The sequence below is a fragment of the Oncorhynchus mykiss genome, chromosome 20, assembly GCF_057628025.1.
Source record: "Oncorhynchus mykiss isolate SJ-2025 chromosome 20, ASM5762802v1, whole genome shotgun sequence".
In the NCBI taxonomy this organism is placed as follows: domain Eukaryota; kingdom Metazoa; phylum Chordata; class Actinopteri; order Salmoniformes; family Salmonidae; genus Oncorhynchus; species Oncorhynchus mykiss.
Window position 1 is genome coordinate 3,081,781 of NC_143041.1, and position 144,179 is coordinate 3,225,959.

The 144,179-nt window shown below is 43.5% G+C and overlaps 1 long non-coding RNA gene and 1 pseudogene across 1 annotated transcript; one reads left to right on the forward strand and one right to left on the reverse strand.

The window, feature by feature from the left end:
• Window positions 1–24,049: 24,049 nt before the first annotated feature.
• Window positions 24,050–83,652, reverse strand: LOC110498716 (ankyrin repeat and fibronectin type-III domain-containing protein 1-like; annotated as a pseudogene).
• Window positions 36,473–38,254, forward strand: LOC149973624 (uncharacterized). Its single transcript, XR_016489533.1, has 2 exons — window positions 36,473–37,672; window positions 37,877–38,254. It is a non-coding gene; the product is annotated as an uncharacterized LOC149973624 (long non-coding RNA).
• Window positions 83,653–144,179: the final 60,527 nt, after the last annotated feature.

Below are 144,179 nucleotides of genomic sequence, written 5' to 3' on the forward strand. Positions count from 1 at the left end.
TATTCTCTCATTTCTGTCTGGAAGTAGCTAGCAAGCTAGCCAATGTTAGCCAGTTATCTTGGGTGCTTGACTGCCATTGTGAGGTCAGAACATTCGTATCAAACCTACTCATCGGTCAGACCGTCCAGTGTGTGCTCTGACTCCAAACAGCCAGAAAAGGCTACTCTCCTCGATGTTATCCTCACAAATCATACTGATAGGCATCAGTCTGGTGTTTTCTGTAATGACCTTAGTGATCACTGTTTTACAGCCTGTGTTCCTAATGGCTGCTCAATGAAATTACCTGTCCTGATTAGACGCTTGCTAAAAAACTTTAATGAGCAAGCCTTCCATGAACTGGCCTCTGTAAAATGGTATAGAATCAGCTTGATCCCTCTGTTGAAGACACTTGGACCTTCTTTTTTTATATTTTCAGTGGTATTGTTAACTTCTTATGGTATAAGGGACGGTTGCGTCCCCACTTGGGCAAAAACTGGGAAAATGCAGCGCGTCAAATTAAAAAAATATATATAAAAATCTAACTTTCCTTAAATCACACATGTAAGATACTCAATTAAAGCTACACTCGTTGTGAATCCAGCCAACATGTCAGATTTTAAAAAGGCTTTTCGGCGAAAGCATAAGAAGCTATTGTCTGATGATAGCACAACAGTAAACAAAGAAGGTAGCATATTTCAACCCTGCAGGTGCTACACAAAACACAGAAAAAAAAGAAAAAAAACATGCCTTACCTTTGACGAGCTTCTTTTGTTGGCACTCCAATATGTCCCATAAACATCACAATTGGTGATTTTGTTTGATTAATTCCGTCCATAGATATCCAAAATGTCAATTTATTTGGCGCGTTTGATCCAGAAAAAAACAGCTTCCAAAATGCGCAACGTCACTACAAAATATTTCAAAAGTTGCCTATAGACATGTTGCCTGTATTTCAAACTACTTTTGTAAAACAACTTTAGGTATTTTTAAACGTTAATAATCGATCAAATTTAATACGGGTCTATCTGTGTTCAATACAGGAACACAACAAACCAAGCTACGTCTTGCGTCTTGCGCAACTCTCGACAGTGTTACTCAGTTCCTAGATGGCCTACTTCTTCATTGCACAAATGAATAACCTCAACCAAATTCCAAAGACTGGTGACATCCAGTGGAAGCGGTAGAAACTGAAAACAAGTTCCTAAGAAATATTGTTTGCCAACAAGAACTTACCGAACAGACAGAGAACTCAAAAATATATATCTGAACGGTAAGTCCTCTGGGTTTTGCCTGCTACATAAGTTATGGTATACTCACAGACATGAAACTTTAGAGTGTTTTCTATCCAAATCTACTAATAATACGCATATCTTATATTCTTAGCATGAGTAGCAGGAAGTTGATATTGGGCACGCTATTTATCCAAAAGTGAAAATGCTGCCCCTATACCTTAAGAAGTTAACAAACACGCCACCACAAAGAAAATTAGAATGAAATAGGTTCAGCCCCTGGTTCGACCGTGAACTTGCAGAGGTACTCCACTTCAAGAATTGCATTTGGCGAAAGGCTTGGCACACGCATACTCAGGCTGACTGGCTCTCGTTCAGGCAAATCATAAGTGCACTCAGGCTATCCGGAAGGCCAAAGTTAGTTACTTTAAGGAGCAGTTCTCTCTTTGTGGGTCTAACTTCAAGAAGTTCTGGTTAAAACCTCTCTGGGATATGTGGCCAAAAGCCAGAGAGAATGCAGAGCGCCAAATTCAAATAAATTAATATAATCAAACTTTCATGAAATCACACATGTAAGATACCAAATTAAAGCTACACGTGTTGTGAATCCAGCCAACATGTCAGATTTTAAAAAGTATTTTCGGAGAAAGCAAATTATGCTTTCAGGGAGGCATGGTAGCCTAGTGGTTAGAGTGTTGGACTAGTAACCGGAAGATTGCAAGTTCAAACCCCTGAGCTGACAAGGTACAAATCTGTTGTTCTACTCCTGAACAGGCAGTTTCATTGAAAATAAGAACTGGTTCTTAAAACCTGTTAAGGATATGGCAGACATACGCCCCCTTTGGAGAGATTGGGTACCCCTAGTAAACTAGAAAAAAAATCTGTCAAAAATTGCTAATATATGCAAATAAAAATTATTATTGGATAGAAAACACTCTAAAGATTCTAAAACCGTTGGAATTATGTCTGTAAGTATAGCAGAACTCACAGGGCAGGCATTCTTCCAAACTAGTTTTTGTGGCCATGAAAGTTGGAGCAACTTTGACGTCATGGCCCCCACCCTTCCCAACGAGTTATGATTCTGGTGACACGTTCTATCTCTTCCGCTAGATGTCCTCTTTCAGTAGAGCTTTGAATCGTTCAAATCCCGCGAGAATTGACCCTATGGGAGTGAAATTAGTGCGTGCCACGAGAGAATAGGCTGTGCGTATGGGCGCGAATTGGTCCCAGCCATTCCTTTGTTCCAGCACTCAAGAGAAGGGCAGACGATGGCCGATTGAATTGAAGTTTGTTTTGCGTGTCTAAAACATCATAAAGCTTGCTTCTGCACTTAGTTTGACCTGTTTAGTCGACATATAATATGTAATTTTGAAGTTTTGATGCGCAACTTTTCCGGACCAGAGGACGTTTTGGGTGCATTTCAGCTGATGTTATTAGCAGTAGCTAATACAAAGACGCAAGACTTGAAACCAAACGATGTATTGGGTAAGTATGAAGCCTTCCAGAACATTCTGAACGAAGACCATCGAAGGTAAGGGAATATTTATGCTTAAATCTGTGTTTCTGTTGACTCCAACATTACGTAGAAATGTAGCTTGGAACTGAGCGCTGTCTCAGCATATGGAATAGTGTGCGATTTCTGTAACGTTAAAAATAAATCTAACACAGCGGTTGCATAAAGAAGCAGTGTATCTTTCTAACTATATGTAGAACATGTATATTTAGTCAAAGTTCATGATGTCTATTTAAGTTATCTTGCCGCGCTACATAGATTTCCTGCGGGCATTTCTGAGTAATTTCTGAACGTGAACTAACTGTAAATGGACATTTATGGATATAAATGGCATATTATTGAAAAAAAAAAATGTACTGTGTAACATGTCATATTACTGTCATCTGATGAAGATTTTCAAAAGGTTAGTGAGCGATTTATTTTTTAATCCTGCGTTTGTTGATTGCATGTTTTGGCTATTCAAATGAGCTGTGTCTGGTGGAGGTTTTACATATATATGTGCTATGTTTTCGCCGTAAAACATTTTAGAAATCTGACTTGCTGGCTAGATGAACAAGGTGTTTATCTTTCATTTGAGCTATTGGACTTGTTAATGTGTGGAGGTTAAATATTTTTAAGAATATTTTTGCGTTCCATGCGCCACCGTTTCAGCTGAACGTGGGAGGGTTGATTCCCAATTGGGAACCAGTATCGTAGACAGGTTAACTGGCTTGCCTAGTTATTAAATAAAGGAAAAATAAAAAATATTATCTGAGGATAAAAGAGAGAGAAGCATATTTCAACCCTGCAGGTGAAACACAAAATGCAGAAATAAAAATAATTCCGTACCTTTGACAAGATTCTTCTGTTGGCACTCCGATATGTCCCATAAACATACAGTGCCTTGCGAAAGTATTCGGCCCCCTTGAACTTTGCAACCTTTTGCCACATTTTAGGCTTCAAACATAAAGATGTAAAACTGTATTTTTTTGTGAAGAATCAACAACAAGTGGGACACAATCATGAAGTGGAACGACATTTATTGGATATTTCAAACTTTTTTAACAAATCCAAAACTGAAAAATTGGGCGTGCAAAATTATTCAGCCCCCTTAAGTTAATACTTTGTAGCGCCACCTTTTGCTGCGATTACAGCTGTAAGTCGCTTGGGGTATGTCTCTATCAGTTTTGCACATCGAGAGACTGACATTTTTTCCCATTCCTCCTTGCAAAACAGCTCGAGCTCAGTGAGGTTGGATGGAGAGCATTTGTGAACAGCAGTTTTCAGTTCTTTCCACAGATTCTCGATTGGATTCAGGTCTGGACTTTGACTTGGCCATTCTAACACCTGGATATGTTTATTTATGAACTATTCCATTGTAGATTTTGCTTTATGTTTTGGATCATTGTCTTGTTGGAAGACAAATCTCCGTCCCAGTCTCAGGTCTTTTGCAGACTCCATCAGGTTTTCTTCCAGAATGGTCCTGTATTGGGCTCCATCCATCTTCCCATCAATTTTATCCATCTTCCCTGTCCCTGCTGAAGAAAAGCAGGCCCAAACCATGATGCTGCCACCACCATGTTTGACAGTGGGGATGGTGTGTTCAGCTGTGTTGCTTTTACGCCAAACATAACGTTTTGCATTGTTGCCAGAAAGTTCAATTTTGGTTTCATCTGACCAGAGCACCTACTTCCACATGTTTGGTGTGTCTCCCAGGTGGCTTGTGTCAAACTTTAAACGACACGTTTTATGGATATCTTTAAGAAATGGCTTTCTTCTTGCCACTCTTCCATAAAGGCCAGATTTGTGCAATATACGAATGATTGTTGTCCTATGGACAGAGTCTCCCACCTCAGCTGTAGATCTCTGCAGTTCATCCAGAGTGATCATGGGCCTCTTGGCTGCATCTCTGATCAGTCTTCTCCTTGTATGAGCTGAAAGTTTAGAGGGACGGCCAGGTCTTGGTAGATTTGCAGTGGTCTGATACTCCTTCCATTTCAATATTATCGCTTGCACAGTGCTCCTTGGGGTGTTTAAAGCTTGGGAAATCTTTTTGTATCCAAATCCGGCTTTAAACTTCTTCACAACAGTATCTCGGACCTGCCTGGTGTGTTCCTTGTTCTTCATGATGCTCTCTGCGCTTTTAACGGACCTCTGAGACTATCACAGTGCAGGTGCATTTACACGAAGACTTGATTACACACAGGTGGATTGTATTTATCATCATTAGTCATTTAGGTCAACATTGGATCATTCAGAGATCCTCACTGAACTTCTGGAGAGAGTTTGCTGCACTGAAAGTAAAGGGGCTGAATAATTTTGCACGCCCAATTTTTCAGTTTTTGATTTGTTAAAAAAGTTTGAAATATCCAATAAATGTCGTTCCATTTCATGATTGTGTCCCACTTGTTGTTGATTCTTCACAAAAAAATACAGTTTTATATCTTTATGTTTGAAGCCTGAAATGTGGCAAAAGGTCGCAAAGTTCATGGGGGCCGAATAATTTCGCAAGGCACTGTATATATCCAAAATGTCCATTTATCTGACGCGTTTGATCCAGAAAAACACCAGTTCCAACTTGCGCAACGTGACTTCAAAATATCTCAAAGTTAGCTGTAAAGTTTGCAAAAACATTTCAAACTACTTTTGTAATACAACTTTAGGTATTTTTTAAAGTAAATAATCAATAAAATTGAAGACGGGATGATCTGTGTTCAATACAGGAAGAAAACAAAGTGAAGCTACCTTTCTGGTCACGCGCCTCTATCTAACAGTACACTTCAAGTGACCCTCGATTTGAACAGGGCTACTTCTTCATTCCACAAAGGAATAACCTCAACCAATTTCTAAAGACGTGGTGACATCCAGTGGAAGCGGTAGGAACTGCAAGACGGTCCCATAGAAATCTGGATTCCCAATGAAACCCCATTGAAAAGAGAGTGACCTCAACAACAAAAAATCTGAATGGTTTTTCCTCTGGGTTTTGCCTGCTACATAAAGTCTGTTATACTCACAGACATGATTCAAACAGTTTTAGAAACTTCAGAGTGTTTTGTATCCATGCATATCTTATCTTCTGCGGATGAGTAGCAGGCAGTTGAATCTGGGCTTGCATTTCATCCAGACGTGAAAATACTGCCCCCTGTCACCAAGAAGTTAAAGAATAAACCCTCCTCCTCATAGCTCTCTCCTGGACCCTTACACTAATCCTGCTAGGTGATCTAAACTGGGACATGCAATGGGACTCCCTAAATCTTTCTCAGATTATTACCAATCCCACAAGGTTTGACTCCAAACACCTAGAAAAGACTGATATCCTGATAGGTATCAGTCTGGTGTTTTCTGTAATGACCTTAGTGATCACTGTTTTACAGCCTGTGTTCGTAACGGCTGCTCAGTGAAACGACCTGTCCTGATTTGTCAAGGACGCTTGAAAACACCTTTAATGAGCAAGCCTTCCTTCTTGAACTGGCCTCTGTAAAATGGTATAGAATCAGCTTGATCCCCTCTGTCGAAGATGTTTGGACCTTATTTTTTAATATTTTCAGTGGTATTGTTAATAAACAATCAAGAAAGTGAGAATTAAAAACCGGTTCAGCCCCTGGTTCGACCGTGATCTTGCAGAGTTACTCCACCTCAAGAATTGCATTTGGCGAAAGGCTCGGCACACGCATACTCAGGCTGACTGGCTCTCGTTCAGGCAAATGAGAAATAAGTGCACTCAGGCTATCCGGAACGCCAAAGTTAGTTACTTTTAAGGGGCAGTTCTCTCTCTGTGGGTCTAACCCCAAGAAGTTCTGGAAAACGGTTAAAGACCTGGAGAATAAACCCTCCTCCTCACAGCTGCCGATGTCCCTTCATGTTGATGATGTGTTTGTTACTGACAAGAAGCACATGGCTGAACTTTAATCACCAGTTCAATGAATCAGGATTCCTATTTGACTCAGCCATGCCCATCCATGCCCGTCCAACATTTCCTCATCTCCCACCCCTTCTAATGCGACTATCCCCAACGATCCTCCCTCTTTTTCCCCTGCCCCGCTACAAAGTTTCTCCCTGCAGGCGGTCACTGAGTTGGAGGTGCTAAAGGAGCTCCTTAAACTTGACCCCCAAAAAACATCTGGGTCATATGGTTCAGATCCTTTCTTCTTTAAGGTTGCTGCCCCTATCATCACCAAACCTAACTCTGACCTTTTTAACCTGTCTCGCCTCTCTGGGGAGGTTCCCATTGCTTGGAAGGCAGCCACAGTTCACCCTTTATTTAAAGTGGGAGCTCAACCTGATTCTAACTATTATAGGCTTATTTCTATTTTTGCCCTGTTTATCAAAAGTGTTGTAAAGTCTTGTCAACAATCAACTGAATGGCTTTCTTGATGTCTATAGTATTCTCTCTGGTATGCAATATGGTTTCCGCTCAGTTTATGGATGTGTCAGTGCAACCTTAACCTTTCTGATCTCCCCATCCCGGATCCGGGATCGTGAATACAGACTCAAGCTCATTACCATAACGCAACGTTAACTATTCATGAAAATCGCAAATGAAATGAAATAAATATGCTAGCTCTCAAGCTTAGCCTTTTGTTAACAACACTGTCATCTCAGATTTTCAAAATATGCTTCTCAACCATTGCAAAACAAGCATTTGTGTAACAGTATTGATGGCTAACGTAGCATTTAGCATTAGCATTCAGCTGGCAACATTTACACAAAAAAACAGAAAAGCATTCAAATAAAATCATTTACCTTTGAAGAACTTCAGATGTTTTCAATGAGGAGACTCTCAGATAGCAAATGTTCAGTTTTTCCTGAAAGATTATTTGTTTAGGACAAATCGCTCCGTTTTCTGCGTCACGTTTAGCTATGAAAAAACCCCTGTATCCAGGATTGTGTAAATCTATCAGCAAGCTCATTAGCATAACACAACGTTAACTATTTATGAAAATCGCAAATTAAATGAAATAAATATGCCATCTCTCAAGCTTAGCCTTTTGTAAACAACACTGTCATCTCAGATTTTCAAAATATGCTTCTCAACCATAGGAAAACAATCATTTGTGTAAAAGTAGCTAGCTAGCGTTAGCATTTCGCGTTAGCATTTAGCGTTAGCATTAGCGTTAGCATCCAGCACGCAACATTCACAAAAACATAAAAGCCTTCAAATAAAATAATTTACCTTTGAAGAACTTCTGATGTTTTCAATGAGGATACTCTCAGTTAGATAGCAGATGCTCAGTTTTTCCAAAAAGATTCCTTGTGTATTAGAAATAATTCCGTTTTATACATCACATTTGGCTACCAAAAAAAATCCCCAAATTCAGTCCTCAAAACGCGAGCTTTTTTCCAAATTAACTCCATAATATCGACTGAAAACATGGCAAACGTTGTTTAGAATCAATCATCAAGGTGTTTTTCACATATCTCTTCATTGATACATCGTTCTTGGACACATGCTTTCTCCCCTGAATCAAATGGTAAAGTAGAAGCAGCTGGCAATTGCGCACCGAATTCGACGCAGGACACCAGGCGGACACTTGGAAAATGTAGTCTCTTATGGTCAATCTTCCAATGATATGCCTACAAATACGTCACAATGCTGCTAAGACCTTGGGCGAACGACAGAAAGTGTAGGCTCATTCGTTGCGCAATCACAGCCATATAAGGAGAGAATGGAAAACAGAGCTTCAGAAATTCTGCTAATTCCTGGGTGATGCATCATCTTGGTTTTGCCTGTAGAATGAGTTCTGGGGCACTTACAGACAAAATCTTTGCAGATTCTGAAACTTCAGAGTGTTTTCTTTCCAAAACTGTCAAGAATATGCATAGTCGAGCATCTTTTCGTGACAAAATATCGCGCTTAAAACGGGAACGTTTTTTATCCAAAAATGAAATAGCGCCCCTAGAGCTCTAACAGGTTAAAGGTCCTCAATGATATCAATGTTGCCCTTGATTCTAAGCAATGTTGTGCTGCTATTTTTAATGACTTGGCCAAAGCTTTTGATACGGTAGACCATTCCATTCTTGTGGGACGGATTTGCTCTCTCAAAGATTTAGTATATACATTCAGAACATCTGCTGTCTTAGCCACTGCCTGTCACCAAGGCTTGATCCAAGGCTCCACACTCTTCTCAATTTACATCATCAACCTAGCTCAGGCAGTAGGAAGCTCTCTCATCCATTTATATGCAGATGATACAGTCTTATATTCAGCTGGCGCCTCCCCGGGTTTTGTGTTAACCTTTTTGGGATAGGGGGCAGCATTTTCACTTTTGTATGAATAGCATGCCCAGAGTGAACTGCCTCCTACTCTGTCCCAGATGCTAATATATGCATATTATTATTGGCATTGGATAGAAAACACTCTGAAGTTTCTAAAACTGTTTGAATGATGTCTGTGAGTATAACACAACTCATATGGCAGGCGAAAACCTGAAAAAAATCCAACCAGGAAGTGGGACATCTGAGGTTGGTAGTTTATCAAAGCTTGGCCTACCGAATACACATTGAGATATGGCTTCAACGAGATTTCAACCGTCTTCAGAAACTTGAATGAGGATTCTACTATAAAGGAGGGGCTCATGAGACCTCTTTGAGTCAGTGGTCTGGCAGAGAGCCTTGGTTTCATGACGTTCGCTCCCGACAGAGTTACCTCTCGTTCCAGTGCTTTTCGGAAGACAAAGGAATTCTGGAACATTATTGATGTTTTATGTTACAAACATCCTAAATTCCATACATCGTTTGACATGTTTCTAAAGGACTGTAACGGAACTTTTCAAGTTTTTGTCTGGATGAAGTGCCTGCGCCTCATGAAGATGGATTACTGGACTGAACACGCTAACAACAAGTGGCTATTTGGACATAAATTATGGAACTTTATGGAACAAATCAGTAATTTATTGTCGAACTGGGATTCCTGGGAGTGCCTTCTGATGAAGATCACCAAAGGTAAGTGAATATTTATGGTGTTGTTTCTAACTTTGTTGATTCCAAAATGGTGGATATTCCTCTGGCTGTTTTGGGTTCTGAGCACCGTTCTCAGATTATGCTTTATCCATAAAGTTTTTTTGAAATCTGACACAGCGGTTGATTAAGGAGAAGTCTATCTTTAATTCTGTGAATAATGCTTGTATCTTTTTTCAATGTTTATTATGAGTATTTTGGCAAAATCATTGTATGTTTTGGTTTCAAAACATTACTGCACATAAGGCGCCAATGTAAACTGAGATGTTTGGATATAAATATGCACATTATTGAACAAAACATACATGTTTTGTGTAACATGATGTCCTATTCATTTGATCTATATTTCTGCTTTTTGTGACTCCTATATTTGTCTGGAAAAATGGCTGTGTGTTTTTTCAACTTGGCTATGACCTAACATAATCATATGTTGTGCTTTAGCTGTAAAGCATTTTTGAAATCGGACATGATGGGTAGATGAACAAGATGTTTTTCTTTCATTTGCTGTATTGGAATTGTTAATGTGTGAAAGTTATATATTTCTAAAAAATATTTTTGAATTCCGCGCGCTGCCTTTTCAGCGGAATGTTGTCGAGTGCTAGAAAGGTTAAATGCTCTACAATAAAGCTTTCTTGGTGTCCAACAAGCTTTCTCTGCCCTTAACCTTGTTCTGAACACCTCCAAAACAAAGGTCATGTGGTTTGGTAAGAAGAATTCCCCTCTCTCCACAAGTGTGATTACTACCTCTGAGGGTTTAGAGTTTGAGGTAGTCACCTCATACAAGTACTTGGGAGTATGACTAGACGGTACACTGTCCTTCTCTCAGCACATATCAAAGCTACAGGCTAAAGTTAAATCTAGACTTGATTTCCTCTATCATAATCGCTCCTCTTTCACCCCAACTACCAAACTAACCCTGATTCAGATGACCATCCTACCCATGCTAGATTACGGAGGCGTTTATAGATCTGCAGGTAAGGGTGCTCTCAAGCGGCTAGATGTTCTTTACCATTCGGCCATCAATGCTCCTTATAGGACACATCACTGCACTCTATGCTCCTCTGTAAACTGGGCATCTCTGTATACCGGTCGCTTATTTAAAAATCCCTCTTAGGCCTCACTCCATCTGAGATATTTACTGCAGCCCTCATCCTCCATATACAGTACAACACCCATTCTGCCAGTCACATTCTGTTAAAGGTCCCCAAAGCACACACATCCCTGGGTTGCTCGTCTTTTCAGTTCGCTGCACCTAGCAACTGAAACGAGCTGCAACAAATCTCAAACTGGACAGTTTAATATCAATCTCTTCATTGAAAGACTCAATCATGCACACTCTTACTGACAGTTGTGGCTGCTTTGCGTGATGTATTGTTGTCTCTACCTTCTTGCCCTTTGTGCTGTTGTCTGTGCCCAATAATGTTTGATCCACGTTTTCTGCTGCTACCATGTTGTGCCGCTGCCATGTTGTATTACTACCACGCTGTTGTCATGTTGTGTTGCTGCCATGCTATGTTGTTGTCTTATGTCTCTCTTTATGTAGTGTTGTGTTGTCTCTCTTGTCATGATGTGTGTTTTGTCCTATATTTTTATTTTATTTATTTTACATTTTAATCCCAGCCCCCGCCCCCGCAGTAGGCCTTTTGCCTTTTGGTAGTTTGTCATTGTAAATAAGAATTTGTTCTTAATTGCCCTGCCTAGTTAAATAAAATAAAATCAATAAAATATACTCCGTTTTCAAAAAAGCCCTCCATATACTCTTCAAATTTCCCTGCGGAACCACGTCATGTGTTGCTACCATGTTGTGTTGCTACCATGTTGTTGTTATGTTGTGTTGCTACCATGATGTGTTGTCATGTGTTGCTGCCTTGCTATCTTGCTATGTTGTTGTCTTAGGTCTCTCTTTATGTAGTGTTGTGTTGTCTCTCTTGTCGTGATGTGTGTTTTGTCCTATATTTTGACTTTATTTATCCCAGCCCACATGCCCACAGGAGGCTTTTTGCCTTTTGGTAGGCCGTCATTGTAAATAAGAATTTGTTCTTAACTGACTTGCCTAGTTAAATAAAGGTTAAATAACATAAAAGAGTGTATGAATGATGCTGAATGGGTGAATGAGAGAAAGAAGGGCTCTCCAGTAGTAGTTCTTGAAACATTCAAAGGCCATTTCTCAAAAGTGAGTTTACAAGTTTATCAATGTTCAAAGCAGAATTACTTTCCCTTTGTTCCTCAACTGTAGTTATTGATATACCATTTTGCAGCTCTACCTTGATCCAATGTAAAAAACACAATATCAAATTCTGCTAGATAAGACCGATTTGAGCCGGTCGCTCACATATGTAAAGACCAGATTAAATGAGAATCCTCTAATGGGTGAGAATATTATCAGTGCTTTTCAAAATGTGAATGAGAGACTGAAGACCGAAGAAGTGTGTGCAGCCTGCGCAAGAAACAGAGCAGAGCCCTGGCCTTTCATTCAACGTTTTTCAAATCATTAGAGTTGCATCATGCAGCATTAGAATATTACAAATCATCTAAAATTAATCAAGCATATTGGAGGACCTGTTTCAAATGAACACTTTGCTCAATAGGTGCATGCAATATGGCATAGCCAGATCAGGGCCTAACCCAAGGATGACTCAGAATATGCTATTCTGTTATTCTGAAATATGCTATATTTTCTTCATATCATGTTTCTTTAGACCTGCCTAAAATAAATAATGGATTTATTGTGATGTTGTATACTATATCCAAAGGATTGATTAGACTTTTTAAAATGTAGATGTTCCAAAGGTCAGCATCAGTGGCTTGTAGACTATGCGTGGAAGTCTGGAGACGCTAAACGTGTTCACGTTAATTAACGGCCAATTATCGTGAGACCGGCAGTTATTTGCATGACAGTTACCAGCTGACAGAATGTCATGACCGCCACAGCCCTACTCATCATAATATGAGTACTCTTTTTCTACAGACTCAAAATGACAATAACTAATTTGGATATCATTATGAGATGGTACTGTCTGACATCAGAGGATGTCGTAACAATGCATTATAAATGCATCATAATGCATTATACACATCAGCTTTAAGTAATATGTTACAGATGTTAGCACTATGACAGTTCGAAGGTCAAAATGCCAAAGCCATTCCCATAGGCTTAAATGCTAGTGGAGCTGCCTACCATTCCATTTTCAGTGTCTTGCCAGCTCATAAGGATTAGACCGTTGCTATATAGCATATGTAAAAACAAGTGAGCTCTATTTGTCACTCATTCTCCTACATGTCAAGCCACTAGACTGGTCTTTGGTTGCATATTTAAAGTCGCTCCAGTTTCATTTCATGTGCTCTGCTGACATTTGGCAGGGCACCCGTTTTGTAACCGAAATTGGATTTCCTCATGTATGATCCTTCTGATTGGAACTGGTTTGCAAGTGGATGCCTTTATTAATACAAGATGCCCTTAAAACATCAAACATTCCTAGTCTGAACATGGTTAGGTTTCTTGGAGAACACTGACGAAACTCTATGACATCTCGAACACTTCTAAAGGGTTAATCTCGAAGACATACTGTAAAACTTTTCCCTCTAAATTTACAGCATTATACTGGCACCACAGTTGCTAGGTTTTTACTGTAATTTTGCTTTACAGCAGAGATGCTGTAATATGTTTTACAGTACTATTTCCTTACTGTAAAGACATATTACAGCATCCTGGATGTACATTTAAAGGGATGTTTTAATGTTTTACAGTAAGGTGTAACAGCTCTCGTCGAAAGGAGTGGACCAAAGCGTAGCGTGGAAAGTGTTCATGATATTTTATTTCCAAAAAACACACAATCAAAATAACCAAAGTAAAAATGAAAGCGAACAGTTCTGTCAGGTACAGACACTAAACAGAAACAAGATCCCACAAAACCGAAAAGGATAATGACAACTTATATGTGATCCCCAATCAGAGACAACAATAGACAGCTGCCTCTGATGGTGAACCACACATTGCCAAAAACCAAGAAATATAAAAAATAGACTTTCCCACTCGAGTCACACCCGTGTGAAAGAAGGAAAACAGTACTGTAAAGCAAAACTACAGTGTTAAGCTGGTGCCAGGATAATGCTGCAAATTTACAGTGAAATTCTACCTGAACTCTAAATGTAAGATGTTTTATACATAACATATAAGTACTCAAATTGGTAACAACAATAAAATGAATTAACAACATAATTGACAAAATAAGTAACAAGAAGTTAACGCATATTGCAACACTAATGTAAAAACTATATTGTGTGCCTGTGTGTGTGGATAGTTTATGAAATCATTTGAGGCATTGAACAAATGGAAATTTGACAGCTAGATACACCTACAGTGGCTAGCGAAAGTATTCACCCCCCTTGGCATTTTTCCTATTTTGATGCCTTACAACCTGGAATTAAAATTGATTTGTTTGGGGGGGGATTTGTATCATTTTATTTAGACAACATTTTTTATTATGAAACAATCAAGAAATAAGACAAAAAAACTGAAAACTTGAGCGTGCATAACTATTCACCCCTGCAAAGTCATAACTTTATAGAGCCACCTTTTGCAGCAATTACAGCTGCAAGTCTCTTGGGGTAAGTCTCTATAAGCTTTGGTAGATCTAGCCACTGGGATTTTAACCCATTCTTCAAGGCAAAACTGCTCCAGCTCCTTCAAGTTGGATGGGTTCCGCTGGTGTAGAGCAATCTTTAAGTCATACCACAGATTCTCAATTGGATTGAGGTCTGGGCTTTGACTAGGCCATTCCAAGAGATTTAAATGTTTCCACTTGAGTGTTGCTTTAGCAGTTTGCTTAGGGTCATTGTCCTGCTGGAAGGTGAACCTCCGTCCCAGTCTCAAATCTCTGGAAGACTGAAACAGGTTTCCCTCAAGAATTTCCCCGTATTTAGCGCCATCCATCATTCCTCCAATTCTGACCTGTTTCCCAGTCCCTGCCGATGAAAAACATCCCCACAGCATGATGCTGCCACCACCGTGATTCACTGTGGGGATGGGATTCTCGGAGTGATGAGAGGTATTGGGTTTGTGCCAGACATAGCGTTTACCTTGATGGCCAAAAAGCTAAATTTTAGTGTCATCTCACCAGAGTACCTTCTTCCATATGTTTGGGGAGTCTCCCACATGCCCCTTGGCGAACACCAAACATGATTACTTATATTTTTTCTTTAAGCAATGGCTTTTTTTCTGGCCACACTTCGTAAAGACCAGCTCTGTGGACTGTACGGCTCAAAGTGGTCCTATGGACAGATACTCCAATCTCCGCTGTGGAGCTTTCCAGCTCCTTCAGGGTTATCTTTGGTCTCTTTGTTGCCTCTCTGATTAATGCCCTCCTTGCCTGGTTTTGGTGGGTCGCCCTCTCTTGGCAGGTTTGTTGTGGTGCCATATTCTTTCCATGTTTTAATAATGGATTTAATGGTGCTCCGTGGGATGTTCCATGTTTCGGATATTTTTTATAACCCAATCCTGATCTGTACTTCTCCACAACTTTGTCCCTGACCTGTTTGGAGAGCTCCTTCGTCTTCATGGTGTCGCTTGCTTGGGGCCTTTCAGAACAGGTGTATATATACTGAGATCATGTGACAGATCATGTGACACTTAGATTGCACACAAGAGGACTTTATTTAACTAATTATGTGATTGGTAATTGGTTGCACCAGATCTTATTTAGGGGCTTCATAGCAAATGGGGTGAATAGATATGCACACAACGCTTTCCTTTTTTCATTTTTTATTTCACCTATTTGAACTATTATGTGTATGTCCAATACATGAACTCCAAATAAAAATCCATTTAAATTAATGCAACAAAAACCACCAAGGGGGATGAATACTTTTGCAAGGCGCTGTCCTTCACACCCTAGCAAACTATTACTACATTGCTATAGCCTACACAATATCACAGATTATTTGACCAGACTCACAACATTTTCCCTTCTAGCTCTGCCACCAAATGTTTGCATACTTCTGGTAAAGTGAACAAGTTTAGCTAATATTGTAACATTATGGAAGAATGTTTTTTTAAATTAAACAAATGGCGGGAGAGGCTATACAGACACTCCTGGCCTGCAAAACGATGACTCATATCACACAAATGAGAGACAAGTGAACTGAATCACACAGGGTTGTGACAGCTAAGGAGGACACTCTGTCTCACTGTTTTTGACAATAATGCTCTCCCCATTGACTAGAATATATCACGGTGACATCTAGATTGCTACCAATATGAGTTATTTCTTGTGTAGGCTGCTATCTTCCTTGAAATACTATATAATCCTGGGAGGGGCCAGCTGACTGGTGACTGCACCTTAGGTCGACAGACACCTTGGTGCACAGGTCATTCGCATGGGCTTTAGCGGCTTGCAAGTACTGCCCACATCATGGTTTATGTGTCAGATGCTGCCCGGCAAAAATATATTTTGAACTGTTAGAAACAAGCCATTTTCTCTGTGATAATGGTGGAAACATAATAGTCACGAATCTGCACTCAATGTATTCTCTATGGCACTGCGATACAGCCTATAATCTCAATAATTATTCTCTGGGTGATGTTTTTGTAGGTCATTTATGAGCAATTTAGAGCAGACCGAAATGGCTTTTGTCAACTAGAGCTAGCTGGCAAATGTCAATCAGCTAGCTCGGTTGGCTAAGGAAACATGCAGTAATTCAATGTTGGCTAGCAATACATATACTTATGAACAAGTCAAGGTACCTTCCCAGCAGCAGCTGAAAATACACTTCCACTTCACAGCCGCTTCAAGAAGAGATTTACTGAAGAAGTCTGAACTTCATGTGTCTCACCTGACACGATGAGGTTGGTGCCTGAAACGGATCATTTGAATCTACAGTAGGCATAAGCTATTACTGTAAAGAAATACCGTATGTTCGAGTGATTTTTACAGGAGGCTTCCGAATTACAGTTAATAACAGTATTTTTCAGCATTTTACCCACAATGTAGTGCAATCTACGGCATGAACGCTGTAAAACACATGTATGGTGTTATACTGTGCATTATACAGTGTTTCTATGTTGAAATTACAGTAAAGTCTTAAAGGGAAGAATGCGTTAAAAAGGACCGACATCACACAGAAAAGCCTCTCCAAACTTTGAACATTGTGAACGTGCTCCCATGTCTACTTCTACAACCGTTCACGGTGATCTGTAAAAGAGAAACTCAAAACAATGGAGGTTTTATTTGATCATATTCATTTATTGTTCAATAGAAATATATATATTGTTTTCATGACGTGATGCCTCCTTCATGACTGTGCCCAGTGGATCTGCCAAAGGGTCCTTGTAAAGACCCGGCTTTTATTCTCCTTTGGCAGGTGAGGGACTTGCAAACCCCCTCACCCTCTGCCCTTTCACCCTTCAGAATTCACCTCTGACCTCTATATTGTTGACAGACCCAGTAGCCTGACGTCTAACAGTAGATACATTTAGTACCGTTTTCTTTATGTCCAAGTATTTTTTTGCAGTCTGCCCTTGTAAAAACAGTTTTTAACAATCTGAATAAAAGATACATCTAAGCGCAAACACAAGAGTTCAAAACATCAGTAAAACCAAGACTTTATTTATTTTTTTATATGTAAACACACATTGTTGTGGGGGAGGGTAAAGGAAACTGGAGAACCTGGCTCGGAGAACCCAACCACGTCTAAGGGAAGGTTATAGAACAGGGTAGAAGGTTCTAGGTCTAAACTTTTCTGGAACAACAATGTCACAGTAAGTGCAGGCTATCATTCCAGACATCAGGGCTCCATATTCAACCAGGGTCTTTCACACGGGGCTGAAATGCCTTCTGTTTGAACCCTTTCAAAGAACTTAGGAGTGCCTTGAAGGTTTTGCTACATTGGATTTCCACCAAATGAACACAAAGATGAGTGCTTGACCAAAACCAAATTCTGCAGCCACTGTGAGCTCAAAGAACTTACTAGTATCACATGGAAGAGCAACTTGGCCATTACTATTTCCATTGGAGTACTTACAGTACTGTAATGACTGTAATGACTAACAGACCCCCAATGAGGTGACAAACACCTCTTACTGGTCAGATAACACAAAACACTGCACTGACTAACTGTTAGCACATGACTAGTATCGCACGGTCTTCAGAGGAATTCTGGAAGATGTAAAATTGTCTCGAATCACAAAGAAACAAATGGGAAAAAACTTTGCGGAAGTAATGCTTCTCTTTCTTTTGTTCCTGTTTGGGTTTCGTAAAAAATAAATACAAATCTGTTGTCTTTGCCTTTCTTATCGATAGCTGTGTTGGATGAGATGATGGTTTGTTCAGGAGATGCCATGCACAAAGCATTTGTTCTTGCTCTCAGGAAGAAAAAGAAACACCAGAAAGTAAGTGCCAAGATCCCAAAGAAATAGCATCCTCCTTTCTCCCATCCCTCCCTCCCGAATGTAGCGCACCGCGCTGTGCATGCGCACCTCCCCATGGTAAGCACGAGGAGTTGGCTCAGGTCTATAGCCTGACTCCGCCAATCTCACCGTGTGCCTCCCCCCAAAAATGTGGGGGCTGCCTCTCGTGCATGCTTCATCGTGCCAACTCCTCGTGTCTTCGCCGTTCCGCTTTTGCTGCTTCTATTTCCTCCTTAGGACAGCGATATTCTCCAGCCTGCGCCCAGGGTCCCTTGCCTTCCAGCATCTCCTCCCATGTTCACTCCTCCAGAAAACGCTGCTTGGTCTTTTTGTGGTGGGATCTTCTGTAATGATCGTCGTTGGTGGAATTAGACCAAGATGCAGCGTGGGGTAGGTTAATCATATTCTTTACTGATAACCAGAAAACAAGAAAGGACATGTACAGCCTTGTAGGGCTCAACAGCAATAACACAAGGACAAGATCCCACAACATAGGTGGGGACAAAAGGCTACCTAAGTATGATTCCCAATCAGAGACAACGATAGCCAGCTGCCTCTGATTGGGATCCACACTCGGCCAAACACAAAGAAATACAAAACATAGAATGCCCACCCAAATCACACCCTGACCAAACCAAATAGAGACATAAAAAGGCTCTCTAAGGTCAGGGCGTGACAGGTTGAGGAAGGAAGGGACGTTTACATGGGATGGGAGGAGACTTCATGGAAACAGAGTCTCACAGAAGCAGTTCAGTTAACAAAAACAAAAACAAATAAACAAACATAAAATGATTAACTAGGCTCTGTACAGTAGTTGGTAGGAAAAAAACAACCAAAGAGGAAAAGAAAGAGAAAGAGAGGGTGAAAGGAGAGAAAGTTCCAGTAGAAGTTCCAGTTCATCCTAGGTAGGGTGCCTACCTTTGGCCCATGTGAAACATTCAAAGTTCATGGTCCCACATTTCTAAAGGAGAAATTTCCCTCTAATAGTCCAGACCTAAATTCCATGATTGGGGGGAGGGGACCACCCCAATCCCCTCCCCACCCCATAGTTTCAGACAGTAGTCGCCCTGCTGTACTGCAGTGCCAATGTGGATGCACAGCTTGCCCAGGAGCCAGGGGTTCTGTACCTCCAGGGGACAGAAGCCATCCTGAAGCCACTTCTCCCTGCCGTCCACCACCAGTACAAGGCCAAAGTGATCCAGCTGCCCAGGGCTGTACATACAATGCTCATCCTCCACTCCCCCTCCATTACTACTGCTACTGCAACCTCCGAGGAGCTGCCGCGACACTGCTTTCATCTCCTGCACCACAAGCTGGACCATCTCCATGGCCAATGTGCCTGGGGTCACCTGCAGCTTGGATGGAGAGAAACAGAGAGACAGAGATGGGGGTAGGGATCGAGAGAGGAACAAAGACAATCAGATTAAGCAGAATGTGATTGGTCAATAGTATAACTGGAGAAGAGTTATGAGAGTTTTATAATTGGATATCCAAATCAGAAAGTTGCCCAAAAATGGACAACAATTCATTATAACCTGACAACCTCAAGCCAAGTTCCCCATACCTTCACACTGATTTCCTTGGGTACCCTTGTTCGGTACTGTGGGTACACCCGTAACGTGGCGTTCCAGCCTTTCCTGTGGGTACCGGGGGAGGGGGCACCTGAGAGCCTCTGGGTGCCGCTGTCCTCTGACAGAATGCGAGCAAGGGGCTGGGGGTTTGGCAGGCACTGGGAGGGAGAAACAAAACACACATAATTATGTATTTTTAAGTCAACCCCACACAAGCATTCCCATTTGGGTAAAATACACACAACAGCCATTCACCTTAAGATAACCCACAGACAAACAATTATTTATTTTCTTGTAAAACAGACCCAAAATCATAAGACCGTGTGGTCAGAACAATTATTTATCTTTAGGTCAACCACACAAAATGATTCCCTCTGAAGTAAAACACACACAACCATTCACTTTTATAAAACCCACACACAAACAATAATTTATTTTCTTGTAAAACAGACCCAACACCACAAGACCGTGTTATCAGAATGAAAAACCACCTGGCCCTATCCCGGTCCCAGAGTGCTTGCGGCTGGGTTCAGGAGGGCATAGGCAAGGGCAGGTGGTCTGGCTGGGAGGAGGTGGAGCGGGGCATGTCAGACAACACCTCACTGGAGAGGTTGATCATCCAGGCCAGGGAAATGCCACCTGTGGGCTGCTTGTAGCAGGCATACTGTATATCATCTATGATCCACCGAGCCTCCCGCCACACCTCCTTAATTTGCTGTAGAAAGGGGAAACACGCAGGAAAAATACATTGTTTACTTTTAGTGCTCTTTGAAACATCATGTGCTATAATTGAGCTCCAGATGACCTGTAATCTATTAGCTCTTTGTGCTATTTTAGCACTTATATGGCTCTAGTTATCACTATTGAGCACCTGGAGACTAAATCCATATCAAGATATCAGGGTTATGGTTATATCAGCTAGGACTTCCATCTACCTGCATGTGCTCCTGGATCTGCTGGTGTTTCTGCTTGGCAGTGTGGAGCTCTGTTTGTGAACACTTTGTCTGAGATTGATGGTGTTGTGAAGGACCGCACTGTGACAGCTGGTTGCACTGGAGGATGGTACGGTGCTGGTGGAAAGCTATGGCTGGCAACGACACCTGACTCCGTATTTCAGGCCACTGCCACAGATGAAGCAGTACCAGCACTTCAGGTGACAATCATTTTCAGTGTATGAGGTTATTCTTCTTATCTAAACTTGGTGAATTGATTTGTGTTGTAATGTATTTTGTTGTTGTTGTTGTTGCTATTCCCTGTTTTACAGCTTCGATGCTCTGGAGCTATATGGTGTAGTTGTCACCAAGGAGCGTTCGGACTGTCAGGACCAGGTTTCAGCTGCTGCTCAACGCTGACATCCTTCCTCCCATTAGATGATCTGCCTGTACAAACAGCTTGACAAACATTTATTTTTGAGAAGATCAGGGACTTTTGCGACGAAGAGGCTATGGACATCACAAGTCCTGCACCAAAGTCAAGGGCAGGACCGAAAAAAGGCTCTCTCCTAACACACGACATACTTGCCGTACTTTTTGATCCTGCTGCTCAGCTACTTTACCCCTGATTGCATGCATATAACTACCTCGTCTATCACTGTTATCGTTATTGATATTGTTACTGTAATGCTGTATATTATTGTCTTCATATTGACACTATCTATTTCTAATATTGTTACTATGCAAGTATCCATTTGGCTTTAACATTTACACCTTCTCTAGAGACCCATCCACTTAGAAAGACACTTAGAAATATTGATATGTGTGGTCGTAACATGATTTTGAGACATACTACAACAATATCATGTAACCATATCAAGTGTCCACAACATAAATATATGGAGCATGCATCTATTTATGTAATGTACATTTGCACCACACTCAGGTTTCCACTCAGGATGAATGGCCTTGACTTAGGGGCGGCAGGGTAGCCTAGTGGTTAGAGCGTTGGACTAATAACCGGAAGGTTGCAAGTTCAAACCCCTGAGCTGACAAGGTGTCATTCTGCCCACTGTTCCTAGGCCGTGATTGAAAATAAGAATTTGTTCTTAACTGACTTGCCTAGTTAAATGAAGGTAAAATAAAAAAGGTATGTGATAACAGCATATGTAGTGATGTGAAGGCATTTGGGCAGTGGTGTAAAAGTACTAATTAAGGTTTTTACTTTACTATTTATTTATATTTTTGGCAAGTTTTATTTGTACTTTTTACTCTATACATTTTCCCTGACACCCAAAAGTACATTTTGACAGGAGAATCAAATTCACACACTTATCAAGAGAACATCAAGAGAACATCCCTGGTCATCCCTACTGCATCTGATCTGGCAGACTCACTAAACACAAATGCTTCATGTGTAAATTAGTGTTGGAGTGTGCCCCTGGCTGTCCGTCAATAAACATTTGTTTTAATAATTGTGCCTTCTGGTGTAATATAAGGAATTTGAAATGATTTATACTTTAAGTGAAGTATGACAATTTAGTACTTTTTCTACCACTGGATGTAAGGAGTGCGTACTGGCTGCAGAGAAGTCAGACGCAGGAGAGAAAAAAACGGTGTTTCCAAACTGCGCAGTTTAATGATAACAAAAAACCTATCGGAAAACAGAACAATCAAATAATGGCTACATCACCCGATGCACACTAGGACAGATGTGCAAAAGCATTTACAATAAACAATTACCAACAAGGACAAGGGGGGGAACATAGGGTTAAATACACAACACGTAATTGATGGAATTGGAACCAGGTGTGATGAAAGACAAGACAAAACCAATGGAAAATTAAAAGTAGATCAGTGATGGCTAGAAGGTCGGTGACTTCGATCGCCAAACGCCGCCCGAACAAGGAGAGGGACCAACGGCGGGAGTCGTGAATAAACCCCCCCTTGACGCGCGGCTCCAGATGCTCATCGACACCAGCCTCGGTGACGACCAAGAGGGCAGGGCTGTCCAGACGAAGACGGTGGAACTCCTGCAGCATTGAAGAGTCCAACACGTCCTCAACCGGAACCCAGCACCTCTCCTCCGGACCGTACCCCTCCCACTCCACGAGATACTGAAGGCCCCTCGCCCGATGCCTCGAATCCAGTATGAGGCGAATGGAGTACGCCCCCCCCCCCCGATGTTCAGAGGGGGCGGAGGAACCTCCCGCACCTCAGCCACCACCGGCCTGAGGAGAGACACATGGAACGAGGGGTTAATACGGTAATCGGGTGGAAGCTGTAACCTATAACAAACCTCGTTCACTCTCCTCAGGACTTTAAATGGCCACACAAACCGCGGACCTTCCGGCAGGACAGGCGGAGGGGCAGGTTCTGGGCCAGACCCGGTCACCGGCGCCTCACTGCGGTGGCGATCTGCGTTCACCTGTTGGCGCGTCACGGCCTGCTGAAGGTGAACATGGACAGCTCCCCATGTCTCCTCTACGTGCCTGAACCAGTCGTCCACCGCAGGAACCTTGGTCTAATTCTGATGCCAAGGCGCCAGAACCGGCTGGTACCCCACTACGCATTGGAAGGGAGAGAGGTTAGTGGAGGAGTGGGAAAGTGAGTTCTGTGCCATCTCTGCCCAGGGCACGAACTCCGCCCACTCCCCCGGCCGGTCCTGGCAATAGGACCGCAGAAACCTGCCCATATCCTGGTTCACTCTCTCCACCGAACAAGGAGAAGGACCAACTTCGGTGGAAGTGGTGATACTGGATGTGGCTGGGGGTTATAGCATTTCTTTCACATGACCCATCAATTTATGACAAGTGTGTCTGGGTAAGCGTCATCTAATATTTATAAAATATTTTTATCTGGACACTTTCTGTTTACCTGGAATTTTTCCTTATTGTAGGCTACTACCACTTTTAGTCTTAATCTTGACTACACTATTCACTGTTTAGCACATGACCTCACATGTGAATCCTTAAAGAGATGAGGGCTGGTTTAAGAGGGTGTTAACAATGCTGAATGGATGTAGACAAAGGAGAGCTCTCCAGTAGGTACCAAAACATTCAAAGGCCCTTTTCTTAAAAGTGAGTTTTCAAGTTTATCAACTTTTAAAGCAGAATTACTTTCCCATTGTTCCTCAAAAATGCAGTATGTGATATACCATTTTGTAGATCTGAGTCTCTACTTTTATCCAATGTAAAAATAAACAATTTCAAATTTTGCTACATAAAACCAATTTGAGCCGGTCAGTCACAAATGCACTTTATGCAGTTGACTCCTGATCAGTGTACTTCAGATAAGTTTCACATAACTTTTTAATTACTTTTAATTGCTTTGGGTTTAGTGCACACTGTCACAACAGTCTCAAGCATTCATTTGGAGTCAACTGCACAAACCATTGTAAGTCACAATAGGCCAACTAACCTGAGGTCAACTGAATGTACATAGTTTAATAAATAACAGTAATGGGAAAAAATAAGGAAATCCTACTAGACAGAGCAGTACTGACCCAGCTCAAAGACCTGCAGAGGCAAGGTGAGAAAGCCTGATCAGAGGGAGTAGGGGTTGTTCTGGCCTGGGGCTGTACACACGTTGTCTGAGGGGGGCAGCAGTAGCAGGAAAGGACACCTTGTCCCCAAACTCCAACACTTCCTGGGCAGAGATACGGAATTCTTGTGCCTGGAAGAGGGGGACAGCATACTGAGTCAAACCTATGACATTATTGCCATGTAGTAGATGGATATACAGCATGGATGTAAGTAATGGATGGCTGGAAGGATTGTTAAAATGTATTACAACTTCAGTACAACTACAGATCTTTACTGTGGTCATCTTTGGGTGTTTCTGACATTTTATCATTTTTTGAAAGGCTCAGGATCTACAATGCTTATCCAGTGATAATAACCAATAGTTGATGGATGGATGGATGCTGACCTGGGTGACCTGTGGGTCATGAGGTCCTTGGTAGCACTGCGTAGGTCCTGTAGGAGGCGGTGTGGAGTGCTCTGGACATCCTGGTCCATCTCCAGAGACTCCTCCAAAGAACTGACACTCCTACCTGACACTCACACACACACACATGCACACGCACACGTGCACACGCACACACACACACACAAATGTATTACAGACAACAGCTAGTGTTTCAATAACAATACTGTAACATGAAGTTAATAAATTCACTAATAAACCCAGATATCCCGCTACTTCACCTAGACACATTACTGTTGTTTCGTATCTTGGTGTGACAAAGGATGTTGGGCAGCTTTTGAGGCACCAGGGCTCTGCTCTGGTCCATGGCGCTACACAGCTTCAGGTAACCCAGGTACAGGCCTGGGCAGAGGAGCTTCCTGCTCCGTCTGTGGAATGCCAGCTTCTCCTGAAATAATGACGGGAACCAGATGGGGAAGACATGAGACTGGGATTGCCTTTGATATTGTTTATTTTAATGTCATTTATTTAGATATTGTTGTTGCTTTGAGGATCGGGTTGCTCCAGTCTATGGTATTTGGGGGTTTTAAGTTCATATTAAATAATAACCATATAATGCATTTCATTTTTGTTCAATTATATAATTTGTTCATATTTGGAATCATAAACTATATTTATACTGTATCCAATACATCAATGGAGTTGATTGTGACCGCCAGAACTGAAGCTCCAGCCATTGTTTTTGGAATAAAAACCCCAAACCAACATGCAGCGCAAACAAAGCAACATCAGATTGCTGGTGTTAGGTTCACCAGAAACAAAAATGTACTCTAAGTCATATTCAGAGAGCATTGGTAGTGACAAGCTGAATGATTTTTTGATTTCTAGATTTTTTTGTGTTTGACATTTTACTGCATCGTTAGCAGCTAGGAGCTGCATTTCGCTGCAACATCTGAACTTTTATTTGATTAGCCTTTCTGGATATGTACAGTAGGGCCTATTGCAATGAGCAGCGCACTAACACAAGGTAACTATCTATCTCTTGTTAAACAATCAAACCATGGTAAAATCACACTCACAGCTGATCTCATTTGCCTCCATCATTGGCCACCGATTTACCGGTCCCTAAAGCAGATGCTCGGGGGAACTTTTAGTTTTGATTGCTGCCAATATTTTTCAAGACCTCTGATTGGTATTACCATCGGAACAAATTAATCTTGCCTTTTTAGCAGACTAAGGGCAATTTATCTATTTGACAATAATTCCGTACAGCTGAAATAAAGTATTTTTACTTGTTGGTTTACCATCTAAAGTACCAATTTACCCGACACCTCTTCGTTTCCAATTCATGTAATCCATTAATTAAAACTTGTCTTTAACCTTTTCACGTGTGAGTTCCAAATATCTCCAACGGTCACACCAGCGTGAGTTTATTTATGCACGTGATGTCAAAATGCATTCACTGTTCCCAAATGTCATTGTTAAGAAACAGGAGAGTTCCTCTACACTGTCCTCAAATCAAGGCACGCTGCCTGTTAATTATCTATAGACCATGTTTCAACTTGTCAATTTTTTATTATTTTCTAACAACAGTTTGAATTGAGGTGTGTTCCACCTCATTAATTCACATAAGAAGTAGCCCATTTCAAATCAAATCATATTTGTCACATACACATATTTAGCAGATGCTATTGCATGTGTAGCGAATTGTATGTTTGAGGCTTTACTGAGCTGGGGAAAAGCTTCACTCTTCAACGAGAGCCCAATCACTTCCTCAGTGTTTCCCCAGATCAAGAATGAAGACATTACACATCTCTAGTCAGAACCTGCCTTGTACAGACTTTTCCCCACAGCACATTTTCTCCCTGGCACCTGCATTGCCTTCATTTTTTTCCTTACAAATTGGACTTTGGACTTGTGTGCATTCCTATCACAGTAAGTGGCTTATTTTCTGTATATCGTGTTGTCGTATCTACTGTAGCACACAGTATGTATTTTTTTTATTTGACCTTTATTTAACTAGGCAAGTCTAAGAACAAATTCTTATTTACCATGGCGGCCTATCCCAGCCAAACCTTCCCTTTCCCCAAAAACAGAAGATGCTGAGACAATTATGAGCCTGTAGACCGCAGCACCACTCGGTAAAATAAAATACATAAAATGTATTTATTTTATTCATGTTTTCAAGTGCCAAATCATGCATTCTGATTCTAGCATAGATTGGTCTTACAGGCTCTTCCAGGATAACCAGAATGCATTGTAGGATGTCAACAAACATGGTGCCATACATAGCCAGCAAATAGCTTAGCATTAGCTCATCATAATCGGAGCTCTAAAAAGAGGCCCGAGATCCCAAGTTAGTATTCTGAGTTGGATGACCGCAAAAAAGAAAATCACAGTTGGAGCTAGTTTTTATCCGAGTTCCCAAGTTGGTATTCCGAGTTGAAAAAAAGAAAATCCCAGTTGGAGCTAGTTTTTATCCGAGTTCCCAGTTGTCTTGAACACACTGAAGTCAGAGATTTCCGAGTTCCCAGTTGTTTTGAACACGGCATCAGATTGTAACGTTGGTATGTTAGGGTTACCAGCTAAGACGCCCCTTTCCAGGGATTTTATTTTTATTTAGTGTATAAACTTCTCCTGTGTTTGCACCCCATTTATTGATAAATCCCCCATCATTTCCTGCATCATATGCCCCTACGATACCTTTCCCCATTTCTACCCCCATGGACTTTAACATCTCTACGGTAGGTGAGACGCTAACGTCCCACCAGGCCAACATCCGGTGAAACTGCAGAGCGCGTTCGTGGTAATTACACACACTAAACAAACGTTTATTCAGTCATGGTTGGTTTCATTGCAATCCTCTGGTTGTTACTAACACAACCATATGTGATGGTTCTTTTCCCGGGACGTATTGACCGAAAGAAACCGATTTGAAGACACCAATCAATGACCTCATTGCGCTCCAATGGTAGGACCGGTCTATCGTTGATTGACTTATTTTGGCCCAATGACCACTGATCATCTTGAAATCTAGCTTGGAAGATAGCCAATGAGCTGAGGTAAACGGCAATATGTAATGGTTATACGTTTGAAGACCAGCCTTTGTCGTAAACTCTGGCGTAAAAGAGGTTCATTAGCTATTACAAATCCTACTTGATGGAGCCACGAGTGTTACGCATAGCAGTACATAGTCAATAGCATTTTCAGCAAGTTTATATATTTAAATTATGGTGAATAAATCAGGAAAAGATAAAACAAAGTCTAGGTATACAGATTTAACACAACTTATAGAGGAAATCAATAGAGAAAGCGAGACCGAGTAAATAGTTACCCTGGTTATTTTTTAAAAATATATTTTTGGTGTGTGTTAGAATAGCATTAATGTATTTTGCATAGAGTTATTTCCTTCAAAATGTATCACTGTCCCAATTCAGCCACTTGGGTCCATTTGGGTACATTTGTGTGGGACACCTGGGTGACTTCATGCTTAATGTCATGTAGCTCGCTCATTTTTGAAGTTATCTGTCTAAAACTTTGCTCAGCTATTGCTGCCATCGTATGTCCTTCGTTCAAATCATCCGCAGCATCCTATCTGTATGTTTGGCTGTTCTTGGTCATTTGAAAGATGATGCAGCAACAATAAAAAACAGAAAACGTATGTTTATTTCCTTGTATTTACTTCTACCAGATCTATTGTGTTATATTCCCCTACATTCAATTCACATTTCCACAAAATTCATAGTGTTTCCTTTCAAATGATACCAAGAATATGCATATCCTTGCTTCTGGGCCTGAGCTACAGGCAGTTAGATTAGGGTATATCTTCAGGCGGAAATTGAGAAGAAGGGGGGGTACGCCAAAGAAGTTAATACCCCCCACAAACCCCCATAAAATGGTTTCATCCCTGTTTAGCTTTCACGCTACGGCTAGGCAGTAGGCTTGTATTTGGTGTGATGATCTCGGAGGTGATAAGATTTTATTTTCTTTGTGAAAAACTGTAAACGACTATGCTCCGGTTCTTGTATACACTGTAACAAGTACTTCGAAGATTTGTTATGTGCTGAAAAGTGGCTAAACTAAGTAAATACTTTCAGAAAATGGGCACAGCCATCTTTGATTTTGTTTGAGTTTTATAGTGAAAGGCATTCTGGGATTAGGGAGTTTTCGCCAAGTCAAACATAAACAAACATCGCTAAAGAATTTACACATCTCCTTTCTAAACAGTATTGCATTTCTCCCTTATGTTCACCAGAGATTTGGTACATTGTAAACACGTCTAGCTGTTAAATTGCTAACTTTTTGTCAGCCCAAACTGTTATTTAAACTGGTTTTGTCACATCTGCTTCACCTCTCTTGTGCTTGTCTCCAACTCCTCCAGGTTTTGGCCATTTTCCCCATTATCCCCTGTGCATTTATACATGTGTTTTCTATTTGTCTGTTGCCAGTTTGTCTTGTCTCATCAAGCCTACCAGCGTGTTATTCCGTACTTCTGCTCTCTTTAGTCCCTGTTTTCTAGTTCTTCCGGTTTTGAACATTCTGCCTATCCTGACCCTGAGCCTGCCTGCCGTTCTGTACCTTACGGACTCTGCCCTGGTTTACTGAGCTCTGCCTGCCCTTGACCTGTCGTTTGCCTGCCCCCTGTTTTGTAAATAAACTTCTGTGATTCGAACTGTCTGCATCTGGGTCTTATCCTGAGTTCTGATAGGTTTATGGAATGCGTTTAGCTGTGGATGTGTTACTTGTGATGTTTGGATGAGGAAGTTCGGATTTATCTTTTACAATAAAAGGTAAAATTGAGGAACAAAGTTGTGAAGCCCTTTATTTCCCATCAGAACAAAACACTGTTTAGATACTTTTCAGAAAACGATGCTGTGAAGATGCGTTTGTTGCATCATACGTTCTGTTGTTACTGTTCCAATCACATATTTGTGATCGTGCGCTACAAGGACCCCTCAACAGCAATCACAAATACGTGATCGTACACGTCAAAAGGTTAAAAAGTAAGTTGTCTTTAAAAATAATGGTAATGTCTTATCAAGATCTGGGGAGTTATATTATCTACTAATATTTTTTTCAATCAAATGTAGTCTAATAAATCTATTTCAAATAGCACATATTATATTATTTCGCCATTTGAGGTGAAACATTTAAATGAAATTACTATTTACATATTCTTATTGTACTTGAAGTATTTTTACATTCACCAGCCTTATGGTTTCCGATACACCTGTCAATATTTCCTTGAGGGCGGGAGTAGAGAATCTAGTTGCAGCTGTCTAGTAGCATAATCACTTGACACAGCAAGAGATCAACTGATATGCTGTTTTATTCTTGTGGGTTTTTGGTTCAAACACATTTGTTTTAACATTCAGGTCCAGCGTTGACCTGCAGGTGCACGTTAAATTCTGCTTGTCCGTTGCAATTGACCCAATATGTCTGAAAGACTCCAATCTTCAAATTACTCTCATTTAAATGAATGGCGTTTCAGGGAATTTGAGCATAAGAGATTACGGGAGCTGTTTTGCAGGCATGGGTCCATTGTCTATAGCATTTACATGTCTGCTGTGACTATGAGTCAACAGGACTAGCTTGATAGACTACTTAGATTCAAGTGACCAGTAGGTATGACAGGCAGGGAATTGCCATGTGTGTTTACAATGAAAATAATCACATGCAATATGGTTAAGGATAAATGTAGGGAACAGTTTAAACATTGCTATTTTGGTTTGGCATGAATGGAGCCTTATCCTCTATGTATGCTGAAATGCAGTTACTGTAAGTACTGGCAGGAAGCCAAATAGCTACAATTCATATTTTGTAGAGATTCAAACTCAGATTCAAACTCGATCCAAATTCAATCCAATTAGCTATTAAAAATGATTCAATTTTAGTCCCTGGGGATTATGCAATGCTTATGGAAAAAGGTGTCAGTGTCGCTACAGTGTTAAGTTACAAACACCAGTGATTGTAATGGGTTGGGACCGACATGGAGGGTGATGAGCAGCATGTCCAAAGCCGTGGGCTCCTTTGGGGACGATATTAGACTTGCGTTGGAGCTGGAGCTTACAAGGCTGGGTCCACTTGGGACATGCGTTCATGTCCCTCAGCAACACCAGCAGGGCATTGCAATACTTATCTTTGATTGGCTCAAAATAAACTTGACCCAGCTCCTGAGTTCCCAGCATGCCCTGCAAAAACATCCCCCAAAAGACACTTTCAAAGACACATCATCTTTGATGGTTTTGACCAGAATCTGATGGTTCCAATTAATATTTGATGGTTCTGACCAATTTTAATCCATATTTAATGGTGTTGGCTAAGAGTTGCTTGTTTCGATGAATATTGGATGATTTTGACCACGTTATCAGTCGTAACCAGTCACAAACAACCATGGGTGTTTCTAAGGTGTTATTAAGGTGCTATGTCATGTTTATAACAGTATTGACGTGTAAGGAAGAACCTGGAGCTGGGAGATGGCCTGCAGCATCTTGAGGCGTGTCTGGAGGGTGCATGTGCAGAAGGACTGGGAGGGGCTGAGACACTGCTGCAGCCACGGAATCTCCTCCCATAGGTAGGACACCTGGGGATGGAGGATACACAATCACTTTATTTTACGCTACAGAAATGACCAGTTATTAGAATGTAAAGGGTAAAATGGTAATCGCACAGTAATAACTTATACTTGTTTATTTCTCCAGGACTCATTAAATCAAGCACCAGTTTATTAAGCCAACTCAACACAGACTACTATTTGGCCGTAGCCCACGCCAAATAAAATAAGGATACCCATATAAAACAACCGTGACCATCTCTTATTAAGACCAGACGTAAGAAAGAGAACAATGGCTAAACATGGTCTTAAATTTGCGATGCTCCACCCCCCGCCACTCCACCAACCACCAGGATGCCCGGCACAAGAACATTCCAGGCATTCCCGTGGTTGGCAGATAGCAGGTTGACTGGCATGTCGAACCCCGCGAACACTGGGTGGTGGTAAGTACAACACAACCAACGAACAGCATAACACGTAACACACAGCTGTCTGTGCGGGTCTCAATACATACAGGTGTAAAGGGAGACTAGAAAAGTGGTTATGAACCGTTTCAAGCTTTTGACAAATTTGCTGTTGGGCTGGAAGAGGTGGCGCAGGCTTTTGGATACAGTGTTTCCTCACATGTGGAGGGGCTTGCACTGCTCTGGAAGGACGAGATATTCAAGACAATGATTCATAGAATTACAAAGCCAAAGACACAGTAAGAATGTACAGTAAGAATCTATTTTCCTCTGTGCATCACTGTTAGGAATGGGATCCTGTGTCCCACAATTTAGGTGTTTGTAGTGTGGTGGAATGTGTTGTTCTATTCAGGTTAAGTTGACACAGTCACTCACACTTTGCTGCAGATTATAGGGCCATAGGGAACCAGTCATTCTCAGTGCATTCCCAAAGGGGGGCTGGATGTGTGAGTGTGTGTTTTTTGGGTTTTATTATCCTTGTGGGGCCCAGAAGTGGGACATTTCAGAATTAAAAGGCTATTTTAGGCTTAGGGGTTAGGGTTAGGTTTAAGGGTTAGGAGTTAGGTTTAGGGTTATTGGGTTTGGGGTTAAGGTTGGCATTAGGATTAAGGCTAGGATTAGGGTTAGGCTCAGGCCATTTAAGTCAATAAATGCCCTATTCAGGAGAAATTAAATCATTTTCTTTTCATGAGACGAGTCGAGGTGGAATAACACGAAAACGAGCTGCAGCTCAACTCGCCCCCCCACTAAACCCCCCCTTTTCTTACCGCCCTGACACTGAGTAAGACAGACAGGTATAGCCGTCCGCTGGGGTGCCAGTGTTAGTCAGGGCCCCTTTCACAGTTTAATTAATAGTGTTTGGAGAAGGGGTGCCGGCAGGGCGGGGGGTGGGAGGGTGGTAGCAGACAGCGGTCCTGGAGGCCTGTAGAGGAACCGGGCTGCAGCCAGTCAGTGCTAATTTATACCCCTTAAACTAGCATCAAGCCTCCGTCTCTACAAGAACAACAAACATGACCCGATACAGACGATCTTGGCTACCGTGCATGAACTTGTGCTGCGTACTCTGGAAAAGCCTGGCCAGGGGACTGAATGCTGACTATTATATAGACTATTACTGATGACTATATGTCATGTTGCATTATATCATTATGCTATATGTGTATATAGTATACATTGCTACCCCTCTGACTACTATACATGACGTTACATTATGTCATTACACTATGTATATAGTATAATTATACACAGTATACTATATATATATGCACATACTGTACAACTACTACAATTACTATGGCATATGATATATACAGTATCATTGCACTATATAAACTATATAGTATAATTATACATAGTACACTATATGTACAGTATATGCATATATTATCTCCGACCATTACACTATTGGGCTGAGCTGACTGACTGACTGTTTGGTTGTGAAACTGGATTCACAACCAACAGTGAAAATCTTCTGTGTGATCTGGCCTTGACATTCATGGAGCCAATTTACTGTAAGTGGTATTTTAGAAAGAAATGCAAACCTGGGAGCCAGCTAATGGTGAAGCATTGAACAATATCCCCAAGAGGGCCTTGGCATTTTATATGCTCCTACTCCAAGTGAATGACCCATTATTCATTTTGGGAGAACGGCTGTCTCATGAAAAGATGGTGGCTCATTTCAGTGTGGCACACAATATGACTCATATTTCCCCTAACCAGATTAATATAGCCCCAGTCTAACCTTAACATCGAGCAGGATTCAGAACGGTCTGATCCAATATCAGTGTTGAGGTGAAAGAGAAGAGAAGATAGGGAGAATGTTTATACCGTGGTACACACAGTGAAGGTGTGCCTCTTTAATGTGTCCCAGTAGCTGGTGTAGCGCCTCCCTCTGGCCCCACTGGCGAGGTGCGCAACCATTAATCTCCCTCCAACCTGCCGATACATACATTTTTTAATATAATTATGAACTTTATCAAACAAAACATACATGTATTGTGTAACATGAAGTCCTATGAGTGTCATCTGATGAAGATCATCAAAGGTTAGTGATTCATTTTATCTCTATTTGTGCTTTTTGTGACTCCTCTCTTTGGCTGGAAAAATGGCTGCATTTTTCTGTGAGTTGGTGGTGACCTAACATAATCGTTTGTGGTGCTTTCGCTGTAAAGCCGATTTGAAATCGGACACTGTGGTGGGATGAACAACAAGATTACCTTTAAAATGGTATAAGATACATGTACAGTGCCTTGCGAAAGTATTCGGCCCCCTTCAACTTTGCGACCTTTTGCCACATTTCAGGCTTCAAACATAAAGCTGTATTTTTTTGTGAAGAATCAACAACAAGTGGGACACAATCATGAAGTGGAACGACATTTATTGGATATTTCAAACTTTTTTAACAATTCAAAAACTGAAAAATTGGGCGTGCAAAATTATTCAGCCCCTTTACTTTCAGTGCAGCAAACTCTCTCCAGAAGTTCAGTGAGGATCTCTGAATGATCCAATGTTGACCTAAATGACTAATGATGATAAATACAATCCACCTGTGTGTAATCAAGTCTCCGTATAAATGCACCTGCACTGTGATAGTCTCAGAGGTCCGTTAAAAGCGCAGAGAGCATCATGAAGAACAAGGAACACACCAGGCAGGTCCGAGATACTGTTGTGAAGAAGTTTAAAGCCGGATTTGGATACAAAAAGATTTACCAAGCTTTAAACATCCCAAGGAGCACTGTGCAAGCGATAATATTGAAATGGAAGGAGTATCAGACCACTGCAAATCTACCAAGACCTGGCCGTCCCTCTAAACTTTCAGCTCATACAAGGAGAAGACTGATCAGAGATGCAGCCAAGAGGCCCATGATCACTCTGGATGAACTGCAGAGATCTACAGCTGAGGTGGGAGACTCTGTCCATAGGACAACAATCAGTCGTATATTGCACAAATCTGGCCTTTATGGAAGAGTGGCAAGAAGAAAGCCATTTCTTAAAGATATCCATAAAAAGTGTTGTTTAAAGTTTGCCACAAGCCACCTGGGAGACACACCAAACATGTGGAAGAAGGTGCTCTGGTCAGATGAAACCAAAATTGAACTTTTTGGCAACAATGCAAAACGTTATGTTTGGCGTAAAAGCAACACAGCTGAACACACCATCCCCACTGTCAAACATGGTGGTGGCAGCATCATGGTTTGGGCCTGCTTTTCTTCAGCAGGAACAGGGAAGATGGTTAAAATTGATGGGAAGATGGATGGAGCCAAATACAGGACCATTCTGGAAGAAAACCTGATGGAGTCTGCAAAAGACCTGAGACTGGGACGGAGATTTGTCTTCCAACAAGACAATGATCCAAAACATAAAGCAAAATCTACAATGGAATGGTTCAAAAATAAACATATCCAGGTGTTAGAATGGCCAAGTCAAAGTCCAGACCTGAATCCAATCAAGAATCTGTGGAAAGAACTGAAAACTGCTGTTCACAAATGCTCTCCATCCAACCTCACTGAGCTCGAGCTGTTTTGCAAGGAGGAATGGGAAAAAAATGTCAGTCTCTCGATGTGCAAAACTGATAGAGACATACCCCAAGCGACTTACAGCTGTAATCGCAGCAAAAGGTGGCGCTACAAAGTATTAACTTAAGGGGGCTGAATAATTTTGCACGCCCAATTTTTCAGTTTTTGATTTGTTAAAAAAGTTTGAAATATCCAATAAATGTCGTTCCACTTCATGATTGTGTCCCACTTGTTGTTGATTCTTCACAAAAAAATACAGTTTTATATATTCATGTTTGAAGCCTGAAATGTGGCAAAAGGTCGCAAAGTTCAAGGGGGCCGAATACTTTCGCAAGGCACTGTATGTTTGAGGAATTTTAAATATGAGATTTCTGTTGTTTTGAATTTGGCACCCTGCACTTTCACTGGCTGATGTCATATTGATCCCGTTAACGGGATTGCAGCCCCAATATGTTTTTAAGACTAAAAGTGGTAGTAGCCTACAATAAGGAAAAATTAGACTTCATGCATTTTATTCCAAAATATATTTATAGAACAAAAGATGTATCTGAAAACAAAACTCCTATTTAATGTCGCTATCAACCACCCTCCATTTTTTGAGTTTCTGTTCGGCTACAACCAATAATGTTTAGTCTTTATTTCCAACACAAAGGAAGTCTTAGTGGACACCTACAAAGAAGGACTGTGTGATCATGGCATCTCAGGTAAGCAGCACTGGGCGTTCTTCCATCCAACTTTTACATAGCTAGTAGTTAGCTCCTACGATTCAGTGTCGGTTCATAACATTGTACTATAATACATAGATACATACATACCGTAGAATGATTAATCATGCAATTATTATTCTCAAGTTAACCAAAAGCATTTAGCTACGAATGCCTGTTCTCACCATTTTCAGTTGAATGAATCTAACTTTCTTTCATGGCATGTTTCATAGTCGATATATAATCATATTTCATGACAGTGTAACGGTTAGCTTTTTTTTACAGAAGGATGAAAGAACACAATATGTCTGTCAGGGAATGATATTCTGATATGTCAGATGAAGAGTTAGACCAGAAAGTCAGAGCCATTAAGGCAAGGATGCCCCATGGGGGCTTTAGAATGTTCAAAGGAAGTCTCCAAACAATGGGCCATCATGTACAATGGCGAAGAGTCTTTGCTTCATGTAGCTGGTGCTGGTATCATTGTCAGAATGATCCAGCTTCGTTGCATTGTTCTGCAAAAAACGTTCCTTAGTTATCTTTGTTTTCTGTATTATTTTGGTTAGGTCAGGGTGTAACATGGGGGATTTATGTGTTTTTGTGGTCTAGGGGTTTTGTATATTTATGGGGTGTTTTTTACTCTAGGTGATTATGTAAGTTTATGGTTGCCTAGATTGGTTCTCAATTAGAGGCAGGTGTTTATCGTTGTCTCTGATTGGGAACCATATTTAGGCAGCCATGTTTTCTGCACCAGATAGGACTGTTTTGGGTTTTGCCACGTTTGTTATTTTGTATAGTGTTCATGTTATCGTCTTTTATTAAACATTTTGGTCCTCCTCTCCTTCGACGGAAGAAAACCGTTACACTCGTCCACATTGATAAAAATCATAAATTGATAAGGTAGTAAGATGTGTAATGTCTCCATCAAATCTAAGTAGTTTTAACTTTTTTATTCTTACTTATTCCAAGGAAAATTTTCAATGACATGAAATCGGAGTTGTTCTTCACAACTGGTAATGCATAAATAATGAAGCAGATTAAACATTTCACCTTGAATTCCATTGTTTTTATCAAGATAAATAAAAATACAATTATTTTGTATGCATTTTGCATATGTCCCATCACGTAATAAACAACCACAATATCAGTCTGGTGTTAAGCTTTCTGGGCTGTATTGACGTATCCTGAAAATGACATCTGCTGCTTTAGATTGAACGGTCATATCTCAGTTATTGTTTTCATATCTACAAAAAATAAGCTATTTTCTTTACTTTCAGAGTGCGAGCTGATCAAGGGGTCGAACATGTAGATGTTGCCAGATGTTCCCTGTCCGAGGAACAGGCCGTGGAAGATTTATTGCTGGCAGAAGTGTCCACATTAAACTGTTCTGTGTTCTTTTTCCTCTCTTTCTCTCTGCCTGTCTTGTTGTACATGGAACCTGACTCACATGCACAGTCTGGAGGAAGAAGGATACCTTGACTTGTCAAATTCTATCCACCTCTCCTGTGCGGGATATGTGTTCAGATCTGTGGGCAGGTCGGCAGCATTCAACAGAGTTGGAATAATCACCCGATAAGTACTGAGGCGAACCTGACGCCTCACCAGCTGTGGCATATCGGAATGCTCCAAACACCTGTATATATATATATTTGCCTTAGCACTACACAGCTGATTCAAATGATCAAGTCATCATCAAGCTTCAAGTGGTACGTATGTCTAATAATGACATTATCTTCTATTGTTTGTCCTCATGTGTCTGTTTTTCAGCAAACAGTACTCTTTGGCCACTTAGTGTAGACACCAGGTGAGACCACACACAACTGTCTCTCTCCTTCACTTCATCCCTCTCCCAATTCTTCCAAAATACTCTAGGTTATATCAGCTGTGTCGGTGAACCCCTCCCGCATCTGATCTGGCTGACACAGAGGGCACAGCATGATCATAGGTGAGAGGTCAGGTCAACAGGAAGTATTATTAAAGAGATGCTTTACATTGAAATACAGATAGAGATGTAGTAGTCCCAGAGTTAATGATCCAAGGTCAGTTTTGAGTTTCACTTCCTGATGATTATGATGACTCACCGCGTTAGAATAAAAAAACAATGCTTAATCATGCTCTCTCTCTCTATCCATCTGTCTCTCATCTGCAGGTATGTTTTGATGTGAGTGAGGAAGCCAGTCCCGTCATCACCACCTCACCCGCTCTTAAGATAACCTTCGGGCCAACTGGGGGCTGGTTAGGAGACACCGCTAGAGACACTGCAAATGTGATGAACTGAGAGAATATTAGGGTAGCACTGTAATTCATGAATTATATGCTGTCTGCCTCTGTTTTACCTCTTTCCCTTTCCGTCTTCTACACCTCTCTCCCCACCTTGTCTTTCTTACTCGATTTATAATGCACACCATATGTGCATTCAAGTACAGATTGAACTTGTATTTATAATATAACATTACAATTTTCATAATTATTATGTATTTATAACACTTGGATAATGAACCTCTTTCAAGAAAGCGTTTCAAATTCTCCACTGGTTAAGTATCTTGTTGAAATACTATCCTGTGTCCTCAGATTAATGCAGATGAAGGGAGTTGGATGTGCATAGTTTTTCTTCTTCTTCTGGATATGTGAATTACAAAGCATCCTTTACTTAAATCATGTTTCTAGTCTATTGCATAGTTACAATGTGTAATGATTGATGTCCCAGGAGCAGGAGTGGTAAACACTGTATATTTGTAATGCAGACACAGCATAATTCAAAGAATGGAGTTTGATACACCTGGTATTGGATATGACTGAAAAAGATTGTCTCAGAGATTTATACCTGAACCACACCTTTATTTGTCAAGGAAGAGTACATGATCAGTGAATATATTCAATGTATAGGCTACAATGTGGGAGTCTCATGCGTGATAATAACTACAGAACATGTATATAGGACTTAGGTCCTTGGCACAAAGTTATTATATTCTACTCTATCCATAGGCTTCATTAATGCCATTCAGACTTGAAGTTGACACAACAATTATGATAGCTGAGGTTCATAGGTTCTGAACTAATATTCATACCAAACATTTAGGGTCCATACACAGATCGGCTACATACTGTAGCTAGCTACACATCCATAGGGATAGTTATTTTTATCCTCCACTACACAGTAAGCAAGTAAATAGTTAGCTAGCTATGTTACTTCAGCTGCATTGCAAGGCAAGCTTACACAATTGTACATTCAATTTGCAGTAAATGCTTTAGCTTGCTAGATTCTTTACATCCACTGTTTCACAAGACGACAGCTTGCTGGTTTACTGGTTCTATGGAGTCCCTAAAACATTAAACAACATGAATTACAAATTCATTCTCCTAACACTAGCTAGCTAATTGTAGCTAGTCAGATCTTGCTAAATAGCGATTTTAGTAAAATAACTAGGACAAAAAAATAAGCACAAACATTTCTCTACATTAACTAACATATTCCTCTCAATTGTACATTTTTTTGCTTGACTTATGATGTTATAACTTACATTTGGTTACACTGTTATGTTGTGTCAGCCATCTTTGCTGAAGAAAGTCACCAGGGACCGGTGGCTCGCATCAAAATTCGTCATTGGAACCACTCGATAAGATTGGTCTTATAAAAACCTTGGGACCCAAATGCATAATGGGTGCTCTAGCTCCCCCTTGTGGTTGTCTGGAGCAATGAAGCCGTGATGCTGGGTACCTCTAAGTCCCTCTGTGTAAGCTCACAACTTTTAAAGGAGGAACCACTATGTTATCCAGAGCGTTGGTGACTGCGACTGTGCTGTCAGATTCTCCCCTCGTAAATTCAAAACGTGTCCCTCTCGGAGCGTTCAGAGCGCACACCAGACGCTCTGGCAGATGAATAGGGTTGATCCGAACGTTGTGACTTCACAGCGGCCATCAAGCACCCAAGCTAACTGGCTAACATTGGCAAGGTTGTTAGATACTTCCAAACACATAATGAGAGAACACCCAACTCTGACCATTTTTCTTGCCCTAGCAGAGCTGGTTAGACTGTTTTCATGTCATCCAGAGCGTGACTGTAACTGTGCTGCTGGCAACAATTTAAATACGCTTTTTTTGACAATGTTTACTGATACGGGCATATTGTACAGGTGTTGAGCATTCGTAAATTTGTCAGTTGTTCTGCGCTCTGACACACTCAGACGAGACTGGTCTGAAATCGGTGTAGATAGCCAGAGCGAATTTACCACCTATGTCAATCAACAGTTGTCTCAGTGATCTCATGAACATTCTATTGAAATGGTTACTTGCATAGTGGAGTCTTTTGTTAAGACATGTAGATAGCTAGCTAGCTAAACAATGAAACATAATCCCAACTCATGACGTTACTACCCTGCATGAATCTGCAGGTAGCGAACCAACCAGATTCAATGTTAGCTAGCTAACATTAGGCTATAATTATCAAAGCAAATGGGTCTGAGATACAAAACATATTACTACACAGATCATACACGTAATGTTAGTTAGCGAGCCATTCAGCTAACATTAGCTAGCTAGCTAACAGTTTGCTTTAACTGTAAATGAAAATTACTTTCAGACAAAATTTGAAACGTGTAATATCTGAAAATGTAGCTAGCTAGACTATGTTACCCGTATACCCGTATACCTATGTTACCCGTATACATGGATGGACGCTTCTCCCTCTCTGTCACGAATGCAATGGTTGCCCTTAGTTTGAAGATGTAATCTGCAGACAGGTGTTTTCTCCATCTCTTTAGCTATCATACTCAAATTCCACTGATTTCAAAACCCGGTCCTCCAGAAAGTGGAGAGTGTCACGTTCTGACCTTTATTTCCTTTGTTTTGTATTTATTTAGTATGGTCAGGGCGTGAGTTGGGTGGGCAGCATTAGCTTCACGGTTGTCATTTTGTTTACTGGTTTTGTATAGTTTTCAGTGTTCAGTACTTTCTTGATTAAAGATTTACCATGGACACTTACCACGCCGCATATTGGTCCTCTGATCCTTTTCGCCTCTCCTCTTCAGATGAAGAGGAGGACGACCGTGACAGAATTACCCACCAACCAAGGACCAAGCGGCTTGGTAAAAGACAGCGACGACAGCAGCAGCAACAACAGCGGCCAGGATCACAGGATTCCTGGACATGGGAGGAGATACTGAACGGAGAGGGACCCTGGGCACAGGCTGGGGAATATCGCCGCCCGAAAGCAGAGCTGGAGGCAGCGAAAGCTGAGCGGCGGCGATATGAGGAGGCAGCACGGCAGTGCGACAGGTACGAGAGGCAGCCGAGGGGTGGAGCTAAGCCAGGTAGCAGACCTGCGCTCACTCCTCGTGCTTATGATCAGCAGCGCGTTACTGGTCAGGCACCGTGTTATGCTGTTAAGCGCACTGTGTCGCCAGTACGTGTTCATAGCCCGGTGCACTATAGGACAGTCCCCCGAGAGTGTCATGCGAGCGCGGGCATCGAGCCAGGGCGTATGGTGCCTGCTCAGCGGGTCTGGTCGCCGGTACACAGTTTTGGTCCAGGGTATCCTGCACCAGGCTCTGCGTGCTGTGTCTCCGGGGCGCTGGGAGGGTACAGTGCGTCCTCTGCCTGCGCTCCGCTCGTGCCGGACGAATGTGGGAATGGAGCCTAAGGGAGAGGTGTGTGTAGTAAGCACTAGATCTCCCGTGCTTACCCACAGCCCGGTTCAACCTGTGCCAGCACTCTGGAGGGTCCGGGCTAGAGTGGTTGTCCAGCCTGGGGAAGTGGTGCCAAGGTTGCGCACCAGAGCTCCAGTGCTCCCCCACAGCCCGGTCCTTCAGGTGCCTCCTCCTAACCCCAAGCCTCCTGAAGGTTTCCCCAGCCTGGTGGTTCCTGTGGCAGCCCCACGCACCAGGCTGTCTCTCTGTCTCCTCCCTGCAGGTGGTCTTGTCTGTCCGGCGATGCTGCCGGAGTCTCCTGCCTGTCCGGCGCTGCTGCCAGAGTCTCCCGCCTGTCCGGCGCTGCTGTCGGAGTCTCCCGCCTGTCCGGCGCTGCTGCCGGAGTCTCCCGCCTGTCCGGCGCTGCTGCCGGAGTCTCCCGCCTGTCCGGCGCTGCTGCCGGAGTCTCCCGGCGCCAGAGCCCCTCTGTCCCGAGCAGCCGCCCCTCTGTCCCGAGCTGCTGCCCCTCTGTCCATTGAGAGGAGTGGCCATGGTTAGGACAATGAGGCGGACTAAGACAATGGCGAAGTGGGGTCCGCGACCCGCGCCAGAGCTGCCACCGCGGACAGACGCCCACCCAGACCCTCCCCTATAGGTCAAGGTTTTGCGACCGGAGTCCGCACCTTTGTGGGGGGGGGGGGGGGGTACTGTCACGTTCTGACCTTTATTTCCTTTGTTTTGTATTTATTTAGTATGGTCAGGGCGTGAGTTGGGTGGGCAGCCTATGTTTGTTTTTCTATGTTTTGGGGCATTTCTATGTTTCGGCCTAGTATGGTTCTCAATCAGAGGCAGGTGTCAATAGTTGTCTCTGATTGAGAATCATACTTAGGTAGCCTGGGTTGCACTGTTTGTTTGTGGGTGATTGTCTATGTTGATGGCTTGTTTCAGCGCAGCTCGCATTAGCTTCACGGTTGTCATTTTGTTTAGTGGTTTTGTATAGTTTTCAGTGTTCAGTACTTTCTTGATTAAAGATTTACCATGGACACTTACCACGCCGCATATTGGTCCTCTGATCCTTTTCGCCTCTCCTCTTCAGAAGAAGAGGAGGACGACCGTGACAGAGAGCAACAAACACTTATGCAGTTCTACTAGGTAATATCTTTAAAAAAACATTTTTAAAAAGCTGCGTCAAACACCGACCAGCTCAAATAAAATGGTTTACGTTCAAATGACGACATATGCCCAGTTTCCTGAAACGAGTCGCACATTACATCAAATCCAGACAGGAACTATTATCTTAGCAGGTTACCTTAATCATACATTCAATTAGATTGACAGACGTAGCAATAAAAAAGGCAAATTCAAGCAAATCCAAAGTGTAATCTAAAACGTGACAATTTGAGATTACTATTCCCAACTCAAAAAGACTAGTCCTTTTTTCTCTCAAAGTAAAACAAGCTGACTACATTTTTACTTCCAAAAAATGCTCTGAACAATTTACTTAAAATGCTCTGAACAATCATGCTTAACTATACCAACAGAAATTACACTTAGCGACAGAATATAGAAAATGAACAGAGCATCTTGAAGACCCAAAATGTATTAAATAAATAGAATTTATTATACAAGAGTGTCACGATCGTCCAAGGTGAAAACAGGGGACCATGGGGCAGCGTGGGGAGCGTACATACTCCTTTATTAGAAGATGTCACCAACAAAACAATAAACATCAAACGAAACCGTGACGCCAACGTAGTGCTCACAGGCAACTATACATGGACAACTACCCACAAATACATGTGGGGAAAAAAGGTACCTATGGTTCTCAATCAGAAACAACGATAGACAGCTGCCTCTGATTGAGAACCACACCCAGCCAAACACACAGAAATACAAATCATAGAACAAGGAACATAGAATGCCCACCATAGTCACACCCTGATCAAACCAAAATAGAGACATATAAAGCTCTCTACGGTCAGGGTGTGACAAAGGAACAAAATTCACAATTTTACAGCACAACGGCAGTCATGTATGAAGTGTAAAACTATCAATGACTCAATAATCCATGCTTCCTGGAATGCTATGAAGTCCAAAAGTTATGGGTGGGCTCTCAGAAGTATAACAATCTAAATGTACTTTTAATCCATCTGTCTGTATATTTCAAGACAAAAGCTAACGGGGATCCAAATAAACAAATACACCCCCCCCCCCAACACACACACACACACACACATACTATACAGACAAACACACTACACATCCCTCCCCCCTCCCCCAGTCACACTGTATACACAGGGGTAAACAGGTTAGTATAGACTCCCTCTAGATAGAGAGAGCATGGCAGCAGTGTCCCGCGGAGGAGTAGAAGAAGGAGGGAGGACGATGTGCTGGTGATAAGACGGCAGCAACACGGGCGTCTTGGTTATCCCCCGTGGGCCCCTGGAGGCTGGGTGAAACACCGTGAGCTCTATTCCCGGAAAGGTTCCTGTCCTGACTGGACAACTAGCCTCTTTAATGGCCCCGGGCGGAGAGAGTGGTCCTCGTATAAGGGCCTCACTGTTGGGCCTTTACGGCCCCAGCTCTTACTGACATGCAAATATTTCCAGTGGTGGCCCAGATAGAAAACACAAACACACAACCGTTGAAATTAGCTCGGAGGGAGGGGAGAGAGGGGAAGAAGGGGGGGAGGGGAAGGGAAAGACCTGCAGTTTCTCTCTCTCTTTCTCTCTCTCTTTCTCTCTCTCTCACGCTTTCTCTCTCTTGCTCTCTCAGTCATGTATACAGAGAGATATACAAACACTCACAAATATTCTGTACAGTGTACACACACTATACAGACTTGCACAGACAAATGCATACACTCATTGGTCTATGTCTGTGTGTGTTTAATATTTTTAACACGAGTATGGAAATAAAGAAACGTGTTTAAAATGAACACGAGCACGCACACACAAACGTGCAGATAATCAAGTACATATGTTACATATACAATAACGTATACATATTGAATGTGTTCTAAAAGCCAGAGTGCAAACGGTCTATTCTCCAGTCATACACTGGAGTTACATCTCCCTCTCTTTCCTACCATGGACATTCAGGTCAGGTATTGAGAGACCTAAGAAAGTCAACACTAGTTGACGCACTGAGGTTTTTAGGCACACACTCTAAAACTCATCCCACACCATGCCGTCAGGAATGACACTCGGAATGTGGAAGCGACTGAGGGCCGGGTACATCTAAATAGCCTAAATGGGCTTCCTCTCCTTGTGTCCTTACTGAGAGAGAGAGAGAGAGAGAGAGAGAGAGAGAGAGAGAGAGATTAAGGGAATGAGAGAGAGAGTAGAGGAAGAGACAGAGCTCGAAAGAGAGTGTGCGAAAGAAAAAGGGAGATAAAGGAGATAAAGGAAGAGAAACAGATATCGAAAGATCGAGAGAGAAGAAGAGAAATAGAGAGCTGTTCTGGCCACTCATCTCTTCAGCTGTTGACTTGGATGACTTCACACCACTGATCTCATTGGCCCAAACACACGGCTATGGTTACACACACTGACATCCGGCCTGGATGGGGGGGTCCAGCTGCCAACCACCACCCACCCAATACCATGGAAGACGGAAAGTTGAAACAACGTTGGCATTGGAAATTCTGCTCAGAGGACACATTAGATGGTTCAATGAGAATGACACACACATTAATGGACACATATGCACGCACGGATGCACGCACGCACGAACACACACACACACACACAAAGGAGGGGATAGAGAGGTGGACTTACTGGAGGGGGAAGCGCAGGACAGGGTGGAGGTCTGGGCAGGACCCCACCCCTTCATGTTGTAGGCAGACACCTGGACATAATGTCCCCTGTCACAGAACAACAAAAGAGATGGCATTAGCACAATGCACTATGAAATACAATGTAATTAAATAAATTAAACAAAATAAATTAATAAAATGTTAACATTTTAATGGGTCTTTTTAATTATTACTTGAGTGTCTCTAATAGTGATGCAGTTGACAAATGAAATATTCTCTTTCATACCATATACAGTGCGTTGGGTGGCAATGTTTGTCCCTGCATGTCTTATACTGTGTGTGTGTGTGCTTTGGTGTAACAAAGCCCAGCGGAAAAGCATTGTAGAGATTGTATTTAATATGCGGATGTGCTTCTTCCCATCGAGTGCCTCCGCAGCTGACCATAACTCACTGAGGCCAGGCCCAACATCAGGTTTCCTTGACCCCTCGATGAACTACAGCTATTACAGCATGACCCAACAGCCACTTCCATCTCCATGTCTCTATGCATCCCTTCGCGTCTGTGTTGCAGTGTGTATGTGTTTCTATTGCCATCTCTATGTGTGCAAGCGTCCCTATGTATCATGCATCCCAGTGTGTGTGGGAGGCTCCCATCCCATGTCTACAACAGCCTACCACCACAAGTAACATGACACATGGTCTTGCTGTGGAACCAGCCTGCCCTCCCCTTTTCAGCCAGATCAATCAGGCAGCCGCCAGCCACTTCCTGACCCCACGCTGACTGCTGTCATGTGATGGTGGCTCCCGGGTCATACTGCACTGTGCCAAGGGGCGGCATGGTGACAGGAGACACTCTTTTCACACCACTTCGAAACAGCTACGACAGGAAGTGATTTTCTTGGCAGGTGAGTAGAGAATTTTCAAATCCAATCAAATTTTAATGGTCACATACATGTGTTTAGTGTAATGCGGGTGTAGCGAAATGCTTGTGCTTCTAGTTCCGTTAGTGCAGCAATATCTAAGAAGTAATATCTAACAATATCACAACAAATACCTAATACACACAAGTCTATGTAAAATAATTGGATTTAAAATATATAAATATATGGATGAGCAATGTCAGAGCGGCATAGAATAGGATACAGTAGAACACAGTGTAAACATATGAGATGAATAATGCAAGAAATGTAAACATTATTAAAGTGACTAGTGCTATTATTTAAAATGACTATTGATCCATTTATTAAGTGGCCAGAGATTTGAGTCAGTATGTTGGCAGCAGCCTCTCTGTGTTAGTGAATGCTGTTTAACAGTCTGATGCCTTTGAGATAGAAGCTATTTTTCAGTCTCTCGGTTCCAGCTTTGATGCACCTGTACTGACCTCGCCTTCTGGATGATAACGAGTTGAACAGGCAGTTACTCAGGTGGTTGTTGTCCTTGGTGATCTTTTTGGCATTCCTGTGACATCGGGTGCTGTAGGTGTCCTGGAGGGCAGGTAGTTTTCCCCCTGTTGATGCGTTGTGCAGACCGCACTACCCTCTGGAGAGCCTCACGGTTGTGGGTGGTGCAGTTGCTGTATCAGGCGGTGATACAGCCCGACAAGATTCTCTCAATTGTGCATCTGTAAAAGTTTGTGAGTGCTTTTGGTGACAAGTCAAATTTCTTCAGCCTCCTGAGGTTGAAGAGGCGCTGCTGCGCCTTCTTCACGACGATGTCTGTGTGGGTGGACCAATTCAGTTTGTCCATGATGTGTACGCCGAGGAACTTAAAACTTACTACCCTCTCCACCACTGTCCCGTTTATGTGGATAGGGGGGGTGCTCCCTCTGCTATTTCCTGAAGTCCACGATCATCTCCTTTGTTTTCTTGATGTTGAGTGAGAGGTTATTTTCCTGACACCACACTCCCAGAGCCCCCACCTCCTCCCTGTAGGCTGTCTTGTCATTGTTGTTAATCAAGCCTACTACTGTTGTGTCGTCTGTAAACTTGATGATTGAGTTGGAGGCGTGCATGGCCACGCAGTCATGGGTGAACAGGGAGTACTGGCACCCTCGTGCGGCCCCAGTGTTGAGGATCAGTGAAGTGGAGATGTTGTTTCCTACCTTCACCACCTCGGGGCAGCCAGGACCAGTCCAGCCAGTCCAGGACCCAAATGCACGTGCATTTGCAATATGATTCAATAGTGAAAAAAACATCACCAAATGGACAAGATGAAATCAACACAACGAGTGATGGAAAGGAACAACTATCACTGCCCGGCCATCCCGAGTTCATCAGGCCAGTCAATTTTGGCATTTGGCCCCCAAAAAAGTGACTTTTGACTTCCTATGAAATCATATTGCAAATGGACAAATCATATTCCTTATGCACAAGTAAAAAAAAAAAAATTACGATAATAAAATACGACTAAAGTATGTTGATACAGTTCTTATACTTGTGGAATTGACAAAAAAATCGAAAGAATTTCGAAAAACGGTCCAGAAAGCACTTTTTTGGGGGGTGATACGTTTTTGAAAAACAATATATTCTTTGCAATATGAAGAACCACCACCACCTGTTGGATTTTTAAAGTGTTACAACTGGCATTTGCCATATAGCATTTGCAATCAACTTTACACGAAACGACGCCGAATTGAGTGGTATTGGACACCATGTATATGGTTTGTCCAGTGCCAATGACTTCCCATTCATTTTTGTCCATTTCAGGGGGGTGTTCCCTTACACAGCTGATGTCCCCTGGACTGTTTCAACAGCATGGTACCTCATTTTGTTTACCTGTCGGCCCCAGCCTCGAACTCAGGTCCTGTATGTATCTAACTGACACGCTCTGCCCATTCATCGCCATGTACCCGCTGTTGTCTTAGCTCTCCTGATCAACACCTGTGATTGCTGTATGCCTTACTCTAATGTCAATATGACTTGTCTACTGGTGTCTTGGCTAGTTCTTATTGTTTTATTTCACAGTAGAGCCTCATTCCTGCTCAAAATGCCTTAGATAGCTCTTTTGTCCCACCCGACACACATGCGGAGACCTCACCTGGCTTAACTGGTGCCTCCAAAGACGAAACCTTTCTCATCTTCACTTAACGCCTAGGTTTACCTCCACTGTACTTTCATCCTACCATACAATTGTCTGTACATTGTGCCCTGAATCTATTCTACCATGCCCAGAAATCTGCTCCTTTTATTCTCTGTTCCAAACACACTAGACGACCAGTTCTTATAGCCTTTAGCCGTACCCTTGTCCTACTCCTCCTCTGTTCCTCTGGTGATGTAGAGGTTAGCCCAGGCCATGTAGCCCCCAGTTCCACTCCTATTCCCCAGGCGCTATCATGTGTTGACTTTCATGCATGTTAACATCAGAAGCCTCCTCCCTAAGTTGTTTTATTCACTGCTTTAGCATCCTGATGTCCTAGCCGTGTCTGAATCCTGGCTTAGGAAGGCCACCAAAAATTCTGAAATTTCCATCCCCAACTACAACATTTTCCTCCAAGATAGAACTGCCAAAAGGGGTGGAGTTGCAATCTATTCCAGAGATAGCCTGCATAGTTCTGTCCTACTATCCATATCTGTGCCCAAACAGTTCAAGCTTCTTCTTTTAAAAATACACCTTTCCAGAAATAAGTCTCTCACTGTTGCCGCTTGTTATAGACTCCGCTCAGTCCCCAGCTGTGCCCTGGACACCATATGTGAATGAATTGCCCCCCGTTTAGCTTCAGAGTTTGTACTGTTAGCTGGCCTAAACTGGGATATGCTTAAATCAAATCAAATCAAATTTATTTATATAGCTCTTTCTAAAAGTATCTGCCCCAATTGCAACCCCTATTACTAGACTGTTCAACCTCTCTTTTGTATCATCTGATATCCCTGAAGATTGGAAAGCTGCCGCTGTCATCTCCCTTTTCAAAGGGGGAGACACTCTAGACCCAAACTGTTACAGACCTACTGTATATCTATCCTACTCTGCCTTTCTAAAGTCTTCGAAAGCCAAGTTAACAAACAGATCCCAGACCATTTCGAATCCCACCGTACCTTCTCCACTATGTAATCTGGTTTCCGAGCTGGTCATGGGTGCACATCAGCCACGCTCAAGGTCCTAAACTACTGTATATCATATCCGCCAGTCTCTGTGGGGGTGCCACAGGGTTCAATTCACAGGCCAACTCTTTTCTCTATACATCAATGATGTCGCTCTTGCTGCTGGTGATTCTCTGATCCACCTCTACGCAGACGACACCATTCTGTATACTTCTGCCCCTTCTTTGGACACTGTGTTAACAAACCTCCAGACAAGCTTCAATGCCATACAACACTCCTTCCGTGGCCTCCAACTGCTCTTAAATGCAAGTAAAACTAAAGGCATGCTCTTCAACCCACCACTGCCTGCACCCGTCCTTCTAGCATCACTACTCTGGACTGTTCTGACTTAGAATATGTGGACAACTACAAATACCTAGGTGTCTGGTTAGACTGTAAACTCTCCTTCCAGACTCACATTAAGCATCTCCAATCCGGAATTACATTTAGAATCGGCTTCCTATTTCGCAACAAAGCATCCTGCCAAACATACTCTCGGTAAACTGACTATCCTACCGATCCATGACTTCGGCGATATCATTTACAAAATAGCCTCCAACACTCTACTGAGCAAATTGGATGTAGTATATCACAGTGCCATCCATTTTATCACCAAATCCCCATATACTACCCACTACTGCGACCTGTATGCTCTTGTTGGCTGGCCCTCGCTTCATATTCTTTGCCAAACCCAGTGGCCCCAGGTCATCTATAAGTCTTTGCTAGGTAAAACCCCGCCTTATCTCAGCTCATTTGTCACCATAGCAGCACCCACCCATAGCACATGTTCCAGCGGGTATATTTCACTGGTCATCCCCAAAGCCAACTCCTCTTTTGGCCGCCTTTCCTTACAGTTATCTGCTGCCAATGACTGAAACGAATTGCAAAAATCACTGAAGCTGGAGTCGTATATCTCCCTCACTAACTTTAAGCATCAGTTGTCAGAGCATTGAACCTGTACACAGCCCATCTGTAAATAGCCCACCCAACTACCTCATCTCCATATGGTTATTATTTTAAATTTTATTGCTCCTTTGCACCCCAATATCTCTACTTGCACATTCATCTTCTGCACATTGTTTAATTGCTAAATTGTAATTATTTCGCCACTATGGCCTTTTTATTGCCTTACCTCCCTAATGTTACCTCATTTGTACACACTGTATATATAGATTTATATCTGTATATATTTATATATATAGATTGTTCTATTGTGTTATTGACTGCACATTTGTTTATTCCATGTGTAACTCTGTGTTGTTTGTGTCGCACTGCTTTGCTTTGTCTTGGCCAGGTTGCAGTTGTAAATGAGAACTTGTTCTCAAATGGCCTACTTGGTTAAATAAATGTTAAATAAATACAAGAAATACGGTAGCAGAGAGAGCAGTCTATGACTTGGGAGAATGGACTCTTTGAAGCTTTTGTTGGTCTTTCCTCTGACACCGCCTAGTATATTGGTCCTGGATGGCAGACAGATCTGCCCCAGTGATGTACTGGGCCATACGCACTACCCTCTGTAGCTCCTTATGGTCAAATGTCAAGCAGTTGCCATACCAGGCGGTGATGCAATCCATCAGGATGCTCTCGATGGTGCAGCTGTAGAATTTTTAGGATTTAAGTGGATTTAACAAGTGAAACCAATAAGGGATCATAGCTTTAACCTGGATTCATATGGTCAGTATGTCATAGAAAGAGCAGGTGTCCTTAATGTTTGTATACTCAGTGCATTCGGAAAGTATTGACTGAGACATTGTGACTTTTTGACATTCTGATTGGGCATCTCTCTGATGTGATGGGCCTGTGTGTACATATGTGTGCGCGTGTCAGTGTGTTCCGCCTCTCTGACTGAGGCATTGAACTTGGATTTAAGATTTTCTGGAAACAAAGTTATTTATTTGTCAAGAGTAGTAGGCTAAGGCCTAGTTCTCTGTGACATTTTAGAGACACACACACACTCATGAAGAAGTTTCACTTTCAAACACACACAGAGAGCACAAAGAAGGAAGAACACTGAGAGAGAATTGACTTTAACTAAGGAAAATAAGAAAAATAAGTTTAATAAATAAATTGGGACTGGAATTGACCAAAATAATGATTAAAAGGTTAAATATGTTAAATGGTGAAGTTTGAAAGCGTGGGGAAATGTACTGTGGAAGATGCTATTAAATGGGGGATTAAAGTAATGCAGTAAAATGGTTAACACTGTTCTAATGTTGTTTGCATTAAAGTATGATGGATATAGACAAGGTTTGTTAAGCCTGTAGGAACAAGGCCCGTAGGGCCTGTAGGAGGTTGATAATGAAAGGTTATAATGCTGAAATGTTGTAATGTTGGGATGTTTAACTTGTTGCATATCTAAGAGGTAGTAAGTTAGGTTAGAGGGGGATTTTAATGGAGCTAAGTGGGGAACGATAATGTTTAAAAATGTATGTTTTAAAAGTTAAGGTTAATACAGTACATTAATAATGCTGGAAGTTCCCTGGTCAGAGCGGCCAGTAGGAGACATCCTATCAAGGCGGGCATCCTGTGTAGGCGAGCATCCTGCCTAGGCGAGGAAAGGAGCGATGTCCGCATTAAGTGTTAACCACTGAACGCATCATCGGCGCAGGTCAGTCACGTTGGTCTAGCAGAAAATAGAATGGAGGGTATAAAAGAGCTATGGTTTTTGGAGAGGAGCACTCTCCTTGAGAAAGAAGAACCTGTCGACTGCTGGAAGAAGATTTTTGCTGTAGCTTTTAAACTTCAAATATCTTTAGATTTTTATGGCACTTATATTTAGATTTGTATTATACTCAGTTAAAGTAAAATTCTAGGAGGAATCCTTTGTGACGTGGTAAGGTTGGACCCAGGTTGCAGAGAAGAGACAGGCGAGGAATCGGTGGTTAAGGATAAACATAACACTTTACTGAGAAACGGTAGCCGCAGGATCACAGTACACTTGAAAAAACAACAAACACTCAGTCTCGAAAACTCACTCAGGAAACGAAAGCACACGGCAAACAATTCAAGCTTCTGCAAAGGAAACCAGAAAACATACCTATTTTAATAGGCAGAGTAATAGGACACACCTGAGTGTCATTAATCAAATCTAATCAAATGTTATTAGTCACATGTGCCGAATACAACAGGTGTAGTGCTTACAGTGAAACGAATACCTTACAGTGAAATGCTTACTTACGAGCCCCTAACCAACAATGCAGTATCAAAAAAAGATGGATAAGAATAAGAGATAAAAGTAACAAGTAATTAAAGAGCAGCAGTAAAATAACAATAGCGAGATTATATACAGGGGGGTACCGATACAGAGTTAATGTGCGTGGGCACCGTTTAGTTGAGGCAGTATGTACATGTAGGTAGAGTTATTAAAGTGACTACTAATGTGCGTAGATGATAATAACAGAGACTAGCAGTGGTGTAAAGAGGGGGGAGGGGCAATGCAAATAGTCTGGGTAGCCATTTGACTAGATGTTCACGACTCTTATGGCTTGAGGGTAGAAGCTGTTTAGAAACCTCTTGGACCTAGACTTGGCACTCCGGTACCGCTTGCCCTGCGGTAGCATAGAGAACAGTCTATGAATAGGGTGGCTGGAGTCTTTGACAATTTTTAGGGCTTTCCTATGACACCGCCTGGTATAGAGGTCCTGGATGGCAGGAAGCTTGGCCCCAGAGATGTACTGGGCAGTTCGCACTACCCTCTGTAGTGCCTTGCGGTTGGAGACCGAGCAGTTGCCATACCAGGCAGTGATGCAACTAGTCAGGATGCTCTCGATGGTGCAGCTGTAGAACCTTTTGAGGATCTGAGGACCCATGCCAAATCTTTTCAGTCTCCTTAGGGGGAATAGGTTTTGTCGTGCCCTATTCATGACTGTCTTGGTGTGCTTGGACCATGTTAGTTTGTTGGTGATGTCTCTAGGACTGTCTCTGCCGCCCTCTGGTGACAGGTTTCCACCACCATGACATCCTTAAGGTTATCTCATTCATAGAGGTTTGGTAAAGTAGTTGTTAGAGTTTTAGATGCCATTTGAGGGACTGAACGTCCTGAGGGGGGAGCCAAAAAACTGTTTATAGTGTTGTAAAAGGTAAGAAACCATTTTTCTTGTTATTAAATATTGTGCTTCTCATAAAATTGTAATAGACAAAAAACTAACATTTTATTGGCGCAGCCCAATGGGTGTTTAGGTAAGGGCGCTGAAGGTGGTCTATCAATTTAATTTACTGTACATTTTTTTTGCATATCATTTGATTTGTGATGTTGATTTGTGATTGATTGTTTGATTGTTATGGGATTTTTTTTGTGCCTGTTTCTGGAATTCTGAATTAACTTGCTTTATTTTTCTGAAACCCTGTGTCATCAAAGAGTCGTACAAGTACATGTTATGTTACTCTAGGTTTTCCGGAATAGACTTGATTGACTGAGGATTTTCATAACATCTGGTTAGATAATCTATCAGAGACTCAAGTGGCTGGTATAAAGGAACCTCACCTAAGACCCAACTATAGCTACTGAGTGCATTGGTAGGAGTAGTAGGAGGAGAGATTCTGGGCTAAGCCAACCCGGGAGAGAGCCTCTCATAGTGTTCAAAAGTTGAAGCTCTGGCCTGGATGATCCTGAAGAGGTGCCGGGTTGCAGGGTAAAGGAGCATAGGCACTCAACTTCGGAGATAGCCCACTCTACTGTAAGGCTCGTACTGTTGAGTTTGAGAGACAGTCCCTAGCTGTACACTAGCTCAGTAGTAAGGCAGAGCGGCATCTATCAGATCTGTAGGGATTAGGGTCAAGAGATAACGGAACTTCCATTGAGTAGACAGGGCCCAGAGTCAGTTAATCCTGCAGGGGTGGTATTTTAGCTTGGACATATTGATATCGATTTGACCTTTATTTTGACAGGGAGTCATAACTAGAGACCAATATCTATTTTATAGATGAGCCCTGTATACACATTGATACACATTAATATACACTATACACTATACACATCAATATTCACATCAATACATGAAAAACAAAACACAATCATAGAAAACAAACACATTCTTCAGTAAAAAGATCCTCAATCAATTGCCAAAGAGGCACCAATTCATCCAATTTTAGAGAGCCTTGGAGATTATTCCACAAGTAAGGTACACAAATCTAAAAGCATATTTACCTAACTCAGGAGTGATCGATTGGATCTCCACAGTTAGCCATCCATGAGACTGGGTCTGGTATCTCGCCCTCTTTGGGCTAGGAGGCAGTATTTTCAAGTCCGGATGAAAAGCATGCCCAAAGTAAACTGCCTGTTACTCAGGCCCAGAAGCTAGGATATGCATCTAATTGGTAGATTTGGATAGAAAACACTCTAACGTTTCTACAACTGTTAAAATGTGTCTATGAGTATAATAGAACTGATATGGCAGGCGAAACCCCGAGGACAAACCATCCACCCCAAAATATTTTCAGTTTACCACTATTTTCAATGGCTAGTAGTTTCAGGCTGTTTTTTGAAAAAATTACCCAGAAATTGTAGTTTTGGCTCCCATTTTGGCTGTCGTGTTTCCATGCCCATGGAGGAAAGCGCGTTCTTTCTTGTTTATCTCCAGTAAAGACAATAACAATTCTCCGTCTTCAATTGTATCATTTATTTGCGTATTAGGATACATAATGTTTGATTATAAACATTGTTTGACTTGTTTGGAAAAGTTTATTAGTAACGTTTGGGATTCATTTTGTATGCATTTTGAAGGAGGGAAACTGAGTGGATTATTGACTGAAGCGCGCCAGCTAAACTGAGTTTTTATGGATGTAAAGAAGGACATTATTGAACAAAAGGACCATTTGTGATGTAACTGGGACCTTTTGGAGTGCCAACAAAAGAAGATCATCAAAGGTAAGGCATTTTTTGTATCGCTATTTCTGACTTTCGTGTCGCACCTTCCTGGTTGAAATATGTTTGTCATGCATTTGTATGATGGGGCGCTGTCCTCAGATAATCGCATGGTTTGCTTTCGCCGTAAAGCCTTTTTGAAATCTGGTGGCTGGATTAACAAGAAGTTAAGCTTTATTTTTGATGTATTGCACTTGTGATTTTATGAAAGTTAAACATTTAATTTGAATTTTGTGCTCTTCAATTTCACCGGATGTTGTCGAGATGTTCCGCTAGCAGAACGCCTAGCCGTAACAGGTTTTAATAATGAAGAACGGTAAGGTTGGAAGTTTATGCATTAGGGCTATTCACTGGTAGCTGGGGGGAAACAACATCAGTGCTTTGGAATAGCCTTGGGTTGAGTTCAGTAGGTAGAAAACAGAGTAAAACGGGTAGGTGTCATCTAAACTTGTCCAATAAGAGCATCAAATTTTTGCCACGGAATTTAGTTTTTCCATTGTAAAACGTTTTGGTACAGTTTTCGCCCCTACTGGGCAAACATGACTCTGATGTTTGAGTATACTCACAGGTGTGAGGTCAGTAATGTTGCACTGCAGTAGACTGGTGTCCTCTACTAGCGTCTCACCCAACAGAGGACTGTGGGAAGGGGAACTGCTCTACCTCACAGTGGAGCACACATGCACACGCATTCACACACGCACGTGAATGCGAAAGCACATACACACACTCACAGTTACATTTGTGCAGGTATGGGGAAAAAACAAAACTTTCCGTTGCGAGGTCGGATAGTAGAATAAACAAGGTGCAATTTCGAAATTTGGTCCTGCATCACCAGTTTTATCTTGTTATCTTCTTATGGCTGCAGGGGCAGTATTGAGTAGCTTGGATGAAAGGTACCCAGAGTAAACTGCCTGCTCCTCAGTCCCAGTTGCTAATATATGCATAGTATTATCAGTTTTTGATAGAAAATACTTTGAAGTTTCTAAAACTGATTGAATGATGTCTGTGAGTATAACATAACTCATATGGCAGGCAAAAACCTGAGAAGAAATCCAAACAGGAAGAGGGAAATCTGAGGTTGGTCGATTTTCATCCCAGCCCCTATTGAATACACCTTGGGATATGGATAAAGTTGCACTTCCTAGGGCTTTCACTAGATGTCAACGGTCTTTAGAAACTCAAATGAGTCTTCTACTGTGTTGTGGAGCAGGATGGGAGCTCTTTGAGTCAGTGGTCTGGCAGAGAGCCAGGTCCTTGTCATGCGCATTTCACATGATAGCGACCAGCATTCCATGGCTTCTCTACAGTCATAGGAATTCTCGGGTTGGAACTTTATTGAAGATTTATGATAACAACATCATAAAGATTAATTCTATACTTAGTTTGACAAGTTTCTTTGACCTGTAATATAACTTTTTGAAGTTTTCGTCCGACATTCGTATGGACCTGCACAAGCGTTTGGATTTGTGTACTAAACGCGCTAACAAAAGTAGCTACATTACTTCCGGCGCCGACAGAGATGGCCGCCTCGCTTCGCGTTCCTAGGAAACTATGCAGTTTTTTTGTTTTTTTACGTGTTATTTCTTACATTAGTACCCCAGGTCATCTTAGGTTTCATTACATACAGTCGAGAAGAACTACTGAATATAAGATCAGCGTCAACTCACCATCAGTACGACCAAGAATGTGTTTTTCGCGACGCGGATCCTGTGTTCTGCCTTACAAACAGGACAACGGAGCGGATCCCATGCAGCGACCCAAAAAAAACGACTCCGAAAAAGAGGGAAATGAGGCGGTCTTCTGGTCAGACTCCGGAGACGGGCACACCGTGCACCACTCCCTAGCATTCTTCTTGCCAATGTCCAGTCTCTTGACAACAAGGTTGATGAAATCCGAGCAAGGGTAGCATTCCAGAGGGACATCAGAGACTGTAACGTTCTTTGCTTCACGGAAACGTGGCTCACTGGAGAGACGCTATCCGAGGCGGTGCAGCCAACGGGTTTCGCCACGCATCGCGCAGACAGAAACAAACATCTTTCTGGTAAGAAGAGGGGCGGAGGCGTATGCCTTATGGCTAACGTGACATGGTGTGATGAAAGAAACATACAGGAACTCAAATCCTTCTGTTCACCTGATTTAGAATTCCTCACAATCAAATGTAGACCGCATTATCGACCAAGAGAATTCTCTTCGATTATAATCACAGCCGTATATATCCCCCCCCAAGCAGACACATCGATGGCTCTGAATTAACTTTGTTTGACTCTTTGCAAACTGGAAACCATTTATCCGGAGGCTGCATTCATTGTAGCTGGGGATTTTAACAAGGCTAATCTGAAAACAAGACTCCCTAAATTTTATCAGCATATCGATTGCGCAACCAGGGGTGGAAAGACCTTGGATCATTGTTACTCTAACTTCCGCGACGCATATAAGGCCCTGCCCCGCCCCCCTTTCGGAAAAGCTGACCACGACTCCATTTTGTTGATCCCTGCCTACATACAGAAACTAAAACAAGAGGCTCCCACGCTGAGGTCTGTCCAACGCTGGTCCGACCAAGCTGACTCCACACTCCAAGACTGCTTCCATCACGTGGACTGGGACATGTTTCGTATTGCGTCAGACAACAACATTGACGAATACGCTGATTCGGTGTGCGAGTTCATTAGAACGTGCGTTGAAGATGTCGTTCCCATAGCAACGATTAAAACATTCCCTAACCAGAAACCGTGGATTGATGGCAGCATTTGCGTGAAACTGAAAGCTTTTAATCAGGGCAAGGTGTCTGGTAACATGACCGAATACAAACAGTGCAGCTATTCCCTCCGCAAGGCTATCAAACAAGCTAAGCGTCAGTACAGAGACAAAGTAGAATCTCAATTCAACGGCTCAGACACAAGAGGCATGTGACAGGGTCTACAGTCAATCACGGACTACAGGAAGAAATCCAGCCCAGTCACGGACCAGGATGTCCTGCTCCCAGGCAGACTAAATAACTTTTTTGCCCGCTTTGAGGACAATACAGTGCCACTGACACGGCCTGCAACGAAAACATGCGGTCTCTCCTTCACTGCAGCCGAGGTGAGTAAGACATTTAAACGTGTTAACCCTCGCAAGGCTGCAGGCCCAGACGGCATCCTCAGCCGCGCCCTCAGAGCATGCGCAGACCAGCTGGCCGGTGTGTTTACGGACATATTCAATCAATCCCTATACCAGTTTGCTGTTCCCACATGCTTCAAGAGGGCCACCATTGTTCCTGTTCCCAAGAAAGCTAAGGTAACTGAGCTAAACGACTACCGCCCCGTAGCACTCACTTCCGTCATCATGAAGTGCTTTGAGAGACTAGTCAAGGACCATATCACCTCCACCCTACCTGACACCCTAGACCCACTCCAATTTGCTTACCGCCCAAATAGGTCCACAGACGATGCAATCTCAACCACACTGCACACTGCCCTAACCCATCTGGACAAGAGGAATACCTATGTGAGAATGCTGTTCATCGACTACAGCTCGGCATTCAACACCATAGTACCCTCCAAGCTCGTCATCAAGCTCGAGACCCTGGGTCTCGACCCCGCCCTGTGCAACTGGGTAATGGACTTCCTGACGGGCCGCCCCCAGGTGGTGAGGGTAGGCAACAACATCTCCTCCCCGCTGATCCTCAACACTGGGGCCCCACAAGGGTGCGTTCTGAGCCCTCTCCTGTACTCCCTGTTCACCCACGACTGCGTGGCCATGCACGCCTCCAACTCAATCATCAAGTTTGCGGACGACACAACAGTGGTAGGTTTGATTACCAACAACAACGAGACGGCCTACAGGGAGGAGGTGAGGGCCCTCGGAGTGTGGTGTCAGGAAAATAACCTCACACTCAACGTCAACAAAACTAAGGAGATGATTGTGGACTTCAGGAAACAGCAGAGGGAACACCCCCCTATCCACATCGATGGAACAGTAGTGGAGAGGGTAGCAAGTTTTAAGTTCCTCGGCATACACATCACAGACAAACTGAATTGGTCCACTCACACAGACAGCATTGTGAAGAAGGCGCAGCAGCGCCTCTTCAACCTCAGGAGGCTGAAGAAATTCGGCTTGTCACCAAAAGCACTCACAAACTTCTACAGATGCACAATTGAGAGCATCCTGTCGGGCTGTATCACCGCCTGGTACGGCAACTGCTCCGCCCTCAACCGTAAGGCTCTCCAAAGGGTAGTGAGGTCTGCACAACGCATCACCGGGGGCAAACTACCTGCCCTCCAGGACACCTACACCACCCGATGTCACAGGAAGGCCATAAAGATCATCAAGGACATCAACCACCCGAGCCACTGCCTGTTCACCCCGCTATCATCCAGAAGGCGAGGTCAGTACAGGTGCATCAAAGCTGGGACCGAGAGACTGAAAAACAGCTTCTATCTCAAGGCCATCAGACTGTTAAACAGCCACCACTAACATTGAGTGGCTGCTGCCAACACACTGACGCTGACTCAACTCCAGCCACTTTAATAATGGGAATTGATGGGAAATGATGTAAATATATCACTAGCGACTTTAAACAATGCTACCTTATATAATGTTACTTACCCTACATTATTCATCTCATATGCATACGTATATACTGTACTCTATATCATCGACTGTATTCTTATGTAATACATGTATCACTAGCCACTTTAACTATGCCACTTTGTTTACATACTCATCTCATATGTATATACTGTACTCAATACCATCTACTGTATCTTGCCTATGCTGCTCTGTACCATCACTCATTCATATATCCTTATGTACATATTCTTTATCCCCTTACACTGTGTACAAGACAGTAGTTTTGGAATTGTTAGTTAGATTACTTGTTATTACTGCATTGTCGGAACTAGAAGCACAAGCATTTCGCTACACTCGCATTAACATCTGCTAACCATGTGTATGTGACAAATACAATTTGATTTGATTTGATTTGATTTGACTTGGACATAAATAATGGACATTATCGAACAAATCAAGCATTTATTGTGGAACTGGGATTCCTGGGAGTGCATTCTGATGAAGATCGTCAAAGGTAAGGGAATATTTATAATGTGATTTCTGATTTCTGTTGACTCCAACATGGCGGATAATTGTATTTGTTTTCTGAGCGCCGTCTCAGATTATTGCATGGTTTGCTTTTTCCATAAAAAAAATTGAAATCTGACACAGCGGTTGCATTAATCTTTATAGCACAGGCTCGACAACATTCCGCTGAAAAGGCAGTGAGCGAAATTCAAAAATATTTTTCAGAAATATGTAACTTTCACACATTAGTCCAATACAGCAAATGAAAGATAAATATATTGTTAATCTACCCATCGTGTCCGATTAAAAAAATGCATTACAGCGAAAGCATCACATATGATTATGTAAGGTATGTTAGGTCACAGCCAAGTCAAAATAGGAGTCACAAAAATAAGAAATATAGATAAAATGAATCACTAAATGTTGATGAGGGGGCGGCAGGGTAGCCTAGTGGTTAGAGCGTTGGGCTAGTAACCGGAAGGTTGCAAGTTCAAACCCCCAAGCTGACAAGGTACAAATCTGTCGTTCTGCCCTTGAACAGGCAGTTAACCCACTGTTCCCAGGCCGTCATTGAAAATAAGAATTTGTTCTTAACTGACTTGCCTGGTTAAATAAAGGTAAAAAAAAAAATAAAAAATCAGATGACACTCATAGGACTTCATGTTACACAATACATGTATGTTTTGTTCGATAATGTGCCTATTTATATCAAAAAATCTCAGTTTACATTGGTGCCTTACGTGCAGTAATGTTTTAATTCCAAAACATCCGGTGATTTTGCAGAAATCCTCATAATAAACATTGATAAAAGATAAGTGTTATTCACAGAATTAAAGATAGACTTCTCCTTAATGCAACTGCTGTGTCAGATTTCAAATAAACTGTACGGAAAAATAATAATCTGAGAATGGCGCTCAGAACCCAAAAGGAATATCAGTGGGACTGTTGAGCTAACGTAGGCTAATGTGATTAGCATGAGGTTGTAAGTAACAAGAAATTTCCCTGGACATAGACATATCAGGTATGGGCAGGAAGTTTATATTCTTGTTAATCTAACTGCACTGTGCAATTTACAGTAGCTATCACAGTGAAATAATATGCTTTTGTTAGAGTGCACAGTTATGATCTTGCAAATGTATTACTAAACCAATTAGGCACATTTGGGCAGTCTTGATACAACATTTTGAACAGAAATGCAATGCTTCATTGGATCAGTCTAATTTACACATACACTGCTGCCATCTAGTGGCCAAAATCTAAGTTGTGCCTAGATTCCTAAATCATGTATTGGCCTTTCTCTTGCGTTTTTTTTCCTTGTATTATCTTTTACCAGCTCTAATGTGTTATATTCTCCTACATTAATTTCACATTTCCACAAACTTCAAAGTGTTTCCTTTCAAATGATATCAAGAATATGCATATCCTTGCTTCAGGTCCTGGGTATGGCATTTTAGGCGAAAATTGAAAGAAAGGGTCCAATCCTTAAGAGGTTTGAAAGGAGAACACAGATACGCTACACACACTCATATAAGAAGCACACCCACCCACATAGGCCTACAAACTCATACACACACGCATGTACTGTATGCATACATACACCAGTGGCGGTCGGTGCCGTTTAAGATGAGGGAGGACGGTCATATTCATGAGCATGGCCTTATTTCTATTACAGCATATTGGATGATTGTCATTCATATTCCATTCACCCAGTTCAATGTAACATCGATACGTAGGTTTAGCCTTCTACATGATACCAACATTTTTCCTATAACCATCATGAGGTTTCTACAACTTAGCCTGTGAATGAGAGTTTACAACGTAGGTGCACACATGTCAAGAAAAACACGTGAGGTGACAGACACCTACACATGGACAGACACTGACACATTCAATATCGCACACTCTGGGCTGCATCTATCTGATCTAGGATGTAATCATTAGTCCAACAGTTGCAAACAAGATTTTCCGCTGTACACTTTCAGGTATGTTTATCCCTGTTTTCTTTCTTTTTAAGGACGTTTTAAGAAATGTTTTCCAACAGAATTGACCCCTGATCACACGTAAACACAGTCCACTAACATAGCAGACACATTCCTTCTTGCATCTACATGTTTTCTTCTCACCTTTTCCCTCCACTTCTGGACTTCAATGCACAACAAGCTGTTTGTGACCAAGTGAAAAAAAAACTTTCCAAACCAAACCATATCATAACCGCTACTCACAGCCTACATCATTGTCACCATATTAGCTAAAGTAACGCCATAGTCAACATAGCTAATAGAACTAACACGCTAGTAAACCCGCTACAAAGATGCAGTAACGTTACTTACAGTGTTCAGTCAGTAAGCCGGTGTCAATAAATTAGTTCAACCAAAAGCTTGCCTTGACTTGGAAGAGTTCCAGTGTTGTGTTAGATAGTCAGCTAGCTAACATAGCATCCCTCTGATTGAGCAAGGTGTTTGAGTATGCTAAACTAGCTAGCTACATTTGCTAGCTAAGTAAGTGAAAGTGAAAATAAATGATGAAATATCTCTCTCTCTTTCTCTCTCTCTCTTGCTTCTCCTTCATTTTTTAAGAAATTAATTTGTTAAAAACTGTTCAACTATTGTCTTTCTCTCTTTTTGAGTCAACAACTCAGTACTAGATTACTTCTCTGATCCTTTGATTGGGTGGACAACATGTCAGTTCATGCTGCAAGAGCTCTGATAGGTTGGAGGACATTCTCCGGAAGTTGTCATGATTACCGTTTAAGTCTATGGAAGGGGTAGAACCATGAGCCTCCTAGGTTATGTATTGAAGGAAGGTAGCTGTCCTCCGGTTACACCATGTGTAACGGTTTTCTTGATGAGAAGGAGAGTCGGACCAAAATGCGGCGTGTCTATTGCAATCCATGTTTAATGAAATAACACACTAAACACAAACACTACCAAAACAATAAACTTAACAAAACCCGAAACAGCCTATACTTGTGTATCCTAACACAGAACAATGACATCAGGACACTAAGGACAATCACCCACGACAAACTCAAAGAATATGGCTGCCTAAATATGGTTCCCAATCAGAGACAACGATAAACACCTGCCTCTGATTGAGAACCACTTCAGACAGCCATAGACTTAGCTAGAACACCCCACTAGCTACAATCCCCACACATACACACCACATACAAAAACCCATGCCACACCCTGGCCTGACCAAATAAATAAAGATAAACACAAAATACTTTGACCAGGGTGTGACAGAACCCCCCCCCTAAGGTGCGGACTCCCGAACGCACCTCAAAACAATAGGGAGGGTCCGGGTGGGCGTCTGTCCATGGTGGCGGCTCCGGCGCGGGACGTGGACCCCACTCAATCAATGTCTTAGTCCCTTCTCCTCGCGTCCCTGGATAGTCCACCCTCGCCGCCGACCATGGCCTAGTAGTCCTCACCCAGAACCCCACTGGACTGAGGAGCAGATCGGGACTGAGGGGCAGATCGGGACTGAGGGGCAGCTCGGGACTGAGGCAGCTCGGGACTGAGGGGAAGCTCAGGAGTGAGAGGAAGCTCAGGAGTGAGAGGAAGCTCAGGCAGGTTGATGAATCTACCTGGCTGGCTGGTGGTTTCGGCAGATCCTGGCTGACTGGCAGATCCTGGCTGACTGGCAGATCTGGAAGAGTCTGGTCGACTGGCAGATCTGGAAGAGTCTGGTCGACTGGCAGATCAGGAAGAGTCTGGTCGACTGGCAGATCTGGGAGAGTCTGGTCGACTGGCAGATCTGGGAGAGTCTGGTCGACTGGCAGATCTGGGAGAGTCTGGTCGACTGGCAGATCTGGGAGAGTCTGGTCGACTGGCAGATCTGGGAGAGTCTGGTCGACTGGCAGATCTGGGAGAGTCTGGTCGACTGGCAGATCTGGGAGAGTCTGGTCGACTGGCAGATCTGGGAGAGTCTGGTCGACTGGCAGATCTGGGAGAGTCTGGTCGACTGGCAGATCTGGAAGAGTCTGGTCGACTGGCAGATCTGGAAGAGTCTGGTCGACTGGCAGATCTGGAAGAGTCTGGTCGACTGGCAGCTCTGGCTGCTCCATGCTGACTGGCTGCTCCATGATGACTGGCAGCTCTGGCTGCTCCATGCTGACTGGCTGCTCCATGCTGACTGGCAGCTCTGGCTGCTCCATGCTGACTGGCTGCTCTGGCTGCTCCATGCTGACTGGCTGCTCCATGCTGACTGGCTGCTCCATGCTGACTGGCGGCCCTGGCTGCTCCATGCTGACTGGCGGCCCTGGCTGCTCCATGCTGACTGGCGGCCCTGGCTGCTCCATGCTGACTGGCGGCCCTGGCTGCTCCATGCTAACTGGCAGCTCTGGCGGCTCCTTGCAGACTGGCAGCTCTGGCGGCTCCTTGCAGACTGGCAGCTTTGGCGGCATCCTGCAGACAGGCAGCTCTGGCGGCTCCTTGCAGACTGGCAGCTTTGGCGGCATCCTGCAGACAGGCAGCTCTGGCGGCTCCTTGCAGACTGGCAGCTCCTTGCAGACTGGCAGCTCCTTGCAGACTGGCAGCTCTATGCTAACTGGCAGCTCTATGCTAACTGGCAGCTCTATGCTAACTGGCAGCTCTATGCTAACTGGCAGTTCTGAACAGGCGGGAGACTCCAGCAGCGCTGTAGAGAAGGAAGGCTCTAACAGCGCTAAACAGGCGGGAGACTCCGACAGCGCTGGAGAGGAGGAGGGCTCCGACAGCGCTGGACAGGCGAGGCGCACTGTAGGCCTGATGCGTGGTGCTGGCACTGGTGGTACTGGGCCGAGAACACGCACAGGAAGCCTGGTGCGGGGAGCTGCTACCGGAGGGCTGGGGTGTGGAGGTGGCACAGGATGGGTTAGACCGTGAAGGCGTACTGGAGATCTTGAGAGCGGTGCTGGCACAGAACGTGCAAGGCTAGGGAGGTGCACAGGAGGCCTGGTACGTGAAACTGGCACCATCTTAACCAGCCGACTAACACGCACCTCAGGACGAGTATGGAGCGCTGACCCAGGTGCCATCAAATCCCCGACACGCTCCGTCGGGCGAATTCCATGTTTAAAACACCAACACAGCAACTCCCTCATTTCTCTCTCCTCCAATTTCCCCATTAACTCCTTCACAGTCTCTGTTTCGCTCACCTCCAACACCGGCTCTGGTCTCCTCCTTGGCTCCTCACGATAAACAGGGAGAGTTGGCTCAGGTCTGGCTCCTGACTCTGCCACACTCTCCCTGAGCCCCCCCCCAAGAAATTTTTGGAGCTGACTATGGGGCCTCCGTCCGCGCCGCCTTGCTTGCTTCGCAAACTCCATTCTCCTATATCCTTCCGCGCACTGCTCCATCGAATCCCAGGCAGGCTCCGGCACTCTCCCTGGGTCGACCGCCCACCTGTCTATCTCCTCCCAAGAAGTATAGTCCATACTGTACTCCACTTTGGGCTGTTCTTGCCTGTTGACACGCTGCTTGGTCCCTTTGTGGTGGGTGATTCTGTAACGGTTTTCTTGATGAGAAGGAGAGTCGGACCAAAATGCGGCGTGTCTATTGCAATCCATGTTTAATGAAATAACACACTAAACACAAACACTACCAAAACAATAAACTTAACAAAACCCGAAACAGCCTATACTTGTGTATCCTAACACAGAACAATGACATCAGGACACTAAGGACAATCACCCACGACAAACTCAAAGAATATGGCTGCCTAAATATGGTTCCCAATCAGAGACAACGATAAACACCTGCCTCTGATTGAGAACCACTTCAGACAGCCATAGACTTAGCTAGAACACCCCACTAGCTACAATCCCCACACATACACACCACATACAAAAACCCATGCCACACCCTGGCCTGACCAAATAAATAAAGATAAACACAAAATACTTTGACCAGGGTGTGACACCATGGTGCTACCCTACAGAGTGCTGTTGAGGCTACTGTAGACCTTCATTGGAAAAAAGTATGCTTTCATCAATTATTTGGTGATATGTCAATATATTTAGTATATATATATATATATATATATATATATATATATATATATATATATATATATATATATATATATTTATATATACATGTATTTATTTTTTAAATGAATTCACTGAGGAGGATGGTCCTCCCCTTCCTCCTCTGAGGAGCCTCCACTGACATACACACACACACGCACAAACACACATGCTTGCGCGTACACACTACACACACACACACACACACACACACACACACACACACACACACACACACACACACACACACACACACACTATATTTTACAATTAAGTTGCACAAGGTAGTGCCCCTGGGTGTGTACTGTGTGTTTTGGGTCTGCATGTGTGTGTGTGTATCTACTGACTGGCATGCTCAAAGCCCGTCTGCATGCGTCTGAAGAGCCGGTGCCTCCACTCCCAGGCTTTGAGTTGCCTCTCATGGTCCGACGACTCCCACTCCCCGGGGCCCTCGGTACGCACCTGGGTCTTTAGGTCCCCCATGCGCTCCTCTGCCTCATGGACCAATGTGGCCAGGTGCAAAGCCCTCAAGGCTCACGACTGCTGGGCACAACAACACATAGTTGTAATTTATATTAAGACTAGAATCGCCGAGGTGATCAGCACATTACTTTATCAGCCATGCTCTTTGAAATAAAATGATCACTTTTGGGGGAATAGAGAAGGCAGATATCCTTTTTTTCATTTCTTCAACATATTGTTCTTCCCTCAGAAAATGAGAGACAATAGATGTGCTGAAAACACACAACTCTTTAATTCTAAGAAACCTCCTGTTTTCCCATAATCCACTGGTATAACACTCTAGCCTTTTTAATGTCTTTGTTTGTCAGAAGCACTAACGCAAATTCCTAATTAAAGCCCATTTAACTGCGGAGTCACTCTTTAACCTCTTGAGTGTAGGGGGCAGTATTTTGATGTTTGGATAAAAAACGTACCCAAATGCCTATTTCTCAGGCCCAGAATCTAGAATATTCGGAGGCTGCTAGATCACAGGCGGCAGAACGGCCTCTCTTTCTTTTTTCTCTCTCTGCCAACTTTGGGAACGTGCTGTTGTTTTGTGCGTGGTGAGAGGTTGGTTGTTCTGCTGGTTGTGATTGCTGTGGCAACTGACCTGAATAAGACTCACATTTACCAAGATTTTATCAGCAACCATCCTCATGTACTTCGTGCCCCCTTAGATTTTTGGGGTGCATGACAGCCATGTGCATGTCTCAGTATGTCTCAGTGTTTTGTCCTTTTCTTGTACCATCTGAGCAACACAGGACCACTATGTGTCACGGTCGTCCTCCTCTTCATCTGAAGAGGAGAGGCGAGATGGATCGGAAGACCAAAATGCGGCGTGGTAAGTGTCCATGGTAAATCTTTAATCAAGAAAGACTGAACACTATACTAACGAGTAACAAAAACAATAAACCAAATTCGACCGTGAAGCTACAAATGTTAAGGTGAGTGAATGAGGACCCAAAAGCGAACTAACTTAAACAGAGCTTCTTTAATAACCAAACTGTGGTAGGCTCAGATAGACCGGCAGATTCCGACAGGACAGGACAAGGTTACAGCAAACATGACGATAGTCTGGCTCAGGCATGAAACACAACAAACAAGAATCCGACAAGGACAGGAACAAAAACAGAGAGAGATATAGGGACCTAATCAGAGGGAAAAAGGGAACAGGTGGGAAACGGGGTGAATGGGTAGTTAGGAGGAGACAAGGAACAGCTGGGGGAAAGCGGGGGAGAAAAGGTAACCTAATAACGACCAGCAGAGGGAGACAGGGTGAAGGGAAAGGACAGAGACAAGACACAACATGACAGTACATGACAACAAAATGAGACCTGTGCTGAAACAAGCCATCAACATAGACAATCACCCACAAACAAACAGTGCAACCCAGGCTACCTAAGTATGATTCTCAATCAGAGACAACTAATTACACCTGCCTCTGATTGAGAACCATACTAGGCCGAAACATAGAAATGCCCCAAAACATAGACTGCCCACCCAACTCACGCCCTGACCATACTAAATAAACACAAAACAACGGAAATAGAGGTCAGAACGTGACAGTACCCCCCCCCCCCCCCCCAAAGGTGCGGACTCCGGCCGCAAAACCTTGACCTATAGGGGAGGGTCTGGGTGGGCGTCTGTCCGCGGTGGCGGCTCTGGCGTGGGACGCGGACTCCACTTCATCATTGTCTTAGTCCGCCTTATTGTCCGCCTCCATGGCTTTCTCACCATGGCCACCCTACTCAATGACCCCACTGGACAGAGGGGCAGCTCGGGACAGAGGTGGGGCAGCTGCTCGGGACAGAGGGACAGCTCGGGACAGAGGTGGGGCAGCTGCTCGGGACAGAGGGACAGCTGCTCGGGACAGAGGGGCAGCTCGGGACAGAGGTGGGGCAGCTGCTCGGGACAGAGGGGCAGCTCGGGACAGAGGTGGGGCAGCTGCTCGGGACAGAGGGGCAGCTGCTCGAGACAGAGGTGCGGCAGCTGCTCGGGACAGAGGTGGGGCAGCTGCTCGGGACAGAGGGACAGCTCGGGACAGAGGTGGGGCAGCTGCTCGGGACAGAGGGACAGCTGCTCGGGACAGAGGGGCAGCTCGGGACAGAGGTGGGGCAGCTGCTCGGGACAGAGGGGCAGCTCGGGACAGAGGTGGGGCAGCTGCTCGGGACAGAGGGGCAGCTGCTCGAGACAGAGGTGCGGCAGCTGCTCGGGACAGAGGTGGGGCAGCTGCTCGGGACAGAGGGGCAGCTGCTCGAGACAGAGGTGCGGCAGCTGCTCGGGACAGAGGGGCAGCTGCTAAGGGACAGAGGGACAGCTCGGGACAGAGGGACAGCTGCTCGGGACAGAGGTGCGGCAGCGGCGCCGGACAGGCGGGAGGCTCCGGCAGCGGCGCCGGACAGGCGGGAGGCTCCGGCAGCGGCGCCGGACAGGCGGGAGGCTCCGGCAGAGGCGCCGGACAGGCGGGAGGCTCCGGCAGAGGCGCCGGACAGGCGGGAGGCTCCGGCAGAGGCGCCGGACAGGCGGCAGACTCCGGCAGCGGCGCCGGACAGGCGGGAGACTCCGGCAGCGGCACCGGACAGGCGGGAGACTCCGGCAGCGGCGCCGGACAGACAGGACCACCTGCAGGGAGGAGACAGAGAGACAGCCTGGTGCGTGGGGCTGCCACAGGAACCACCAGGCTGGGGAGACCTTCAGGAGGCTTGGGGTTAGGAGGAGGCACCTGAAGGACCGGGCTGTGGGGGAGCACTGGAGCTCTGGTGCGCAACCTTGGCACCACTTCCCCAGGCTGGATAACCACTCTAGCCCGGACCCTCCAGAGTGCAGGCACAGGTTGAACCGGGCTGTGGGTAAGCACGGGAGATCTAGTGCTTACTACACGCACCTCTCCCTTAGGCTCCACTCCCACATTTGCCCGACACGAGCGGAGCGCAGGCAGAGGACGCACTGCACCCTCCCAGCGCCCCGGAGACACAGCACGCAGAGCCGGCGCAGGATACCCTGGACCAAAACTGCGTACTGGCGACCAGACCCGCTGAGCAGGCACCATACGCCCTGGCTCGATGCCCGCGCTCGCATGACACCCTCGGGGGGCTGTCCTATAGCGCACCGGGCTATGGACACGTACTGGCGACACCGTGCGCTTAACCACATAACACGGTGCCTGACCAGTAACACGCTGCTTATAATAAGCACGAGGAGTGAGCGCAGGTCTGCTACCTGGCTTAGCTCCACCCCTCGTGTGCCCCCCCCAAAAAAATGTTTGGGGCTGCCTCTCGTACCTGTCGCACTGCCGTGCTGCTTTCGCCAACCTCATTCTCCTGTAACCCTCCTTGCACTGCTCCATCGAATCCCAGGCGGGCTCCGGCACTCTCCCTGGGTCGATCGCCCATCTGTCTATCTCCTCCCAAGTTGTGTAGTCCAGTGAAGCCGGCCGCTGTTGTTGTTGCTGCTCCTGCTGCTGCTGTTCCTGTCACTGTGTTTGTTGTCACAGGATAGGACTGTTTTGCGTTTTCACATTTCTTGTTTTTGTTAGTTTGTTCATGTGAAGTTATTTATTAAAAACATGAATCAAAACAACCACGCTGCGCTTTGGTCCGCCTCTCGTACAGACGAACGTCATTACACTATGAGTCTATGCCTGTCTGTGAATGCCTATATCTGTCTCCCTCTGTTTGTCTCTGTACAGTATGTCTCTCTGACGTCTCTGTCCCTGTCTGTCTCAGGGAGCCACAGACAGACTCTGTGAAATATCCTACAGCAGAATCAATGGCTTCCTTTCAAAGCCCAACGAAAACCATGCATTGTCTTTGATCTCAATTCTCCTCCGATGGAGTTTGATTACAATGTTCTTATAAAAATGCTGACTCTGTATCCTGACTAGGGCTGATGGGAGATACCTTATCTCGCTCTCCCTCTCCCTCTCTTTCTATTTCCCTCTCTTTTTCTTCATGTGTTATTTGGGCTCCGGAGAGCAATCAAAGAGCAAACTCCAGTAAACACCACTTTCCCTCAAGTGTTTTCAATTTGGTGATACCTTTATAAAATGTCTGGACAGGTTCTGGAAAGGGAGTGCAAACACAAATAGTCTGGGAGAGCTCGGTGAGGCCTAATCGTTAGCAGAGAGTGAGACGGCGGAGGCTGCTAGATCACAGGCGGCAGAACGGCCTTATGAAGATGACTAATATCGCATCAAGATGACTAACAACACCCCCTGAGCACCATTGTGTTTTTCGTCTCTCTTTCTTTCTTTCTTCTCTCTCTGCCAACTTTGACATACTCTGTAGTGTGGGAACGTGCTGTTCTTTGGTGCGTGGTGAGAGGTTGGTTGTTCTGCTGGTTGCGGTTGCTGTGGCAACTGCTCTGGTTGCTGTGGCGGTGGGTACAGTTGCCGCGAGGATGGCCATGGTTGCCAGAGTTAGAATGAAGTCACTTTTAGGCACTGATCAAAATTCAGTTTTGCGGGCCTCCGAGTGGTGCAGCAGTCTAAGGCATTGCTAGAGGCGTCACTACAGCCCCGGGTTTGATGCCGAGTTGTAACACAACAGGCCATGATTGGGAGTCCCATAGTGCGAGGCACAATTGGCCCAGCGTCGTCCAGGTTAGGGAAGGCTTTGGCTGAGGGGGGTCTTTACTTGGCTCATTGCGCTCTAGCGACTCCTTTGTGGCAGGCTGGGTGCCTGCAGGCTGACCTCGATCACAAGTCGAACGGTGTTTCCTCCGACACATTGGTGCGGCTGGCTTCCGGGTTTAGCAGGCAGGTGTTAAGAAGCGCGGTTTGGCGGGTCATGTTTTGGAGGATGCATGACTCGACCTTCGCCTCCCGAGCCCACTGGGGAGTTGCAGCAATTAGACAAATTGGGGAGAAAATTCAGTTTTGTGTATTACAGGTTAAGATTTGGGGAGGGTAAGCTTATCCTAAATCAGTACCAGAAGTGCAACTTCTACTCATACTATGGTTTATGATGGAACATTCTCCACATTTTCTTCAATAAACAACTGTTATGATCCTATAAGCTAAGGAGCGGGCGTGCAAGTGGGCACACAGACAGACAGAAAGTCAGTCAGTCAGAACAAACACAGCCAGACAGAAAGACAGACAGATAGCCAGTCAGCCAACCAACCAGCAAGCCAGAACAGGTACTCACAGTGGGGGCTTTCCTTGGCTCCGGCGTGGAGCACCAGCCTCTCCATGGGTATGTTGTTGGTCATGACGGCCATGTCCAGGGGCACCAGGCCCTCACTGTTTGGGATGTTGAGGTCCAGTTCTTCCTTGGCTCCGGCGTGGAGCAGCAGCCTCTCCATGGGTATGTTGTTGGTGATGACGGCCATGTCCAGGGGCAGCAGGCTCTCACTGTTTGGGATGTTGTGGTCCAGTTCTTCCTTGGCTCCGGCGTGGAGCAGCAGCCTCTCCATGGGTATGTTGTTGGTCATGACGGCCATGTCCAGGGGCAGCAGGCTCTCACTGTTTGGGATGTTGAGGTCCAGTTCTTCCTTGGCTCCGGCGTGGAGCAGCAGCCTCTCCATGGGTATGTTGTTGGTCATGACGGCCATGTCCAGGGGCAGCAGGCCCTCACTGTTTGGGATGTTGAGGTCCATCTCCTGGTGCTCCACCGCCTCGAACAGCACCTCGTTGCTCTGGAACTAACACACATAAACAAATGTTTAAAGAGATACTTCAGGATGTTGGCAATCAAGCCCTTTAACTCGTGGATTCCATTTTTATATCTGTGTGCAATTTGAAGGAATTTTTGAACTAGCGTTAGCACAATGACTGGAAGTCTATGGTAACTGCTAGCATGCTAGTATATACCATAGACTTTCAATCATTGTGCTAACGCTAGTAAGCATTGGCTTGCAAAACTAACTCTAACTTATATCATACTGGATGCAGAGATATAACAAATGGTATCCATGAGTTCATCTGACTAATTGACAAAATCCTGAAATATCCCTTTAATGAGACTTTGGTGTTAGGGGCTGTGTTGAGCATGTCTTGAATCAGTGTTGTGTCTGTGTTGAGCCAGTGTTTTGTCTGTTGAGCCTGTGTTGTGTCAGTTTTGAGCCTGTGTTGTGTCTTTTGAGCCTGTGTCTCGCTTGTATCTCACCTGTGTTTAAACGTGTATTGACCGTGTGTTGAGCCTGTGTCCCCCACCATGAGGGACTTGCGGAGGTGCTCCTTGTCACACCGTCCTGACACCACACTGTCCTCTAGGTCAGGCAGGTTGCCCGCAAGGAACCTCCCCAACAAGTTCCTGTAGAGGCGGCAGGCAGCGCTCGGGGATGACAGGCTGGTGGACTTGTTCCGGGTGGGAAGAGGGTGAGGCTTTCACATCTCTCGCATCTCTCTCATCTTGGCTGAATCATCCCTGTGGAGAGAAAGCGGTGCATCGATACAGGGGAGGGTCGAAAGTGGGATTTGGTGAGTATTAGTATCAATCATTATATAAGTCATAGTATGGTATTTTAGCAGACACCTTTATCCAAGGTGACTCAGAGTATATTTTGGCAACTATAGTATATTCAGTATTTGTGGACCATGAGGGAATCAAATCCATAAACCCGGTGTTGCTTGGACTTACCCACTGAGCCACTGGAACCACAGGGGGAATGGGGTGAGTATTATTGTACTTCTGCTATTTTTGAATCACTAGCACTGCGGGTACCAACACTTTTGAAGAATGCACCAAACATTACCTACAGTATGTTTGACGCTTCTGCCTTAGATATTGTTATAATGAACAGTACCTTGCTTGTTAACGTCTTCAAAATGTCTTGTTTAGAATGTCCTTAACATGGAGGCTCTGACGAAGACTAAGAAAACACATTAGATCCTACACCAGCTATAGAATGAATGCACATGTTTTTGAAGTGACATACCTCTTTTTGTATGTGTTATGAGGTAGGGCCAAGAGTTTTTCCTTACCAAATGACCAGGCAAGGAAAAACTCTGGGCCTTAATAAGGTTTTAACTTGGACCTGAAGTTCTTCCTGGTCAGCTGGTCAGGACAAACTCCTGGTCCCGGTCCTGACACGTTTTCTTAATTCCATGCCAATGTGCCAGCAAACCAGGTGGGTATCGCAATGGCATCATTTCTAAGTAATTATGATAGTTAACATATGAGTCATCATTAGCACTGCCATCGCTGTTCCTCTGCCAGTCCTGCCCTCTCAACCTGACACCTCTTTCTCATGAGAGGCTGAGATGAGCTCATTCCTTCTCATTCCTTCCTATCTTGGCATCTGTGGCATGGCAGATATGCTGCACTCTCCACTCTGCCACAGGAACAATTTGAATGACTGGGGAGCTTGGGCTGTGATGCTATCACACGCGCTGACGGAAATGTCAATTGGATGCCGAGGCGGTGGTGACGCATTCCGTAACCCGATCCCACATAAGATAGATGAAGGAAGAAAGATAGAAAGTGTGAAAAAATAAAGAAACACCTCCTTCGGCCGCTTTTCCTTCCAGTTCTCTGCTGCCAATGACTGGAACGAATTGCAAAAAATCACTGAAGTTGGAGACATATATCTCCCTCACTAACTTTAAGCATCAGTTGTCAGAGCAGCTTACCGATCGCTGCAGCTGTACACAGCCCATCTGTAAATAGCCCATCCAACCAACTTCCTGCCTCATCCCCATATTTGTTTTTGTTTTTATGCTCTTTTGCACACCAGTACTTCTACTTGCACATCCTCACCTGCACATATATCACTCCAGTGTAAATTGCTCAATTGTAATTACTTACCTTATCTCCTTACTTGATTTGCACGCACTGTATACAGACTTTTCTATTGATTTATTGACTGTACGTTTGTTTATCCCATGTGTAACTCTGTGTTGTGGTTTCTGTCGCACTGCTTTGCTTTATCTTGGCCAGGTCACAGTTGTAAATGAGAACTTGTTCTCAACTGGCCTACCTGGCTAAATAAAGGTGAAATAAAATTAAAAGGAAGAAATGAAAGAAAAAAGAAAGAGCCTCGCTATGCTTAGTCAATAGTGAATCACCTATTGAATGTGTGTGTGTGTCATGAACCAAATGCACATGACACATATTGAGCCTATGGTGAAATCAGTGTAAAGAGTCCATTTCCAACACTCGTCCGATGTTTATGAGTGTTAACAGAGAATACAGAATTAATAGAGAATTTAAATGAGTTATAGTGTTTCTGTAATCAGGATTATCAATGATATAAAGAATGATGAAAAAAAATGTGTAAAAAAACAATTTAATAAAAGCAGTGCAAGTATCGAATTTTGTAAAGTTAGTGTGGGAGAGGTGGAAAAATTGTTGTTGTTACACACCAAACAACAGCTGACAGTGGCGGCAGAGCCCACATATCTCCAAGATAAAGGCTACAGTCGGAGGAGCCATCAACCACTTTCACAGGCAGGACAACACACCAAACAACAGCTGACAGTGGCGGCAGAGCCCACATATCTCCAAGATAAAGGCTATAGTCGGTGGAGCCATCAACCCCTTTCACAGGCAGGGCGACACACCAAACAACAGCTGACAGTGGCGGCAGAGCCCACATATCTCCAAGATAAAGGCTACAGTCAGAGGAGCCATCAACCACTTTCACAGGCAGGGCGACACACCAAACAACAGCTGACAGTGGCGGCAGAGCCCACATATCTCCAAGATAAAGGCTATAGTCGGAGGAGCCATCAACCCCTTTCACAGGCAGGGCGACACACCAAACAACAGCTGACAGTGGCGGCAGAGCCCACATATCTCCAAGATAAAGGCTACAGTCAGAGGAGCCATCAACCACTTTCACAGGCAGGGCGACACACCAAACAACAGCTGACAGTGGCGGCAGAGCCCACATATCTCCAAGATAAAGGCTACAGTCGGAGGAGCCATCAACCACTTTCACAGGCAGGACAACACACCAAACAACAGCTGACAGTGGCGGCAGAGCCCACATATCTCCAAGATAAAGGCTATAGTCGGTGGAGCCATCAACCCCTTTCACAGGCAGGGCGACACACCAAACAACAGCTGACAGTGGCGGCAGAGCCCACATATCTCCAAGATAAAGGCTACAGTCAGAGGAGCCATCAACCACTTTCACAGGCAGGGCGACACACCAAACAACAGCTGACAGTGGCGGCAGAGCCCACATATCTCCAAGATAAAGGCTACAGTCAGAGGAGCCATCAACCACTTTCACAGGCAGGGCGACACACCAAAATACACCCATCACTCCCCCATTCTCTCCCTCTCTCCTCTCCCTCAGTAAATGTTCTGTCCCATAATAGAGGCCCTTATTTTAGGCTGCCTCGTGTTCCCTGTGCAAGCCTATTCCAGGGGCAGATAAACGACGCAGGTATTTGAGATAATTTTTCCATGGGGCCTGAGGCACAGATAAAACAGAGATATATTTGTAATGTTCTGAGTATCCATTTCAAAGAGGCGTTAGTATAGGAATTTCCAGCAGGCTTATTGTTGTTTGTTGTCCAATTTTGTTTGTCAGCCGCCAGAAGGCCCGTCACTCTTTGACGACATTAGCGTGGGGCGGTGGCGAGGGGTTAGTGGCGGTGACTTTCAAAGTTCAACGGATGCCACTGCCCGCCACGTAGATACGCGACTTGTCCAAAAGTCACTCATCAATGACAGTCACTGATTCCCCCAGTGACTCCATACTGTCCCCAACACCAGAGAGAAACAGGGAAAGAGAGAAAGTGAAATGGAGAGGAAAGCAGGGAGAGAGAAAGTTTAAGGTTTAAGAGCGGGGGGGGGAGTTAAGAGTTTGAGCTTTGAGAGACAGTGATAGGTGAGGGCAAGAATGAGAGGAAAAGAAGAGAGAGAGATAGATTGAGAAGGATAGTGAGAGCAAATGAACGAGAGAGCACACTATAGCCACGCAGCATTGAAAGCCACAACATTTGAACACGACACCTCTCAACACCCAATTTGTCAAAGTTAGGAATAAGGGAACATAATTACTTCAGAGAACAAAGAAGAACTATGACCTAAGTCGGTCCGCTTCTGGTAAAGACCAGCACCCAGCAGGGACACAGAGGTGCTGAAAATCCCCATGTACAACAGGACAATGACAGATCTAGGACATACTGGAGATTATCAAATATATATACTGATATAGTCCATCAGGACTGGAATCCAATATGCCTAAGGCACCTATCAGTGACACCCCAGCACACATTAGAAAACTCTTCATCTGGGGAATGTTACAAGAAGGTAGAACATATGCTGTATAAGCCTCCGTCAGGTATATTACACACACGCACCCCATTCCTGCCTTATAACACACAGCGAGCAGGAAACAGTCCTGGTGGGAACAAAGCCCTACCAGAATCCTGGGTTCATGCTTGGCCCCTCACCAAGCCCACATCAAATAGTGCAGTTACAGCCCCACCACCGACACTCACACACAATGTACATGCTCTCCCATCCTCCCCTCTCCTCTACCACCTCTCTCTTTCTCTCCCATCCTCCCCTCTCTCCCTCTCCCCTACCACCTCTCTCTTTCTCTCCCATCCTCCCCTCTTACCCTAGTAAAACTGACTATCCTACCGATCCTCGACTTCGGCGATATCATCTACAAAATAGCTTTCAACACTCTACTCAGCAAACTGGATGCAGTTTATCACAGTGCCATCTGTTTTGTTACTAAAGCACCTTATACCACCCACCACTGCGACCTGTATGCTCTAGTCGGCTGGCCCTCGCTACATATTCGTCGCCAGACCCACTGGCTCCAGGTCATCTACAAGTACATGCTAGGTAAAGCTCCGCCTTATCTCAGTTCACTGATCACGATGGCAACACCCACCCGTAGCACGCGCTCCAGCAGGTGTATCTCACTGATCATCCCTAAAGCCAACACCTCATTTGGCCGCCTTTCGTTCCAGTTCTCTAATGCCTGTGACTGGAGCGAATTGCAAAAATCGCTGAAGTTGGAGACTTTTATCTCCCTCACCAATTTCAAACATCTGCTATCTGAGCAGCTAACCGATCGCTGCAGCTGTATATAGTCTATCGGTAAATAGCCCACCCAATTTTACCATCCCCATACTGTTTTTATTTATTTACTTTTCTGCTCTTTTGCACACCAATATCTCTACCTGTACATGACCATCTGATCATTTATCACTTCAGTGTTAATCTGCAAAATTGTAATTATTCGCCTACCTCCTCATGCCTTTTGCACACAATGTATATAGACTCTCTTTTCTTTCTACTGTGTTATTGACTTGTTAATTGTTTACTCCATGTGAAACTCTGTGTTGTATGTTCACACTGCTATGTTTTATCTTGGCCAGATCGCAGTTGCAAATGAGAACTTGTTCTCAACTAGCCTACCTGGTTAAATAAAGGTGAAATAAAATAAAATAAAATAAAAATATGATGTCCACAAGTGAAGGGAAAAGGTGAGAGGAGGAGCGCGCATAGATGTGAGAATGAAAACAACGTGGCTGATGTGAAAGTGAACTGTGTTGAAAAACATTTCTTAAACGGAAGCAAAAGGAAGAAGACAGGGATAAACATACCTGAATTTGTCCAAAATAATTTATTGTTTTCAACTGTTTGACTCATCATCATGGTATTGAATGTGCCACTGTCGTCCATGTGTCACTGTCTGTCGCCTCCAAATTTCTCTCGACCTGTTTGCACATTGTAAACATTCATTCATAGGCTAGGTTGTAGCAACCTCATGATGGTTCTAGGGAAAATGTGAGTATTATACAGTAACCTAAACCTATTGCTTTTACAATGAACTGTGTGAATGGAATATGAATGACAGTCATTTCTATTACAGCATTTGGATAAGGCCATGCTAATGAAATTTGTTTTATCCACCTTCATCTTAAACGGCACCGACTGCCACTTTTCTGTGCATATGCGTGTGTGTGTGCGCCTGTGCGTATGTGTGTGTCGTGCTCCCAGGCTGGACCCTCCACACCAGGCCAGTCTGCCGCCACAGGACTACATAATATCTACTAGGCCGTATGGCAGCAGGGGGCGCTGAGGTTGGTTGTGCGTGTAGAGGGCATGACAACACCTCTTCCCCCTCAGGAGGCTGAAAAGATTTGGCATGGGTCCGCAGATCCTCAAAAGGTTCTACAGCTGCACCATTGAGAGCATCTTGACTGGCTGCAACACCGCTTGGTATGGCAACTGCTCGGCATCTAACTGCAAGGCGCTACAGATGTTAATGTGGCCCAGTACATCTCTCAGACCGAACTCCCTGGAGTCCAGGACCTCTATACCAGGCAGTGTCAGAGAAAGGCCCTACTACCGCACGGAATGCGGCACCGGAGCGTCAAGTCTGGGACCTTAAGGCTCCTGAACAACCTCTACTCTCAAGACATAAGACTGCAAAAACGTTAACCAAGCTACTATTTGCATCGACCATTTTAGCACTAACTCTTTTTGACTCTATTCTCACACTGGACTACCCACACACTCACACAAAGTGCATTTGGAGTATTTAGGCACCTTGATTTTTTCCACATTTTGTCACATTACAGCCTTATTCTAAAATTGATTAAATTGTTGCTTTTTCTCATCAATCTACACACAATGCCCCGTAATGACAAAGCAAAAACATTTTTTTTCACATTTTTGCAAATTTATTTAGAAAACAAAACAATTATCACATTTAAAATAATATCACATTTACACTGCACAGCTATTTCAAGTCTCTCCAGAGATGTTTGATCGGGTTCAAGTTCGGGCCACTCAAGGACATTCAGAGACTTGTCCCGAAGCCACTCCTGCATTGTCTTGGCTGTGTGTTTAGGGTCATTTTCCTGTTGGAAGGTGAACCTTCGCCCCAGTCTGAGGTCCTGAGAGCTCTGGAGCAGGTTTTCATCAAGGATCTCTCTGTACTTTGCTCCGTTCATCTTTCCCTCGATTCTGACTAGTCTCCCAGTCCCTACCGCTGAAAAACATCCCCACAGCATGATGCTGCCACCATCATGCTCCCCCGTAGGGATGGTGCCAGGTTTCCTCCAGAGGTTGTGCTAGGCATTCAGGCCAAAGAGCTTAATCTTGGTTTCATCAGACCAGAATTTTGTTTCTCATGGTCTGAGAGTCCTCCTTTAGATGCCTTTTGGCAAACTGCAAGCAGGCTGTCAAATGCATTTTACTGAGGACTGGCTTCCGTCTGACCACTCTAACATAAAGTCCTGATTAAGTGCTGCAGAGATGGTTGTCCTTCTGGAAGGTTCTCCTATCTCCACAGAGGAACTCTAGAGCTCTGTCGGTGTGACTATCTGGTTCTTGGTCACCTCCCTGACCAAGGCCCTTCTCCCCCGATTGTTCAGTTTGGCCTGGCTGTCAGCTCTAGGAAGAGTCTTGGTGGTTCCAAACTTCTTCTATTTAGGAATGATGCAGGCAACTGTGCTCTTGGGGACCTTCTATGCTGCAGACATGTTTTGGTACCCATCCCCAGATCTGTGCCTCGACAGAATCCTGTCCCGGAGCTCAACGGACAATTCCTTTTAATCTCATGGCTTGGTTTTGCTCTGACATGCACTGTCATCTGTTGGACCTTATATGTGGGTGCCTTTCCAAATCATGTAAAATCAATTGAATTTACCACAGGTGGACTCTCAATATAGTTGTAGAAACATCTCAAGGATGGTCAATGGAAACAGGAGGAACCTGAGCTCAAATTCGAATCTCACTGCAAATGGTCTGAATACTTTGTCATCATAGGGGTGTTGTGTGTAGATTGATGAGGAACATTTGATCCGTTTTAGAATAAGTCTGTAACGTAACAAAATGTGTAAAAAAGGAAGGTCTCTAAATACTGTACTTACACTGACACTCCAACACATATACACACACACACTCACACACTCACTCACACATAGGCACAATATCACCGCACACACACTTACACACTCATCACATACATTGCTGCTACTGTTTATTGCCTAGTCACTCCCATAGTGTGTCTACATCAACTCGGTACTGGTACCACATGTACTCTATATAGCCAAGCTGTCATTGCTCATTGGGTATTATAATGTGGTGTTCGTTTTTGATTTGGTTAGAGGTAACGTTTATAATGATCATTGTTTTAATTTCACGGAAGGTGAAGTGTTGTGTGTTCGCAGGTGCGCGTGTGCGCGAGAGAGAGATGCATAGTGAGGCAGAGAGACAGAGATGCATAATGAGGCAGACGAACAGTACTGACAGAGAGGAGTGAAGGGCAAGGTAGAGACAGTCAGAAAGAGTGTGTGAGAGAGCTAGAAAGGGTGGGACAGTGGGAGAGCAAAATTGATAGCAAGAGAGACAGAGAGAGAAAGATTGAAAGAGAGAGAGGGGCAAGGGGATGTGTGGACTCTGCTGGCTGACTCGAAACGTGGCTTGTAGAAGGGAATTCTGAAATCTGATTCTTGGCACCAGACAGACTGGAGGCAGGCAGGCTGGACAGGGATAGGAGGGAGGGAGAAGGGGGGCAGTGTTACTAGGATTCACATAGCCCCCCCCCCCCCGCTGGCTCTTATCTGCTTATAGGCAAAGACGGAGCCACAACAACCTTCTGACCCACAACCACAGACAAGGGGTTGGCATGGGAACACAACAAACTGCAGACAAAACACGCACACACATACACACAGACCGGCACACACACACACACAGACTGGCACATACACACACACAGATATCCTCTCATTAGAGAGGATATTCTGTTGGATAAAGTGCAGAAAACATGGAGAAGCTCATTAGAGATTTAACAAAGACAAAAACAACTATGTATGAGCTTAGATAAGATCTTATAGATGGGCAGATATAATTCATGAGATGAGTTGTAGACCTTAACGCCATGATCAATGGAATGGGTGGTGAAGGGATGCATCTTCAGGACTGCCACCGTGCATAGAGAGCAGTCTGTGTCATCATAGGTGTCATTACTGGGACCAGTCTGTGTCATTATATTATGTGAAATAGCAAAATTCTATCCTGTATTTTGAGCGTTATCCTGAAATTAGATTTACACCAAAAATTAAAGCAAGTGTCTGTGGATGGTGTTGGACCATCTGACATGACAAGAAAACGGGACAGTTTGATGGAAAATCTTTAAATAAAAGTCCAGGCAAATCCAGGCATGTCACATGATTGCACAAAACACAGGGCCCAAGCATGAAGTCAAACTGATCCAGGATCAGCTTCACCAGTTGTCCACCCCCAGCTTGGCAGCAGTCGTACAGGAGCAAACCAGATTGAAAGAGAGAGAAGGGGTTAGTGGTGATGACACAAACGACATGGCCAATACTTAGACTAGGACCTTTTAACACTAGGTAAGAATCTCTCTCTCTCTCTTTCTCTCTCTTTCTCTATTTCTCTCCACCTTGGGAAAAGGCCCACAAAATAGCCCACACTCCTCTGTATGTTTAACTTTTGAAGGGCCCTGCTGAGCAGAGCAAGGCCTGCCACCTGTTCAGCATGTGTGTGTGTGTGTGTGTGTGTGTGTGAGTGTGTTGGGGGTAGGTAAATCTCCCTAATTTTGATGAACCGAGACAGCAGTGAGTCGCCATGGGGATGTGCGATTGAGCGTTCTCAGGAGGGGGGGTGACAAGGTGGGATTTGGGTTGTCTCCACTCGCACCCAACACACACAAACACACACACACACACATACTCAAACCCGCACCCCTAAACTCCACTGATCATCAACTGTTCCCAGTCAGACAACGGTCTCTATCTCTCCTCTTTCTCTCTCGAGTTGGTGACGGCTTGGTGACACGACTTGGTGACGGCTTGGTGACACGACTTGGTGACGGCTTGGTGACACGACTTGGTGACGGCTTGGTGACACGGCTTGTTGACACGGCTTGGTGACACGGCTTGGTGACACGGCTTGGTGACACGGCTTGGTGACGGTTTGGTGACACGGCATCTCTGGCGGCGACCGGGGCCTAGCCTGGGTGGCTCCAGGGCTCCTGTGTGTGTTAGTCTGATATGTGTGTGTGACACACCAAAGGGGTCTCGCCTGGATCTCCCTCTGTCTCCCCTCAGTCCGCCATATGCCAGCCACCTAGGGGGGGCCGACCCCAGCCATTGACTTGAATGGCGACCGCCACCAGTTGGCGGATTCTCACACGGAGCCCGGGCGCCGAACGCTGGTGTCCCACAGCCGTAACTCTGAGAATAAACACTTAGTGAGGGTCCCACGCAGGCCCCATGACTCCACCAGAGACTACCGTCTACCTCCCCTAATGTCTTGTGGCTCCTGTCTCCGTCAGGCTCCCCAAAAGACCCTAATGTAAAGTCTGAGGCCTTGCCATCCACAGTCAAAAAAATAAGGAGGTGTTGGAGTGTTATTGTACTGGGTTTCTGGAGGAAATGAAAGACAAACTGGAATAGACACCCTCCCCGGAGTGGAAGCACACACACATACATGGGGGAGTGTGTGGGCGCACATGCATGCAGATAGGCAGGCAGGGAGACACACAAATGCAGGGAGGCAGGCAGGCCCGCACACATGCACAAACCACAGGAGGTTGGTTGGTGGCTGCTTAATTGGGGAGAAAGGGCTCATGGTAATGACTGGAGCGGAATTAGTGGAATGGTATCAAACACATCAAACTCATGGTTTCCAGGTATTTTATGCCTTCCCTTCGCCCCGTTCCGGGCCATTATTATGAGCCGTCCTCCCCTTAGCAGCTTCCTGTGGCACGCAGGCACACATACATACACACAGTGATAAAATCCAGTAGATGTGAGAGGGCGTAAAGGAAAGGGGGGATTGGGATAGAATATAGAAAGGAGGGAGGGAGAGAGGGCAACTAAAGGGAAGCAGGGGAAAGATCACGTCACTATAATGGCTTACCAGTCTGATTTGGTATAGCCAACCAGGACCTATGGGAGAAGAGCTCCATCATTGCAGAGCTCACCCTCCGAGCCTCCAGAGGCATGCCATAAGCCTTGTGGTGGTGGGCAGAGAGCCTTGTGGCTTCACCTGTCCAGCCTCTCGGACAAGGGAAAATCTGAATTCCTTCGATGCTCCTATCACACCAAAATAACTGTTTCGGCCTTCTGTTGCCACCATGGTGCGAACTGCGGTAATTCTAATTGCTCCGTAGGTCTGAGTACCGTGGCAGCCAGGTTTACCCCTCCACGAGCCAAGGCTTCGCACCAGGGAGAGGGCTGCAAGCTGGCACAAAGGTTTTGCCTAATGTGAAACCCTCAGCTATGCAGCAGGCTAGGAACCCACAGTTTGGCTCTCCCAGAGGCCCGACAATGGGTGGAGTGGTCCTTTGCTGCGAATGCATCGAGTGCATCCCACTCACCTGACTCCCCTGAAGGGAAGCCCGACCTAGAGTTACGTTCCCAGCAGTAGAGAGGGGGGCCCACTCGACCCCCAAGTTCCCCCCTGTGCCACAGCTCTCCCCTCTTTCACAAGCAGCCGAGTCAGGAAGACAAATGGACAGTTGCCTATTTAGCCTGTCATATAGGCTTCGACAATAACACAGTCGAAAGTGTGTCTCCAAGTCTTTAGCTCCGTCTTGGGTCTTGTTTATTGTGCTTGAGGCAGTTTCACAGCATGGAGATAAAATATCTCTGCTTCACTCACTCTCCACAAAGCGAGTGATTGGGCTGACTGGACTGTCAGTTCACCGTTTGTGACTACAGTTTGCCCCAGAGTTCTCCAAGGTACACTGTTACCCAACGCCTTCTTCATGACTAAGGTCAGTGGCAATTACAATTGTGTAGCCTTAAAGCTAATGTCTTTCCACCTGTCGCCTTTCACTTCTAGGGAAGAAGAGTGTCTCCACTGTTTGTGTCCAGTACATGCTTTGTGCATTTACTTGGATAGATCGAGAGTATGTCGAAAGTATGTCTTAATTTCCTGGGCGCCCCCCCAACTCTTCGTTTCCTCTCCCATCAACTTCTATTGAATATTGAATAGGTGAGGCCAATATACTGGCTTATAATTGCAACGGTTTGCAGCCCTCTGAGGGCTTGAAGGCTCATTCCACCAGATGGATGGCTACCTCTTGGGCACTGTTTAAGGGCATCTGTTGCCAAGAGATGGCGATGCTGCATGTTGGGTCACCCCTCATACATTTCTGAGGTTTTAACGGCTGGATGTCACTGCACCTTTGTTGGCACACACTGTCCTCAGTGTCTCCGCGGGGTGATGTTGTTGGGAATAGTCTGGCTTCAGAGAGCATGCCTGGGTTACGAGGGTAGTCTATATCTCCCTTATGTAAGATAGAAACAATATATTGGAAATAGAACTTGCTTTTTCACAGCTTTTCCCTGCTCGCAAGAGCGCAAGGAAGAGAGGCATGCTTGAGAATGACCAGAGGAAGAGAGGCATGCTTGAGAATGACCAGAGGAAGAGAGGCATGCTTGAGAATGACCAGAGGAAGAGGGGCATGCTTGAGAATGACCAGAGGAAGAGAGGCATGCTTGAGAATGACCAGAGGAAGAGGGGCATGCTTGAGAATGACCAGAGGAAGAGAGGCATGCTTGAGAATGACCAGAGGAAGAGGGGCATGCTTGAGAATGACCAGAGGAAGAGAGGCATGCTTGAGAATGACCAGAGGAAGAGAGGCATGCTTGAGAATGACCAGAGGAAGAGAGGCGTGCTTGAGAATGACCAGAGGAAGAGAGGCATGCTTGAGAATGACCAGAGGCGGGAGAGTGGCTCACCTCATTCAGGACTTGACCTGTCTGTCTCCAACAGAAGCTGTGATTGATACTTCAAGAAAATAATTTTCTAGGGCGAATCCCCAAGGGAGATATCTCACTCATATTATCATAGAACCGGGGTTACCCAAGAAACCCTACATTTTTCATGCAAGAGCAATTTTATTATACAACAATAAAACCCAATTCTATAACAATGCAACAACTTTATCACAAAGCCAAATGTACGTCTAGAACCCATCTTAAGTAGGTCTAAGAGAGGGTTTACTGTACTTTCTAACTCCCTCATTTGCTCTGAGGAGTAGAAGAAAGAAAAAGAAAGGAATATTAAAACAAATTAGAATCAAATTAGCAGGCCAGTGCTCCATCCAAAACAGCTTTACACTTGGGCCCCTCGAGCATCGTCCTGATTTTTCCACCTAGACTTTGACTTGAGCCTTGCCCTCTTTTATTCCCTTTGTGCACAGTTCAGAAGGATTAGCGCATGGCATTAGCCTCTCCCTAACAAAATGCTAACCATCCCAATGCATGTGCGTGTGTGCGTATGCATGTGCATGTGTTTTAAGAGAGTGAGAGGGAGAGTGTGTGGGGGAAATAAGCTGTGTGTGTATGTAAATATATAGGGTGAGTAGAAGGGGGTCTGTTTCACTTCTGACATCCAAGTGAAGTGAGTGAGCTGTCAACAGGGAGGCATCCCAGAAGACAGAGTGGCACAGGGGCCTCGCTTATTAATATTGCATAGAAACTATTCTAAAATACTACTTATGAACGGAATTTAGAATGTACGTGTACATAGAATTGTGTACTTGATCAAAACAATCCTATGATTGTCATACACAAACCAGTAGATCACCATTGATAAATACCAGATCCTTTCAGCCTCAGTGCTCGTGCACGACCATGGCTATTTGCATTACAAAACTCCCCTAATTAATCATATGTGGTCAAAATCCATTCAAAGCCCGTGGGGAACATACAAAGCCATGATATACAATGGCACAACCAAAAAAAGCTAAAAATAACTTTTCATTTGGCTAAGTTGTGGCTTGACCAGTCTTTTATAGTATTTTAACAATGTTCTAACTTTCAGGCGTGCCTCTAATTTAACAAATTACTATATGGATTATTAACGTTACAAATGCACTTGTGTTCAAATTACAGTACTGTCAGAAATTCATACCCCTTCACTTATTCCACATTTGTTGCGTTACAGCCTGCATTCAAAATGTATTAAATATATTGTTTGTCACCCATCTACACAATAATGAAAAAAAGTGAAAATGATTTTTGGACATTTAAAAAAAAATCTAATTTAAATAATGATTCACACCCTTGAATCAATACATGTTAGAAATCACCGTTGGCAGCAATTACAGCTGAGAGTCTTTCTGGGTACGTTTCTAAGAGCTTTGTACACTTGGATTGTACAACATTTGCACATTAGTCTTTAACAAATTCTTCAAGTTTTGTAAAGTTGGTTGTTGATCATTGCTGGACAGCCATTTTCAAGTCATTTTTTTTCAAGCTGATTTAAGCCACTCAGAAACATTCAATGTTGTCTTGGTGAGCAACTCCAGTGCATATTTGGCCATGTGATTTAGGTTATTGTCCTGCTGAAAGGTGAATGTGTCTCCCAGTGTCTGTTGGGAAGCAGACTGAACCAGGTTTTCCTCTAGGATTGTGCCTGTGCTTAGCTCTATTACGTTTCTTTTTATCCCCCCAAAAAACTCCTTAGTACTTGCCGATGTCAAGCATACACATAACATGATGAGAGACCACCAAGCTTAAAAATATGGAGAGTGGTACTCAGTGATGTGTTGGATTTGCCCCAAACATAACGCTTTGCATTCAGGACATCAAGTCAATTTCTTCGTCACATTTATTGCAGATTTACTTTAGTGCCTAATTGTAAACATGATGCACGTTTTGGAGTATTGCTTTCTATACCGGCTTTCTTCTTTTCTGTCATTTAAATCCAATTTCATTTGTCACATGCGCCGAATACAACGGTTGAAGACTTTACAGTGAAATGCCCTTAACCAACATTGCAGTTTTAAGAAAATCCCCAAAAATATACAGGGGGTACCGGTACAGAGTCAATGTGTCAATGTGCGGGGGGCACCGGTGTCGAGGTAATTATGTACATGGCGGTAGAGGAGTTATTATTAAAGTGACTATGCATAGATATTAACAGAGAGTAGCAGCAGTGTGTGTGTGTGTGGGGGTGGGGGGGGGGGGTGATGCACAGTCTGGGTAACCATTTGATTAGCTGTTCAGGAGTCTTATAGCTTGGGGGTAGAAGCTGTTTAGAGGCCTCTTGGACCTAGACTAGACTAGACCTAGCTCTGGTACCGCTTGCCGTAGCAGTGAGAATTAGGGTTAGGGTGGCTGGAGTCTTTGACCATTTTTAGGGCCTTACTCTGACACTGCCTGGTACAGAGGTCCTGGATGGCAGGAAGCTTGGCCCCGGTGATGTACTGAGCAGTACGCACTACCCTCTCAGTGCCTTGCAGTCATAGGCCGAGCAGTTGCCATACCAGGCAGTGATGCAAGCCATCAGGATGCTCTCGATGGTGCAGCTGTAAAACCTTTGGAGGATCTGAGGAGAGGACCCATGACCCGATAGGTTAGAATTGTGGAGTAACTAGAAGGTTGTTGATCCATCGTCAGTTTTCTCTTATCACAGCCATTAAACTCTGTAGCTGTTTTAATGTCAACATTGGACTCATGGTGACATCCCTGAGCGGTTTCCTTGCTCTCCGGTAACTGAGTTAGGAAGGATGCTTGTATCATTCTAGTGATTGGGTGTAATGATACACCATCCAAAGTGTAATTCATAACTTCACCATGCTCAAAGAGATATTTAATAGGTGCCTTTATTAGCAAGGCATTGGAAAAACTCCCTGGTCTTTGTGGTTGAATTTGTGTTTGAAATTCACTGCTTGACTGGGGGATCTTACAGATAGTTTTATATGTGGGGTACCCGAGATGAGGTAGTCATAAAATAAATCATGTTAAACACTATTATTGCACACAGAGTGAGTCCTTATGTGACTTGTTAAAAACATTTTACTCCTGAACTTATTTAGGCTTGCCATAACAAACCGTTTGAATATTTATTGTATCAAGACCTTTCAGCTTTTCGTTTTCTATTAATCTTTTTAAATTCAGAAAAACATAATTCCACTTTGAGATTATGGATTATTGTGTGTAGGCCAGTGACACAACATCTCAATTTAATACATACATTTATTCACACTCTCAAGCAAATGTTAATATTGATCCATTTTCACACTTTGCGTGAAAATGATCCAACGGATGGCTTACGCACATATTTCTGCCTGTGCATGATTGATAAATGAGGCCCCACGACAAGAAAGACTTTGAACCAGCCAGGCCATAAAGTATGGCACACATCCCCAACTCACAAATACAAAGTTTGAATAAGCACCACACTCTTACACATATTGTATGTCGAAGTCTATTCACAATTTCTCATTGTGCATGAAGATCTCATTGTTTCAGATTAAAGTTATGGAAACGATATTGTAACATGTCTTCACTCTTACACATGCAATATGTCAGTAAGTCGTTTCACTATAACTACCATTGTGCAGATCTGGGGGATCTGCTGGTGATTAAAGTTGAGGGTGCCGTTTTATCATTACTTTGAATCAATGAACAGTTCAGTTTTATGAACCAACTAGGGACAATTCAATTCAACCAACACAGTCTGGGAGAACACATCCCACTGCCGCCACCAGTTCACATTTCATCATTATAATTGAATGTTGTTTTATCACCTACACCTCTCACAGTCTGAGCATGTGATAAACTTTCAAGTGACATATTTTACGTGCAATGAGAATCGGTTTGACATCCGAATGTCATGGACATTTCAAACTTTGAAGTACTTCTGTGTAGACGTCAGAGTAAAGTGGGAACGTTCCCAGAACATTAGCTAAGACTCCAACTCCCAAGTTCTGGTTATGGTTGTATCTAATACTAGGATGACTTTGAAGTACTTCTGTATAGACGTCAGAGTAAAGGGGGAACGTTCCCAGAACATTAGCTAAGACTCCCACTCCCAAGTTCTGGTTCTGGTTGTATCTAACATTAGGATGACTTTGAAGTACTTCTGTATAGACGTCAGAGTAAAGGGGGAACGTTCCCAGAACATTAGCTAAGACTCCCACTCCCAAGTTCTGGTTATGGTTGTATCTAACACTAGGATGAGAACATTCTAATGTTGGTCAGAAAATATACATTGTTCTAATGTTGGTAACAAAATAATTATTTTCTTTTAAAAAAATGTTTAAATGAAATATCCTTGTAATTTTATCCTATCTGTAGCAACAACCACAGAACATTCCCCAAAAGATCTCATTAGATACTAGTTATGTTTTGTGAAAGTTCTGTGAAAGTTCCCAGAACACCCATTGTGGTTGTGGCAAATTATCTCAAAACACACAAATTGTCTTGCTTTCTTTCTTCATGTTGACAAATACTGACTGTATACGACACATATGTGTGTTTTCTAAGCACATTCAAGATATTAAGCTAAAGATATTATTGAATCCAGATATGTTTCTTTTGGCTGGTTCTTTACTATGTTTTTGGATATGCTGACAATAAGGACGATTTCTGATGCATTTGTGAGTTTTCAGCACATAATTTGACAAATATGAAATCTATATTTTTCTTTCATATAAAGAATTGTTGGATTCCCTCCAGATATCATACATGGTATGGCCGGATAATGACTCATTAGATATCCTGAGATAGGCCTATGTGGACATCTTATTTTCTCTGTATAATGACAAATACTGACAGTAGGCCTACCTAGTATATTTTCTCAACATGTACTATGCATATGCTCTTGACTGATGTCCATTTTAGGATCTTGATATGCATTGTGGACCATTTGTGATGCTTATTTGAGTTTTGAGGACATGCTCAATAATTTGATAAATATTAACATCTGCTAACCATGTGTATGTGACAAATACATTTTGATTTGATTTGGGAAGGGTACCAAAACATTTCTGCAGCATTGAAGGTTCCCAAGCACACAGTGGCCTCCATCATTCTTATATGGGACAAGTTTGGAACCACCAAGACTCTTCCTACAGCTGGCCGCCCGGCCAAAGTGAGCAATCGGTGGAGACATAGCTCAAAAATAAAGAACAAATTAAAATTACAAGTTAACTTAGTTTAAAAAAGCACACCATATTCTTAAATATGACTCCAAATTCATGTCAATAGGAAAAACACTCATTTTGTCGTCCATTGTTAAAAGACACTTCATGTCAATAGGAAAAACACTAATTTTGTCGTCCATTGTTAAAAGACACTTCATGTCAATAGGAAAAACACTCATTTTGTCGTCCATTGTTAAAAGACACTTCATGTCAATAGGAAAAACACTGATTTTGTCGTCCATTGTTAAAAGACACTTCATGTCAATAGGAAAAACACTCATTTTGTCGTCCATTTTTAAAAGACACACTATCAAAATATGATTAACACTCAACACAACAACAAAAAACATATGACCAGAGGACAATATTCAGAAAGTATTTCAAAACCCACACAAAGTTGGCTATTTGATTGACAACGATTATTACTTCTGTAACAATGTAAAAATGCAAACATCTACAGTTGAAGTCGGAAGTTTACATACACTTAGGTTAGAGTCATTAAAAATCGTTTTTCAACCACTCCAAAAATGTCTAAACAAGCTATAGTTTTGGCAAGTCGGTTAGGACATCTACTAAGTAATTTTTCCAACAACTGTTTACAGACAGATTATTTCACTTCTAATTCACTGTATCACAAATCCAGTGGGTCAGAAGTTTTCATGCACTACGTTGACGATACTTTAAACAGCTTGGAAAATTGGCTTTAGAAGCTTCCGATAGGCTAATTGACATGATTTGAGTCAATTGGAGGTGTACCTGTGGATGTATTTAAAAGCCTTCATTCAAACTCAGTGCCTCTTTGCTTGACATCATGGGAAAATCAAAATAAATCAGCAAAAACCTCAGAAAAAAAACTGTAGACCTCCACAAGTCTGATTCATCCTTGGGAACAATTTCCAAATGCTTGAAGGTACCACGTCCATCTGTACAAACAATAGTACGCAAGTATGAACACAATGGGACCACGCAGGCGCCATACCACTCAAGAAGGAGATGCATTCTGTCTCCTGGAGATTAACTTCCTTTGGTGTGAAAAGTCAATCCCAGAACAACAGCAAAGGACCTTGTGAAGATGCTGGAGGAAACAGGTACAAAAGTATCTATATCCACAGTAAAATTAGTCCTATATCGACATAACCTCAAAGGCCGCTCAGCAAGGAAGAAGCCACTGCTCCAAAACCGCCATAAAAATGCCAGACTACGGTTTGAAACTGTACATTGGGACAAAGATTGTACTTTTTGGAGAAATATCCTCTGGTCTGATGAAACAAAAATATAACTATTTGGTCATAATGACCATCGTTATGTTTGGAGGAGAAAGGGGGAGGCTTGCAAGTCAAAGAACACCATCCCAGCCTTGAAGCACGGGGATGGCAGCATCATGTTGTGGGAGTGCATTGCTGCTGGAGGGACTGGTGCACTTCACAAAATAGATGAAATCATGAGGGAGGGAAATTATGTGGATATATTGAAGCAACATCTCAAAATACTTCCAAAGTTGTGGCAAAATGGCCTAAGGACAACAAAGTCAAGATATTGGAGTGGTCATCACAAAACCCTGACTTCAATCCTATAGAACATTTGTGGGCAGAACTGAAAAGGCGTGTGCGAGCAAGGAGGCCTACAAACCTGACTCAGTTACACCAGCTCTGTCAGGAGAAATGGGCCAAAATTCACCCAACTTATTGTGGGAAGCTTGTGGAAGACTACCCGAAACATTTGACCCAAGTTAAACAATTTAAAGGCAATGCTACCAAATACTAATTGAGTGTATGTAAACTTCTAACCTACTGGGAATGTGATGAAAGAAAAAAAAGCTGAAATAAATCATTTCTCACTACTATTATTCTGACATTTCACGTTCTTGAAATAAAGTGGTGATTCTAACTAACCTAAGACAGGGTATTTTTACTAGGATTACACTTCAGGAATTGTGAAAAACTGAGTTTAAATATATTTGGCTAAGGTGTATGTAAACTGCCGACTTTGTCACGGGGGACTAGGTGGGTGCAGGAATCAGACGCAGAGAGAGTTCCACTGGGGTTAAGTGCTTTTACTAAGGCACACAAAATAGTCAGCCCAACAAATACAGGGCGCGGACATACAACGAGACAACCCAAAACCACAGGATGCCAAGTTTAAGAAAATAAAATCCACCACTACCTAAAATGCACACACGTAACATAAAGACAGAAAATAAACACCCACAAAACCCAGGTGGAAAAAGGCTACCTAAGTATGAACCATACTAGGCCGAACACAAAAAACAACATAGAAAAACAAACATAGACTGCCCACCCAACTCACGTCCTGACCATACTAAAACAAAGACAAAACAAAGGAACTAAGGTCAGAGCATGACAGTAACCCCCCCCCCCCCCCAAAGGTGCGGACTCCGGCCGCAAAACCTGAACCTATAGGGGAGGGTCTGAGTGGACGTCTGACAGGCAGCTCTGGCAGCTCCTGGCTGACTGACGGCTCTGGCAGCTCCTGGCTGACTGACGGCTCTGGCAGCTCCTGGCTGACTGGCAGCTCAGGACAGACTGGCAGCTCTGGCAGCTCAGGACAGACGGGAGACTCTGTCATCTCAGGACAGACGGGAGACTCTGGCAGCACAGGACAGACGGGAGACTCTGGCAGCACTGGAGAGGAGGAAGGCTCTGGCAGCGCTGGACAGGCAGGAGCACCTGTAGGGAGAAGGCAGAGAGAAAGCCTGGTGCAGGGAGCTGCCACCGGAGGGCTGGTACGTGTAGGTGGCACCGGACAGACCGGACCGTGAAGGCGCACTGGAGCTCTTGAGCACCGAGCCTGCCCAACCTTACCTGGTTGAATGCTCCCCTTAGCCAGGCCAGTGCGGCGAGGTGGAATAGCCCGCACTGGGCTGTGCTGGCGAAACGGGGACACCATGCGTAAGGCTGGTGCCATGTACACCGGCCCGAGGAGACGCACTGGAGACCAGATGCGCTGAGCCGGCTTCATGGCACCTGGATCGATGCCCACTCTAGCATGGCCGATACAAGGCGCTGGGATGTTCCGCACCAGACTATGCACACGCACCGGGGACACTGTGCGCCTCACGGCATAACACGTTGCCTGCCTGGTCCCTCTCTCTCTCCGGTAAGCACGGGAAGTTGGCGCAGGTCTCCTACCTGCCGTCGCCACACACCCCGTGTTCTTCCCCCCCAATACATTTTTGGGGCTTCCTCTCGGGCTTCCAGCCGCGCAGCCGTGCTGCCTCCTCATACCACCGCCTCTCGGCTTTCGCTGCCTCCAGCTCAGCCTTGGGGCGGCGATATTATCCAGCCTGTGCCCATGGTCCCTTGCCGCCCAGAATCTCCTCCCAAGTCCATGAGTCCTGCGATCACTGCTGCTGCTTGTTACCATGCTGCTTGGTCCTTTTGTGGTGGGTGTTTCTGTAACGTTCGTTCATTTTGTTACTTTTGTATTGATTTAGTGTCCAGTGCTTTCTTTAATTAAAATTATGAACACTTACCACGCTGCGCTTTGGTCCTCCTCTCGTTCTCCCGAAGACGATCGTTACAGACTTCAACTGCATTCAGAGACTTTCAAAATGTAGATAACCTTCCGCAGTAAGATTTAGCACAGACCAGGCCTCAAACAAAATGTAGAAATAGTAGCCTACTTTGACAGCAATTCGGTGAATGCAAACAGATACAGAGAGAAGATACAAAATACAATTGTAAAAAGTACACAGATTTGTAGGACAAATTCATATTTCACACTGTCAGTTTGCATTTAGCCTACAACGTTTTGATGGAACATCTGGAAGCAGGATGAAAAGTGGCACAGAACACGTAGAGCACCAAAGTAGTTTTTTACACATCTCCCACTATTTTCCCTACAGTATGTCCACTCTGGATGCACACAACACACCCTCTCTTGCTCCCCTTCAAACTTCACCAGAGAATGGCCTGCTTTCAAACTATGAGTAACAACGGTCCACACCTCCTGGTGCCACGCTCTTGGGTCCTCGCTTCCCGCCACTGTAGCCATCACAAAGCCTTTCCAGGGTCCTCCACATTGGTCTACTGATGCCGCCCTCAGGGTATCATACATAGGTAGCAATATGCCATGCAACCACTTTGAGCAGCTATGTAGGTACATGCACTTTTCAGATCCAAATTCAACAAATGAGACAGAGAAATTGCACAAAGTTAGCTGTGTGGTACAATTGTGAATGGTGAGACTTGGGGCAGATGCACTCCATGGAAACAAAGGCTCCCCTCTCTGGTGTACACTCCCTCTTCCTCCTATCCATGTTCCTCTCCCTCCACTCTTCTCTTCACACTCCTCTTCCTCACTCCCTCCACTCTCCTCTCGCTCCACTCCTCCCTCCTCTTTCTCCTTGCTCCACATCTCTATCCCACCAATCATCTCTAACTCCTCTTCCTCCCTGTCTTCTGCTGCTGAGCCCTAACTTTCAACATCACTTCCCTCACTTTCACTGACCTAGAGGAACAGAGTAACAGAGAGAGAGAGGAACAGAGCAACAGAGAGAGAGAGAGGAACAGAGTAACAGAGAGAGAGAGGAACAGAGTAACAGAGAGAGAGAGAGGAACAGAGTAACAGAGAGAGAGAGGAACAGAGAAACAGAGAGAGAGCGAGTAACAGAGTAACAGAGAGCGAGCGAATAACAGAGTAACAGAGAGAGAGCGAGGAACAGAGGAACAGAGAGAGAGAGGAACAGAGTAACAGAGTAACAGAGAGAGAGCGAGGAACAGAGGAACAGAGAGAGAGAGAGGAACAGAGTAACAGAGTAACAGAGAGAGCGAGGAACAGAGAAACAGAGAGAGAGGAACAGAGTAACAGAGAGAGGAACAGAGAAACAGAGAGAGGAACAGAGTAACAGAGAGAGGAACAGAGTAACGGAGAGAGAGAGAGGAACAGAGGAACAGAGAGAGAGCGAGGAACAGAGTAACAGAGAGAGGAACAGAGAAACAAATAGGTCAGGGTCATAATCTCTCTCTCTCTCCATGTCTCTCTTTCACTCACACATACTCTCTCTCCCTTTGTCTATTTTTCTCAGGCATACACATACGCACACCTCTTAGGGGGTTCCATAATAATTTGTGTTTTACAGTTACAACACGCTATCATGGGTTGTTAATATGACTAGGATAATGCCTTTGGCTGCTGCAATACAATGAAAGAACGTTGAAAAAAAAACAATAGAACAGGAGAACGCATACGGAGGAAGTCTATAAAATAATTGCCCCAACATTTCTATGGTGTGATAATTGGCTATAGGCTACTCTGAAGCAAAGTAAGACATGCCTCTTAATGTGAAGTAAAATAATTCAGGTTTCAAACAATTAAGGAACAGGGAAAATATAGCGACGCTAATGACGCCTAACCGAACTTCTGGTAGATGGAAAGGCTTTCCCAAAAACATTCTCAATTAAATGTTAACTAGCTACAAAGTAGCTTAGGCTTACCTGGCAAAATATAATGATTATGTTACGGTGCGTGAATGAGGACCCAAAAGCGAATTAACGTAAACAGAGCTTCTTTAATAACAAAACATAGGTAGGCTCAGATGGACCGGCAGATTCCGACAGGACAGGACAAGGTTGCAGCAAACATGACGATAGTCTGGTTCAGGCATGAATAACACAAACAAGAATCCGACAAAGACAGAAACAAAAACAGAGAGAGATATAGAGGACTAATCAGAGGGAAAAAGGGAACAGGTGGGAAAAGGGGTGACGAGGTAGTTAGGAGGAGACAAGGAACAGCTGGGGGAAAGAGGGGGAGAAAAGGTAACCTAAAACGACCAGCAGAGGGAGACAGGGTGAAGAGAAAGGACAGAAACAAGACACAACATGACAATACATGACAGTACCCCCCCACTCACCGAGCGCCTCCTGGCGCACTCGAGGAGGAAACCTGGCGGCAACGGAGGAAATCATCGATCAGCGCACGGTCTAGCACGTCCCGAGAGGGAACCCAACTCCTCTCCTCAGGACCGTACCCCTCCCAATCTACTAGGTACTGATGACCACGGCCCCGAGGACGCATGTCCAAAATCCTACGGACCCTGTAGATGGGTGCGCCCTCGACAAGGATGGGGGGGGGGGGGGGGGGGAGACGAGCGGAGGCGCGAAGAACGGGCTTGACACAGGAGACATGGAAGACCGGGTGGACGCGACGAAGATATCGCGGAAGAAGAAGTCGCACTGCGACAGGATTAATGATCTGAGAAATACGGAAAGGACCAATGAACCGCGGGGTCAACTTGCGAGAAGCGGTCTTGAGGGGAAGGTTCTGAGTGGAGAGCCAAACTCTCTGACCGCGACAATATCTAGGACTCTTAGTTCTACGCTTATTAGCAGCTCTCACAGTCTGCGCCCTATAACGGCAAAGTGCAGACCTGACCCTCTTCCAGGTGCGCTCGCAACGTTGGACAAAAGCCTGAGCGGAGGGGACGCTGGACTCGGCGAACTGAGATGAGAACAGCGGAGGCTGGTACCCGAGGCTACTCTGAAAAGGAGATAGCCCGGTCGCAGACGAAGGAAGCGAGTTGTGGGCGTATTCTGCCCAGGGGAGCTGTTCTGACCAAGACGCAGGGTTGCGAAAAGAAAGACTGCGTAAGATGCGACCAATAGTCTGATTGGCCCGTTCTGCTTGACCGTTAGACTGGGGGTGAAAGCCGGAAGAGAGACTGACGGAAGCCCCAATCAAACGGCAAAACTCCCTCCAAAATTGAGACGTGAATTGCGGACCTCTGTCCGAAACGACGTCTGACGGAAGGCCATGAATTCTGAAAACATTCTCGATGATGATTTGTGCCGTCTCTTTAGCAGAAGGAAGCTTAGCAAGGGGAATAAAATGAGCCGCCTTAGAGAACCTGTCGACAACCGTAAGAATAACAGTCTTCCCCGCTGACGAAGGCAGTCCGGTGACAAAATCTAAGGCGATGTGAGACCACGGTCGAGAGGGAATGGGAAGCGGCCTGAGACGGCCGGCAGGAGGGGAGTTACCGGACTTAGTCTGCGCGCAGACCGAACAAGCAGCCACGAAGCGACGCGTGTCATGCTCCCGGGTGGGCCACCAAAAACGCTGGCGAATGGAAGCAAGCGTACCCCGAACGCCAGGGTGGCCGGCTAACTTGGCAGAGTGAGCCCACTGAAGAACGGCCAGACGAGTAGGAACGGGAACGAAAAGAAGGTTCCTAGGACAAGCGCGCGGCGACGGAGTTTGAGTGAGTGCTTGCTTTACCTGCCTCTCAATTCCCCAGACAGTCAACCCGACAACACGCCCCTCAGGGAGAATCCCCTCGGGGTCAGTGGAGGCTACTGAAGAACTGAAGAGACGAGATAAAGCATCAGGCTTGGTGTTCTTAGAGCCCGGACGATAAGAAATCACGAACTCGAAACGAGCGAAAAACAGCGCCCAGCGCGCCTGACGCGCATTAAGTCGTTTGGCAGAACGGATGTACTCAAGGTTCCTATGGTCAGTCCAAACGACAAAAGGAACGTTCGCCCCCTCCAACCACTGTCGCCATTCGCCTAGGGCTAAGCGGATGGCGAGCAGTTCGCGGTTTCCCACATCATAGTTACGTTCCGACGGCGACAGGCGATGAGAAAAATACGCGCAAGGGTGGACCTTGTCGTCAGAGAGGGAGCGCTGAGAAAGAATGGCTCCCACGCCCACCTCTGACGCGTCAACCTCGACAACGAACTGTCTAGTGACGTCAGGTGTAACAAGGATAGGTGCGGATGTAAAACGATTCTTGAGGAGATCAAAAGCTCCCTGGGCGGAAACGGACCACTTAAAGCACGTCTTGACAGAAGTAAGGGCTGTGAGAGGAGCTGCCACCTGACCGAAATTACGGATGAAACGACGATAGAAGTTCGCGAAGCCGAGAAAGCGCTGCAGCTCGACGCGTGACTTAGGGACGGGCCAATCAATGACAGCTTGGACCTTAGCGGGATCCATCTTAATGCCTTCAGCGGAAATAACAGAACCGAGAAATGTGACGGAGGAGGCGTGAAAAGAGCACTTCTCAGCCTTCACAAAAAGACAATTCTCTAAAAGGCGCTGGAGGACACGTCGAACGTGCTGAACATGAATCTGGAGTGACGGTGAAAAAATCAGGATATCGTCAAGGTAAACGAAAACAAAGATGTTCAGCATGTCTCTCAGGACATCATTGACTAATGCCTGAAAGACAGCTGGAGCGTTAGCGAGGACGAAAGGAAGAACACGGTATTCAAAGTGCCCTAACGGAGTGTTAAACGCCGTCTTCCACTCGTCCCCCTCCCTGATGCGCACGAGATGGTAAGCGTTACGAAGGTCCAACTTAGTGAAAAACCTGGCTCCCTGCAGGATCTCGAAGGCTGAAGACATAAGAGGAAGCGGATAACGATTCTTCACTGTTATGTCATTCAGCCCTCGATAATCTATGCAGGGGCGCAGGGACCCGTCCTTCTTCTTAACAAAAAAAAACCCCGCTCCGGCGGGAGAGGAGGAGGGGACTATGGTACCGGCGGCAAGAGCTACAGACAAATAATCTTCGAGAGCCTTACGTTCGGGAGCCGACAGAGAGTATAGTCTACCCCGGGGGGGAGTGGTTCCCGGAAGGAGATCAATACTACAATCATACGACCGGTGTGGAGGAAGAGAGGTGGCCCTGGACCGACTGAACACCGTGCGCAGATCGTGATATTCCTCCGGCACCCCTGTCAAATCACCAGGCTCCTCCTGTGAAGAAGAGACAGAGGAAACAGGAGGGATAGCAGACATTAAACATTTCACATGACAAGAGACGTTCCAGGAGAGGATAGAATTACTAGACCAATTAATGGAAGGATTATGACAAACTAGCCAGGGATGGCCCAAAACAACAGGTGTAAAAGGTGAACGAAAAATTAAAAAAGAAATGGTTTCGCTATGATTACCAGAAACAGTGAGGGTTAAAGGTAGCGTCTCACGCTGAATCCTGGGGAGAGGACTACCATCCAGGGCGAACAAGGCCGTGGACTCCCTTAACTGTCTGAGAGGAATGTCATGTTCCCGAGCCCAGGTCTCGTCCATAAAACAGCCCTCCGCCCCAGAGTCTATTAAGGCACTGCAGGAAGCTGACGAACCGGTCCAGCGTAGATGGACCGACAAGGTAGTGCAGGATCTTGAAGGAGAGACAGGAGTAGTAGCGCTCACCAGTAGCCCTCCGCTTACTGATGAGCTCTGGCTTTTACTGGACATGAAGTGACAAAATGACCAGCAGAACCGCAATAGAGACAGAGGCGGTTGGTGATTCTCCGTTCCCTCTCCTTAGTCGAGATGCGGATACCTCCCAGCTGCATAGGCTCAGCACCCGAGCCGGTAGAGGAAGATGGTAGTGATGCGGAGAGGGGGGCAACGGAGAACGCGAGCTCCTTTCCACGAGCTCGGTGACGAAGATCAACCCGTCGCTCAATGCGAATAGCGAGTTCAATCAAGGAATCCACGCTGGAAGGAACCTCCCGGGAGAGAATCTCATCCTTTACCTCTGCGCGGAGACCCTCCAGAAAACGAGCGAGCAAAGCCGGCTCGTTCCAGCCACTGGAGGCAGCAAGAGTGCGAAACTCAATAGAGTAGTCTGTTATGGATCGATTACCTTGACATAGGGAAGACAGGACCCTGGAAGCCTCCTCCCCAAAAACAGATCGATCAAAAACCCGTATCATCTCCTCCTTAAAGTCCTGATACTGGTTAGTACACTCAGCCCTTGCCTCCCAGATTGCCGTGCCCCACTCACGAGCCCGTCCAGTAAGGAGAGATATGACGTAGGCGATACGAGCAGTGCTCCTGGAGTAAGTGTTGGGCTGGAGAGAAAACACAATATCACACTGGGTGAGGAACGAGCGGCATTCAGTGGGCTCCCCAGAGTAACACGGCGGGTTATTGATTCTGGGCTCCGGAGATTCGAAAGCCCTGGAAGTGGCCGGTGGATCGAGGCGGAGATGGTGAACCTGTTCTGTGAGGTTGGAGACTTGGGTGGCCAGGGTCTCAACGGCATGTCGAGCAGCAGACAATTCCTGCTCGTGTCTGCCTAGCATCGCTCCCTGGATCTCGACGGCTGAGTGGAGAGGATCCGAAGTCGCTGGGTCCATTCTTGGTCGGATTCTTCTGTTACGGTGCGTGAATGAGGACCCAAAAGCGAATTAACGTAAACAGAGCTTCTTTAATAACAAAACATAGGTAGGCTCAGATGGACCGGCAGATTCCGACAGGACAGGACAAGGTTGCAGCAAACATGACGATAGTCTGGTTCAGGCATGAATAACACAAACAAGAATCCGACAAAGACAGAAACAAAAACAGAGAGAGATATAGAGGACTAATCAGAGGGAAAAAGGGAACAGGTGGGAAAAGGGGTGACGAGGTAGTTAGGAGGAGACAAGGAACAGCTGGGGGAAAGAGGGGGAGAAAAGGTAACCTAAAACGACCAGCAGAGGGAGACAGGGTGAAGAGAAAGGACAGAAACAAGACACAACATGACAATACATGACAGATTATTTGCATAAATCCATTGGGCATATGTTATGCCATCTCCATCTCATATTCTACAGAAACACTGCTAACCTAATAACAATGCTAGGTGTCTGCCACTTGAATTAACTTGTTATGGCTGGGGGCAGTATTGAGTAGCTTGGATGAATAAGGTGCCCAGAGTAAACTGTCTGCTACTCAGGCCCAGTTGCTAATATATGCATATTATTAGTATATTTGGATATAAAACACTCTGAAGTTTCAAAAAAGAGTTTGAATGATGTCTGTGAGTATAACAGAACTCATATGGCAGGCAAAAACATGAGCAGAAATCCAACCAGGAAGTGGGAAATCTGAGGTTTTTCGTTTTTCAACCCATTCCCTATCAAATGCACAGTGTCTATGGGGTGCACTTCCTAAGGCTTCCACAAGATGTCAATAGTCTTTAGAACCTTATTTGATGCTTCTACTGTGAAGTGGGGGCGATTGAGAGGGGAATGAGTCAGAGGTTGTCACGCCCTGGCCATAGAGAGGCTTTTATTCTCTATTTTGGTTAGGCCAGGGTTTGACTAGGGTGGGCATTCTATGTTCAGTTTCTATGTTTTGTATTTCTTTGTTGTTTGGCCGGGTGTGGTTCTCAATCAGAGGCAGCTGTCTATCGTTGTCTCTGATTGAGAACCATACTTAGGTAGCTTTTTCCCACACGGGTTTTGTGGGTAGTTGTTTTCTGTTTTGTGTGTCTACACCAGATGGAACTGTTTCGTTTGGGCCACTTTGATAATTTTTGTTCTAGTGTTCGGTTGTAATAAATATCATGGACACGTACCACGCAGCACCTTGGTCCTCAGTTTCTTCCACCAACAGCCGTTGCAGAGGTCTGCCAGAGAGTCACGAGCTGGCCACACGCGTTCACGTGAGAGTTAGCTTGAGTTCCATTGCATTTCTGAAGTCAATGGAATTCTCCAGTTGGAACATTATTGAAGATTTATGTTAAAAACATCCTAAAGATTGATTCTATACTTCGTTTGACATGTTTCTACGGACTATAATGGAACTTTTGGACTTTTCGTCTGCTCCTAGCGCGTCATGAATATGGATTACTGGGCTAAACGCGTGAACAAAAAGGAGGTATTTAGACATAAATGATGGACATTATCGAACAAAACTAACATTTTGGATTGGATTCCTGGGAGTGCATTCTGATGAAGATCATCAAGGGTAAGTTAATATTTATAATGCTATTTCTGACTTCTGTTGACTACACAACATGGCGGATATCTGTTTGGGTTGTTTTGGTCTCTGAGCGCCGTACTCAGATTATTGCATGGTGTGCTTTTTCGGTAAAGCTTTTTTGAAATCTGACATAGCGGTTGCATTAAGGAGAAGTGTATCTATAATTCCGTGCATAATAGTTGTAACTTTTCGTGACATAATGCATGGTTTGCTTTCTCCGTAAAGTTTTTTTGAATTCTGACAGTGGTTGCATTAAGAAGAAGTTTATCTAAATTTCCATGTATAATAGTCGTGTCTTTATCGATGTTTATTATGAGTATTTCTGTAAATTGATGAGGCTCTCTGCAAAATCACCGGATGTTTTGGAACTACTGAACATAACGCGCCAATGTATACTGAGATTTTTTTCATAGAAATATGAACTTTATTGAACAAAACATACATGTATTGTGTAACATGAAGTCCTATGTGTGTCATCTGATGAAGATCATCAAAGGTTAGTGATTCATTTCTTTATTTCAGCTTTTTGTGACTCCTCTCTTTGGCTGGAAAAATGCCTGTGTTTTTCTGTGACTTGGCTTTGACCTAACATAATCGTTTGGTTTGCTTTCGTCATAAAGCCTTTTTGAAATCGGACACTGTGGTGGGATTAACAAGAAGTGTATCTTTAAAATGGTGTAAAACACTTGTATGTTTGAGGAATTTTAATTATGGGATTTTTGTTTTGAATTTGGCGCCCTGTACTTTCACTTTCACCCGTTAGCGGGATCTAAGCCCAAAGAGGTTTTAAAGGGTAGCTACACAAAAAATAAAAATCTTAGATTTTCGAAGAACTCAAAAGTGGTCTCCTGATGTGACTTAACTATTGTTATGGACATTTAACATCCAATTCTGTTGTTTTTACAATTAAAAAGTGTGACTTTGAGAGCGAAAACCTGGAATGAAATGGAAAAAGTATGAAACCTGTGAATTTCTGACTCAAACCTGTGAGTTGACAGACTAATTGATCTGTTTCAATAGTTAGAGCTTGGTAATTCAGAGTGTATGTTTCTCATAGAATTTTTCACACCGGGCGGGCCCTTTGAGTAATTTTTGGGCAAAACGTTTGTATCTCCAGGCACCACTGGTCATAGACAACATCTACCAGAAAGTCTTAAAAGGTATACAAAAAATACATCAAAACACAACAATATTGAAGACGACTAATATTAACACTTATATTTGGTTTTGGAAAAGAGTATTAGCCTTCTGTAAGTTTAAGAGACATTACCTTGTGCCTTGTAATTCCATTACCAAAAACAAATATCTAAGTTACTTTCTCATTTCTCTCCCTCATGAGGAAGGAGGATAATGAAAGCTCACAGAAGTAACCACTAAAGGTAGACCTACCAATTAGTAATAATGCTTTTACTGATATCAAGTTTTTAAAATTAACTCTTAAGTGATTAGAACTCATAATCCACTTACAAAATCGGTAACAGAATTATCGACAAATCAGTAACGGAATGATTGCAATTGAATTGGCTACAATGGGAAATCACAGTAGTCACATGCAATGTTTGGGTCCCAAGCTGTCTCTTACAGCTCATTTGTTCAGTATCTAGCCATGACGGTATGGTCAGTCAGGAATTCCATGCTTCCTTTTTAAAAGATATACTGGCACCTGGGTTATTCACCATCACTTCACCCATCCTCTTTATATGCTGTGTACTTCTGGGCCCATTTTTACAAGGTATTCAAGACTATTATTGATGATCTGGGACCACTTTTGCTTTTCAGATCATGAAAAATAAGGGGGACCATATCAAGCATCTCAAAGTAAGAATTATATAGGGTGTGCTTTTTTAAAAGTTGAACAGTATATTTTTACCCAATGTTTTTATTTATTTTAGTGTTTTTTTTCTAAATGATGCGTTTCTGACTGGATTCATAAATCTGAAGAAAAAACAACATCCTCTCTATTAGAGGATTTCTGAGCCTTAATTTGACTGTTTCCCCCCCCCCAAAAGAAACAAGGATAAAGAACCAGCAATCTTCAGATCTACAGCCATACCTTTAACCCTCTTTGCCTCCAGGGGATAGCTTTGGCCTTAAAAGGTTTGTTCAGTCTAATAGGTTCAGTCCGGACACAGAATACATTTTTTTAAAAACATTTTCCCATCCTCTTCATGTGTTGTGTACTCGTAGCACTCTATTTTATTAATTTCTTTCTTCATCACTAAATGAAAGTCTTGTGAATTTTAGTTGGATAGAGCTTCCTTTAAAAAATGTGTATTTGTTGTGAAATCATGTGTGACCCGTTTCCGGATGCTAGGTGTATGTTGCACATCACCACGTCACAGGGGAGGCATTTGAGTGTCTTTTTTCTTCTTCAAAATATGTTTTTTGGCAGGCTTCTGGAACAAGTGAAATTTCATGTGCCTTAATGACAGACTTGTATTCCATCTATAAATGCGAATAAAATGGTGAAATTACAGTGGTTCCTCATTTAAAAGTTGCGTCAAGCTGTGGCACACCTTGCGTGCTGCCGCAGCATTCTGTGGCACGTCATTTTTTTTTGTTACTGCAAGTTATTGCTAGTTTGACCACCAGAGGGCATCTTTGCGAAGTATTTGATACTATTCTGTATTGGCATTACCAGTGAATGTAAAAACTTTTTGTAATAACATAGTATATGGGATTGATTTTAAGAAATTTGGCTTAATTAATTAGATTAAAATTATGGTGTTTCTATTGAGAGAAAAATGAAAAACGAAACAGGATGGAATGGAAAATATGGCGCTGTATAACGTGACAGTTGGCTAGAGGATTGGAGGATTGCCTTCATTAGACAACTTTGTTCCAATACATCTGTAAATCAGTGATATTTATTCCCATAGTAATTTGTTTTGTATCCATAACTAAATCTACATCTGCATTTTGAAAGAGTATTTTTTTTATCATTATTTTATTAACGAAATGTGTTTATTTGTTTACTAGGCTACTGTGCAGTCTACAATACATACTGTGGTAAACATGGAAAAGTGCCTAATTCCTCACATAAGGGAGAGCAGACCATGTCTCTACTACAGAAGGAGACCGGCGTTCAAATCCCAGTTGGGGAGGAAAGAGTGGGCTGTCCTTGTAAATAATAATTTATTATTAACTGATTCCATATGTGTTATTTCATAGTTGTGATGTCTTCACTAATATTTTACAATGCAGAAAATAGTAAAAATATAGAAAAATTCTGGAATGACTAAGTTTGTCCAAACGTTTGACTGGTACTTGCTGGAACGGAAAATATGGCGCTGTAAAATGTGACGGTCGGCAGTACAGTACTGGGCTACTTAGCTAAAGAATCCCCACAGGACATGAGGAGGAGTAGGCTGTCCTTGTAAATAAGAATTTGTTCTTAACTGACATGCCTAGTTAAATAAAGGTTACACTAAGAGCATAACATTTCTGCACCCTAAGTTTCCAATTCTTGTCTAACCAATACCAAAATGGACATTAAGTGAAAATAAAGATCTCATTGATTTATCAAGACCAGTCCCCATGCTTGCCTCAGAGCAGCGCGAAACGGTGCCAAAATAGTTGTCGGCTTTTGCTTCTAACTTTTATATGCTCTTTAAATAAATAAGACCTACACCATTTTTAACAGCACATTACTCAACACTAGTGACACTTATTTTGCCTATGGTAGGCCTACGGTATATCGAAGAAAAATTCAATGATGTGACTCTCCGCCAATAATTACATTTAGAGGATTGGAGGACTCTAAATTAATCTCTAAGGGGCATTTTCCATTAGGAGAGAGTGTGAGAATATCTGAGAATATCGAAGGGGGTTTTAAATAATTCTAAATAAATTAACAAATAATAATAATAAAGCATTGTTTAGGGCTATAGGCAACGGGACACCTGTCACATCTGGTGAAATTGGATGGCTCGCAATTCAAATAAATAATCGTAATATTTAACAATCATGAACATACAAGTATCTTACATCGGTTAAATTTACAATAGGCTTTACAGCAAAAGCCTACCATGCGATTGTTTGAGGACGGCGGCCCACATCAAAATTTCTCAACCAGCACAGGCTTCAGAAAATCACAAATAGTGAGTAAATAATCATTTGCTTTTTCAAAATCTTCCTCTATTTGCAATCCCAAGGGTCCCAGCTACAACATGCATGGTTGTACCTGGGACTCTTTTGGGATTCTTTATATCCCAAAAAGTCTCTTTAGTTGGCGCCATCGATTTCAGTAATCCACTCGTTCAACATGCAGACAAAGGAATCCAAGATTCTACTGCTAAACTTGTTTTTAAAACAAGTCAAACTATATTTATATTTAATCCTCAGGTACCCTAAAATGTAATTAAATATAATATTTCAAACAGAAAGAAAGTAAAATTAGCAAGTGTGGTTACTCTTCATCGCTCGCCAACAGACTGATTTCAAACTGAGACTCACTGTAACAAAACTCTAAATTCTTCCTCGTTTTGGAAGAAACAAGCCTGAAACCTTCATCACTGGCTGTTGACATCTAGTGGAAGCCGTGGAATTTCATAGCTTTCCATTGTAATAGCATGGGATCTAAAAAAAAAGTGTTTTCTTTGGAATTGCTCCTACCATATCAATTGTGTTATAGTCTCATGGATTATTTTAACATTTCTACAAACTTCAGAGTGTTTCCTATCCAATGGTACCAATTATGCGCATATCCTGGCTTCTGGGCCCGAGTAACAGGCAGTTTACTTTGGGGAGGTCTGTCAGGCGGAAATTCTGAAAATAGGACCATATCCCAGCTAACACATTTTAAAAAAGTAACAATATTTTGGAGATTTTCATTTAACCTCGAGTAAAAAGGCCATTCTTGGACATGGGGTGAGACATTCTCACTCATTTTTAAATAAAGCCAGTTTGCTATTTAGAATTATTTATACCTGGAGAAACCTAACTTGATTATTTAGCAGACATCACTTGCTTATATTCAGTCAACACATATCTTAAAGAACTGAACATTTTTGTTTCTCCGTGCCTGTTTCAGAGCAGCGTGAAACTTTTCACAGCGGCAAGGCTATGTATTCTGTGCCCACCTCTGGTATCTCTCATCGGTTACACATCCTTGGAATAGCAGAACAGCATAACGGTCCAGGCGGTCCTTGCTCTGCCTGGTGAGTAGTTGATCAGGTTCTGTTGTCAGAAGAGGAATGGAAATATCAGGGTGAACGGACAACTTGATGAACCCGCCAGGTATGTTGACTCTGCCTGTCGGAGGTGGAGTTCCAGAGCTCACAGGTGTGCCTGGCATGGATTGTGACTCCATCTTGATCCTCGCCCTTTTCAATGCGTGAGTGAGTCAATGATTCCAATGATTCGTCTGACAAACAAAGAACTTTGCTTCGTGCAGGCCCAGGCATGGATCAAAGCTGGCGAGAATTCATTGTTGAAATGAATGGGGTTTCACACCTAGCTCGGCTATTAAACAATTAATACATTTGGGCACAGGCGATAGCGTGCTGGACTTCGGGCTAAAATGTTGAGGGTTTAAACCTGCTCCCTGCTTGTTTCATTACATTATTATGCCAGTCTCAGAGCAAATAGCCTGGATTGTTTCTCCCATCTCGTTCCTCGCTCTCTTCCAAGCATCATTCAGCATGCTTGTGGGCATGCTGGCAGGATGTACTGTTTTTATTTCTGTATATATGAATTACAAATCAGCCTTAATTTAAATCACGTTTCTAGTCTATTGCATAGTTACAATGTGTAGTCATTGATGTCCCAGGAGCAGGAGTGGTAAACACTGTTGAAGTGTATAATTGTAATACATGCATGCAGACACAGAATCATTCAAAGTTTGATACACCTGGTTTTGGATATGACAGGAAAAAACTTGCTAATTAGCGATTTTCTTAAAACCTGTTAAGGATATGGCAGACATATGCCCCCTTTGGAGAGATTGGGTACCCCTAGTAAACTGAAAAAAAAATCTGTCAAAAATTGCTAATATATGCAAATTATTATTGGATAGAAAACACTCTAAAGATTCTAAAACCGTTGGAATTATGTCTGTAAGTATAGCAGAACTCACAGGGCAGGCATTCTTCCAAACTAGTTTTTGTGGCCATGAAAGTTGGAGCAACTTTGACGTCATGGCCCCCACCCTTCCCAACCAGTTATGATTCTGGGGACACTTTCTATCTCTTCCGCTAGATGTCCTCTTTCAGTAGAGCTTTGAATCGTTAAATCGTGAAATTAGTGCGTGCCACGAGAAAATAGGCTGTGCGTAGGGGCGCGAATTGGTCCCAGCCATTCCTTTGTTCCAGCACTCAAGAGAAGGGCAGACGATGGCCGATTGAATTGAAGTTTGTTTTGCGTGTCTAAAACATCATAAAGCTTGCTTCTGCACTTAGTTTGACCTGTTTAGTCGACATATAATATGTAATTTTGAAGTTTTGATGCGCAACTTTTCCGGACCAGAGGACGTTTTGGGTGCATTTCAGCTGATGTTATTAGCAGTAGCTAATACAAAGACGCAAGACTTGAAACCAAACGATGTATTGGGTAAGTATGAAGCCTTCCAGAACATTCTGAACGAAGACCATCGAAGGTAAGGGAATATTTATGCTTAAATCTGTGTTTCTGTTGACTCCAACATTACGTAGAAATGTAGCTTGGAACTGAGCGCCGTCTCAGCATATTGAATAGTGTGCGATTTCTGTAACGTTAAAAATAAATCTAACAAAGCGGTTGCATAAAGAAGCAGTGTATCTTTCTAACTATATGTAGAACATGTATATTTAGTCAAAGTTTATGATGTCTATTTACGTTATCTTGCCGCGCTACCTAGATTTCCTGCGGGCATTTTTGAGTAATTTCTGAACGTGAACTCACTGTAAATGGACATTTATGGATATAAATGGCATATTATTGAAAAAAAATAATATGTACTGTGTAACATGTCATATTACTCTCATCTAATGAAGATTTTCAAAAGGTTAGTGAGCGATTTATTTTTTAATCCTGCGTTTGTTGATTGCATGTTTTGGCTATTCAAATGAGCTGTGTCTGGTGGTGGTTTTACATATATATGTGCTATGTTTTCGCCGTAAAACATTTTAGAAATCTGACTTGCTGGCTAGATGAACAAGGTGTTTATCTTTCATTTGAGCTATTGGACTTGTTAATGTGTGGAGGTTAAATATTTTTAAGAATATTTTTGCGTTCCATGCGCCGCCGTTTCAGCTGAACGTGGGAGCGTAGGTTCCCAGCTGGTTAATTAACTTTATGATGAAAAAATATGAACAATCATTTGTCTCTACATTAACTAATATATTACTCTCAATTGTACATTTTTTGCTCGTTATGATGTTATAACTACTTACATTTGCTTCCACTGTAATGTTTTGTCAGCTATCTTTGCTGAAGAATGTCATCAGGGACGGGTGGCTCGCATCAAATTCGTCATTGGACCCACTCGATATGATTGGTCATATAAAAACCTTGGTACCCAAATGCATAATGAGTGCTCTAACTCCCCCTTGTGGTGGTCTGGAGCAATGAAGACTATCTAGCTAACTACCTAGCTCACAATACTGGCCAAATTAGCTACGTTGTTCTTTGCATGTGATTGGTTGTGGTCTTGGGGGTTGCACACAGCCTGAGAGACATAGTTGCCTGTCAGGCATCGTTCAGGGCTTAAATGCCCCACATTTTGATCAACGCAGCCACAGGGCTCCTTGATGAGGTGGTTATTGTGCATCTAAACAAATTAATGGATGGTGTGTGGTACTTTTTCTTATCTCGTGATCAACACAGCTTTTATTATTTAGTGATCATGAGATAAAAAAAGTTGTGATCGCCGTAATGAGGGAATATTTTCCTCTCTGGACCTGGGACACCAGGTGGGTGCAATTAATAATCAGAAAACCAACAGGCTACTAACCCTCTCGTCGGCCTCATCTGAAGGTCCCCTGGTACCAGTTGAAAAAATGTATAGAAGTATATATGGAGACTGTTAAGTGACAAAAATAAGGGGTTAAATACATGTAAAACAAATCTTTCTTATATCTCTCAGAAATAGGATAGACACTTCCTTTCTGTTGTTCCTTGTAGTGAATCTGTTATTCAATGCATTTGTATGGGCAAATAGCAGTAAGTCCAAATAGAATGTTTCATCAAATAATTTTTCATCAAAGCATTTGGTTAAAGCTTCAAGGGGTCTTAAAATTCAAAATAAAATAGTAAAATGAACCTTGGTGTTACCTTTTCAAAACCTCTACAGGATTGGTGTCCCCCCCTAACGTTGGCTAATGTTATTAGCATGAGGTTGTAAGTAACATGAACATTTCTCAGGACATAGACATATCTGATATCTGCAGAAAGCTTACATTCTTGTTAATAATATCTTGTTGAGGATAGGGGGCAGTATTTTCACTTTGGATGAATTGCGTGCCCATAGTGAACTGCATAAAACTCTGTCCTAGCTGTTATTGGCAGAAAGGATGGCAAACTCTCTTTGTTATTGGTCTGAATCAGACCATAGGGCAGGCAATCTTCCAAACAAGAAGTGAAATTCTGAAAATTGGGGCAACTTTGACGTCATCCCAACAAGATATGGATCTGGTAGCACTTCCTACGCCTTTCACTAGATGTCCTCATTCAGTAGAAAGTGGAATGGAGCATTTGTTGTGAACTTTGACCTAATAGGAGGGGAAATAGTCAGTGTCCCAACAGAATGCCATTTTCCTGTGGCGCATTTCTCTGTGGGTGCTACCGCTGTTCCATTTGGCTCCAGATGAAAACGTATGATCCGGTTGGAACATTATTGGATATATATGATAATAACATCCTGAAGATTGATTCTCTACTTAGTTTGACCAGTTTTTTCGACCTGGAATATATATTTTGGAAGTTTTCGTGCAAGTTATCTTGGACCAGCAGTCAGTTTTTTGGGCACGTGAGCTGAAAGTGATAGCAAATGCAGCTACTTGGACACTAGTATTGGACATTATGGAACAAAACAACGATTTATTGTGGAACTAGGACTTCTTGCACTACATTCTGATAAAAGATCATCAAAGGGAAGGGAATATTTATGTTGTAATTTCGTATTTCTGTTGACTCCAACATGGCGGAGAAATACTGTTACGTCTGAGTGCCGTCTCAGATTATTGAATTGTTAGGCTTTTTCCGTAACGTTTAAAAAAATTCTGACACAGCGGTTGCATTAAGAACCAGTGCATCTTTAATTATATGTAGAACGTGTATTTTTAGTCAAAGTTTATGATGAGTATTTCTGTTATCTGGCGTAGCTTTCTATAATTCCTACGGATATTTTGGAGGAATTTCTGAACATGGCGTCAATGTAAACCGAGATTTGTGGATATAAATATGCATATTATCGAACAAAACATAAATGTACTGTGTAACATGTCATATGACTGTCATCTGATGAAGATTTTCAAAAGGTTAGTGATTCATTTTATCTCTAATCCTGCTTTTGTGATTATATCTTTGTCTGGAAAGAAATGGCTGCGTTTTTCCTTTGATTTGGTGGTGGTCTAACATAAATATATGTTGTGTTTTTGCTGTAAAACATTAAACAAATCTGACATGATGGGTAGATGAACAATATGTTTCTATTTCATTTGAGGTATTGGACTTGTTAATGTGTGAAAGTTAAATATTTCTAAAGAATATTTTTGAATTCCCTGCGCCACCTTTTCAGCTGAACGGGGGGGGGGGGGGGGGGGGGTGGAGTTCCCTTAACTGCATTGTCCAATTTAAGGTAGCTATTACAGTGGAGGAATACCATGCTATTGTTTGAGGAGAGTGCACAATTATGAACTTGAAAATGTATAAATAATCAATTTGGCACATTTGGGCACTCTTGATAAACGATTTTGAACAGATGTGCAATGTTTCATTGGATCAGTCTAAAACTTTGCACATACACTGTTGCCATCGAGTGGCCAAATCTAAATTGTGCCCGGTCTGGAATAAAACATTATGCCTTTCTCTTGCATTTTAAAGGTTGATGGTACAAAAAAATCAAAAGGTCTTTGTATTATCTTTTACCAGATCTATTGTGTTATATTCTCCTATATTAATTTCACATTTCCACAAACGTCAAGGTGTTTCCTTTCAAATGGTATCAAGAATATGCATATCCTTGCTTCAGGTTAGATGTGGGACATTTTAGGCAATAAAAAATAAAAAAGGGACCGATCCTTAAGAGGTTCCCAGAACTTATGGGCGTATCTCTTGAGAGACCTGAAAATAACTGTGCAGCGACGCTCCCCATCCAAGCTGAAAGAACTTGAGAGGATCTGCAGAGAAGAATGGGAGAAACTCAAGACGACTCGAGGCTGTAATTGCTGCCAAAGGTTCTTCAACAAAGTACAGAGTTTGAATACTTATGTAAATGTGATATTTATTTATTTATTTTGCTAAAAACCTGTTTTTGCTCTGTCATTATGGGGTATTGTGTGTAGATTGATAAGGGAAAAAACGATGTAATCAATTTTAGAATAAAACAAAATGTGGAAAAAGTGTGGGGTCTGAATACTTTCCAAATGCACTGTAACTAACCCACATAAATACTGGTAACTTGTTTATTCACCATCACTTCACCCATCCACTTCATATTCTGAGTACTTCTGGGCCCCTATTTACAAGGTATCCAATACTATGAGTGCTGAGTTAGGATCACATTGCTTTTCAGATCATTCAAAATTAGACAGGGTGGGACCACAATCAAGCATTTCAAACAATGTTTTATTTTTTTACAGTTAGTCTAAATTCTGCACTTCTGACTGGATTTATAAGTCTCTCAACATACTTACAACATATGAATGTCCTGTGCCACCTAAGTGAATGTGTGAATGTCATCACAACTGAGCATGTTTTGTGTTTTGGGAACCTAGCTCTTGTAATGTACCCACACTGTTCCCACAGCCTAATTAAATGTTCTGGTAACCTTCAAAGAAATTAAATGTGTTCTAGGAATGTTCTTGTAACATCAGGCAAATGTTTTTTTATACACATTCTATAATCATCAGCACGACTGGACAATTTTTGTTTTATGAGAACATTTGCCGTGACCTAACAAATGTTCTAGGAACGTTCAGAGAACCAATTTTGGTTTGCTGGGTTTCCTCTCTGGGCATATTTTAGGGAAATGTTCTCGGAAATGGCAGTGCTGGATCGGATTCTGGGCTTCAGCTCCTATTGTACTCAGGGGTTTGGCATTGGGCTGGAACAGCCTCTCACTCCTCTGAGTGAATATAGAAGTAAGTCCTTATTAGCAATGATATACTGGAACGAGACCAGTGTCCCTTTATAGCCTCAAGTGTACAGTCACCGGTGATAAAGTATGATCCATGAGGCTGTCTTATCTTTAAAATGTCCGTATCATCCATATATTTTGTATTCTGGGTTAAGATGCACATCTGATACTGCCTTGAAATATAAACGGCATACAGGACCATTTTGTAATCAATGTCCCCTTACCTACAATATACTATATCTTCAGTATTCTAGGTCGAGATGGATCTGTGGAGGTCTGCAACTGATTGAACGCACCCTTAGATAACTGTTGACCACCCACCCATTTTGAATCTGCCCTCAAGAATGATGGTTTCCTGATAAAACACTTCAATAAGTTGTTTTCATATAGCCAGCCATAGTCATAACCCTTCTCTACCTCTGCCTCACCCGTCTCACCCTCTCCCTCCCTCATCTAAGAGTCCCCCGAGACCCCATTTACTGTGATTAACAATTACACAGCCATTATCTTTTATCATCACATTCTCCCAGGACCCTGCCAGTGCTCCGACACTTTGATAAAGCTGCTAAACATATTTAAACCTTTTGCTTGTTTTCTTGGCTCACGACGCCCATAAAGGCTGCGTTACCGTTTCCATACAAAATGTACACATAAATGGCCTGTAAACAGACGATAATGCTGAAATTGCCTGAAACTGTTTAATTGTGGAGGATATGAAAAGCTTGCCTACATATACCAACCTTGCTGTGCGATGTAAGTGTTGTCTTACATTACAGTGTGAGGGCCAAACTTGAGAAGCAGGTTTGTGCTGTAATCAATATAACCCAACCTTCTTAAGTAGTCTAGTCATTAAATAAATGTCATATTCATCCCAGTACAATGGCAGTGATGTCACATGTTGATAAGTAGTACCTTATCCTTAGCAGAGTGTGATTGGAGATTATTAAAAAAAAAATCTAATTTTACAGTCCAGAAAGTGCCAGATGTGAACAATTCCAAATATGTGAGTGCTTAAAGGGGCAGTGCAGTCAAAAACGTGATTTTCCTGTGTTTTGTATATAATTCCACACTATGAAGTTGGAAAAATACAGTGAAAATGTGAAAATTATGGTAATGCACTTTACTGTAATAGCTGTTTGAAAAGACTGCCTTAAATGTCAGATTGTTTGCCTGGGTGGGAGGTTTTGGTCTGCCTGGTGATGTCACCAGGCAGTGCAAAGGCGGTATAAGTTAATAGACCAATAACAAAGAGTTTGCCATCCTTTCTGCCAATAACAGCTAGCTTTCAGGTTATACATCCCTCCCATTATGCTCCTCCGACTAGAACCCTCTCTCAGACAGCAAAATGTGTGCTTGAGAAATTGCTGAGAAGCTATTTTTGTTTGGAACCTTTTACACTGAACAAAAACATAAACACAACATGTAAAGTGTGAGTCCCATGTTTCATGAGCTGAAATAAAATATACCAGAAATATACGCACCAAAAGATTATTTCTCTCAAATTGTGTGCAAAAAAAATGTGTTTACATCCCTTTTAGTGAGCATTTCTCCTTTGCCAAGATAATCCATCCACCTGAAAGGTGTGGCATATCAAGAAGCTGATTAAACAGCATGATCAATACACAGGTGCACCTTGTGTTGGAGACACTCTAAAATGTGCAGTTTTGTCACACAGCAAAATGCCACAAATGTCTAAATGTCTAAAGTCCTGAGGGAGCGTGCAATTGGCATGCTGACTGCAGGAATGTCCACCTGAGCTCTTTCCAGAGAATCTAATGTTAATTTATCAACCATAAGCCGCCTCCAATGTCGTTTTAAAGAATGTGGCCGTACGACCAACTGGCCTCAACCACGTTTAACCACACCAGCCCAGGACCACATCTGGCTTCTTCACCTGTGGGATCGTCTGAGACCAGCAACCCAGACAGCTAATGAAACTGTGGGTTTGCACAACAATAATAATTTCTGCACAAAACTGTCAGAAACGGTCTCAGGGAAGCTCATCTGCATGCTCGTCGTCCTCACCAGGGTCTTGACTTGACTGCAGCTCGGCATCGTAACTGACATTAGTGGGTAAATACTCACCTTTCATGGCCGCTGGCACGCTGGAGAGGTGTGCTCTTCACAGAAAAATTGCGGTTTCAACTGTACAGGGCAGATGGCGTCATGTGGGCGAGTGGTTTTCTATTGTCAGCGTTGTGAACAGAGTGTCCCATGGTAGCGGTGGGGTTATGGTACGGGCAGGCATAAGCTACAGACAATGAGCACGATTGCATTTTATTGATGGCAATTTTAATGCACAAAGATACCGTGACGAGATAGTGAGACCCATTGTCATGCCATTCAACCTGCCTCCATCACCTCATGTTTCAACATGATAATCCACGGCCCCATGTTGCAAGGATCTGTACACAATTCCTGGAAGATGAAAATGTCCCAGTTCTTCCATGGCCTGCATACTCACCAGACTTGTCACCCATTGAGCAGGTTTGGGATGCTCTGGATTGAATGTGTACGACAGCGTGTTCCAGTTCCCTCCAATATCAAGCAACTTCGCAAAATAGAGAGGAGTTGGACAACATTCCACAGGCCACAGTCAACCACCTGATCAACTCTTTGTGAAGGAGATGTGTCGCGCTGCATAAGGCAAATGGTGGTCACACCACATACTGACTGGTTTTCTGATCCAAGCCCCTAACTTTCTTTAAGGTATCTGTGACCAACAGATGCATCTCTGTATTCCCAGTCATGTGAAATCCATAGATTAGGGCCCAATTAATTGATTTCAATTGGCTGCTTTCCTTATGAATTGTAAAACTCAGTAAAATCTTGTTGCACGTTGCGTTTTATATTTTTGTTCATTGCATTTGAAAACAGTCACAGTAAGGTACTTAATGTTACTTAATGTTACCCAAAAATGATATTAAGATAAAAAGATGCATTGGACCTTTAAAGGATATTTACAACAGATTCTACTACGTCACATATTTCTCCTGTTCTGCCGAGGATGACTGTGCATTCCAGAGTGGCTATGTTTGATCCTCCAGAGCCGGACTGACCTCGTTTCACCTGCAGTAGCATGACTCAGCTGTAACCTTGAACGTCTCCTGTCAGGGTCTCGTGTTTATGATGTCACAAAGGTCAGTCAGTCATGTTTTTTTACAGTCACTCTCCTGTAAAAAGCTGTAGGCTATTAAGCTATTCAAGCTGTAGGCTATTAAAGCCCGTCCTTGTAAATGAGTGTGTCCAATCTACCCACTGTGTTTCAATGAGAACAGACCACATCAATCAGGGGCTGAACTTTAGAGTCCAGGTCCCTGTGCCCTATGTGCTACTTCAGGGAACACGGCACAGTAAAGGACCTCACACCACACCAGCGCTAACAAACTTAACACCAGCCCTGTATTTGAAGACCACACATCCAGACCTCTAGTCATAGACCACATGTGAGACCTCATGAAATCTCATAGCAGACCACACCGTAGACCTCACACCTGTCACTCAGCCACCAGACACTCATCCCGTTCATACAGTCCAAGATGAAGCGGCTCCACTGGAGCTGACTGGCCTGGCGCTCCTCAACGAATCCCAGACACAGAGACAAAAAAGGACCCCAACCTTACAACTACCTTCCCACACCAAACCCACCCACAGTGCTCCAACACAGATCTATTTCCCTCACTTCTGAAACATGACTGTAACATTTTCACACCAATGACTCCAATCACACCCACTAAGATCTGAGAAAATCGGATCCCATCGCTGCCACTAATTTACATTTCACCATTCAAATTCTCTGTTTTCTCAAATAGCTCTCACAGTATGTGACTCTTCACAATAGTTTTGATGAAAATAAGGCAGTTTACATCTATGCTCCAAGAACCACCTTCCCTCATATCCTTTCTTTCATTTTCACAGATCTAAGAGGACTTGACTTTTGAGAAAGACATGGTGGAGACCAACAGAGTTATTTAATCTATTAGTGGTTATGGAGACAAGGACAGGGTGAAAATAAGTATTCCAACACAAGCCATGTTTGGTGTCCAGTAATCATATGGTCCTTACCAGTCCAGACTGAGAGAGCGTCTCCTGTAGGATGGAGGTCTGTCCAGTGTAGTGTTCTCAGGTTTGGCCTGCCGCTCTTTCAGGGACAGCCTGTGAGTGAATTTGGAGAAGCTCGACTCTGGCCTGGGGTAAGGGAACATATGGAGTCAATACTTCATCAAAAAAGTAATCAACAGATGCAGTATAAATCTCTAATGTTATAGTTATTCTCTTGAGGGACTCGTTTTCTGAGAAAGCAGCGCTCACTCACTGTTGGGCTAGGCATTTCTCCTGCGAATTTGACCTTATCTGGATCCAGGAAAAACTCCTGGCCCTTTAGTCATGACAGCTGACTCACTTGAAAATCTTGATGTATGTAAAAGGATCCAATTCCACCTTGGTAACATATTAGCTTTTTGTCATAAACTCAAGTTGTAGACTTCATGAAACAAAGTATAAGTCATTCTAGACAAGCAGTCTGTTTCCACTAAGATAGGTTGAAAGTTATTTGAATTTCCTGTCAAGATCCATCATACCCCATGAGATCAATCTGATATGAAACGTACGTGAACAAAATATCAAACTGGATCAAGATATTTGTCATAATAATAAACTGGTGTTGGGCATGCTTCAGCTTGAAATAAGAAAAAAAAAATGGCTGAGATATTAATAATAGATTTTCCTTGTGTCCTAGTCTTTCAAATGAGTCACAAGGTTCGAGTTGAATTGCAAATTATGTATTTACAGTGCATTTGGAAAGTCTTCAGACCACTTGACTTTTTCCACATTTTGTTACATTACAGCCTTATTCAAAAATGTATTAAATTGTTTATTTACCCTCATCAATCTACATACAATACTACATAATGACAACGCAAAATCAGGTTTTATGCATGTTTGTGAATTAATTACAACTTAAAAACTGAAATATCACATTTACATGAGACACTTTACTCAGTACTTTGTTGAAGCACCTTTGGCAGCGATTACATTTACATCATTTAAAAGCTTAACTTCTTGTTAGTCCAACCGCGATTTCACTGCGAAAGCATACAGCGTACAGCGCCCCACATCAAAATACTTTTTGAACCAGCACCGGCTTAACAAAAATCAAAAATAGGCAATAAAATAATAATTTACCTATGAAGATGTTTTGTTCAAGAAAGTCCTTCTTTATATCCAAAAAAGTATGTTTAGTTGGCGCCATTGATTTCAGTAATCCACTCCTTCAACATTCACACAAAGGAATCCAAAAAGCTACCGGTAAAGCTTCGTCCAAACAAGTCAAACAATGTTTATAATCCTCAGGTACCCTAATATGTAAATAAACAAGAATATTTCAGACGGAAAGAACGGTGTTCAATAGGAAAGGAAAATAACGAAGAGCGCTCCCTCGTTCACGCGCGGCAAAAGCCTACCTTTCCTGATGAGAACACCTTGGATAAACTTCAACTACTTGTCGTTTTTCAAGAAACAAGCCTGAAACACTGTATGAAGACTGTTGACATGTAGTGGAAGACATAGGAATGGCAATCTGGGAGCTATTTTTTGTATATCCCATAGGCCTGCATTGAAAAGGCCTGTGACCTCCAAAAAAATAATTTCCGGATGAATTTTTCTCAGGTTTTCACATATCAGTTCTATTATAACAGTTTCAGAAACTTCAGAGTGTTTTCTATCTGGACAACGCTGGGCCAATTGTACATCGCCCTATTTTGTCAAGTTGGATGGGGAGTGTCGCTGCACAGCTATTTTCAGGTCCCTCCAGAGATGTTCCATTGGGTTCAAGTCCGGGCTCTGACTGGGCCACTCGAGGACATTCAGAGACTTGTCTCTTTGGCATTCAGGCCAAAGAGTTCAATCTTGGTTTCATCAGAACAGATAATCTTGTTTCTCATGGTCTGAGAGTCTTTAGGTGCCTTTTGGCAAACTCCAAGCGGGCTGTCATGTGCCTTTTTACTGAGGAGTGGCTTCTGTCTGGCCACTCTACCATAAAGCACTCCAATTGGTGGAGTGCTGCAGAGATGGTTGTCCTTCTGGAAGGTTTTCTCATTGCAACAGAAACAGTCTGGAAAAAGGAGAGAACCTGCAAAGATATTGTCTGTGAGTGCCCCAGAACTCATTCTACAGGCGAAACCAAGATGAAACGTCAAACAGGAAATGAGCAGAATTTCTGAAGCTCTGTTTTCTAATGTCTCCTTATATGGCTGTGAATGCGACAGGAATAAGCTTAGACCTTCTGCCGTTCCCCCAAGATGTCGGCAGCATTGTGACGTATTTGTAGGCCTATCATTGGAAGATTGACCATAAGAGACTACATTTTCCAAGTGTCCGCCTGGTGTCCTGCGTCGAAATTGGTGCGCAACGCCAGGTGCAAGTATTTTTCCATTTGATAGAGAGGAGAAACCAGGCTTCCACGAACAATAAATCATCGAAGCGATATGTGAAAAACACCTTGAGGATTGATTCTAAACAACGTTTGCCATGTTTTCAGTCGATATTATGGAGTTAATTTGGAAAAAAGTTCGCGTTTTGAGGACTGAATTTTCGGGGGTTTTTTGGTAGCCAAATGTGATATACAAAACGGAGCTATTTCTAATACACAAAGAATCTTTTTGGAAAAACTGAGCATTTGCTATCTAACTGAGAGGCTCCTCATTGAAAACATCCGAAGTTCTTCAAAGGTAAATTATTTTTATTTGAAGGCTTTCTTGTTTTTTGTTGAAATGTTGCCTGCTGGATGCTAGCGCTAATGCTAACGCTAAATGCTACACTAGCTAGCTACTGTTACACAAATGATTGTTTTCCTATGGTTGAGAAGCATATTTTGAAAATCTGAGATGACAGTGTTGTTTACAAAAGGCTAAGCTTGAGAGATGGCATATTTATTTCATTTAATTTGCGATTTTCATGAATAGTTAACGTTGCGTTATGGTAATGAGCTTGAGTCTGTATTCACGATCCCGGATCCGGGATGGCTAAGTGCTAGAGGTTAAATGAAGATTTTTTTTTTACACAGGCCTACACACAATACCCCATAATGTCAAATTGGAATTATGTTTTTGTCACAGCCTGATCGTTTTCACCTGTCCTTGTGCTTGTCTCCACCCTCTCCAGGTGTCACCCATCTTCCCCATTATCCCCTGGGTATTTATACCTGTGTTTTCTGTCTGTCTGTCTGTGCCAGTTCGTCTTGTTTTGTCAAGTCAACCAGCGTGTTTCTCCGTCCGCCTGGCTTTTCCTCTTGTTTGTTTTCTGCTAGTCCTCCTGATTTTGACCCTTGCCGTGACTCTGAACCCGCCTTCCCAACCATACTGCCTGCCCTGACCTCGAGCCTGCCTGCCACTCTATACCTCCTGGACTCTGACCTTGTTTATGATCTTTTGCTTGTCCATGATCATTCTCTTTCCTGCCTTTTGGGTACAAATAAATATCAGCGACTCAAATCATCTGCATTCTGTTTCTGCATCTGGGTCTCGCCCTGAACCCTTATAGTTTAGACATTTTTGCAAATTAATAAAGAATTCAAGTCTAAAATGTCTTGAGCAATAATTTGTCAAACTCCATTTTTATGGCATGCCTAAATAAGTTAAGGAGTAAACATTTGTCACATAATAAGTTGCATGGATTTTTTTATTTTATTTTGACTAGGCAAGTCAGTTATGAAAAACATTTCAATGATGGCCTAGGACCAGTGGGTTAACTGCCTGTTCAGGGGCAGAACAACAGATTTGTACTTTGTCAGCTTGGGGATTTGAACTTGCAACCTTCCGGTTACTAGTACAACGCTCTAACAGCTAGGCTACCCTGCCGCTCCTGACTACCTCATTATCTGTAAGGTCCCTCAGTCAAACAGTGAATTTCAAACACAAATTCAACATTAAAACAGGGGCACCTATTGCTTGATGGCTTAAATGGAGAAAAAAAACAGACATTGAATATCTCTTTGAGCATGGTGAAGTTATTAATTACACTTTGTATGGAATATCAATATGCCCAGTCACTACAATGATAGAGGTATCGATCCTAACTCAGTTGCCGGAGAGGAAGGAAACCACTCAGGGATTTCACCATTAGGCCAATGGTTACTTAAAACAGTTACAGAGTTTATTAATGGCTGTGAAGAAAACTGGGAATGGATTAGAAACATTGTAGTTACTCCACAACACAAACCGAATTGACAGTTTGAAAAGGAAACCTGTACAGAATAAAAATATTCCTGAACATGCATCCTGTTTGCAACAAAAATAATACTGCAAAAAATGTGGCAAAGCAATTCACTTTTTGTCCTGAATACAAAGTGTTAAATTTAAGTCAGAATCTAATACGACACATTACAGAGTACCACTCTCCATATTTTCAAGCATAGTGGTGGCTGTATCATGTTATAGGTATGCCTGGGAGATGAACTTACCCTTCAGCAGGACAATAACCTGAAACACAAGGGGTGTTTTGATCATGCAGACTTGAATATGTTCTGGTCAGCCTCAGAGAACATCAACCTATACGCTGACTCGGTGAGTGAGTTTATAAAGAAGTGCATTGGAGATGTCGTACCCACTGTGACTTAAAACCTACCCTAACCAGAAACCGTGGATGGATGGAGGTTTTCGCGCAAAACTGAAAGTGCAAACCACCGCATTTAAAAATGGAAAGAGGTCCAGGAATATGGCTGAATATAAACAGCCTAGCTATTCCCTCCGCAAGGCAATCAAACAAGCCGAAATGCCAGTACAGGGACAAGGTGGAGTCGCAATTCAAAGGCTCAGACACGAGACGTATGTGGAAGGGTCTACAGGAAAGTACTGAGTAAAAAATAAATCCAACCAAGTCACTGACACGACATCACGCTTCCAGACAAACTAAACACCTTCTTTGCCCACTTTGAGGATAATACCATGCCAACATCACGCTCCACTAACAAGGACTGCTCCCCCCCCCCCCCCCTCTCCGTGGCTGACGTGTGTACAACATTTAAAAGTGTTAACTCTGGGCTGCTGGCCCAGATGCATCCTTAGCCGCATTCTCAAAGCATGCACAGACCTGCTGGCTGGTGTGATTGCGGACATATACAATTGCTCCCTATCCCAGTCTGTTGTCCCCACATGCTTCAAGATGGCTACCATTTTTCCTGTACCCAAGAAGGCAAAGATAACTGAACTAAATGATGACCGACCGTAGCACTCACTTCTGTCATCATGAAGTGCCTTGAGACACTAGTCAAGGATCATATCACCTCTACCTTACCGGCCACCCTAGACCCACTTCAGTTTGCATACCGCCCCAACAGGTCCACAGATGACGCAATCACCATCACACTGCACAGTGCCCCATCGCATCTAGACAAAAGGAATACCTATGTAAGAATTCTGTTCATTGACTACAGCTCAGCATTCAACACCATAGTACCCTCCAAGCTCATCATCAAGCTGGAGGCCCTGGGTCTCAACCCCGCCCTGTGCAATTGGGTCCTGGACTTTGACGGGCCGCCCCCAGGTGGTGAAGGTAGGAAACCACATCTCTACTTCGCTGACCCTCAACACTGAGTCCTCACAAGGGTGTGTGCTCAACCCCCTCCTGTGCTCCCTGTTCACCCACGACTGCGTGGGCCTGCACGCCTCCAACTCAATCATCAAGTTTGGCAACAACACAGCAGTAGTAGGCTTGATTACCAACAACAATGAGACAGCCTACAGGGAGGATTTGATGGCACCCTGAGTCAACAAAACAAAGGAGATGATCGTGGACTTCAGGAAACAGGAGAGGGAGCACCCCCCTATCCACATCAACGGGACAGCAGTGGAGAAGGAGGAACGTTTTAAGTTCCTCGGTGTACACATCACGTATAATCTGAAATGGTCCACTCACACAGACAGTGTGGTGAAGAATGCGCAACAGCGCCTCTTCAACTTCAGGAGGCTGAAAACATTTGGCTTGTCACACAAAACCCTGACAAACGTTTTCAGATGTACAATCGAGAGCATCCTGGTATGGCAACAGCACCGCCCTCAACCGCAAGGCTCTCCAGACGGTGGTGCGGTCTGCAAAACGCATCACCGGGGACAAACTACCTGCCCTCCATGACACCTACAGCACCCGATGTCACAGGAAGATCATCAAGGACCTCAACCACCCGAGCCACTGCCTGTTCACCCTGCTACAATCCAGAAGGCGAGGTCAGTACAGGTGCATCAAAGCTGGGACCGAAAGACTGAAAAACAGATTCTATCTCAAAGCCATCAGACTGCTAAAAAGCAAACACTAATTTAGAAAGGTTGATGCCTGCATTGAAACCCAATCACTGGCCACTTTAATAAATGGATCACTAGTCACTTTAAATAATGCCTCTTCAATAATGTTTACATATCACATGCATATTCTGTATTCTATATATAAAAAAAATGTAATAGTAGTAATAATAGTAGTATAGTAATTGCATAAGTATTCAGCCTCTTTATTTAGGGAAGCCTAAATGCCTAAATTCAGGAGTAAAACTTGGATTAAAAAATCAAAGAGTATGTTACATGGGGGTTGACATGGTTTAAATAAAAAAAAGATTGATAGAAATTGAATAACTGAAATATAGTCGTTGCATGAATATTCATGAGTCAATAAATGCTAGTTAAATAAAGGTTATAAACAAAACCAAAAATAGAAACACTGTTAGCAGTGATTACAGTGGTCTGTATACTGTATACTTATTGTGTACTTGATCACTCAGTTTCATTTAAAAAATCAATGCTTCAACTTAAAAACAACTCCAAGTGTAATTTGAATGAATATACTAAATTAGAATGAAAGCTTTTGAATTTCAAGTACAGTTTTTTTTAAGTTTAATGATTGTGAATATATAGTATACTTAAAGACTGAAAAACAGTACATTTAAAGTACACTTTTAATAAGTGTATTGAAGGTTGATGATTTCATATTTATGGTATACTAAAAGACAAACTATGAATATAAAGTACACTTTTAATGAGTGTGTTGAACTGTAATTGTATTACAGTATATTTATGGTTATACTTCAGATAAGATAAATATGTATTGTATTGGAAGTATATTATTATAATTTGTAGTATACAGTATTTAAGTATACTTTAGTAGACCTATCAATTAGTTGTACTGTTTCTACTGATATCATTTTTGTTTACAAATTATTAAGTGATTAAACCCATAATTCCATTACCGAATCGGTAATGCCATTTCACAAAAATCAGTAACGGAATTTCTGCAATTGAATTGGCTACAATGGGAAGTCATAGTAGTCTCTAACCACAGTTGGGTTCAGAACTGAGACAATACATCATTAGGGTACATTAGGGTAGCACATTAGAGTACAGTAAATAAAAGTAGAGTATAGTTCAGTAAAGTACAGCACAGTAGAGTACAGTACAGTAAAGAATAGTATAGTTCAGTGCAGTAGAGTACAGTACAGTAAAGAATAGTATAGTATAGTTCAGTGCAGTAGAGTACAGTACAGTAAAGAATAGTATAGTATAGTTCAGTACAGTACACAGTAGAGCAAACTAGAGTTGAGTACACTAATGTACTGAACTCTACTGTACTGAACTATACTTTATTTTACTGAACTCTACTCTACTGCACTGTGCTGTACTGTACTGTGCTGTGCTGTACTCTACATGCTCTACCAAGCTCTACTGTGCTGTACTTTGATGTGAAACATAGGCATCTATGATTGGTTCAGATTTGGTGAAGACCAACCTAATTTAGTCTTGTCTGGGACAGAGCTCGCTAAAGGGCTAGGCATCCCGCTAGCGGGACACCTTCCTGTGAAACTGAAGGGTGTGCAATTCAAATAAATAATCATAAAATTATGGATACTAAACATTTAGGTACCCATATGGGTCTTATATCGGTTGAAAGCTTAAATTCTTGTTAATCTAACTGCACTGTCCGATTTACAGTAGCTATTACAGTGAAAGCATGCCATGTTTTTCCAGCGGCACAGGTTTCATAAATATTCATAAATATTCACTTCCGTTTTGAAAATCTTCCTCTGATTCCTCCTCTCATTATTTATATCCCAACAAATCTGTTTAGTTAGTGCCATCGATTTGAGTAATCCACTCGTTCAACATGCAGAGAAAGGAATTCAAAAATCTACCCCTAAACTTTGTTTCAACAAGTAAAAATACATTTCTATTAACTCCTCAGATACCCTAAAATGTAATCAAACTAATATTTCTTTCAGAAAGAAGTATGTTCAATAGGAAACACGGACTAGCAGGCACGTCCTGACTTCATGGCGCACGCAAACACAAATTCCTAAGACTGTGTCCCTGTACTAAAACTGATATTTCTTATTGATTTTTGAGGTTACAGGCCTGAGAACTTAAAATTAGCCTACTAACACCATGTGGAAGCCAAAGGAATTGCATCCATAGAGCTATTTTCAATATGACCTTATACTCGCCATTCTAAGAGGATGGTCTCTCTCAAAAAACAATCTGGTTGGTTTTTCTTTGTATTTTCTTAGACCATATATATTGTGTTATATTCTCCTACATTATTTTAACATTTTACATACTACAAAGTGTTTCCTTTCCAATGGTACCAATTATATGCATGTCCTGGCTTCAGGCGGAAATTGAGGGAAAAAGGGGCCCAACCCAGTAGAAGTTAAAGTAATAGCCCGTGTGTAGAACAATACCCAAATATGCAATGGTGGATATTGCATATGTATACATTTATGTACCTATTTAAACACTGAACATCACCATGAAGAGAATGACATTCATATAAATAATGATACATTTCTGTGTAGTAGAAATCAGGGACCGATGATGAAATTCTGCCAACACAAATCTGTTACCGGATGTAATATCCACTTTACTTACTGTAGTTCAAAAACCAAAATAGATTTGTTCAAAGTCAGTGTGTCAGGTCATTCTTTCTGCAGACATCGTTGATTCTTATCGGAGCAGTTAATACATTTTTGGAAAACGTGGACACAATAAAACTCAATTCTTTACCAAACTTTTTGCACAGTTCTTCCAGTAGCGTGGTAAAATGTTCTGTGTAAAAAAAGTTGTCTTGGGCGGGACCTCACGAGTGGCGCAGCGGTCTAAGGCACTGCATCGCAGTAATAGAGGTGTCTCCACAGACCTCGATTCGATCCCAGGCTGTATCACACCCGGCTGTGATCGGGAGTCCCATAGGGTGGCTCACAGTTGGCCCAGCGTCTTCCAGGTTTGGGGAGGTTTTGGACGGGGTGGCTTGACTTGGCTGATCGCGCTCTAGCGACTCCTTGTGGCGGGCCGGGTGCCTGCAGGCTGACTTCAGTCGTCAATTGAATGGTGTTTCCTCGGTTTCCTTCCTTGGTACGGCTGTCTTCCGGATTAAGAGGGTGGGTGTTAAGAAGCGTGGTTTAGTGGGTCATGTTATGGAGGACGCATGACTCGACCTTCGCCTCCCGAGCCCGTTGGGGAGTTGCAGCGATGAGAAAATATCGAACTTGGGGAGAAAAAGCGGGTAAAATACAATGGATGGAGTCTGTACTCTTTCTCAGGACGTGTCCAATCCAGCTCCAGTGGCATCTCTTGAGTACAGCATCTATAGCTTCCTGCTTCGTTTGTCTAAGGAGGTTGGTGTTTGGTGTTTTGCTTTTGGCCAGAAGATGATGTACATGATTCTTTGGGGACAAGTTGTGTGGAAGGTCTGCTTCTGTCATTTTCCAGCATTCAAAACCATAAAGGTGAGTTGCCAGTACACAGCTCTTGTATGTTTAGAGTTTTGTGTTTGTGCCATATTGTCCAGATTTCCATACTTTGTTGAACTTCATAAAGGTTGCTCTTGCTTTATTGAGTCTGATGAAGATGTCTTTGATGGTGCCTCCATCATGGCATATGGTGCTCCCTAGGTAAGTAAAACTGCGGGTTAACTCCAGGTCTTTTTCCATGCTTTTGACTGTTTTTGCTGTGTTGATGTTGATGGGCATTACCTTTGTCTTGCTGCAGTTGAAAACTAGGCCAACTTGCTGTCCAAAGGTCTGAAGTCTGTCAGTTGTGTCTTGTAGATTTTGGTGTGTGCGTGTGATAAAAGAGCCAGGTTATCAGTAAAAGTTTTTTGTTTGGCACACGTTTTAAGTAAAAAAGTTTCAGCACAATTCCATTACTGTGGAGTTGCCCTCATCTTCAGTGCACTTTGACCTCACTTGGAGCTGTAGGCTGGAGCCTGTTACTAGAGACTATAGTTAAGACCGATTAGATATGTAATATCAAGGTTTATGCAATTAGCTTCCATTCAAAACCAAATGTTGATTTAACAGAGTTGCTAGTGCTTTTGTTTAGCTTTGTAGAGGTATGAAGATCATAGAGTACAAATACCAGTTGAACACCAGCATTATTCCTTAGTTATGAGTAACACTTCTCTATACTGGAACGATTGGTCGTTTCGAGGAAACTTCTACCTACACCATTAGTCAGAAAAACAAGATGGAGATGGGGGTTTGTTGCTTTGTTTTATTTCAATCTCAGCCCAATCTCATGTGTCGGAACTGAGCTCTGATACAACACACATGCGCACACACATACACGCGTCAATTATTCTTATTATGATGGAACTTCCCTCTCTTGTTCGATCCAGGAACATATCCTAAAGTGTTTCATTAGCCAAACAAAAAGGCTTTCAATGCTCCAATCATAAAGACCAGGGCCAAGCTATGAACATATCTAATTAAACCTTCCTCAAAGACAGGATTGTTTTCCATGAATGTGTCCCAAATGAAACCCTATTCCCTATATATTACACTACTTTTGACCAAGGCCCATATGGCTCTGATCAAAAAAGTAGTGCACTATGTAGGGAATAGACTGCCATTTGGGATGCAAGTCCATCTCTCTCTCCTTCCAAACCAATGTCTGGAATCTCTTGATGTACATTGGTTTCTCAACATGGCTGAGGATGCCCCTTTTATTTCACTTGGACGCGGCCTAGAAAAGGCCAATAAAATATATTATATTTTCGAGCTAACGAGCAGAATAATATTTCCCTATTAATTCAATAAATCAATGACTGAACCTTGCCGTGGAGAGTGTGAATTGGAGTGACATTGAAGCGATGTGTGTCATCAGTAGGGGGGTGAGTTGTTACAGTTGAAGACACATAGATGGTATTAGGTGGCTGTGGTGTCCATTGTCTCTACTTGACACCTGCCTTGTTGAAGATGAAATGGAATGGTGCCCAGCTCTGCTATAACCCTATTAGCCTGAAGCTAATGACAACACCACAAACAGATTGAGAGCCGTCTCCTTGATGTGTCACTGTTACAACCTGTTTCATGGGGGACTAGTTTCATTTCACTCAGTGGAATGTACAGTTAGGGCTGTTGCAGTGACCGTATTACCTTCACACCGGCACCCTTGAGTCATGACCGCAGTCAAATTCCAAGTGACCATTGAGTCACGGTAATTTCCTCCTGAATTGCGCTGAAAGTACCCAACTTCCTAATGACTGTCAGGTTGCTAATGGCCTGGTACTCAACGCTCTATTTAAGTAATAATGCACGAGTGGGAGTGGTATATGCAAATATACCACGGCTAAGGGCTGTTCTTACTCACGACACAACGCAGAGTGCCTGGATACCGTGGTATATTGGCCATATACCAGAAACCCCCGAGGTACCTTATTGCTATTATAAACTGGTTACCAACGTAATTAGAGCTCTAAAAATAAATGTTTTGTCATACCCGTGGTATACAGTCTGATATACCACTGCTGTCAGTCAATCAGCATTCCGTGCTCAAACCACCCAGTTTATAATATCCCTTTAATCACTCTGACATCAATGCAAATGCAATCAAAATCACATAAAACACTAATCATCAAAACATTTTCATGCTTTTAAAACTCATTGTGATGCTACATTGTTTGATCTCACTGTGATCGATCAATTTGAAGAAAGAAGTTCAACAACAGGTTGAAACTGAGTGGAAAACATGGTGGATCTTGTTTCAAAGCCAAACACAATGAAATGGTGCCATACATTAAAGCCTTTTAGCCTACCACATATTCCACATGGTAGAAAAACATAAAAAAACTAAACATATTTAATATATTTTTAGTACATAACTAGTCTAGCCTACATGCTACTACAAAATGAAACAAACACTAGTAATCGCCTTTGAGTGTATTATTATGAATACTGGATGGACTGGTTTCCTTTTGCTCCTCTCCAAATGTTATATCCATGAGTCCGGGGGAGAACGTATAGGCCTAGGAATCATCAACTCTATTTCAACTCTATCTCTATTTCTTTGGAACAGATTTCCAAAATTCTAATCACTTAGAGCAGATTTTCTGGGGTTTTTACTCTATTTTATGTCTAGCAATTATAAAAAATATAAACTCTGTTGAAAAAATTCTCACCTCGAGAAAGCCCCTTGCCTAGCCGATTTTGTTGGTTCGTTGATTGTGCAGGGCAGCTTACAGAGTATAGTTAGCCTATAATTACAGTGAATTTGTATTTGATTATGAATAGCCTAGTAATAGGCCATTTTTTATATTTGAATAATTAATAGGCTGACACGGTAACTTTTTGCTACAGTATATGATGGTGGCCACTAAAAAGAGCATGATCCCAGCTTTCTATTGCTACTAGCCTATATTTAGTTCTCAGGAGCTAAAATTAAGCATATTACTCATCTGTAAAACTTGAGTAGCCTACCCAGTATGATTGAAAACGGAACCGCTGGAAAGATAGGGCATACAGATTTTTTCCTACCCATTTGATAATGTCCCATTCTAAATATAAACTAATTTCACATATTAGTAAACTCAAGATTACATTGAGAATAGTCTGATGGGTGAGAATATCATCACTTTTGATTTATTTTAAAATATTTATCCGTTATTTTACCAGGTAAATTGACTGAGAACACGTTCTCATTTAAATCAACGACATGGGGAATAGTTACAGGGGGATGAATGAGCCAATTGTAAACTGGGTCAATGTGGAGAGTCAATGTGGAGGGGTACCGGTTAGTTGAAGTAATTGATGTACTATGTACATGTACAGTAAGTAGGAGTAAAGTGACTATGCATAGATAATAAACAGCGAGTAGCAGCAGCATAAAAAAGCATGTCATGCAAATAGTCTGGGTATCCAAATGTTTAGCAGTCTTATGGCTTGGGGGTAAAAGCTGTTAAGGAGCCTTTTTGACCTAAACTTGGCACTCCGGTACCTCTCGCTGTGCAGTCGCCAAGAGAACAGTCTATGGCTTGGGTGGCTGGAGTCTGACACTTTTTAGGGCCTTCTGTAACAAACTTTTTCGTCTGACGAGGAAAAGGATGAATCAGACCAATGCGCAGCGTGGTAAGTGGTCATGTTAATTTATTAAAACGAACACAAAAATAACAAAGGAGAAAACACGACAAAAACGAAACAGTTCTGTAAGGTGCAACAAAAACACTAAACAGAAAATAACTACCCAAAACCCATAGTGGGAAAACAGGCTACCTAAGTATGGTTCTTAATCAGAGACAACGATTGACAGCTGCCTCTGCTTGGGAACCATACCAGGACAAACACATCGAAAAACAAAAACATCGAACAAAACATAGACTGCCCACCCCAACTCACGCCCTGACCAAACTAAAGAAGAGACATAAAAAAGGAACTAAGGTCAGGACGTCACAGTACCCCCCCCCCCCCCCCCCCCCCAAAGGTGCGGACTCCGGCCGCAAAACCTAAACCCATAGGGGAGGGTCTGGGTGGGCATCTGTCCGCAGTGGCGGCTCTGGCTCGGGACGTGGACCCCACTCCACCTTAGTCTTGCCCCACCGACCCCGGACTGGGGACCCTTGTAGCGGGCCCCGAATAGACGGGAGACTCTGGCAGCGCCGGACAGGCAGGAGACTCTGGCAGCGCCGGAGTGAAGAGCGACTCTGGCAGCTCCGTAGTGAAGGGCGGATCTGGCAGCTCCGGACAGACAGGCGGCTCTGGCAGCTCCGGACAGACGGGCGGCTCTGGCACCTCCTGACTGACGGGCGGCTCTGGCAGCTCCGGACAGACGGGAGACTCTGAAGGGAGAAGACAGAGCTGGGGAGACCTATAGGAGGCCTCCTCCTTGGCCCGAGGCACCGGATGCACTGAGCCGTGGAGGCGCACTGGAGGTCTCGAGCAACGAGCCTGCACAACCTGTCCTGGCTAGATATCCCCTGTAGCCCGGCAAGTGCGGCGGGTTGGAACAGACCACACTGCGCTGTGCTGGCAAACCGGGGACACCGTGCGTAGGGCTGGTGCCATATACCCCGGGCCAAGGAGACGCACTGGAGTCCAGATGCCCTGAGCCGGCTTCATAGCTCCTAGCTCGATGCCCACTCTAGCCCGGCCGATTCGCGGAGCTGCGATGTAGTGCACCGGTCTATGAGTGCGCACTGGGGACACCGTGCGCCGCATCGCATAACACTGTGCCTGCCCGGTCACTCTCTCGCCACGGTAAGCACGGAGAGTTGGCTCAGGTCTCCTACCTGACTTTGCCAATCTCCCCGTGTGCCACCCCCCAAAAAATTATGGGGCTGCCTCTCGTGCACGATACCTCGAGCCAATTCCTCGTAGTGTCGTCGCTCCACTTTAGCTGCCTCCAGCTCCGCTTTTGGACGGCGATACTCTTCCGGCTGTGCCCAGGGTCCCTTGCCATCCAAGATTTCCTCCCATGTCCAGGAGTCCATTCCACCCTGCTTGGTCCTTTTGTGGTGGGTAGTTCTGCAGCAAACGTCTTATTCGTCAGAAGAGGAATAGGATGGATCGGACCAATGCGCAGCGTGGTAAGTGTTCGTGTTAATTTATTAAACCGAACACAAAAATAACAAATGAGAAAACACGACAAAAACGAAACAGTTCTGTAAGGTGCAACAAAAACAGAAAATAACTACCCACAACCCATAGTGGGAAAACAGGCTGCCTAAGTATGGTTCATAGGAATACAAAACATAGAATGCCCACCCCAACTCACGCCCTGACCAAACTAAAATAGGGACATAAAAAAGGAACTAAGGTCAGGACGTGACACCTTCCTCTGACACCACCTGGTATAGAGGTCCTGGATGGCAAAAAGCTTGGTCCAGTGATGTACTGGGCCATCTGTGGATGCACACTACCCTCTGTACAGCCTCTGCAGTCAGATGCCAATCAGTTGCCATACCAAGCAATGATGCAACCAGTGATGGCTCTTGATGATGCAGCTGTAGAACATTTTGACAATTTGAGGACCCATGCCAAATATTTTCAGTCTCCTGAGGGATAATAGGCATTGTCCTGCCCTCTTCACCACTGTCTTGGTGTGTTTGGACCATGATAGTTTGTTAGTGATGTGGACACCAAGGAACTTGACGCTCTCAACCCGCTCCACTATAGCCCCATTGATGTGAATGGGGCGTGCTCAGCCCTCCTTTCCCTGTAGTCCACAAAATGGATTTATTGTGCTGGTGTATATTCAATGGATTTACTCCATTTTCCTTTAATGTAGATGTTCCACAGGCAGTACATCGGTGGTTTGTATGCGTGGAGGCCTAATTAACGGTCAATTACCGTGAGATCTGCAATTATTTGCCTGACAGTTACAGTTTGACAAAATGTAATGACTACCACAGCCTTACGTACAGTACATTCACCATTGTGAAACAGGGGTAATACTCACACTCATAAATATACACTGTGTGTGTGTGTCATCTCTCTATTCAACACACACCATCAAGCCTCAATCATCCTCACAATCACTCCTTCGCATCCCCCTTTTCCCATAACAGCCGATTACAGAAAATCCCATGGAGCATAAAAGGCAGATTTGCCTCTGTTCCTTCTCTCCCCTCTGTTCTCGCTCGCTTCCCTCTGTGCTTTTTTTGACATCATTCCCCCTTCTCTCCCTTTTGAAGTGTGGTCGGGTGACTCAGTTTGCAGAGGCAGATAAATAATGGATAAATGATGGATCGGGAGTCAAATTAGAGGTGGAGAGCACCCGGCCAGGGGCCCATTAGAGCAAACAAAAGGGTAAAAAGAACATGTAGTGTATTGTGTTGTGTTGTGTTGAATGATGCAAGCAACAACTTTGCTAAATAAAAGTATCATTATTACCATACAGAGAATTAGAAAAATAAATAGGCTACCCTCTGCCTATTGGCTCCTTTACAAATCCAGGCCTGTCTCCAAAACCGAACACCAGGGTCAGACTAAACACCAGAGTAATACTGCTACAATTTACCATCACAAATGCCCAAAATGTCACAATCAAATGCCAACATTCTCCAGCATATTATACATTGTAACAAATACAACAAGGGCCTTAGAAAACAACAGCTGCCCATTTTAGAGCAGAGGGAGAACAAAGTGAACCCACCCAAAAACCTAGGGGCCTCCACAGTTTCCCTGTATGCTTGTCTGTCTGCCCTGGCTTAAGGACTCCTTGGCTGGAGGAGTGAGAGAATGGGAGGTGAAGGAGGGATGGAGAGGGGGAGTATGGTTTGAAGGAGTGATTGAGAGGAGGAGAGTATGTGTGTGCTCCCTGTCTGCCTCCCTCCTGGCTTACTGGCTAGTTGGCTGAACTGAGTAAAGGAGGGAGCGAAGGGGTAACAGCGGAGGGATGGAGAAGAGGGTGTGTGTGTGTGTGTGTGTGTGTGTGTGTGTGTGTGTGTGTGTGTGTATTGTGTGTGTGTGTGTGTGTGTGTGTGTGTGTGTGAGAGAGGGAGTGCTTGCGAGGCCCTCTGGTATGCTGTTTACGGGCTGAGCGTGGCTCCCACACTGCAGCAGGCAGGCAGGCAGACAGGACACCCCACATTTCCCAAGCCCACAATTGAGACCGGCGTCAAGATTCCAATCAGGGTTGAGTCTGCAGACTGCAGGGATTATTTGTGCTGGAAGAGGGAGAGGAGAGGGAGGCTGGAGGAAAATGAGGAGAAGAGTGTGTGTGTGTTTGGTTTGACTATCCTTGTGGGGACCAGAATCCCCACAAGGAGAGTAAAACAAGGACAATTCTGACAAGTGGGGACATTTCACCGGTCCCCACAAGGAAAAATACAATTTTAGGCTTAGGGGTTAGGTTTAGGGTAACAATTACGGTTAGGGGTTTGGGGTTAAGGTTAGGGTTAGGTTAAGGATTAGGGTTAGATGTTAGGGAAAATAGGATTTGGAATGGGAATCAATCGTTTGGTCCCCACAAGGAGTGTAAAACAAATTGTGTGTGTGTGTGTTTGTGTAAGGGGTGAGAAGGGGGGGATCTTGGAATTGCATTCACACCGAAGCAAAGATATTAACATCTCATATACTGTGAGTCTATAGGGAAATGAACAGCTTACTCGGTTGTTTAACAGGCGTGCGTGTACTTGAGCAGAGTTTGATTCTTTGGACAACGTGCACCTTTCGGTAAACCCAACCCTAGCCCTAACAAAAAGCACATGGTTAACAGCTGTTTTTACCATTTCAAAATAGCCAAGAATCCCATAGTTATTACTTCTAAACAAATACGTTTTGGGGCGATTCTAATGAGGCTGCAATGCTGTTTGGTTAATTGGTTGAACAGTCGCTGAAATCAATGCAAAATAACCTACTTACTTGATACTATAGATCAAATCAAATTGTATTTGTCACATGCGCCGAACACAGCAGGTGTAACCATTACCGTGAAATACTTACTTAAGGAAATATAGTTAAGAAAATATTTATATTCCCCAAAAAATTTAACCCTCTAAAGATATGACGGAAATATGGCTCTGTACAACGTGACGGTCGGGAGTAGGTCACAGTACTAAGAGCGTAACATTTCCACACCCTAATTGTAGTCGGACCAATGCCCAAATGGAGTTTCTTTGAAAATAAAAATCTCATTGATTTATCAAGACCAGACCCCATGCTTGTCTCAGAGCAACGCGAAACGGTGCTGAAATAGTTGACCACATCGGGTAGGCTATTGCTTCAAATCCTATTGCTTCTATCTTCAATATGCTTTTTAAATAAATAAGACCTACACCATTATTAACAGCATATTACTCAACACTAGTGAGACTCAAGTCACGTACAGTAGGCCTACAGTATATCAAAAAATATTTTTTCAATGACATTTCTTTTGTGAATTTTACCCCTTTTTCGTGGTATCCAATTGTTAGTAGCTACTATCTTGTCTCATCGCTACAACTCCCATATGGGCTCGGGAGAGACGAAGATTGAAATTCATGCGTCCTCCGATACACAACCCAACCAAGCTGCACTGCTTCTTAACACAGTGTGCATCCAACCCAGCCACACCAATGTGTTGGAGGAAACACTGTGCTCCTGGCAACCTTGGTTAGAGAAATTAAAGTCCCCCGTCACCTCATGGGTCTTCCGGTTATGGCCGGCACGGGTACAACCAGCATCTGTAGTAACATAGTTTGCAATGCAGTGTCTTAGACCACTGCGCCAATAGGGCACTGTACTGTTCTCTAGTTGGGAGTTGGCAAGATAATCCTAGCATTTCCACACCCTAACTATAGTCTACGTTTCTTTTAGAATAAAAACCTTGGTGTAACAACAGTTTTAGTAAGTAATACTGACGAGTAGTAACAAAAAAATAAGTGTATTTTTCTGTGTGTGTGCATGGGAGGAATAGTAATTCTTATGCGATTGTTCTAAATTCAATCACCGTCTTCATCCTCAACATTCAGTACAATGAAATTCAATTTTGAAGTCGTGCACAATTATCAGTTTCTATTTGGTTTATGTCGCCCATTAATTGACAGTTAGAGACACAGTAGTGCCTTGGGACCCAAAAGCATAATCAGTGCTCTAACTCCCCCTTGCGCTGGTCTGGAGCAATGAAGTAGTGACGCAGGGTACTGTATGAAACCACAGCATAATCACAAAACTTTTAGTTGAGCAACCACTGTAGGGGTAAAGTGACTATGCATAGATATTAAACAGTGAGTAGCAGCAGCGTGAAAAAAAAGGGGGAGGGGACAATGCAAATAGTCCAGGTAGCCATTTGATTAGCTGTTCCGGAGTCTTATGGCTTGGGGGTAAAAGCTGTTAAGAAGTCTTTTGGACTTAGACTTGGCCCTCCAGTACTGCTTGCCATGCGGTAGCAGAGAGAACACTCTGACTAGGGTGGCTGGAGTCCTTGGCTATTTTTAGGGCCTTCCTCTGACACTGCCTGGTATAGAAATCCTGGATGGCAGGAAGCTTGGCCCCAGTGATGTACTGGGCCATACGAATTACCCTTTGTAGCGCCTTGTGGTCATAGGTGGTGATGCATCAGAGTTCGAAAGCTCCCGGTGGTGCAGCTGTAGAACTTTTGGAGGATCTGAGGACCCATGCCAAATGTTTTCTCCTGAGAAGAAATAGGTTTGTTGATGATGTGGACACCAAGGAACGTGAAACTGTCAACCTGCTCCACCGATGACAATGGGGGTGTGCTCGGCCCTCCTTTTCCTGTAGTCCACGATCATCTCCTTTGTCTTGATCATGTTGAGGGAGGGGTTGTTGTCCTGGTACCACATTTCCAGGTCTCTGACCTACTCCCGATCGGCTGTCTCATCGTTGTAGGTGATCAGGCCTTCCACCGTTGTATCATCGGCAAACTTAATGATGTGTTGGAGTCGTGCTTGACCATGCAGTCATGGGTGAACAGGGAGTACAGGAGGGGACTAAGCACGCACCCCTGAGTTGCCCCTGTGTTGAGGATCAGTGTGGCAGATGTGTTGTTGTCTACCCTTACCCCCTGGGGGCGCCCCGTCAGGAAGTCCAGGATCCAGTTGCAGAGGGAGGTGTTTAGTCACAGGGTTATTAGCTTAGTGATGAGCTTTGAGGGCACTATGGTGTTGAACGCTGAGCTTTAGTCAATGAACAGCATTCTCACGGACTGTAGGTGTTATTTTTGTCCAGGTGGGAAAGGGAAGTCTTGAGTGCAATAGAGATTGCATCATGTTTGAATATGTTGGGGCGGTATGCAAATTGCAGTTGGTCTAGGGTTTCTGGGATGATGTTGTTGATGTGAGCCATAATCAGTCTTTCAATGCACATCTCAATGCCATCGGATACATCCCAGAACATTTTCCAGTCTGTGCTAGCAAACAGTCTTGTAGTTTAGCAGTCATCTGACCACTTCTGTATTGAGCGAGTCACTGGTGCTTTCTGCTTTGGCTTTTGCTTGTAAGCAGGAAACAGGAGGATAGAATTATGGTCAGATTTGTCAAATGGAGGGTGAGGGAGAGCTTTGTACGCGTCTCCGTGTGTGGAGTCAAGGTGGTCTAGAGTTTTTGTTGCACGTGGACATGTTGGTAGGAATTAGGTAAAACATATTTACGTATGTATTAAAGTCCACTGGCACAAGGAGCGTCGTCGCTGGATGAGCATTTTCTTTTTTGCTTATGGCTTTATACAGCTCGTTGAGTGCGATCTTAGTGCCAGCATAGGTTTGTGGTGATAAATAGACAGCTACCAAAAATAAAGATGAAATATATCTTTGTAAATAGTGTGGTGTACAGCTTATCATGAGATACTCTACCTCAGGCATGCAAAACCTTGAGACTTCCTTAATATTTGATTTTGCGCACCAGCGCAAATTGACAAATAGACACAGACTACCAATCCTTGTCTTACCAGAGGCACCTGTTCTGTCCTGTCGATGCACAGAAAAACCAGTCAACTGTAAATTATCCATGTCGTCGTTCAGCCACGACTCAGTGTAACATAAGATACTACAATTTAAATGTCCCGTTGGTAGGATAGTCTTGAACGGAGCTCATCCAGTTTATTCTCGAATGATTGCACGTTGGCCAATAGGATGGATGGTAGATGCGGGTTACAAGGCACCCGGATCTGCGTCCACTGTACCGGCGTATGTTCTTCATGCGAAAACTGGGATTTGGGCCTGGTCGGGTATCTGGGGTAAATCCTTGACGTCTGACTTGTTAAAGAAAAAGTATTTGTCCAGTTCGAGGTGAGTAATCGCTGTTCTGATATGCAGAAGTTATCTTCGGTCATAAGAGACAGTAGCAGAAACATTATGTACAAAATAAATGACAAACAACTTGAAAAAACAAACTAATTGGTTAGGAGCCTGTAAAACGGAAGCCATCTCCTCCGACGTCATTCTTTTGGCATTTATACATTTATACTTCATACTTTCATTACTTATGTTTTCACAGATTTATAGCAACACTGGTGCTTATTTTTTTGAACCATTTAAATTGATAGATGTACAGCTAATTATTTTGTGAAACAACTTAGTGACAAAAGAGAAAGAGGACCAAAATGCACTTTTCTGGTTCCATTTCAAACAAGCAAGTTTGGTGGCAACTACAGATTCATTGTTTACACAACACTGTCCTCAATGCAGCACAAGGACCAATCCGTTCCGTTTCAACATTTCAGTGGAGCAAATCTGCATTAAAAGCTCCATAGGCTGGCCTACGTACTACAAGAAGCCATCCATTTTGTGACAAAAATGACTTTAAAGTTCTGGGTCCTGTTCCGTTTTGTTCCGACACGTAAAGTCTGCTGAGCCTTTAAGGGAGGTTAACGGCAAGCAAAGATGCACGCAGCCAAACTCATATAATGTGTGTCAGTGTGTATTTTCATGTGTGTGTACGTGCGCGAGTGTTCAGAGAGTCATCAGTGTTTGATTCCAGACATAACTGAAAGGCTGAATTCACGCGTGTGACCTAATCTGTTAGGTGTGTGAGGAAGGCAGGCTGGTCACTAGAAATAGACTGCGATTTTAGACATTTGAAAAGGTCCAGAAGACTTCGGTATTTGCCTTACTCGGTGCAAAAAAAAAAAAACGAAATCAGCACTGGGCGGGAAGTCATGAGGCTTGAAGTAAGAGCACTCTGCTTAGACCACTGCGCTAAAGAACTTCACAATGATCTATCAAGCAGTGAGAATACTATGAATACGGATTATACCTAGCAAGTCGTTTTTTATTATTTTGTTTTAAGCCTTCCCCAAACCATATCCCTAACCTTAACCACCACATAATGCCAAAATTGTTAACCTTTGAGTTGTTTCTGTTTTAACCCTGTCACCACAGAAGTAACCCTGTGACCACGCGGAATTAATCAATCATAATACATCGAATTTCGAAGGGAAACTATGAGTTCTTGTTGGAAAAACGTCCTGTCGAGTGCATAGAAGTGCTTATGGCGGTCGCCTCCCTAATCCTCTAATGAAGAGCGATCATTTTTCAGCAGACATACATACACACACACACACACACACACACAAACACACACACACACACACACACACACACACACACGCTTGCAATGCTGGGGATGTGGGTTTGATTCCCACGGGGAACCAGTATGGGAAAAAAATCTACAATGTATGCACTTACTACAAGTAAGTCGCTCTGGATAAGAGTGTCTGCCAAATGACTCAAATGTAAACACTTTCTTAACCTATGAGACTCTAGGGTGTTTCCTTAGTCCACCTCCCGATTTCTCTTCATCGCCCACCTCTTTCTTATTGCTGCGCTCTTGGCCCTTGTGTGTGGGTGTGTGTGTGTGTGTGTGTGTGTTTGCGTCTATTATTCAGAGGGACAGAATGGAAAAGGCCATTCTTCATAGAACCTGTAAAACCCCCCTGTAAAAACACACAAAACTAAGTGCGCACACACAATTATGGCCGGGGTGCCTTCTCATAATAATCTGTGTCTCTGCTTGCGAAGCTCTTTGGCGTCCTCGCTCGTGCTTGGGAAGTTGTGGACCATCAGAGCGGCACTGCAGCCAAACCCACATCAAAGACTGCCGCTGCAAGTCAGTATACTAGCCCCACTCACACTCACACACATACACACACGACAATAACACACTACACAGACATTACAGCCCGCCTGCCTTTCACACACAAACACACACACAGAAACCCTGGGAACCAGCAATCTCCCTGGCCTGCATGTTCCTTCCACAGGCCCTATTCTAAATAATCCAATATATATATTTGCACAGAATTTTTAAAACCCAATGTTTTTTTAGAACAACATTTCGGCAGACAGGGAACCCTCAGACCCCAAGTCTAACTCTCACTCTCGCTCTCCTCTTACTCTCCCATTTCCCAGCAAAGCCTTGGAGGAGCATTCCAATTGACAAAAGGGAGCCTGGGAATGAAGCGGCAGACCACCTAAACACTGTGGCTGGGTCTGGGGCTGGTATCTGGGCTAGGGGCTAGGATCTGGGACTGGGGCTGAGCTCTAGGACTGGGATCTGGGCTTGGGGCTAGGCTCTGGTGCTGGGGCTGAGCTCTGGGGCTGAGCTCTGAGGCTGAGCTCTAGGGCTTGGCTCTGGGGCTGGGCTCTGGGGCTGGGCTCTGGGGCTGGGCTCTGGGGCTGGGCTCTAGGACTGGGCTCTGGGACCTGGGACCTGGACTCTGGGGGCTGGGCTCTGGGGCTAAAGCTGATTGACCTGTCCACTCAGTCCTCTCTGGGACCTGGTCTCTGGGGCTTGGCTCTGGGGCTGAGCTCTGGGGCTGGGCTCTGGGGCTGGGCTCCAGGACTGGGCTCTGGGACCTGGGGCTGGGACCTGGACTCTGGGGGCTGGGCTCTGGGGCTGAAGCTGATTGACCTGTCCACTCAGTCCTCTCCTCTGCCTTTAATGTTCAATCATGGGCAGACTGAGACAGACATAAGACGAGAATGAGATGTCATGAGACATAATGAGGTGACAAATACAGTACATTTTCGAGCCCAGCGAAAGAGTGACTGAAGAGTGAGATGAGATGGTAAGGTCATGGGATGACCTTCAAATTAAAGTGCACAATAGTGAGACTTTCTCAGTTCCTCCGTCCACCTTTCTTCCGACCCCTCGCCCTCACCTTCTGGCTAACCCCTTCCCTTTCCACTCCCCGCCTCCCCCCATCTGAGAACAATTACACAGGTCTTCTCCTCTGAATAAATTAGGCTAATCAAGGGTCTTTCTCCCTGACATCCGTTCCTTAAATCCAGGGCACCATCCGTCCGTGAGCTCCTCCAACCACATCTCTTCCTTCCTGCACTGTCTGCAACCTCATTCATGTAACACACATACACACACACATTGCACTAAGCCCCTTTAGATCCACCTCTGGGACTGATGGGAGACGAAAAGACAAGATGGACAATTTGGATGGCCGTAGAAGACTGGGTGTCTGCACATATTCCTAGTGTTTCAGGTTAATAATGATTTCCATATGAGTGAGTGAGTGAATGAGTGAGTGAGTGAGTGAGTGAGTGGGTGAGTGAGTGAGTGAGTGAGTGAGTGAGTGAGTGAGTGAGGAGCCTGTGTGTGTTTCAGAAATGTCTCTATCTCTCGGTCTCTTTCTTTACAGCCTACTTTAGGAGGCTGCACCTCTATTCTGTGACCCATATACAGTAGGAGGCCTATGGATAATTTAGCTAGGTGACAGAATATCATACTCCCAGCCTTACCTGATAATTTCAAGTAATAACAGGGCTTCATATAATAGTTTGAAATTGATTTAGAAATGCAAAGGAAATTCAAACTCCAACAATTGGCCCAGCGTTGTTCGGGTTTGGCCGGTGTAGGCCGTCATTAAAAAAAATAATTTGATCTCAACAGACTTGCCTAGTTAAAAGAAGGTAAAATAAAAAAAGCTGAGGAATCTGAACAACTGTTCAGTAGACACCTGGGTGGTGAAAAGAGATGGTATTTCCTCCAGTGTTTGTTGGTCAGAGTCCGAGTGGAGGAATGTAGTGGTCACAACACACACCTTCATGTTCAGCAAGTGAGAAAGCTTGTTGCTATGAAACCACCCGAGTGCTGTCACACTCAATTCAAATGCATGAGCATGGTACTTGGTTATGATGCCACCAGTCTTTAAACTGGGAACTAAGGAGAATGCACTAATGCACACACAGCCCTAACATATATTTAGAAAAAAAGAAGTGAGAGAAAACCAACCCTTACAAGAAAGCCAGTGGTGAGTTATATTGAAGTGAACATTTGTAATGACATACTATTGTGCCATAGAGTTTCAATGCTGAGTAACGACTTGAGTTCAACATCGATGAATTTCACAGGGTGGTGAAAGTGCACGGTGACGTGCACGGTGAGGAGCTTGATGCTCCTTTCCAATAGAAATCGATGTTCTTCTTCTGGTAACATGATGATCGATGCTTCGCTGCAGTTTGACAACTAAAAAGATTCTCTGTAGCCTAATGAACTGAATCCAATGTTGTAGTCGGAGGATCACACAACATTGAGTGACTCCAAGTTCATTTCTCGCATAATTAATTTTACAGACTAAAAAAAGATCCCACCAACCTTTTGGATAGGTTACCGACAAATGTGCTGTTTCCATCAGTCCTGTTTTATCCGATATGCACGCTCGCATAAAGAGGTTGGATGGAAAGTGGATTAATGAGGTGAATTGGCTTCACTCACATCGACATTGAAGGCCAACTCATAATCATGCTTAGAGTGATTCAATCACTTGGTCTCTGGGCAAACAGGCCATTATAAAAGCTGTCACGGTTTTGGTTCGAAAACCGAGAGAAAGTGTGAACTAAATAACATCGAACGCGTGGCGGAAAATAATAGGCAATTAATAACTCGAACAGCTTATTGTCAAACAAAACAGTGGCGCGCCGAACCTGCTGGTGACTGGCAATTTATTATACTAATTCACTTACTGTTATTTATAATCAGTATGAGATTAGGAAGGATCACTGGTGGGGTTGAGACCGAATTAGCGAATGAACATCCTTTCTCAAGAACCTGATTCAGAACCAGGTCAGATTCCTCAAGAATACCAGGGCACCTATTCACAAAGCATCTGAGAGCACAATGCTGATCTAGGATCAGATGATGATTTTGGAATGAGATGTTCAAAGAGCAGGTGTCCATGGTCATGTACTGTAAAGGATTAGTACTCTTTTCAATTGACAGATGGAGAAACAGAGAGAAAAAAAAGAAACATACTTCGATTTTTGGGGCTCTTTCCTGTCTGCTGACCCCAGACTCAGTGAAAAAGAGAGGAAACAGACATGAGCACCATAGGCCAATCCTAAATAGGAGACCAGGTGGGGCCAGCAGTCAAGATGAATTCCTCTTGGGAATTTCCCCATTAGATTCAAAGAAACCTCCTCACTGTGCAGCCCAAACTCCAACCAAGTGCAATGCCGTAGTCCCAAACAGTATCAATAAAGTGTAATTCGGGAATAGATTACAACCACACACAGATAACTGTGTAAATAGGCTTATGATGCTTAAACATAGGGTTTATAAGCTGGCTGTTGATGTTGAGTTCTTTTTTTTTTTTACAGTTGTGTAATGCAAATGTAAGCATATAATTCAGAGTATGCTTCTCCTTTCTTCAGATCGAATTCCACATTAGAGTAACAGTTTTAATCGAAATACAGCTGGATGAAGTTATTTGCCGTTTGTTTCTAAAATGTCAAAGTCAAACAGATGCATCATAGTGTCATGAACTGAAAGAGAATAATGGCGTCAAGTGCACCTCATTAAGGGAAATACTACAAAACCAGTCCAAGCTCATTAATGACAGGATTATTGACAGACATTTGAGCCAATATCAGCACCATGTGAAGCTCTCGCCCTATCGACTCTGCAAAGATCAAGGGGAAGTTCATCAACCTGGAATAAGACCAAGGTGTCCCTAGACACTGATCTGAGCTTAGTTTTGTGTTCTGATCCTAGATCAGTGTCTAGTGCACAGTAGAAGCCATA